This window comes from Chaetodon trifascialis, chromosome 2, assembly GCF_039877785.1.
Source record: "Chaetodon trifascialis isolate fChaTrf1 chromosome 2, fChaTrf1.hap1, whole genome shotgun sequence".
Taxonomy (NCBI): Eukaryota; Metazoa; Chordata; class Actinopteri; order Chaetodontiformes; family Chaetodontidae; genus Chaetodon; species Chaetodon trifascialis.
Window position 1 is genome coordinate 24662353 of NC_092057.1, and position 143486 is coordinate 24805838.

Genomic DNA, 143486 nt, shown 5'->3' on the forward strand with positions numbered 1-143486 from the left:
ACTGCTCACTCCTTAAATACTCCAGCTCATCTGGGAGAGTGAACACAGGTGAGTCAAAGGAGGTGGAGCTGGCAGCAGGTAAGGGGCTGCCCAGCCACGCCAGCAGGGGTGAACAGACAAACACACACACAGGGAAAAGGGGAAAAAGACACAAAAGGAGAGACAGGAAGGCAGGATCCTAACAGTACCCCCCCCCAATGCTTGCCTCTCGGCGGCCTAGCTGGTCTATCCAGGTGTCTTCGGTGAAAATCATCGATGAGGTTGTGATCCAAGATGAAAGACCGGGGCACCCAAGAGCACTTCTCGGGACCGTAACCCTCCCAGTCTACCAGATACTGGAAACCCCTGCCATGTCTTCTGACGTCCACTAGGCGTCGCACAGCGAAGACAGGATCCCCGTCGATGAGTTGGGGGGGGGGGGGGGTAGGAGATTCAGCTGGGGGGCACAGAGGAGACGGGCTTCAGCTGAGAGACATGGAAGGTAGGATGGATCTTCATGGATTCAGGAAGTTTTAGAGTTACAGCCTGCGGATTTATTATCTTGATGATGGGAAACGGACCGATGAACCTGGGGGACATTTTATGGGATTCAGTCTTAAGAGGAATGTTGCAGGTAGAGAGCCAAACGGACTGACCTGGTCTGTACTCTGGGGCAGGTGTCCTATGGCGGTCCGCAGCACGTTGCTTGACCCCCTGGTTGCGTTCTAGGGCCCTTGTGGCTGTCTGCCAAAATCCCTTGATTCTTTGTATGTGGTCTGCCACGGACGGAACAGCAATCTCGGCCTCCTGTGCTGGAACGAGAGGAGGTTGATAGCCTAAAGATGCCTCGAACGGAGAGAGTCCACTGGCTGAGGAGGTGAGGGTGTTGTGGGCGTACTCCACCCAGGGGAGGAACGAACTCCAGTCCGTCGGGTTCTCGGAGCAGATGCACCTGAGCACCGTCTCCAGGTCCTGGTTGGCTCGTTCAGTCTGTCCATTAGACTCTGGGTGGAAACCGGAGGTCAAGCTGACAGTAGCCCCTAGGGCCTTGGCGAAAGCCTTCCAAACTTGGGATGCAAACTGTGGTCCGCGGTCGGAGACAATGTCTGCTGGGATCCCGTGGAGCCGAAAAACCTGGGAGACCAGGAGCTCGGCTGTCTCAGATGCGGAGGGGAGCTTGGGGAGAGCGATGAAATGGGCGGCTTTAGAGATACGGTCAACAATGGTGAGAATAGTTGAATTACCTTGGGAGGGAGGCAGACCGGTGACAAAGTCCACAGCGATGTGAGACCAGGGTCTGCTGGGGATGGGGAGAGGAAGGAGGAGCCCCGCCGGTGCCTTATGAGATGCCTTCCCTCAAGCACAGGTGGAACAAGCGGCCACATACTCCCGTGCGTCGGCCTCCAAGGTGGGCCACCAGAAGTGGCGACGTAGCAGGGAGATGGTGTGGTTGGCTCCGGAATGGCAGGAAAGGCGATGAGAATGTGTCCACTGCAAAACCTGAGAACGAACAGTGGGGGGGACAAAAAGCTTATTGCGAGGACCATTACCTGGGTCCGGGTGTTGCCGTTGAGCCTCCTTGATGACCCCCTCAATCTCCCAAGAAAGGGAAGCGATGATACAGTCCTGGGGAAGGATGGACTCGGGTTCTGTAGTGGCATCGGGAGGAGAGAATTGTCTGGATAAAGCATCCGGCTTAGTGTTGTGTGAACCGGCTCTATATGTAAGGGAAAAATAACGCCCAACGGGCCTGCCGGGAGTTAAGACGCTTGGCTGCCTTGATGTAGGCCAGGTTTTTGTGATCAGTCCAGACCACGAACTGATGTTCAGCTCCCTCCAGCCAATGTCTCCATTCTTCAAGGGCTAGCTTAACTGCTAGTAGTTCACGATTGCCCACGTCGTAATTTTGTTCTGCAGGAGAGAGACGACAGGAGAAAAAAGCGCACGGGTACAACCGGTTGTCTGACTGGGCGTATTGGGAGAGAACAGCCCCCACCCCAATATCCGAAGCATCCACCTCCACCACAAATGGTCTGGGGGATCAGGTTGGATTAACACAGGCGTGGAGGTGAAGAGAGCTTTAAGTTTTTGGAATGCTTTGTCAGCCTCTGCTGACCAGTCGAACTTCACTTTGGAAGAAGTCAACCTGGTCAGGGGAATGGCTATTTTACTGTAATCCCGAACAAACCTGCGGTAGAAGTTGGCGAAGCCAAGAAAGCGATGCAACTCCTTCTGGGTCTCCGGGACTGGCCACTCAGCTACTGCTCTGATCTTCTGGGTCGGCCTTCAGGTTGCCATCCTGAATAATGAATCCTAGAAAAGAGACAGTGCTGGCATGAAACTCACATTTTTCAGCCTTAACAAAAAGACGGTTCTCCAAAAGTCGGGCCAGAACCTGCTGCACATGTCCCTCGTGTTCCTCCAGAGAATGGGAAAAGATGAGTATGTCGTCCAAATAAACGAAGACAAACCTGTTGAGAAAATCTCGGAGGACATCATTGATTAGGGCCTGAAAGACAGCAGGAGCATTAGTGAGTCCGAAGGGCATGACTGGATATTCGAAGTGGCCCAAGGGGGTATTAAAGGCGGTTTTCCACTCATCTCCCTCCCTTATGTGCACCAAGTGGTAGGTGTTGCGCAGGTCCAGTTTAGAGAAGACACGAGCCTGTTGGAGGGAGTCAAAGGCGGAATTAATGAGCGGAAGGGGATACTTGTTACGCACCGTAATTTCGTTGAGGCCCCGATAGTCAATGCAGGGTCGGAGAGACTTGTCTTTTTTCTCCACGAAGAAGAATCCCGCGCCCAGCGGGGACGTGGATGATCTAATAATACCTGCCGCTAATGACTCTTGGATATACTTTTCCATAGCCTCCCTTTCCTGACGAGAGACATTGAACAGCCGACTGGAAGGAAGAGAAGCGCCGGGGAGAAGATCAATGGCACAGTCGTAAGGCCGGTGAGGCGGCAGGGACAGCGCCTGCTCTTTACTGAAGACCTCCTTCAAGTGGTGATAAGCCGCAGGAACTAGGGAGAGATCCAGCGGTTCCGGAGGAGCGCAGGAGATCCCCGTGTCCTTCCCTGTGGAAGGAATGGCTGAACGGAGGCAGTTAGCGTGACATGAAGGACTCCAGCCCACTATTCTCCCTTGGCTCCAGTCAATGTGTGGGTTGTGCTTCTGGAGCCAGGGATGACCAAGAACCAGGGGTGAGTGTGGAGAGTGGACAATAAATAATGAAATCTCCTTCTGGTGATTACCGGAAATAATCAACTTGATAGGTGTGGTGCGGTGTGTTACCTTAGACGTGACTTTGCCATCTAAGGCGTAAGCCTTCAGAGGCTCCTCCAGTTCCTCTAATTGGCAGCCCAGATCTGCCGCCATGCGTTCATCCAAGAGGTTTTCTTCCGCACCAGAGTCTATGAGGGCCAACAAAGACAACAATTTCTCCCCCACACCAAGGGAGGCTTGGGCTTGAAGTTTGCGTGATCTAGGGGACTTAAAGTTATTGGAGATAGGGCTCGTCAGTACCCCCAGAGCTACTGACGAGCCTGGTCTTTTGGCCGCACAGGGCAGGCAGGCAGGGCATGACCAGATTGTCCACAGTACACACACTCACCTGCTTGGACCCTGCGCCGGCGTTCAGCGGAGGAAAGACGAGCTCTACCCAATTGCATGGGTTCCTCCCTTTCCTGGGGCTGAGGTGGCGAGAAGAGGGGACAGACAGTTCCGGGCTCCGGAGGACTGGACGCTGCTTTCCGCCAGCGAGGATGAGCCCGAGCAGGAGATCCGGAAGATCTGCGCCGAAACCGCTCCCTCCGCCTGTTGTCCAACTGGACCGCCAAGTCGACCAGTGCGTGCAGATCTGCGGGTTTCTCTCTGGTGGCAATCTCCTCCTGCAAGCACTCAGACAGTCCATGAATAAACACTCCCTGAAGCGCGGTGTCGTTCCACCCTGAATCCGCAGCGATCGTGAGGAAATCCACTGCGTAATCAGCAGCAGACTGGGTACCCTGTGTTAGCCTCAGGAGGCGACTGGATGCATTACCTGCGTGGTCAGGATGGTCAAAGACGAGTCTCAGTCTCCTCTCGAACTCAGAGAAAGAGAGTGCGCTAATGTCCACGGAAGAGTTGAGTGCCTCTGCCCAAACCAACGCCTTTCCTCGCAACAACCCGAACGCGTAATGAACCTTGGAACGGTCGGACAAAAAGGCTCTGGGTCGTTGACGGAAAACAATATTACACTGAAGCAGGAAACCCCTACATTTGTCGCGGGACCCGTCGAACGGTTCGGGATTTGTAGCAAGTGAATCGGTGAGAGCTGGTTCGGAGGGATTAGCAAGAGGCTGAGCCGGGAAGAGAGAAAACTAGACAGGTTAGTCATGTGGCAAGACAGGTCGGCTACCTGAGACGCTATGTGCTGTGTGGATTCACACAAAGCCTGTAACAGCTGCTCATGCTGGCCCAGCAGTGTGCCTTGCATGGTAACTGCCTTGCGAACGGGATCTGCTGGGTCCATACTGGCCGGATTATTCTGTTAGGCAGAATTGCTGCAAAGTGTTTGGACCCAGAGATACGGACCCAGAGATACAGACCCGGAGACAGGTTTTGTGTAAAACCAAACAATATTTATTAACAAACGGAAAACAGAAAACCACTCAACGAGTGGATAAGAAACAAACAAAAGACGCACTCAAATGGAGTGGATGAATAACAAACTAAAGACGCACTCAAACGGAGTGGATGAACGAAAGGAGCACCGATGAAGCGGGTTGGAACAAACGAGGCACGCGTGGAAGCGGCAGGGAGGCACTGAAACAAAGAAAAGCACAGCACACGGTAAGTGGCTGGAATCAAACAATGGACAACAAACAATTTCTCTGAGAACGAGGGAAAACAGGTGACGTGGTACTTACAGACCAGATAACCAGACACCGACATGGGAGGATGAAGGAATAATCCGGCAAGGAAGAAAAGACTGCTCATTCCTTAAATACTCCAGCTCATCTGGGAGAATGAACACAGGTGAGTCGAAGGAGGTGGAGCTGGCAGCAGGTAAGGGGCTGCCCAGCCACACCAGCAGGGGTGAACAGACAAACACACACACAGGGAAAAGGGAAAAAAGACACAAAAGGAGAGACAGGAAGGCAGGATCCTAACAGCTATTGTTCTTATAACTCTCATAAAAGGACGAAATGCAAATAAAACAGTAAAATAACACTTCGGGCTGCTGAGCAGAGCCCTCTGTGAGCGCTCTGCTCGTTCATGAGACGGAGCGGTGAAACTAACTGCGTGGTTACGCTGGTCAATAGCTCAGTGACCCAGAGATAGGTTATCACATGAAGAGCGCTCCCTCCATTCTAGAAACCCCTTCCTCTTTATGTAAACAACCAGGACCTTCGTGATTGATCTCAAACTAACGCAGAGTCATAGGAGGTGACATTAGCAGCCTTTTTTTGAGCTGGAATATAACTTTTGACCATGAAACAGACTTTGCTGATAACAATTTGACAATTTTTCAAATCTGCCTATGTTGAAATTAATTTTAACATAAGAAAAAATGTGTCTCAACATAAAACAATATGCAACAATATTTTAAAGTTAAATCTTTTTCATCCTCTTCACAGACTAAGACAGAAGGATGGATCCCCCTGCCATAGTCAGAGTCATTCTGGGTGACAACAGCAGCCAAAGATTGACTTTCAAAAATGGACTTCCTGGATCAGTCAGTGAGCTTGTTAGTGAGGTACAAAGACAATGTGACCTTGACTATAACTTCAGACTTCAGTTTATGGATGCATTATTCGGAAATTAATTTATGAATCACACTTCAATGGATGAAATGCAGAATAGAAGTACAATCAGAGTAATTCCCATGACAGAAGCCTCAGCTCACCAGTGTTCCACCTCCGCTGCTGCTCTGGGCCATCATGTTTCTGAAGAATCCTTTTCCCTGTCTAGTGGGTGTTGACACCAACATACTCTCTCCCTCAGAATCATCACCAGAGTCATCCAGCTCCAGGTCATTTTGGCCCAGCATCTTCCATGTTCCTCAGTTTTACTATGATGCAGAGCTGAAACTTGAGCGGGGCAATACAGCATACAGGGAAAAGGGGACATTACTTACTCCAGATCCTAAACTGAAGTCAAACATTCTTGAGGGACTGGTGCAAGAAATAGTCCGGTACAGAGTTTATGTCACTGATAAACAGTTTAACATGGTCGGAGAGGCCCTCATCTCTAAGCATCTGTGCCTGACTGAGAAAGGCTCTCTGACTGGATATGCAGGGTGGAGGGCTAGCTTAAAGAATAAACTGGCAATTTATCACACTCACTTGAGAAGAGAAATACTTTTTACTCAGCTACATTATCTGACAGATAGTAGTTACACAACTACAAAATTTCACACTAAATTTTGATTGTGCCTGATGCTGTGCAAGTACAATCCTGAACCATATTGCCACTACTAAGTATTTGTGTGTGTGAGTCTGTATGAGAGTGTGTATATGGACACGCACCGTTGGACGTGTGTATCTTTGTATATGTATCTACTGTATATAAGTGAGTGTTCTTTGGGTGGAGTAATTCTTTAAAACTCTAAGTAAGTTTAGACAGAAAGTAGTATTTAGATGGAATTAGCCTTTAAAAGTACAAGTGGTGGGCTGCACAGTGGCACAGCAGGGAGTGCGCGTGCCTCACAGCAAGAAGGTCGCAGGTTCGATTTCCGGGTCGGGTCTTTCTGTGTGTTCTTCCCGTGCATGCGTGGGTTCTCTTCCTCCCACAGACCAAAAACATGCTCATTAGGTTGATTGGTGACTCTAAATTGCCCCTAGGTGTGAGTGTGAATGGTTGTGTGTATGTGTATGTGCCCTGGCGACCGGTCTAGGGTGTACCCCGCCTCTCGCCCGTTGACAGCCGAGATAGGCTCCGGTCCCCCCGTGACCCCGAAAGGGATAAGCGGCATAGAAAATGGATGGATGGAAGTACAAGTGGTTTGAAACAGAAAGTAGTATGGTAGATTATAGTTAGTGTTGCCTTTGTGCTTTGCACATCAGGCACACTGAATGAAATTTGAAATTTTCAGATTTTGATTTTATGTAAAAGAAAGAACAAAACAAAACACGATAAGCATATGAAATATATCACATTCTTAAAGATTAAACCAGTGGTTCCAAACCTTTTTGCCTCGTGACTTGTCACATTTCAGATGTCCAGAAGTTGTTGTCATTGATCTAATTTGGTTCCTTTTCTGACTGCACTCTGCAGGCAGGAGATGAAGCCCTCCAAGGATCCATGAGGACACCACGGTAGGAATATATGTCATCAAAGCAAGAGATGCCACCAGCAAACCAGAGGACATTGGGGTTGTCCTGGAAGGCCAGATGGTACTGCGTGATCTGGACAGCGTTGCATTCAGTGCTGCAATGTTGTTTGGCCTAATGTATGCCTTGAACGTCAACTACCCTCCTGAACTGAAGTACACTTTTGAAGCGCTCTAGAAAGTTGTGATGGAGCTAGACAGCAATACACTCTCCAAGAAAGCTCAAGTTCTCAAAAACAGGCTCCATCAGTGAGCTGTTGCCATGTTATGGCAGCAACACAACACAGTTTACCATGTTTGCCTTATGGAATACGGACCATTGTTGCTCTTTCATTGCACTGATACTGGACTTTAATCGCTTATGCAGCTCACTTGCACTGCTTTAATGTGTTCTACTTCATATTCAGTTAAAATATGGGGAGCTTTGAATGGAGCAATGCTTTGTTTCAAGACCTCTGAACCGCAGTCTCCCATGTTTGCCCCTTGGAATATGGACCATTGGTACTGGATTTATGCAACTCACATGCACTCCCTTCATGTATGTTTTTGGCAGTATTTATCTATAGCATGTGTGCCTACAAATTGCAAGTCAGAACTGTTTGCATTACTCACATGACATTTAACCATTGTGTTTGTGCTATTCACTCTTGGTAACATGGTTAACAAGTGTTGTCCTTGTGTGCATTGTGTGCAAGTGATGCATTAGTTTGTAGCAGTTACAGATGTTTACTGTGCAGTCTTGATTACTTTGTCAACAAGTGCTGTCCTTGTGAAAGAAAAGGGTACTTTGTTCAAATGAGTGAGATGTGTATACACACACATACAGTATATGCATATACATACCTGCATACACACATACATATAATTGCGGGACATACTTTATTGATGTCGTTTTGTTGTCATAAGGAAGCTGTGATGCATTTTGTAGCAGTTATGGATGTTAATATGCACTCTTGATAACCTGGTCAACATGTGTTGTCCTTGAGCAAAAAACTGGATTTGTAGTCCAGTGTTAAAGTTGTTATTTTTTGACAAAATACAGCTGCTGCTGTATTTTGTGAAATGTGAAATGTTTTTCTTCATGCCTCATTTTTTTTTAAAATGTTATGGTAGTAAATGCTGTAGTTGAGAGATTAGGCTGGATTAATTTATTTAAATAACAGAACTCAACATACAGAAATAGCAAAGTGTGCAGAAGCTTTATAACTTAATAGTGTGAGACCTACTTGAACAGATTAGGTTGATAACATAATAAAACACTGTGTATATTTTATATAAAAAACTCATGTTGCTTTAACAGATGATGACTAAATACACTAAACAAAGTCATGTTGGTTTAACATAGGGTAGTTTTATATACATAACATGAAAGAAAAGCTTTACATCAACATAAAAAGTCATGTTATTTGAACAAATAAGAATTCAGTATACTGAGCATGAATAAATCATTTTTAGTAAACAACTTTAATATGTGCAACCGAAGTACATATTTTTTTCATGTAATCGAACATACTTTTTTTTTCAGTGTAGTCCTGTAAAGAATGAATAAAGAGAGTCTTTCAAGATGAAAGCATGTTTACTTTGTGAGTTCTGCATGCCTGGCCAATCACTGTGCAAAGTGGGTGTAAATGTTGCAGTCAGAAAAAAAACTTTTTGGAGCATTCTTACTTTTGACTTCACCCTGTGACTTTACACCCAGAAATGCTAGTAGTCACCCCCATCACAGTGTCTGGATAAGGGCTCAATGGCCTACTGGGCCTGTTCAGTCATCCCTTCTTTGTTAACTGTCCATGTCTTTCAAACTCCACACTTCAGTTTGTAATATAAGCATTCTGTTCAAAAGTTGATATTTACCAGCCAATAAACCTGATGACTTCATCTGTAGTTATTCTGTCACACTTGAAAACGTTATATCATATACTCAAGTATTAGTTCTGTACACATGTAATGAGGGAACTAATCTTCATCAGGACTTTTTTTTTTATTTTTTTTTTTATAACTAATCAATATAGAGCAAAATGTAACATCCTGCACTTTCATTGGTCTCTTCCTGTTGATTCATACAGCCATATCTCAGGGAGGTGCTGTCAATGATTGGACTACTGGTTGGATGACCAGTATGACAATATGTTCATGTTCAACACTGCTCTGGAGATTAATCAGACTGATGAATCAGAGAACAAACTTGAAACTGCAAAGTCACTTCCTGAGGCCATTTTGAGAAAATCATGATTTTGAATGCAAATGCTGCAAGCGTCAGATGTGTCAGACACAGAAAGGCCCAATGCCATCAGTCCCCTCAACCTGATAATTGACTTTCTTCAGCAGAACATAGTTCTGAAAATGGCACTATGCTGTCCTGCTCCCTCTATCCAACCATGATGAGAGGCATCAGATTGATGCTGTGGTCCATGTACAAAATTGTCTGAACATTCAAACCCTCAAAGCAGAGGGTTCAGAAAGTTAAGCCATGAACAAAGAATTGTCCTCTCTGATATTCCTCTGGAGACATTTGTCAGGCTGAAGTGGACAATATTCAGGTCTCAGACTAACCAACTTCTCATTAACACTCAGCAGTGCCATGATGCATTTTATCACTGCAACATGGTGTGTGGTGATGTCTCCTGGAGGATTTCAGATGGATTAGGCGAGATCAGCTGATATCACCCTTGTCGTAACGGGAACATTCACAAATTCAATGAAGCACTGGTTGTTGCCAACCTCAGATTGGATGCCAGAGCCTTTTACAATCAATTCTAATTTGTCTGTGAGACATCTGCAGCTGTTTACATCTTCCGTGATAAATCAGAATGATTACTTAATCTCTAAGATGCTATAAAACTGCCCAAACAAAATGTCTGGTGGGCAGAGCTCATGGTTGTGGCATCCTGCTTGATGAGGATAATGTTTAATGCCAGTGTGTGAGGAAGAACGCAGGTAAAGTCATTGGACAAGTTGTTAACACCTCAGAACTCAAAGACAAACAACTGACTTACCAGGGACAAGCAAAGTGAGTGGTGGAGACTGCGAAAAGCTGGCAAAGACCACAAGTCCTTAAAAACCAAAGAAAAGGAGCTCAGAAGGAAATGAAAGTGCCAATGTCAAGCTTCTTTCATGGACAAGTGCAATGCCACTATTTCCTAAAATGGCAGGGAATAGATCTGGACAATCTGCCGGGGAACCAGCTGCCAGCTCTGCAGGACTGATACAAGGAGCTAAGCCAGAAATTTCCACAAGACACAGAAAAAATAGCTGCAACTGACACAAAAATATCTGTTTGTTCTTTACACCTGGACCACTTTTTTTGAGAGTGTGGGCAACCTGGATGAATGTGTGAGTTACCTGCCAGAGTGCAGGCATCAGAGAAAATATATGGAACATCTCCCTGAACTGTGTGCACCTGCTGATGCTGCTGGGTGGTTTCATTCTTGAGCTTGTTAATGGAGATGCTACAAACATCCCAATTAAATGGATCCCTGAGGTGCTTACTGAGCTTCACTACATTATGCAGTCCAACATTAAGAAGTGAAGTGATGCCACAATCTGTAGTGTTTCCAGGGACAACTCCACTGAGGAAGACATGTTAGAGATGGTGTTAACAAGGTTTAAGGATGTTAAAGGGAGCCACTGAAATACCTGTAGAGAGGAGGAATAATAGAGAGTTGGTGGAGGAGCTCAATTAAATGATCAAGAAAGACACCTGGATGAAGAGGACCAGCATCACTAAGATCTCAGATGTGATGGAGTTTGATCCAGACACTTCAGTTTCATCAGCAAAATGGCCAGATTTGAAAAAAAGAGAAAAGTCAATAAAAACTAGTTTATTGTCATTCTTATTCACTTTTTTATTTACAATGCCCCCCCCCCCCTTTTTTTTATAAAGATCTCACCTGCTGAACACTGTAGAAATAAAACATTAAACTATATGAATGCATAAAATAAACACATACTTTTAGACAGTCTGCTAATTAAGTTCCACCTGAATAAGGAAACAAAGGTATGGACATAAACTTGACGTGAACAGTTGTGTAGCAGACACCCAAAATAATCATGTTAGTGTTATCAAACAGATATCTTCATCAAAAAATTACAGTATCTGCAATAATTTCATTTAGCTACATTGGTTGAATTCTATCAAAAGTGCACAGCTGAAGATGATGCTAAAAGTAATTGATATGTATATGAATTTATGTGGTAGTCTGCAGAAAAATGATGCATATAATATAATCTCTTGTACTTGCTCTGTCATTAACAAAGCACTCACTCTTGCTGTCTTCTCCACAGTAGTCACAGTCACACTCAGTCAATAAAACCTCAAGTCCATGTTGATACACTTAAGATCAGGTCAGGTAAAGTAGTAAGAAGAAGACGTCCTTTATTTGTCACAATCAACACAACATGCGGGGGGGACACACACACACACACGACACGACACATATGCACGCCATGCATATGTGAAATTCTTTCTCCGTAGTAAACTGCATATTTAAAGGGTTAGTTCACCCAAATTATGAAAAAACAGAAACAAACAAACAAACAAACAAACAAAACAAAACAACATTCCAGAGACAGGGCAAATGAAACCCTAAGGTTAGGTTTAACCCTAACTCCTAAATAAGAGACTAGATGTTACTGAAGGTATGTGAGGAATTTTTTTTTTTTTTTTAATTTGTGTGAACTCACCCATTAAGTTACCCATGTAATTATCTATAAGCTAAATTACTAAATTGCATTAATGTTTTGTGTGTGTGTGTATGTGTGTAAGTATTATTATATATTGCTGGTATGTGATTCTTAGTTCAGACAAATTCAAATGTACTTCTAAAGAGACCACAAGTTTTGTTAAACTACCTCCCTTTACCCTCTAGACACTCTCATTACATGTTAAATACAGATTACATTCATACGGTAATGGTAACACATTGAAGGGATTCTCTTATATTCAACAGATGATGGAAGTAAGTGCAAAAAAATACAAACACCAAAAAGTCTTTGTACATCCACAAGAATTCCATGAACGTTAACAGTGTGCAGTCTGGTCCATGTCGTGTTTAGTGCAGTTGAGTGATGTTTGGAGTCAGCGAGACATCATTCGCACAAACTCTGTGGAAGGAAAAGATTTTTATTGACTTGTAGTTGATTAATCGAAAGGATTATCTAATGTTCAACTACAAATGCCACTTATTAACTGGTACTGTATTAGCTCAATTATCCCACCAATACTGGATCCATTGTTTTTCAAAGACAATCATTGTCTAATACCACCTGAAAGTGGTGTCTGGTGCCATATAGTATCTTTCCTGTGGTAGCTGAGAGAACTCAACGCACTGCATCTTTAAAAAAAAAACAAAAAAAAACACAAGCAAATGAAGACAACAACAACTGCACAACATGTGTGCTTCAAATACACACAGCAAAGCTAAACAGTTGCAGTGCGTTGAGCTCCCTCAGCCACTGTACTTTCCCTTATTTCCTCTTTGTTTTCCCTCAGCATCTTAACCTGAAGCATTACTAAGTCACCTTCAAAGTCCACCTGTCCATCCCCATTGAGATCTACGTCACGAAGGATCTCGTCAATTTCGCGGTGGTTCAGCTGCTCCCCCATTAGCTTCTTCATGGCTTCCCTAAGCTCCCCAAGGCTGATCTGACCATCGCCATCAGAGTCAAACTGGAAAACAAAATGGATGGGGTACAGAAAAAAAAAAAAAAAAAAAAATCAAATCAATGAAATGTATTAGAGGTAAATGTTGGGGAAATGGGGCAATCTACTCAGGGGACCCTTGAGACTAAAAGGTGGTCTATCTGGCTATAAGTTAATAAATTGTGTTGCAGACCTCTTTGAAGGCGTCCCTCAACTCCTTGACACCAATCATGTCTGCAGTCTCAGCGAGCATCTTGGGACCCATCAGTTCCACAAAGTCCTCAAAGTCCACTCTGCCGCCACCTAGAGGGAGGGAGAATAAGAACACACAGAAGACATTGTTAACTGATTTTTTTGTCTCTTAAAAGCACAAAAATGAAAAGCCAGATTAATCTCTGATATGCCATCTGCTTATGCACAGTGTTAAGGGGAATTATAGCTTGAATGCTTCATGGAGCCCAAGGACCTTTGTGTCATGGATATACAGGGTACACTTGCTACCACGCCACAGCCTGCTGGCATCCACATTCCTGGAGCACATATGCTAACTGTACTGGCTAAATGAATTCTAGTTTTAGCTCAGTTGCATTGTTTTGTTTAGCAACAACTGCAGTTACAGATACATTGATATGGGATAATACATGGGTGCTAAAAGGTGAAGTTTTCAAAGTGTTAGGTTTGATTTAGCGTCCAAGTGAACACATAGATATTTATAAACATATTTAAATTTTGCTCTCTTGTCTAGGTCCTCTATAATGTGGATGTTGATCAGTGAACCAGAATTACCTTCTTCAACTTCAGAGAAGGACTGAACGTACATCCCCCACATGGGCAACAACAACCTCAAATTCTGTGCTTGAAGAGTGAAGAAAATTATAGACGTGTTTCGTGTGTGTCTCTCTCATGTATGTACATGCAGTACTCACATATCTGCTGGCTGAGTTCTATCAATTCCATCTCTGTTGGCATGTATCCCATTGTCCTCATGCACTCGCCCAAGTCCTTACAGCTGATAAAACCATCCTTGTCTTTATCAAACTCCCTGAATGCCTCACGCAGCTCTGCAGGGAAAACATTTAACAAAAACAGTCAATGATTGAGAAAAAGATGACACAGACATTACTGTAACAGGTAGTGTAAGTGTATCGTTTATTTATTATTATTTTTATGTGCTTATCACATCTTTCAAATGAATCTGCTCTGCAAAGAAAAATGAGACAGTCCTGGACAGAACTGTCTAGTCTGTGTTGCTCTGAGCGTCTTCATTTCAGTGGTCCAAAATCACATGGCAGCTTTAACTAAGTCATTTGATATTTGTCTATAATGACATGCTGCATTGGGATACACAAGTTAGTAATTGTAACATTAACGTCATATGGCCATTTGCACCAATTTAGTTGAGAAATTAAAAACTTATACATCACATTTATAAAGGTTTTAGAAGTTGCAAATTATTTCTTATTACATGACGAGTAAATTAGTGACTAATGCTTATCAGTTATAAACTGCTAGCTGTGTTTCCATAAATTATGTACACTTTGAAGTGTTGCATTAGAAAAGATTGAGGGAAACATCCTCGATTTCACCATTTGCATTTGAAAGTCTAATAAAATCTGGGGGTGTGGAGTTCAAAAGAAATTAACTTCTCAGAAATGTGTAGCCCACTCATTGTCTCGGCTGAAAGCTAGCAACATGAGGCTATATAAGCTGCTGCTAGCATGACACACCTGAATCTGTGACTCAAATGTTGGCAGTTGAGTTGTTTTGTGGGTAATGTAGGCGCCAGGTTTTGACAACAAAGGAGTATTCAAAGTATTCTTTTAACCGCGTCATTACAAAATAGATATGTTAAACACCTGCCAAAAGGGTCTGTCACAAATCTGTTTTTATTATTGTTTTTAACACCACCAACTATTTATTACCTTTAAAAAAGCCATTAGAATCGATAAACCCTTTGAAAGAGGTGCATTTGATTATGTGGTAGAAGGTTAGTTTTGGTCACTGTTCAAAATTAAACTCAGTTTCCAAAATATGCCAACAAACATGTCAGAGTCAGTGTGTATTTATAGTGATCCAAGTAATTTCTTTATTTCACCAAATGTAGAGTTTCGACATTAGATAAATAGATAAATAAATACAAGCTTGAGTGAATATTTATTTCAGTCGAATGGTCCGTGTGAATGTGGAGTGTGAAAGTGTGAGCCAGATCTGAGGAGCACAGTTGAACTGTGCTTTAACTGTGAAGAATAATCTTTTCCTTTGAATAATAATCCTTCACTTTGATCTTGTTCAGCTCCAATAAGAAAAAAAAAAAAAAACCCCAGCAGAGGCTTGTTCAAGGAGCTGACATTCAGCGAGAAGGCAAAGTCAGGGAAGTCTTTTCAAATTCTGCTCCATACAGGAAAGCACGATTTCTCACAGTCAAACACGGGGTTTGAGGTTTGAAAGGTGGGCGGGTCAGGGCAACGACTGAGGGAGCAGGAGATCGAGGGAGGATTTGGATTAAGCCTTTGATATTTCTGTACCTTCCATCTCCTCTGGACGAAGATCTCTGTCCTGCGGTGGCACAGATAGAAGACATGACAGACATGCAGAGAAGTGGACAGCCAGGTCAGGTTACGCACACTTTCAATGACATTCTGTCCATCTTGTTCTGTTTCACTCACAGTCAAAATGGTAAAACACGTAGGAAACATTTTTGCGCCTCAGCTGGTCCCTTCACTTCCGTGAAGCCTCAGCAGAGATTCGGTTACAGGATTATTTGGTTTTTGATCTGACTGACCCTAATAACCTTTTTAGTTTATCTGCTACATGATTTGATGTCCAATCTCATTTTGCTCTCCCTGGTGGAGAAGCTTTGCAAGTCTGCTGTGCATATGCTCCACAACAAGCGTTCAAAATGTATTAGGAAAAATATTGCAAATGCACAATGACAAATCAAGCACGCTCCTTTTGGCCTCCTTTTCCAAACACACATAAATAACGCACACACACATGCAACAAAGCTGATGAAATGGTTTGTACGTTGATAAAATTCTGAGAAACCCAAAGAGAACCACCCAAGCTTAACTTGTACTGAGTAAATTGGTGAAAAATGCAATTACATGGCACTTTGAGAGATAATAATTATTATTGTTATCATTACAAAAGGGAGTTTGAGCCAAACATGTCTTAGAAGGGAGTTTAAGTAGTAACACTTTTAGCAATAAAAAAACAAAAATGTACAGTCAGAATTTATGATGAATTGACTTCAAGGAGTGCTGGAATGGACAAAAGGTGATCCCGGGATAGGTTTGTTCACGACGTGTTCTGTGAGGCTGTGACATCAGCAGCAGAAATAATACAGGCCTGGATTAGAGGATGCAGGGCAGAGAACAGTGGCAGGGAGATTACAGCTGTAAATTGTATTACAAATCATGAAGGCTTATCGTTTTTTCATTTCCCTACCTACTGCAGCTTTTTCCATCTGCATCTATGCTGCAGTTCGGCTGGCAATTGATTAACAAACGTTAACGCACCTGCACAAGCTGAACATGCAGCAAACACACTTCTTTTGTGGCTTGTCTTTTTTGCTAAGGACTGGCAAGTTGAGCCAAGTTCAGGCACAGAGGCAGGTAGAAGTACAGTTTCCTTGTTCCATTTTCTGCTTTCATGCCCACAGCACTAGTACCAGTGATTGCTTTAGAGAACCTACAAGCGACCCAACATCAACACAAGTTTTTGAAGGAAAAAATGTGCTGGCACTACAATATGCTTTAGCAAGGATTCTATTTTATTCTATCACGTGTATCACGTGCAAACTAGAACTTCAGTACAGGCCTAATGTGCTACTAAAGGAGTATTTATTCCATTATTTACAATTTGTCACTTTAGAGAACAAAGGGATTATGTGGGATATAACCAGTAAAGACTATCAGTCTCACCCTATCCATCTCACAGACTAATCTCTGTAGTCTGTTCTGTCGAGGAATCCTTTCTCTTTCCCCAATTGATGCCTTTAAGTAAGATTGGGAAGTTGCCCTCCAAGAAGACTCCAGAAAGTATTCTACTGGATTGATTGATGTAAAAAGTTCTAACATTGATGACTGAACAAGAATGAGATACTCAAGCCATACTAGCAGCTCTGTGAGGCTGTACCACACACTATACACAGCTGTGCTTTGACGGAAATACTGTCTGTGCTATGCAGCGTTAACATGTGACTAAATTAAATTGGAACATTATTACATTATTATTACATACATTATTACCTGGCTATACCTGCAATCTAGCAGGTAGCACTACACACAAAGTGGTTAGTGAGATTGATGGGAATTCCATTAGTTTTGTAATAGTTTTGTATTTTATCATTGATTGAAGTGCAGACTGCTGGACAAATTAAAGTTCTGACCTGGTGATGGTGTTGGTTAAAAAAAAATCAATAAATCAATAAAGGATCATTAGGATTGATTCTCTGGCGCCCATGAATATTGTTGTCATTGCAAATTGCCTATTTACATATAAGATACAAAGGAACATTAGCATACATTTGGAGTCATGTTTCTGGTCACCTGATACATGCAAGACCAATGTTTACTTTCCTTTTAGCTTAGTTTTTGGTGTCCACTAATGCCTGTGATAAATGTTTGGCCCGTCAGCCACTAAAAGCTCCTCTAGGTTACTCTTAACAGCAAGTTGATAACGCTCAGCTGGAAACTAGGCTGAGCAGAGGTAAGAGTGAACAAAAGCAGTACAGTTGTGGGTCATAAGACAAAACAATGATTTGAACTAAAACCCTCCATAGAACTGCAGAGTTGGGTGATAATTCTCTGTGGGTTTGTCAGTACAAGCAATAGAAGGTCAAACAAATAGAAATACTCATTCATAGTATTAAAATAATGATTTTTACTGCTTAAAGGGAAAGCAGCTAACATGCATTCAGACATATGAGCACAAAGAGGCAGGAGTGTTGCTACATGCAGCTTTTGGGCACATTTGTGTTTGATATGCTCACTCTGACTGGGCAAATATACAGTTGTATTCTGCTGCATATTGCTTCCAAAAAATCTGGAGTGAGATGTTTGAAATGTGGCAAAAAAAAAGAAAAGAAAAAGTTAATTAGGTGTATTTCCATCATCTGGTTAAGTCAGAAGTTGGCAATATTATATCAGAACTTATTCAGAAAAGGTGTTTCCATCTCTTATTAGGTGTATTAACTCTTTTTTGATAAAGGCAACAACAACTTCAAAGGAGCTTAAAAACATTTTGTGAAACAGCACTTTAAAAAAAAAAAAAATATATTGTTGGCTTTTCTACTTTTTTCTACTTCAAAATGCACATAAATATATGTTGATGGAAAGAGGGAAATCTTTAACTGTTTTTTTTTTTTTTGGGGGCAACTTGGAGGCAGAGTAACAGGGTTGTTAACCTGACATTGATATACTTATTTTATACAGTAAAACTATGGAAACGTTATAAGCAACATTTGCATTCATTTGGACTCGTGTCTCTGGTCGTCTAATGAATGTAAATCCAACATTCACCCTCCTTTCAGCTCTGTTTTTGGCCTCCAGCAACTCCTGAGAAAAATATCTGTCACCTTAGTTGCTAAAGGCTCCACTGTGTTCACCGGCTAGTGGCTAACTTTGTCTGTCTGCCTTTTGGTGCTGTGCAGGTAGTGAACAGTGGGTTTATCAAATAGTTCTCTCTGAAAACAGCTGCCTGTTGCAGCTCTCACTCTGATAAGAGCAGTGAAAGCAAAGCAACTGTGACTGTAGAGTCATCTCCAGGATCAATGCGCTTCACATTACACACACTCATTTAGTCCATTGTTGATGCAAAAATATTAAGATATTAATAAATATTAAGTTGGTAACTCTTCCACTGTTCCATGTGTGCCCCACTGGCTTGCCTTGAAATGATCACACATGCATTGCAGCAGTGTGTGACAGTCAGTTAGACGTTAACTCTCTGTAAACGAGTACAATCTCAGCACAAAACAAAACAAATTCACAAGACTGCTGCAGCATTTTTCTTTGGATTACATATATTCATTCACCACACAGCAAAATACAGTAATATAGAGTCTATGGAGCATGAATGACATTAAATACATTAGAAATGTGTAGTCATTATTGCATTTCTCCTCTAGACTCAGCCCAAGGTCTCCCAGGACCTCAGGAGCCTATAGTTCAGTAAAGCACCTGAGATCAGTGACTGCACTTCCATCCTAATGACTCTTTTCTATTAGTGCTGCTAATTGCACAGCCAGGAAATTACTGTTATTGATCTCTGCCATATGCACCATTTCCACATAAGACATTAATCTGAAATAAGAGGGAAGCATGATATCTCAAGCCCCGTTAGGAAGTAAATTTATGATCTAAATTATAATCTAGACAAACTGGGAGTGCAATTACTCTGTCACTGTAGCACAAATTGTTATATTACCAATTATTCTCTTTTTATAGCTCGCAACTCCTATAGGACACAGAGTCCCGTATGTACTACGAGAGATCCTTTCTTTCTTTCTTTCTTTCTTTCTTTCTTTCTTTCTTTCTTTCTTTCTTTCTTTCTTTCTTTCTTTCTTTCTTTACTTCTAATTTTTCCATTTCACAAATGCTTTGTAAAATCATTTCTGACTGAAAAAAGTTACAACATTTACAAACAGTGGACCCCTCCAAGGTATCATATAGAATTATTTCATATGTTTCAAATAATATTCAGCAACAAAGGTTTTATGAATTATGGTTATGTGAAGCTAATAGTGGTTTACACAGGGTGAAATTCTCACAGGTGGAGATGGGATGGGACATTGTGGCCACTGTCAAAAAGGATGGATGAAGACATTTATGGGTGATGTTTCCTATAATAAATCTGTATTGTGTGTTTATGTGTGTGAAAGAGGGAAAGAGAGAGAGTGTCATACATACAAGCTGGCTCTGAGCGAAGCCCTGTCTGAGGAAGATACAAGCAGGCCCCACTAAGTTGTGCAGCATGTTGCAGTTCTTGACCAGAGCGCACAGGGGCTCATCGAACTCCTGCTCCATCCCTCCTTCCTCCTCATCATCCGTGTCCACCTCACCTGCACCACCCTGGCTGCCCAGCATGGCGGCAGATAATGGGGCGCCGCTTCCTTCTACAGGTGACTCCCCCTTAGAGGAGGGGAACCAACCGAATTAGGATAAAGTCACAACTTAAATTCCCCTGACTGCAATGACACAATCTGAATATAGATTCATATTGTTTTGTTGCTAACAGGAAGTTGTTTACAGATGTTCTGTAGCTTGGAAACTGTCAGATGTATGACTAACTTTCACAAATTATTAGGCTTACATATGGACTCCACAAAGCATTGTATCACATATATAAATGAGGTTACACTCATTTTGACAAATCTATTTCTCTCAGCTGAAAGCAAACAAGTAAATCCTTACCTTCTTCCTTTTACTGTTCTTTTTAGAAGCTTTGTTGATGTTTCCCATCACCCTACCCCCCTCCCTTTCCTCCTTGACTGTACCCACACGTCTCCCCTGTTCCTCTTCCTCTTTTCCTCTTTTTCTCCCTCTCTGCTCAATTGTCACATAAAAGTCCAAAGTCCATACTAAATCTAGTGCAGTCCACGGGGCAACACCTTTCACACCCAGTGTGCCGAAGGCAAATGTTTCTACTTGCACCACTACTACTGAAAGCGAATGAGGATTCCTCTCAGTGCACGTGCATCAATCCAAGATCCTATTGGTCCAGTGACAGGCAAGGTAGGCATATGATGGTGCATTAAATCCTGAACTCCTATAGGTTGTTGGAGGCAGTCATGATGAGCTTTGAGATGTGTAGTGTGATATTATGGGATAGCAGCAGGGTACAGGAGATTGACGGGGTGGGTAGGAGAGCTAGGTCATATCTGGGTTGAAACAACCTGCTGCTGCCAGACTCTGGCTCTGATTGCATGACTCGACCATTTTCTCTCTCCCTCTCTCTCCCTCTCTGCCTCTCTCTCACACAAACACACACTTTTTTTTCTATTTATCTGTCACCCCACCTCACCACGAGTGATCCTTTGAATTTGGACCAACTTAATCTAATCCATGCCACCCACCTTCCTCTCTCTGCCTCTCAAACATCATGCTTATGGTCTCAAAAAGACTAGTCTGGCAGAACTCTGTGTTTATTTGTGCGTGTGTGTGTGTGTGTGTGAGAGAGAGAGAGAGAGAGAGAGAGGGACGGGATGGTAGAATTATGGATGGAGAATTGGCTGCCTGTTTAATCCCTGCCATTTCAGATTAGAGGGAAAGAGTTATGTTGACAGGACATGCGAGTACAGACTTGAAGTTGGAGAAATAGAGGAAGAGTATTTATATTATTCTGCCACTTTTAAATATCAAAGAAAGAGAGAAACAGTGGGACAGACAAAAGTGGAGAGAGAGGGATATGTAAGAATGAAGAAAGTACTTGTTAAATTACAGTGAAAGTCAAAACAAGACTCTGATGATCGGAAAGATCTCTGTTGGAAACTACTGAGAAGCAGAGATGGTTTTATAAACACTGAGGTCAGAAATTTAAATTCAAAGACATTTTTCATCCTAGAATTAGTATTTAGTATTAATATGTACTACAATGAGTCAGTTTAATTCTGATGCCTCTCTGTGACCTACATAGACAAACAAGACCATCTGACTGGCTATTCATGGAGTTCTTCTTAATGCCGGTCTCTGGGTCCGACTCCCTGAGACTCCATCAGGTGAAATGATTTGCGGCAGGCTGTCTGCTGTTTAATGTGTTAAAAAGAAGCAGGAGGAGATTTTTCTTTGGAATTTTACATTTTGTGGTTAGGGTTGATACTACAGCAGGATCAACAAAGTGTGGCATTTTTCTCTTACATTGGTTTTTGGAAGTTGTGTCTTTTCGACTTTGCATCGTTTGTGTATTTGCAGCATGGTTGCTTTCCATGTGTTTGTTTTGGCTTTTTGCAGCACATTTTTTCAGTCGCAGCACGTTTCTGTTGTATTTGTTTTGGATTTTCCTATGTGTTTTGGAATTGGCATTGTTTCTGAAGCTGCAGCACGTTTCTCCTAATGGATATGTTTTTGGGCTTTTGCAGCACGTTTGACCTTATCGGCCACCGTTTCAATGTGCATGTAAACAGGGAACACGGCGGTTACTTTTCATATCTTTTATGAGATGATGATGATGAGATGGAAAGTGAGTGTAACGAGTTGCCACTTCTGTCTGATTAGTCAAACTTAGAATTAGACTAGAACCCAACCAAACTCTATAAAATTATTTTTCAAAGAAGATTTTTAAGATTTCATTGAATCATTCAACTGTTCAGTTATATGTTCTGTAAATATTATCCTCCTATGGCCTGATCAGGTCTGTCATTCTGGTAGAAAATACTGATTTCTTTTGATTTGAAGTTACATTTATTGGTTGAAACAGTTACATTTAGTCTAAACAATATTCAAATTAGCCATTGTTGTTTTTAACTCATTCAATAGGAATGTTAGGGTAGTGGGAATGCAGCGTCAGTATTGATAAGACCACCCAATGGGACCACAGCAGGGACATTTGAAGTCACAGTGCCACAGGAGATAAGTATGTTTTCTTTCTGCAAAAAATCATATCTCAAACATTTCTTCTTTTCAGAGCCTCCTAATAACATCTACATTTTAGGCAAACCTTTACTGTCTTCCTATATTTTATTCCTACTTGTCTTTCTCCTTTCCCTTTTCTTTCTTTGTCATCACTATTCAGCTGTGCTGCAATCACTGCTATGAGAGAGGATTACATGATCATACATACTCTTTCAAATAAATTAAAATTGCAGCAGGGATGAGGCTTTGATACGCACGATCTCCTGAACCCTAACTTCATACCTCCCTCTAATACACATTCTGATGCCAAATTTAGTCCAGCAGCTGTGAGTGTTAAGACTGTGTGGGTGGAATATTGTGAATGGGGAAGAAATAGAGTGTGTGTGTGATTTTATCCATGTAAACCTACACACACATCACACATACATCAATATACTGCAGATGCCTGCTGTATGGTGCCAGTCATGTGGCGCTGTGTGTGCCAGAGATTAGCACAGTATGTCTAAGGTCAATGCTGAGAGCCTGCAGCCATAATCCCCTGCGCTCAGTTAGGACAACTAACGCATTTTTAGCATCTCTCTACGTTTCCCCATATCTTTCCATGAGACCTCTCACTTCCCCCTCTCTGCGGTTTCACCTTCCCTTAATATTTTCTCTACATGTTACCACGTCTCCATGTTTTTAAATTACTGCAGCCTCCTTTTCCCCCTGCAAATCTCTCTACATTGCTGCTCTTCCTCTGATGCCTTTCTTCTGTCGATGTACCACCAGAAGAGTGCAGCAAAGCTCAGCTCGTTGTGAATAAAAAGAAGGCCTGAGGCTTAGATGTAATACTTATGAACCACCACCAGATGTCGGCCTCATCCTGACATCAAGTCCATCATTTTAGTTAAAAAGCATCTCTATGTTTTGGACAGCACACTCAGCAGAGGGAGGGAGGACGGATGCAGTCTTGACTGGGGAGATATTGAACTGTAAGCACAATCGCCGAATCCCAACCAGCTTCACTGACGAGATCCTCCACCTGACCCTGACCTCTTTGAGTCTGACCTTTCTATGGACTTGGTGGAATTAAAAAAAATCCAGTGAGACTCTATTAAATAGAGAGGACAGAGAGTGATGAGATGACTTGCGACACAATGATTTGAATCCACAGTGTCTCCGTTATATAATAGTATGTGCCTTAGCCCACGGATCCAGCTGGACTCAGATTAGCAAATGGAAGCCTCGGTCCTGTAATGGGCTTTTTCCTAGATTTTTCCCGTCATATATTTCAAAAACATGCACAGAATGCTTCAACTTCATTTGATCATGCTTCCTTTAACTGCAACAATGGCTTACGGTGGCATTAAGTGTTGGTACATATACAAAGAGTTACACGTAAAAAAGTAGACACATTCACTTGCCGTAAAGTACATGCACACAGCCAGACAGTTTCTGTATTGCTCACACATTGCTCAAAAAACAAGCGCTGCCACCGGGCCTCAATCAACAGCATGGTGTGAACACAAAGCTTAACAGCCATAAAACCCAAAACAGAGCATTTGGGTGAGAATTCATGTCCTATCCCTCGACAACAGCGAGCACACCAGATGCCTGAAAGACAAGGATAGAAGACAGGCCAACAGAAAATCCAATGCTGGGGCAGTAAACAACATGATGGACACATTCCAAAAGTCAGGATTTTCCAGACCTGCTATGCCAAAAGCTTTGGTGTAGTTCAGGTCAAATATTTTGGCCGAGACAGGGTGTGTCCATGTGTGTTTGGATGCTTACACATGCTTACATGTTGACATACAAACACAAAGTTATCACAAATGCAGCAAATCAGTTCACATGAGGCAAACAGGGTGACCTACAAACTGTACTACGCAGATACTCACTTCAACCAGCTCAAATCTACAGGAATGATGGCAGTTTAACTTATCATCATATTGTGACTATATACCACTTACAGCCTGCATAAACAGTATCGGTGTCATGAAATGGTTTCAACTTGCATCTCCCACTAGTTTAGTACCATAATCCCAGTGCATTAAAGAGGGGTAATAACACTCTTATGTGTAGTATACTAAGTCTGTTTGACGTCAGAGCTTTAAAAGAAATATAAAGTGCTCATCCCTTCATTCAGTCTTTGCCTGTTTAATCTGTACCATCCATCCACATCGAAGAATGCCCTCTGACCTTGAACATGTGCTGATCTCTCTGGCAAATTCATTTATATGGTATATCTGCAAAGACATCTGTAAAACGAGTTGCAGGAAGGAGGATCAAGCAGAAGTGAAAAAGCTGAGTTATGATTGGTCTGAGTTGCCGTACTAATGTGGCCTGTCCCGGGCAGATGATGATATGTGAAAAGGGTCACTGGTAGAAGAAGAATTGCTGCCCCACATCTGCAGTTTGCTTCAGCTCTGTAAAGCATTTTAGCATCTTTCAGCTTGTTGTTTGTTTTTTGGCCCACAACTTCACTATTTTGGCTCACCACAGCTCTCATCAGTCCTGTATCAGCAGGTGGATGAAGAACATTTTTCACAGGATTTAGTGGAGACCAAAGCAGAGCTGAAAGGAGAGAGAACACTGGACTTATATTAATCAGGTCATCAAAAACACAACTCAAAATGAATATCATTGTGTTTTTTAAGCGTGCAGTTTTACTGCAGGTGGGTTCTTTTCAGCAAACCAGCAGGCTGACTAAGTTAATGAATAGCTTTGTGAATAAAGTGGTGCATTAAGAAGCTAAAGAGATATGTTTCTCAGGAGTGCACAAAGTCTTGAAAAAAGAGATCATTTGGGATTTCCATTTGTCATGTGGCCAGAAACACGACTCCAGATGAATACTACTGTTGCTCCGTGTCTGCTGGATGTTTAAAAAGGCAACTGATAATATGTCAATGCTTTACAGCTTGTTCTGTGGTCCACAAGTGGAGTGAAGCTTTAAATCGAACATCTTAACAAGTGGAAAATGCATTCAATGCCAATCCATTGATAGATAGAAGCTCACTCTGATTCAACATCAGAATAGCTTTGTTCAACATAAGAGGAGGATACACTATTTAATATCCAGTGCGTGCGTGTGTGTGTGTGTGTGTGTGTGCGTGTGTGTGTGTGTGTGTGTGTGTGTGTGTGTGTGTGTGTGTGTGCGTGCGTGTGTGTGTGTGTGTGTGTGTGTGTGTAAGACCTGATGCGCTGACAGAAATAAACAAAGAAAGACAAAAGCCATACATAATATTAAACCATATATTAAGTAATACTTTATCCAGATCCTGGGCTAACTGCACTGACAGCTGAAGGTCATACAAGGAAAAAATGCTGGTACAGTCAATGGAGGATTTCAATTTAACCTGACATCATTTTACAGACTGCAACCACATATGGCGGCCTGGATTGTCCCACATTCCCTGCTCTCATTCTCGCCCACTTACCCATTCCCAAAAGGAGGATAATGCCTTTTGCACCTGTCCAGACTTTATTTATGCATTTTTATGTGACCTAAAAGTTCAGTTAGTTGGAGTTTGAGGTCCTGGGGGTCCTATGCATTTGTGATTCTCTGTGAAAAATAGGATGAAAGAACAGAAAGTCACGGAACCACTGGAAGTGCATATCCTTTTTCTCCCTCCATGAGTATTGGACACCACTGTTGCTGCTAAGAGCGCCCCAGTGGTAATGGTCCATCAAACTAAACCGCTTTTAAATCTGTCTACTAAAGCTGCTCTTGTTTTTGTTCACATTACTTTATATGAACTGTCTACAAATACTGACATTCAACAGTAAATAGTCTGTAACTTGATATGATGTTTTCTGACAAAGCTTGCAATGAAAAGAGGAAATGAACCTGTTTACTAACTACTAAGTTTTTTTTTTTTTAACTCTAGGTAGAGGAAAATGTAGATAGTAATGATGTGTAATGAAAATCACTGACTGATTGATTGACAGATGTTAGGCCTGAATTCCACCAACAAAATGTGACTCAAATTGAAATTCATGTATTGCTGAATTTTTTACATGAGAAAAAACAATCTTTTTCAAGTTAGCAAAAATGTATTTTCTTTGTCATGATCACAATTCTGTGGAGGAATTTCACAATGTAAACTTTTACAGTACAAGTGCACTTTAATTTGTAGTGTGAATGGAGTATTCTAAGAAATTATTAAATAATACTGACTTTTAAAGTATTGAGTATAATGAACCAATTTGCAATGCTTTGCCATGTGATAGTGTTACAAATTCATGGATTTGTCAGTCAAACTGGACAGAGCTCAGTCTGAATACCCATTAAAAGAGAGTATCAGCAAGTGCCCCACCATGACATATGTTTACATTCCAGTGACAAAGCCTTCTGTAGGACTTATTACAGGAACAAAAAATGAAAAAATAAAAATAAAAGGATGTCAGGTGACATATTACAGAACGACAAAGTCAGCATAAGGGAGAGGTTGGGGTGGACAGGCTAACAGACTATAACATGGGAAACTGAAGTTCATTTCCCTTTTTAATGGTAGTATTGCCACATCGTAAAACGATGACCTCAACTACGCTCGCTATATCTAAATAATCAGAAAACATTTGATACAACTGTTTTGATAATGTATTATGGAAGTAGGAGTGACTTAACAGGCTGAGAGAAGCAGGGTCACACTTCATTCGCCATCAGGAGGTTCACCTGTGGCTGACAGATTTTGGACAGGCCATGAGGAGGATGCTGAAGGCAAGGCATTTTGGAGACACAAAGAGACTTAAATTGTTGTGGTAAGAATTTGCACAGCTCTTAATAAGTGCCAGACCTTCTGTCTGCTTTGATCACTTCAATCTGCTGTGTAATATTACTGCAAGGAGTTTGGTTTCCTCCAGCTGTTCCACCGACAGTCCCTGTACAGACAAGATTCCTCTGTCCAACGTTTTTTCTGTGCTGGTGTTAAAGATGTGGCAGAACCATATCTATTTAACAGCTGGCCAACAATTTAAGGAGCTTTCCATCTAGGGGTTTTATCCTTCCTGGCTTATCAAATGACTTTTGGTTTCCCTTTAGATGCCTTTGCGTTCCTAATTATAGTTCTTATGTTGTGATCACTAATGGGATGTCTGGTTCTCCAGGAGGTAAAGATGTTGTCCATGCCTTGTACATACTCACTGGTTCATATGAGAATGTCTAGTCAAGATGAGTTTATGTGACAGATAAAATATAGATATCATTTGTAATCAACACATCTATTATTTATGCAAGTTTTTTTTTTCCTGCAGGCATTCAGGTGAGCTAGTTCCAGTCCTTTCCTGGGTAATTTGGTTAATACTGACATGATCTATCAAAATGTAATTTTTTTTCCTGCCATCTCTAGCTTCCTTTACCTATTCCTATATATCCTACACCTAAGAAATTTGACCACAGTGGATCTGGGCATGGTGAAATTCTCATTGCTATGTTTTCAGAATAACTTTGTTGTGATCAAGTTTTTATTTCTCAGGCCTGCCATCCACCACTATATTGCTATGCCTGCACTGACCCTCAGGTAGTTTGCTTTAGTATCCAGGACCACAAGAAAATCTGCCAGTTTGCATATGTCATTTGTATTTCAATTGCATCCAGTTAAGAATTTGTTCTAGTTAGTTTTCAATTCATCCACCTCCTTCTGAGTGAACTTGAGTCTTGCACCTCTTCCATGAGCTCGTTTGTTCTTTGATAAGTAGTGGTCTTGGTCATTTGGGTAAAATTCAAACTGTGTTCTTGTTGCAGCATTGGATCTTTAAAATGTGCTCTTAATAAACGTGCTTTGTGTCCTGCGTCTTCATTGTTGCTGCAGGTGATGGTGTTAGCCATATCACTTCCATTTATTTGTACCACCCAGCTATTAATGATCCTGATGCTGACCAGAACAGTAGGGTTTATGTTTGGTTTTTGTCATTTAAAACTTGCTTTTAAATCTTTTTCATTGATGAAGTGCAGGTGACATATTCATCACTGACTGACAACCACCTGCAGACAAGTAAATACAACATGGGCCTGAGATACATTATTTCTGACCCTAATTAATGTCCAAGAACCTCCCAAATGCTTCATTAATTAAATTCATTATCATATACAGGATAATGTGGCATTGTTCATCTCCCAAATTTGGTCAAAAAAGGTAATCTCAGCCACATTTGGAGGAACTTTAAAACAGGGACAGACGTTTGCTGGCCAGTTTCGACATATTGATGCATCACCAGTGTGTACAACTACTCCAATGAAAGCAGCATGTATCATTGACTGATAACAGAATGAGTCGTGGATGCTGTAAAACATTCTGAAGACATCTAGTGGCCAGGGATGCGTGGCTGAAATGACAAAATAAAGTGAGTACAAAAACACACAGATGAGAATGAGGAGGAATCACAGATGGTAAAAAAATTAAGCAGAGTAATTAAGTTTGTGTAAAACATGGATAAACACTCAGGTCATTGTAGGCCTTAACTTTAAAACTGATTAAATCTCTCACTGATTCTGACTGAAGAATTCATTTACAGTCTCTCGTGTCACATCTGTCAAACAAATTCATCACAGTTTACACTAGACAGTTGTTGGCATTCTGTGCCTCAAGTGTACTCCCGGTAATTTGACTGATGTATAAGTGATCTGCGTCTAACTGAATGTCTTGTCCTCTCACTCGTTTAAACTTTAATCACCCTTCATGCTGCAATCAATCTCTTCTCTCTTTCTTTATCACATGTAGCCATCAATCACTCCCCAGGCCTCATCCCAGCCCTCCCTTTCTTCAGTTTCTCCTCTTTCACTCCATCTGTTGCTGAGTGTATGGATGACTCATCTGAACAATGAGCAACAGAGAAAGCAAAAAACACAATAGGACGTCTCTTTCTCCACAGTGGACCTTTGATGAACGTCTTGTGACTGTCAACAAATCACCAAAAGTGGCATTTTGAGACCCATGTGACCCGGTACCTGTGCCCTTTCACACTTTTTGTCCTTGCACAGCTCATATAGTGTACAAAGATAGCAATGTCAGATTCACCACTCAGGTGAGTGAGTTACAGAATTCTCAGTAACAGTGGATTTCAGACAGAAGTGGTTAAAAGCAGCCTTTTCAGTTCTAGCTGACTGCTGTCAATCTTGCTGGCTGAATTGACAACTCTGCTGGGACAAACTCCAGGCTGACCTTTTCATGTTTTCGAAAAGACACCGTGCTCCTTGAATATAGAGTTCAGTCAGTCAATCTGAAAAAAGAAAAACAGTGTCTTTTGTCTTTGCTCCAATAAAAGCACAAAGGTTCAGGACTGCACAGTTCCAACTGGTGATGTAGACACAAACTTTAGATTAAATCAGGAACTATTGATGTTCTGGGAACTATATGACTAAAATCCAGACCAACCCAGTGAGAACACTGGGCAGTTCCTTCAGGCTGTTGTACATGGGAAGCTGAACTAAGTATAGATCAAAGTCCACCTGAGTGTACTCATTCAGAAATTTTACACATCTGCATGGTTGTACACCAGTGCACATGCACACAAGCAGCTGGTGGTCAGAACACGTTTTAAAGCACACGATGCACAGGCCAGAACGCAGCTTATATAAGATGATGCAAACACAGTACATAAAATCATCAGTGCTCAGTCTGGTGATCTTCCAATTATAATTATTGGCTTTGCATCCAAACATATAGTTTTTGAAAAAAAAGTTTGAAAACCAAAGTACATTGTTATTTCCAAGGCCTATTCATTCCTGTCCTGTCCATGTCGGTTATCTCTTATGCACTCTGTCAGATTTGTATTTTTGACTGCACTAAAATGCTCCCATAGACAAAGACAGTGTACAACCTGCTTATTTGCCCTCAGGGAGGTCAAAGGTCAGGGTATGAAATCAGTCTGAGAGACAGAGGCTCTGATGATCTAATCAGAGAGTGATTCTTCGTTCCTTGTGTCTCACTGCGACAGTCAGTTCTCTGACTCTCATTGGAATGAACTTCTACTTTGTGCTATTTCTCTTTCTGACTGTCTTTCACTCTTTTATTCAGTGTATGTGTTTTCCTCTTGCCTGTGGTCTGTCTCTGCCACGTCTCTGTCTATTAGAAATCTAATTACATTAAATTACATCTCCTCGCTCTATCATATTTCTTTCTCTCTACTTGATCACACTGGGGTCACCTCAATATTTGTCAGGACATTATGGTTCATACTCTTGCACTCCTCATTGCTGCTTACTTATCAGTCTGTCTAATTTTGTGCTGTTGTTGTAAATCTGGATTAACCGGTGAAGTGCATAAATATTGTGTGATGTCATGAACAAACAAAAGGAGAAGGAAAACAAACACATTTCTGTATTCTTGACGCCTAATGTTTAGTGCATTTCCTTCATCATGATATATTTGAAAAGCTTTTTGAAAATATCATGAAAGCTGTATTGCTAACATTAATATATGCTCTCTTACAGTCTTGAAGGACTATGTATTGTGTCACATGTGTACTCGCGCATCTGCATGTGAATCCACAGAGATACAAACAAAACAAAGGCCCACTCTTCAAAACATTGATCCATATCATTTCTAGCGGTCAACAACTCCACAGGGTACCTTTAAATCAAGTAATGCTTTGATAGCTTGCAAAGGTTTGATCACAGGACAAGCAACATTTCTCACTTCCTCTAATGTGGTCTTTGCTATTAAACTCATTGCAGCAGTGAGAACTCTCTTCCCTCTTCAGAGACAGACACTCATTCATTCATCCATTCATTCACTCATTCATTGATGAGCAGTTTGTCTTTCTGAGTTTGTTCGATAAATATTTGTCAGTTTGTCAGTGACAGTATCCAGAAGGATAGTGTCATTTTAAACATAGTGTCAGCTAAAGACATATTAACAATGCCACAGAGATATGCCATTTTTAGAAGTGCGCTTACACAAATACACATACCTGGGGTACAGGTAATGCACAGTTCAGTGTCCTACCTGTCCAAAGACGGAGTCAACAATGGGTCGCAGCTTCCTCCTGTCTCCCTCTTGCAGCCAGAGGTCATCTGGGTCTCCCACGGGGGAAGACAAACTCAAGGTCTTGGCCTTCGGCTTTGGAGGCCTCTTTATACTAGCTGAACTCCATCGCCTCAATGACTCAATCTTCTTCTTGATGGAACCCTGAAGGACAAAGAAAGAAGCTGAAGTGGGAAAGAGCATTGTTCCACACACAGTAAACAGAAAGGTGAATGGAAAGCAAGTGAATGGAAATTGAGTGAGAGATGATTTTTCATACAATCGAGATTATTAATGAATGGATAAATGAATGAAGTGAAATATATTAAACGAATTGCACACTTCAAGATTAAATGCACCTAAATTCCCTGAAAGTAATCAGACAAAGGTTGAGGTAATGAAGCTACAGCAGCACAGGTAGACTGACACACACACACACACACACACACACACTCACACACCCACTTTGGATGACATTCACACAAACAGCATTCATGGTGTAACCCTTTTCAATAAACCAACTCAGAGATGTTCCTGCATTGGGAGAATTTGGATGACAGACTAAAAAAACAATATAATTAATGGAAATTGTCCGCTTCCTTGTTTGCACACATAGCATTGCGGTAAAATTCTATTGCATTTAAATAAACATGAAAGAGTGACTGAGTTTGAAAGTTGTGAACAAATAAAGTAAACAGTACATCCATCCCAGCCAGGGAAGAAGACAGTTTATCATGCTGGGCTTGAGCACCAGTGGCAGGATTTAGGACACTGTAAACTGTAAATGCTTTGGCACATACATCCACTGACCTTTTTCATTAACTTCCCCTCTGGCGCCTCCACGGATGATACGCTTTTCGTGTCGGTCATCTTTGCAGCCCAGCTTTCATGCACAGAGCCGTCTTCTTTCTCTCTGTCTCTCCTCCTGTCTCACTCTTGTCCACTCCTCCTCTTTATCTGTCTCTACAGCATCTGACACTGGTTGGTAATCTGAGGCATATCTGCTACTGTTGTTGCTCCTCCTTCTCTCATCCTCTCTCTCTCCCTCTTTCATCCCTCCGCCTGCATCAACACCCATCACTCACTTTTTCATCTGTCTGCTTCTATCCGCCTCTTCTCTTGGCTTCTCTTTCTGTAAATGTTGCATGCACATACACAGATGCTAATTCATTCAACCACACAAATTTAAGATGAAGGAAAAATGCTTTGTCTTTTAAAACTCTTGCTGTTAGCCAAATGTTAATTAATGCATATTATCCTGCTCTTGGGTAATTTGGCCTCTCTCATGAAACAACTTTTTTTATTGATTGAGAAATAAAAAAACATATACAATATAATATTGTATATCATTTATGTAAACAAATAATATAAAAAACAACTATTTTGCAGAAGTGTGACAGTTGCACACACATCTTGTCTTTGAGCCTGACACTATTTTCTGTCTATGTATGTGACATCTCCAATAATCCCTTATTTATTTCCTCTCTATCTTGGCTGTTCTGATACTGATGTAGGCTTGTCCTCAATCCTGTGCACTTTGAAGTGCTTCCCATTGTTTATTACATTTGCCATATGGGCCTATGCAGTGCATGTACAAGCACACATACGGTACACTTCCTACATGTAAAGTGAGATTGCGTACAGCAGTTCATACCAAGGACGTCACTCTGACAAGTATTTGCTCAATTTGATTTAGTATGAAATAGGTGGCATAGTTACAGCATTTCATGAATTCAAAGCAAGGCATGAAGCTGAATGGCTGTTTGTATAAAATGGATTATGGAGAATTTTGGAAATGAGTGGAAATGATCCACTGTAGATCCCCACAGCAGAACCCAACATGGACAGAGAAAAGGAAAAAAACAAATGCTACAAAAGTCAAGAATGACCATAAAAAGTGTGAAACACATCCAAAAATATATAAAATACACTTCAAATGAAAAGAGCTGCACCATATTTGAAACAAAGAGGAAGAAACGTGCATGTTCACATTTTCACAGGATAAAGAATATGTGCAATGTGCAGAGAAAAAAAAGAAGAAATGCATTAATGTAAAACACTGATTCAATGTAATATGTAGCGTCCATGGAGCAAGATGAGAGTCAGTGTCAGTGGGCGTCCCGGGCCTTGTTGATGAGGTCAGCTGCAGTCAGGTAGAAAACTATCCTTGTGTGTAGTTTTGGTCTGAATGGCTGGCACGATGGCATCAAAGGCGGAACTAATGCACAAACAGAATCCTGGCAAGAAGGAAGCAGAAGACAAAGGGAACGGCTCAGCAGTGCAAGAGCTGACAGGTCCGAATTAAAAATAATGAGAAATAAGAAGGATACACAGTTTTAGGTGTGGTCTGCACTCCAAAGTGAAAGTAAAAACAAGACTGTAGACTCTATAGAACAGAATCCAAGAGATCACACTTTTGACCTCTGTTCCCAATATGATACATAAAATACTACATTATTCAAACAGCAATCAAATATATACATTTTTCAATATCAACAACATAGCACATTCTGCATTCTCTCTCTAGTTTCTACATTGCCGGTATTTGGAAAAACACTGGAAAAATAATTGCCATTTTTCTGTTAGCTTGAGCAATACGCCCATTTCACAGAAGACCTTTTGACTGGGCACACTAGGAAAAGTGTAAATAATGAATTAGCTGCTTTGATTTAAGGGTCCTGGTACCGTGCTTAGTGTTTCACTGTCACTGCATTTCAAACATCTGTGGTTCTGGAAGTAGAAGTCCCACAGACACACAGTTGGAGCATTCCCTTGACACTGTGTGAAAGATGAACCACTATGTGAAAAAATGTATCTTGTTCGTTTATTCATAAAAAAGTTGAAGGTACCAGGCTATGTACATACAAACCACATGGTGCATTTTGACAAGAAACACCCAATAGGAGCTTTAAATGTCATTCCATACTAAATATCGAGGTGTAGATGAACTGTTAACACAATCTGTGCTTAAAACAATTCAGTTTTAGAGGTTTAGTCAATTCACTAATTTAACGTCAAAGTGCTTTGAGTTTGCTATCACTGATTCACACCTCTGACTGCCTTCATCTCCATGGTAACGACAGGTGACACTCATGGATACTGGAGGCACACAACAAAACTGAAATAGTTAAAACTGGTCTCTTTACACTGTGGCTAACCTATGTGCAAACCATCAATGCAAATGGACTCATAGTCTCACTATTAATGAACGCACACAGAAGGATTCACAAATGTTCATTCTCATATCATAGAAGTGGTACCCGAATGCACCACACTGTACCTCAGTAGCTTTATGACTGATGACTGGAGGTGCAGCTGTTTGTGTATAGGGAGAAGAGTAGAGGGGAAAGGATGCAGCCTTGAGATATGTGTTCCCTTTGCCTCATGTGCGGCCTTTTCTCCAACAGGATGTCTGTGATCCACCTGCGGGTGGAATCAGGCCCACTCAGCAGGAGAGCTTGTCCAGCAGCAGAGCTGGGACCATGGTGTTAAAGGCAGACTAAAATCTACAAACAGAATCCTGGGAAAAAGAAAACAGACAAAGGGAGGAGGGAAGGGCTCAGCAGAGCAAGAACTGACAGGTCGATGTGAAAAAAAGATGAATACAACAGATAAACTGTTTTAGGTGTGGTCTGTATTCCAAAGTGAAAGTAAAAAAACTGGCACCTACAGAGAAAGATCCATGTGAACATACTTTAAAGACTGTCACTCTGTTCCCAGTATGATAGATACAATACTACATTATTCTACAATAATTCTAAAAATACTCACTAACAATAATATTCTACATTCACTTATTCACTGCATCACTGTTATTTGGACAGCAATAACAGAGGGAAAAGGCAAATTTTACATGGGGATACAGAGCAGATAGAAACACTCTCAAATTATATATATTATTATATAATTATATATAGAATTTGCCCAGCATTATTCTTGCTTGCAGTAGACACACACACACACACGCACAAATAAATACTGTTTGACTGTTGAACTTTGCCAGGGTACAGTGGCAATAGAAATTGGAAATTTGGGAGTTCACTTCCAAATCTTTGAAAATGTTGTTAACAAGTCACAACAGCAAACAAATTTACATGCTGCTGCATGAGGTAACAAAGCAGTCTTGGCAGCATTGATAACCGCTGCCCACAAACAGCCCTCAGATATGTCATATAAGAAGGAAGTAAGTAAAAAGGAGTGTCCCATGCAAGGAACAGCTACAGACAACCTTTGCATCGGGATTTCCTCACAAACTTGACACCAAAACAAATCCTGGTCCTACCTCTGAGCCCAGGGGTAAGTATAATACTAATATTTACAACAAGAAGTTGATTCATAATGTTTTCTTTCATTTTCCTCAATCATTTCATTTATAATAAAAAGGTTTACTTTCTGCTGCCATGTATGTCTTCAACTCCATTTAATAGAGTCAACAATGCTAAATGAACTCATCATTAATGTAATGCTGAACATTTTTGTCAAAGATTCACATTCTGGGATAAACTAGGTCATATATATATAAACCATGTAAATAATTGCAGTTGTAATAGAGAAGAAACATAGCTGATCTTTATTAGATTCTGCGTATGAGGTTTTTCTGCACAAATGCCACTCATCTTGTCTGTATGTGCATGCATGAGTGTATACTTCAGTGCATGATGCTTAATCACTGACGTGCGATGAGCTTTCATTTTCCAGTCAGCATCTGCCAGCTGTACGTACAGTAGTGTGTAGCACTGTAGCAGTGTATTAAACCCTTTTAAAGTAATACCCATCCGTACACATACTCTCACTTTCATTCCTTTCTTATCTCTTATCCAAACCAACTGTTATCATCATTATCATATAATCTCTCTGGCTCCATCGTTTCAACATACGTTGTCAATGTTCTCACTGTTCTGCTGTTTCATTGTCTTTATCCTCATCTGTGTGTTTCCCTCTTCTCTGTAGCTGAGCACCAGTATCCCTCTTATCTTTCCTACATCACTCATGTCTCTTCAGAGAGATTCTATATTACAGCAAGAAATATTAAGACTACTCAGTTGACTCACATTTGTTGGCCTTGCCTCTTGAATATTTCCCCTTCCATCCACTCGTTATTCCATCATTTAGGGACTGTACAAGAAGTGGGGAGGTAGGTGACATTTTTTAAAAAACAACACATCATGCTGAACTTTAATTATAAACAAGTTTTATATGACATATAGCTTTTTGGCCTTTATTATGAATGTGAGGATAATGTGCCCTTATGTCATAAAGATGCAGCATATTCTGTGTTTCTAAAAAAAAAATGACATGTTGACTCTTTGGACAACCATCTGATCATGATGATCATTTCTGATTATTTTATGCTTTTTTGTGATAAATCTTGCGAGCGAAGGCTGAAATAGAAGAGGCCCTCCAATGCTCTCCCAAAATCAATATATAGAAATCAACAAGTTGTACAGCTTTTACATATATCCCTCAATCAATTTTAGCAAAGTGTTATAATTTGTGTTACAGTGAACCCGTGCACAGATTTTTTGTGAATGTGATATAGAATTTACATTGGCCACATATAAGGTTACTGTTAACTCCCCAGCTAAAAGAACCCACAGAACAGTTCCTTGCAAGATCCCTTCATAGCATCTTTTACATATTCTTGTTCTGCAGTCCACTTGCTGATAGCAAAACAATCTAGTATATGTAAACAGGATGCATGTTAACCTCTAGTGACACTTTTCCTTGCTTTCTTTGTCACTTTGAGTTCACTGTGTGTTTGATTGCTCCACCAAACTAAAGCCAAAAAGACATAAAGAGAAAAATAAATAAATACAGAGAGGGAGAAAATGAGAGATAGTCCCAAAGGGTGGGAGAGAGAGAGAGAAAGATAATCTGCTACAACTGAATGGCTGAGAGGAAAGTGGAGCTTTGTATGTCAGTCTGACCCATTAGGTTTAATCCTGCTCTGTCTTTATATTGTGAATCTTCATTCTCTGATATTCTCTCCAAATTACAACTACGGTACCTCCATGGTAATCCTACACTGCTGTGGCCTACATTGCACCTCAGCCTGTGTATGTGTGGGTGGGTGGTTGCATCCAATTGAGTGTAATGGGACCAGACAATTGCAACGGCGGTGATGAGACAGTCAATCAAAATGGATATCGGATATGATAAAATCCAATCACTCAGGAATGTGGTCAGACGTTCAGCAGTTGAGATTCTAATGTACTGTGGATTACAGGACCTGAAAAGCATAATCCTACTTTATCATTTCACGTCGATCTATGTAACCAGAGCTATGGTGCTCTCAGGTGGCCAAAATCTGCATAGCATGAACGCCTAATCTACAGAGCACAAAGTTTTAGTCTTGTGAGCATTTAAAAAGTTTGAATAAGAATTAAAATAATAAACCTAATTTTGGTGGAGTAGAGATCATTTTTTTCTTTTCTATTTGTTTTATTCATCTCATAATGACTTGCATTTATCTAGCATCCCCATGAGGGGTTACTAGATAAATTCAACCTCCTTGAGCGTGTATTTCTTTTCCTTCTTTTCCTGTTTATATTTACAATTTACTGTTGAAAAAATGGGGACTTTCAGGGCACAAGAATCAAATGACAACATGTTAATGCACTTAACTAAAAGATTAGTGAAATGAGTGATTGAAGTGCCTGAAAAACCAAACAAACCAAAACAGACCAATAATTTATGTAAGTATAAAACACTTGTCCATTTAATACTAAATCGATACAGACAAACAAAAATAATTTCATTTATGGCAACTCAATGCAATGCAAAATATTTTTGACAAATGTAGACAAAATACAAATATCAGGGTAACCTCAGAGACATGTAGCACAACAACAAAGACAGGCTGTTCAGCAGGTACGTATATTGTTTTCCATGTTCATCATCTTAACTCTTAGTTTGCATGCTAACAATTCCCGATTTGCATGAAACATGAAGCACAGCTGAGGATTTGGTGATTAGTTTTTCTACATATTTTGTCATAAAGTGTTGAACAAACTGAAATTTGACCTCACGATGGCACTAGATGAAAAGGGATCACCAAGTTCTTACAATTCATCCTAAGGAGGACATATCTGTGCCAAATTTCATGGCCGACCCTAACGCTTCTGACCCATCCAATGACTGTCAAGACATCGCCCTTAAAACCACAATGTAAACATCATCGTGACACTAGAGGAAAAGTCAAGAGATCACCAAGGTCAGTGAGATTCATTCACTGAGGCCCACTCTCCAGGTGCCATAAATGTCATGGCAAACAATGGTGGATGGACTGACCTGTATATAAACACTGCCATCTCTAGAGCCCATGGCTAAAGATACTGCATCAAATTATATTACTAATTCATGTTCCAAATGGTGGCTACACTTTTGATGAGATCAGGACTGCCCTCTGAATTAGGCCTACATGTACATGAAGACATATGTAACATGATTAAAGATAAATTAAGAATTTGACTAAATCAAATACAAAGCTAAAAATCCAGTGGCATCTAGCAGCTATGTTCCACCTCAGTTTTTGATTCTAGCCTTGGGTTGCACATGAACTTTTTGGTGACCCTGGTACTCAAAGGCTTATATCTCGACTGCTCTTTCTCCTAATATGTGCTCTTAAACTTCTCCCTGGCACCATCAGTAAACCCCCTCTCTCTTCTACCAGACCATCAAACACTGCGACCAGACTCTGTCGAATTCTGACACAGAAGTTTGGGCAGCTGAAGGCATACAGAATGGGGTTCAACACTGGATTCAAGAATGCAAAGGTTGTGGCTATGGGCAGCCCCACCTCCACTAGGTTGACATTTTTGCTCCTGTACTGGGCTGTTACTTCGATTATGCAGAAGATGTGATAGGGAGCCCAGCACAGTGCAAATGCTGCAATCACAAACGTCACCATCTTGGTGAAACTCTGGGACAGCTGGCTGTGATTGGACTGATTGCAGGTAGAAGGGGACAAGGTTGTAGGTGTCAGGGATAAAGGTGGACTGGAAGCCAGAGGCTTGAGAAACATATTAGTCTTTTTTGTGGTTGTTGGGGTATTTGTAGCTCCTGACGCACCATCTTTGTTTGACACACTAAGCACATCAGTGAATCTATTGGCATTCTGCTTTCTCTTTCTGTTCCTCTTCCTCAGACTGAGACCAATTAGAATGTAGCTTCCTGCAATCACCACCAGGGGGACCAGGAATGCTAGCAGCAACTTGGAAATGGCTGTTGCTGCCTGCCTCACGTTGCAGTCTCTCTCCAGAGTGGCTTGAGAGGATGAATACAAGGCAAAATTATGATAACACAGTTTCCTCCCATCTTCTTTCTTAGTCACTGAGCGGAACAGGAAGTAAGGTAATGTGTTAATTGCTGCCCACAGCCAACCCAATAGACACACCTTCCATGCTCCTGCCACTGAGCGGTGGTTCTGGCTCCACACTGGCTTGGCTACCAGCAGGCAGCGGTCCAGTGAAATGGCTGCCAGCAGGAAGGCTGACACAAACATGTTCAAGAAGAAGATGGATGCTTGTGTTTTGCAAAGTGGGCTGCCAAGCACCCAGCTATGTGAGGAGCTAAGGTAGAAGGTGAAGAGGGGCAGTGTCAGGGTTGTCAGGAAGTCAGACATGGCCAGGTTGAGCACCCAGACAGAGGCCACAGTGCGCCGCTGCAGGCGGAAGCCCACCACCCAGAGGATCAAGGCGTTCTCCAAAATCCCCAGACAAGATACCAGACCATGGATGCAGACTACCACCAAATTGGCCTTTGTGTTGTTGTTGAGGCTGTGGTTCCTCATCATCTGTAGCTGGGGGCAGATCAGCTGTCCCTCCAAGGCATCTAGGGTCAAGGTTGTGTTTGACATCAGTGCTCTGAAAGAGAAAAGGCAGTTAGGCAGATTAAAATCAGATTTCGGGTTAGGGTTTGGAGGTGCACACATGCTGGTTCTTGTTCAAAAGCTAAACGCTTTGTATATCACCTTCTGCGGTAGCTGATATTTTTTCACATGTTCTTGTCTACAGTGGGAAAGATTTCCGAGAATCATTTGTTACAGTGATGATGCTGATGATGGTGAAGTTGATGATGATATGACCAGTAGGCTTGCCCTTGCTTGTAGATAGCTGATAAGTCAACATCCCTGTTGCTTTTATACAATGACTAAAGGAGATGAGCACCCTAACTGTCTGGTTTGTTAATCTTTATTGCTCAAGTAGTAAATCTACTTTGGTGCTGAGGAATCAGTAAAGAAAATCTAATCAAATGTAGTCTCAGAGGGTTACAGTGTGGGATTTTGGACTGTACAGTCACGCAGTAATAACAAGAGCAAGAAAGACATAGTTCCAGGACATTTCACCCATCATGTACTTATATGAAGTTGCATAATGCTAAACTAATGCAATAGCTGTCCTTGGGATACACATGCAATTTAAAATGTCTAAGGAAACTGCTTCACATGCCTGCTCGTAGGTATGAATCATAGTCCTGTAATACACTAGAAACACAATAACAGAAAGATATTCAGTTTTTCCTTTAATCATCATTCTCTAGAAAAACAAATTAGAATCCCCCCCCCCCCAAAAAAAACCCACTACACCTTTGATGTTCGATGAGAACAACATGCCAAAGCATGTCCCTGTGGTATAACCACATACCAGCAACTACAGATGCTTAGTTAAGCAATACAGGCATAGAGAAGGAGATAGCAGCATGCCATTGTCAGGATTAGTGTTTATCTATGTGTCTATCCATCTCTCTCTCATGTGCATAACCACTGCATGCAATTCTTCTTGAGTGAAACTACCAGGACACATAAGTTAACTGAAAGTGCAAGTTATAAGGAGGTGAACCTTATTTGCTAAGATGCTGTCTTTCCATAACTTTTTTCAACTTTGTGTATGACGCAAAGCCCATCAACGTCACCCCATGCTTTCATTGGAAATGTAGCTACACCTATTTTCCCATTTGCCGACATACCAAACTCTGCAGTTTGGTATCAGGGAGCTGGCAGCATTGGCGAGCTAGTAAGTTACCAAAACGATGAAGACTGACTTGCTGGGCTGCATGATTGGCAGCAGCTGTATGTAAGCGTTGTTTTTATTACTGCGGAACCTGTTAGCCAAGAAAAATGTGGAGCTCTTGTGCTGAGAAACACAGCTCTAAAGAAAAAAAAAAAAAAAAAAAAAAAAAAGCTCAGTACTTAGCTAAAATAAAAATCCTTTGCTCATCTTAACTTTACCCACTGAGATGAAGCAGAAAACCAGTTGCTGTTTGATGGACTCTGGTACCAGTGCTAGGGAGTATAACACAAGGCAGAGGAGGACTTAAAATAACAGAGCTTGTTTGGTTGATCAAAGTTGCAAATGTATCTGCTTACAGTCGCTTATTAGCAGTGCTAACACACAACAATGCAAAATTAATAATTTAGCCAATGTAACCTCTAAAAAAATTACACATACTGCAAAGGAATTTAACAAAGCCCCACTGTTACGTCCCAGTGTTACACTATATCGCCTGATCTGTCAGACTCTGTGACCTGATAGGGAAATTCTCAGTTTCTTCTCCGATTACAGATGACATTTTTAGTTGACACTCTAGTGTTAAAACAGTAAAATTCAATAGTTCACTTAAGTTATAGTTATAGGAGGTATGGTGTTAGTCTAATTATAAGAAATAGCTGAAATGCGTAACATCTAATTATCACTAAATATTTCAAAATAAAACAGCCATGGAAACATACTTAGTCACATCCCCTCCTATCCTCATGGCCTAGATGAGGTAAACACAGTGCCGTGTCTGCACATGAATACAGACACATGAGCAAATGTGTCCATGACGCAACTCTGATGTAGCTCCTCTCCCCCTCAAGTGCAAATTGCACATGTGGTCTCAAATCAGAGGGTGTTTAGCACCTCAGTGTTAAACCTGCAAGGTTCTCATGAATACTTCCTTTTTATGGTTAGATTTCCATGCCCAGTGCTCTGTGTGCTGCCATTAGTGCCTGACAGGCACTCCTGTAGGAGTTGATTTTAAAATTGCAGCTGGCTCCACATCTCGACTCGTATTTGGCACTGTAATTGTCTCTTATTAGCTGCTCTGCTGTTTGGTTGCTTTTGACTTATAATGTAGAAAATCAGTGAGCATTTTATTTGGTACATTGAGCTAATACTTAGTCTACCCTCATCGATATAAATCAAGTGTACAAAATAGGAGAAACACCCCTCGTTATCAAGTAATACAATTCAGCAGCCCCAGAAAATACAGCCTCCACAGCGACCATAAAGTTGAATCAACACCTACCAACACTATAATGTTCCTGAAAACGAATCTGGTAATAACCTGCCAATTTAGTTTATATGTATACAAATCGAAAATTATATTATATAGCACAAGTTTGTAAATGAAGTCCTAATATCAAATATATCTGCAGATTCCTGCTGTACCAGAGCTTGACATGTGGTGATAAGAGACAGTATCTCTTATGATAATCTATAGTTTCTATATTTAAAAACAAACAAAAAGCAAACTAGGGCTGTTTGTGTTGAAGAGCTGTATAATGAAATGAATCATTCAATAATCCTTCTAACATGCATGTTATGGAACTGACCCATGAATTAAGCATATTAGAAAAACTTACCTACTGTGAGACTATTAGGGCGGCAGGGAAAAAAGCAGGTCCGCAACCACAACAACAACAACAACAACAACAAAAATAACAAAACCTATTAACAATAGGAACTGTATAAGGAATCTTAAGTATAATGGCATAAGGTATAAAGTATAATAAGAGGTACACATTCAACATTAACAACTGCTTAATAAAGGTAAAAAGTAGATGAAAACGTGAAAGTCAGTATCATCTTAAAGTGCTCTAATGCACTAATGTGATTGCAGCTACATACAATCATCACAGTGCTGTGAACTCTGAATTCAATTTGAAGTATTTGTAACACTCACCTAGATGTTAGTTACTCTCACGGCAGGGAGAGAGTCACAGTCTTTCATTCCAAAATTCCTGTTCTGTTGTCCTCTTTGTGTCCTGTTGAAAGACACTCATCCCCCCCGTTCTGTCACTTTCTACAACCCTCCTGTTATGGAGACGCCCACTGAAGCCCTGACACACACACACACACACACACACACACACACACACACACACACACACACACACACACACACACACACACACACACACACACATACCTGCCCTTGCTCCACCCATTATGCTGATAAGATTTCAGATGAGTAAGGAAGGCTTTAACATGGATGGAAATGGGACTGATCTTTCAGTCAGGTTTGGGAAGAGGGAGGTGTAAGAAAACTACATAAGAGAAAAAGAGAAAAACGGACAGAACATGAAGCGAGACATGCTATCTGTGATATGTCACTGTCTGTCCTACGTGACTGAGCACCATTTTAGGGCTGGACTTGTGGGAACTCGTTCCCCTGATGCTTCACACTGTGTTGTAGTTTCCATGACGATACACTGCATCAGTATATATATATCTATATGCTGACAAATTTGCTGTGTAGTTAACATAACAGTGCTAATCTACCTTCAACTAGAACAGCAACATTCAAATATGGCTTATTGGGCAACTCTCAGTCTGTCAGAGCAAAGTGTGAGCAGGAGAAAAGTGTGTTTTGCTTTGAGGTTACAAAAGTCTCTGTCACCATCTGGTGGTGAATGAGACTTACAACATCTTTCACTTTCATCGCAGACGTTGAGAGTTTACAAACCACACTGTTCATTTCTAAAAGCAATGCACAGATCTTTCTATAAAATTTGTTTAATTAACCATGCAACCATGACTAATTGTCATTGCACGAAAAAAACGATACATGCGATCATCTATCCCAGAAAAACTGTACTATGCACATTATCGACAAAAGTTAAGACACCGGCCCTGCAAAGCTGCACACACATTTCAAATGACAGGATTTGAATGAGATTTCATGTATTTCTTTTTTCATTAATTGCAGCTTTAGATATGTGGAAGGTTATTTATCCGTTTTCCAAGACCCCCCCATTCCTAAAAATCACTGATAACGATAATAACATTGTTATTGATGATGTCTTTATCAAAACAAGGTGAAGGTTAAGAGAAACTTGTCATTTCATTATTTCTCATTTCTTTACTTTTCTCTCACTTCTGTTGGAATCCTTATAGTATTGTCAAACTGCTGTTTCTGCGTAGGTGACTGTAGAGCCTCACTGAAGAAGTTGGTGCTTCAACAATGGTGGTTACTAGAGTGGTGGGGAAAGTATCAAGATCTTTTACTCTCGTAAAAGTCACAATGGTACAAGATACTCTATTACAAGCAAAAGTCCTGCAGTGCCAGAAAATGTCACTTCAGTGAAAGTACAGTATTACTATCAAAGGATACCTTAAGTCTCAAAAGCAAACAGATTCATGATGCACAAAACTTGGCCCCTTTGAACATATCGTTGCTGTTGGGCATTATTACTGATGCATTAATGTGTTAGTAGTGTTTTACTGTTGTAGTTGGTCAAGGTGGAGCTAGTTTTGACTTAGTTTTAACCATCTTATATTCTGCTGGGTGCTTGGATATTCTATAGGTTCATCACATGTTTATATGTGAATTCCTCTGCTCATTTCAGCTCCTTCGACCTCAAAGTGCTCACTTTCTCTGCCACTGATCTGTCCTCCCTCTGTGCTCTTTGAACCTGGGGGGGGGGGGGGGGGGAATGGGATAATGGTTTAGCTGGTTGGCTGGTTATGATTCAAGTCTAAGGTTTTTTTTTTTGAGGGGAGGCCACTCGACTTTTCTCCTGGACTGTTGTAAGAAACTACACCTCCTGGAATGCTCAGGACTACAGGACTACTCAGGCTACACTGTTTCTCAGAAGCTATATTAAAACTCAGTGCTTGACGACTGTTACTATTTTTCCAGTAATATAAATACAGAGGATCCAGTACTAATTTGTTTATATATGTGACTTGAGTCATCATACTGCTTTTAATAATCATGCTTTAATTTGATGTAACGTTTTTTTTCTCTCCACATGGTTGATAATATATTTCTGTCGAATAATAATGTTCATGTCTTCAATGGATATTCCACTATCCTGACTGATAAAGTACTGAAATTGTTGAGCTTTGTCAGGAAAATGATTAATTGATGGGGTGTAGCTAAATCATGTTGTTTCCTTCCAGTAACCACGTTAAACATTAATCTGCTACACCATGTTATAACTTTATGCATAATACTGTAAAATATGATGTGATTTCAAAGGAAAGTAATTAGTAATAAGTAACACGGGACAGTTAGAAAAAAAATTTAAATTATTTTTGGAAATCACGGATGTTGCGTCCTCCAGGTGAAAGAGTCTCCATCATGCTTGTTATTAGCACACAGTTCAAAAGCCAGCATCTGGGACGGTATGTGGGTGGGGTGGGGGTGAGGGGCATCAATGCATATGGCATGACTGCACACTTGTGAAGGTGACATTAATGCTGAATCATATAAACAGGTTTTGGAGCTACATATGCTGCCAAGTAGACGATGTCTTCTTCAGGGAAGCAGCAAGACAATGCTTAACCACATTCTGCATGTATTCCAACAGCATGGCTCTGTAGAAAAAGAGTCTAAGTGCTAAAGTGGCCTGCCTGCAGTCCTGGACTGTCACCCACTGAAAATGTTTGGAGCAGACTCTGAACTGTTGAGTAGCTGAAATTGTACATCAAGCAAGAACTGCAAAGCATTCCACTCTCAAAATGACAGCAATCAGTCTCATCAGTTGGTGCTAAACATGACCCTGTCCCAACTTTTTCCAAAGATTTGGCTGCCATCAAATACATCACACATCAAAAACAGATGTTGTCTGTGTTTTGCAAATCATCACAGTCTGCATCTATTTATGTTCCACACAGTGTCCCATCTTTTTGGGGAGTGGGGTTCTAATACAGTATTACTGTATTCAAAGTCTACACCTCTAACTTGACAGGTGAGAAGGATGTATCCAGTTATATCTTAACTTGCCCACCTTTGTTGGAACCTTCACAAGCAGTAAAAACTTTTTTACTCAGTGTGGTCATTTTGGGGATAAAGTAATAGAAAATTATCATAATCATGTGCTATTGCATTCAATTACAGTAACGTGGGTATGTTTCTTAAGATGTGACTTAAATTAAGAGTGTTTTCACCCCTTTACAGATTTTCATGGAGAAAACCCTTGCATTTAATCAGATGTTATCTGTATATGACTGATAATGACATGACACACCCAAACACACAGACATGAATGTTCAAGTCTCCACCCATCATACACAAAGAGCTGTATATATTCATGAGTAGAGGGGTGGTGATGTTGTTACATTTCTTTAAGAGTCATTGGAGTCATCCCAGCCAAGAAATTTCAAGGTATGATTGAATTTCAAATTTCAGTTTTGTTTATTTCAATGACACTGACAATAGTTTTTCCACATTGCTGAGGTGTGTGTAACATCCATCCATCCATCCATCCATCCATCCATCCATCCATCCATCCATCCATCCATCCATCCATCCATTATCTATACCGCCTATCCCTTTCGGGGTTGCGGGGGGCTGGAGCCTATCCCAGCTACAATGGGCGAGAGGCGGGGTACACCCTGAACCAGTCGCCAGCCGATTGCAGGGCCACATGCAAGGACAAACAACCATTCACACTCACACCTACGGACAATTTAGAGTCACCAATCAACCTAATGAGCATGTTTTTGGTCTGTGGGAGGAAGCCGGAGTACCCGGAGAGAATGTGTGTGTAACAAAAAAATTCAAAACATTAACATTTTCAAAAAAAATGTCATAATGCCGAAAAGATCATTAGTAAATAAATTCTATTTTAATGTGTAGAATGTAGAATAATTGTGATCTTTTTACAAATGAATGAGTGTTAAAAGATGTCTTCTTTTTCCAGTTATAGTTTTCCAATAAATTCCAGGAATTTCCAATGTTGGAAACTATTATTTATACATTTACTTTATTGTATATACTTTATTTATATTTAAAATATTTTTAGAGAATTTCTTTTCTTTTCCACCTTATTTAATGTTTTATTTGATAAAATACATCAGATTGTTGTAATCACATTTGACACAATCACAGAGAAATCAGTGTGAGCAGCAAATGAAGGACAAAGCAAAAAGTGCAATAATTCTTTTACTGGGGAGTGGCCCATGAGAACATCAAATGTGTATTAGATGTCTGTCTTACGTACGATGAGCAACTTGAAATTCTTACTCTCTGTGAAAAACACCAGGATAATTGAAAGAACGCCACAGACAATCAGAAAATCAGAACAACACATGGTGTTCGTAACATGTTGGTCTCTCTCACCTTTGCATAGTTATTCTGGATTAGGCTGATAAAAAATCTCATGAATGGCTCAGGATTTACAATCTCTGATTCAAATAAACTAATCTAAACTTCAACAAATTCTAATCTGATAACTATTACTTAAACATGTTTCTCTTCCTGTAGACTGATCATGACTTCAGTGCTGAGCGTAGCACTGCTGGGTTTGGCCCTATCAGGGCCCACCGTGGCCTTTGTTCCCATCGGGGGTGGGGCATCCACCCACATCAGCATTACAGGGACAGCTCTATTGCAAAAAGTGACAGAGACATGTCGGGCGGTGGCTGAGGCCGCTGGTCATGAGTTCAAACCCACGGTAGGATGGAGGATAAAAAATGTTCAAGACGGCACAAACATAGTCACACCCAGCATGCAGAAACACACAATAATACTCACACATTCACCCTGATTTCAACACATCTGCATTTAAATTCAGCCTGGATATAAACATGAAACATAAAACACGAAAATCATCAATCTACTTTTGCATTGAAACAATATGGAAGCTTATGGTGAGGAAAGTAGTAGAGGATTATGGGAGTTTGAACTCTCCTGAGGAAGCAGAGTTTGGGCTTTTGCTTTTCATCAAAACAGATTTAATGGAGCTCAGGACTCACCCTGAGAACGAGTGTGTAACTCCAGATGATTTTACTGTTAAACTTGGAATCTGTGAGCTTCCAGTCTGATGTTTAGAAAAACAGAATATTGATTAATTATCCTGGTCAATCCTGTCACATGCTGGGAGATTCAAGTAATTAATGAAGTTGATTGTGCTGTGCCGATTATGTGTACAATTACATAGAGCTCCTCTCAAATCAGAAAATGTAGATGAAAGACACTAATCATTCCTACGGCTGCGTGATGTTATGTTGTTGATAAGAGGTGGTCTGAGGTTTGCATGTTTCCGTAGTTCCAGTAACATGGAGTGGTAAGAGCCTTTGACCTCTGGCTACAGGGCTCGTCTCCTGAGGAGCTGGTGCAGGCCTGTCTGGGCCCCACAGCAACAGGAGAAGTGTCTGGTGCCAAATTTCACTCTGCTCTTCAACAAGTCTACACCCAGAATGGGCTGGTAGACCGTGACTTTGTTAACAGGTAGGAGAGGGTTCAAAACAATAACAAATCAAATCAAATAAAGAGACGGTGTGTGTTACTGAGCTTGAAGTATTTGCTTTAACATTTCCTACTTGTGAAAATATTTTTCAGTGCTCCACACCACTTCAGCTCAGAAGCCTTTCTGAAAGGACGTGCCCTAATCACGGAGGGCATGGTGGCCATTAAAGCTAACATTCGCAAGGAGAACTTCCAGGCTGCCAGGGAAACACTGGGCAGAGTCCTTCATACACTACAGGTGAGAGACCCAATGAAACAGCTGGGCAGAGATGAGGAGGCATATGCTGAATGAAATTATGAAAAGGTTGGAGGAGGCGGAATGAGCAGGAAATGAGATTGAAAGGAAGAAGGGCTGGAAAGTTCACTTTATCTTGTGTACTGAATGTGAAATCATATCTGTCTGTATGCATAAAAGTTCATTGAATGCGTGTGTTTCCATTCACTGTCAGGACTTCTACAGCCACAGTAACTGGGTGGAGCTGGGATACACAGAGCCATACATTAACCTCATACGCCCAGAACTTCCACTGGACAACCTGGCAGGTGTGTCTGTGTTATTGCTAGTACTTGTTTGTGATTGGTAGATGTGCAATCATTTTCAGATATAACCTCCGACATAGCACCCCTATCACTGTTCTAACATCTACCATACAACAGAAGTCAGCCTAATGGAACAAAGTGATGTTTACTAGCTTTGGTTTGGAGTTCAGCGTCTTTAACTCATTGTGTAGATGCCGACGCTGCCACCTGCAGCGACTGTGCCAGTGGAACATGCCCCAATTCCATCCTCTCCAACATCCTAAATGAGAAGAAACTCACATCAGGCTACATAGGAATCTTCTCAGCAGCCAAGCCTAAAGGTAAGCCATCAGTGACAATCATATCTCCAGAACATATTCAAGTATGTATGGGCCACATTCATTCACAGTCACAAGGTGCAGGACTGGCTGAGAGGCCAGTTGCTACCACTGGAGCCTGTGCATTGTCTTTAAAATGCCCTCACAGTGGAAATGAACTTCCACAGCTAGTCAAGATATGTAAACATTTATATAGTATGAGACCATTATGACTTAGATACATGACTTGACAAACACATGATGATAAAATCAGCTGCATATCTGGCTCAAAGGATATTGATGCAAAATTCAAATTCCTGTGGTTGATAATTCTTCTGCCCTCTGGAATCATCCCAATCACCTTTGCTCATGATTGGCTACATCCAAACAGCCTGATCAACTGTTGGTTATTATCGCACCTCCACTGTCATGAGTAACAATTGACCAGCTCCCACTGTTATTACCCCTCACAACAATTAGGAGATATGTTCTCATATGCTCCACAAAATGAGTTGTGTTGACACACTGCATAGGCAACGAAGTCACGATCTGAAATGTGACGAATGTCAAAACTGCTGATCATTATCACAGGACCTTGCGAAAAGTCCCAGTTTGTGAAAATTGCCTTGATTCCATCAATTCCTGCTTGCCCCAAACCCCAACTGATAAAGTTAGTGCTTTTGAATATCTGATCCCTGTCTAAGAGTTTTTATATTAATGATATTATCTCTCATATCCTTATTTTTCTATTTTTCTCTAATTTTGGCTTTCCTCAACTGCTTCTGCCATACTATCAGAATTATCTCCTCCAAATGATAGTTTCCTGTACTCATACAGACGAGATAAAAAAGGGAGAGGAGTTGCTAGTATCTTTACTTGCTCCAAATGTAGTTTTGGAGACTTTTTAAGCTTCTAACATTTGTCTGTTATTTAATTAAAGCGGGGCTAAGAGGCACTGGAGCAAAAGTAAATTACATGTCCACTGAGACATCTAAAGTTTCACATGACAATTTACAGTAATGCTGTCAGAAAAAAAGACAAGTCTATTTCTCAATGGTCGTTTCTGACACAAACACAAACACTAACACAAAGTCCTCTTCTCCGAAATCAATCCCTCTGAATCCATCTCTGGCTTTCAGTTTAAGCGATCAAGTCTCAGCTTTCAAATGTCAGGAATTTGCTTTATTGCTTAAATAAAAAATAGAAACCATTAGATCCAGTATTAGAAACAGAGATTCATCATATCTTTCTGATCTAGCAGATCTACCATTCTTTAGTATGACAAGAGATGATGAAATTGGTACCACTATCAACAAAATGAAGTCATCCACATGTGCTCTAGATGCCTTTGCTAACAAACTGTTTAAATCCAGCTTCCAGCGCCTTTCTCATGAGACAACAAGAATAATCAACATGTGTCTGCAACAAAGTGCTTTCCTTCTGCTTTTAGAATAGCTTTTAAAAAACCTTGGCTTAAGAAGTCCAATCTGGACATTAGACACCTTGCTAATTACAGGCCTATCTCAAATCGTCCTTTTATCAATCAACTTCTTGAGAAGACTGTATTTGATCAACAACATGATCTTAGAACAGCTGACTCTGAATTTAAAACAAAAATAAAGGCTTAATTTTTTTCATTTGTCTTTCAATGTGGGTTAACTTTGCTTATATCATTGTTAAGGTTTTATTGTATTCTGATCAAACTGTTTTTTATTGTTATTTTTGTTACTTTTTCATCTGATCTTGTTTTGTTAAGCATTTTTGCATGAAAGGTGCTGTATTAAGTTATTCTAATAATGAAAATTTTGATATTAATTTTTTTTAATTATCATTTTTACCTTGTTCTCAAGATTAGAAGATCAGTGCCATTCTCACACGTGTCAGTTCAATATGTAGTAGTCACTTCCTGAAGTCCTGCTGTCATCATGAGGGAATAGTTGGGTCTCTAGATAAAGAGTTTGGTCTGCACCAGCTCTATAAGGAAAGTGTTCTGAGACAACTTCTGTTGCGATTTGGCACTATATAACTAAAATTGAATTGAACTGAATCATGAGATGGCCAAGAAGTGACTGCTCCAGGCCAAGAAGCAGTCCCACACACGAAACATTGTTTTTACACTTTGTTTTTGTATGAATTAAACAATGTGAGCTTTACAGGTGGGGGCAGGTAGAGTTTGATACGAAAGGGCCATATGAGTCATTTCCCCCTGTTTCTAGTCTTTGTGCTAAGCTAAGTGAACCGGCTACTGGCTTTATCTCATATTTAATAGACAGATATGAGAATGGTTTCAATCTTCACATCAAACTCCCAGCAACAAAGCAAATAAGCATATACCCTAGAATCTCAAGCTTTTCCTTTAATGCCCTATAAGAAATACACATATTATACTTAAACACTAACTTGCATGCATCACTTCTATAACTCTCATTCTTTATGCACTCATACTTATTGGGTTTTGAAAAAGTATTCAAATCCAGGTGCAATACTCATATGCCTATTTGAAAACATGATTATTCTACCTGGGGTACAAGACAATCATGATTCAGTTCTGCAAGGTAATTCAGTCGACCCAGAAAAGCACACTTGGGTACATATTAGGCACAAGTCCACTTTCAGTAATTATTTGAACCAAGTCCCAGTTTGACATGTCCCTTCTGTGCTGCACCAGGTAAATGCAGCCATGGGGGTGCAGCTGACTTGAGTAGCACAGTAGTTCCTCGCGGAGGCATAAGCAAAGACGAGCGTCGCCCAGACAACATGGCTCTCCACGATGCTGCTGTGAGGGCAGCCACAACTGCCAGCCTGCAGCTGCTGGATGACATCCGTTTTGCTGTCGGGAACAATGCCTTTCTGAGGTATGTCATTCAGATATGAAAAATGTGAAAACACGATTTGATTTACCTGACCTTGAAATGCTCACTCTTGCTTTCTTTTTCACAGAATGTTGGGGATTGCCCGCTCCTCTGTGGTGTGCTTTGTTATTGACACCACTGGCAGCATGTCAGATGACATTGATGAAGCCAGGGCGGTTGTTTACAAAATCATTGACAGCAAAAAAGGGACGCAGGATGAGCCATCCGAGTACATTCTGGTGCCCTTCAATGACCCCGGTATGAACCTTGTTGTTAATGTTTAGGAAACCTTTAGTGCTGTTAGACCCCTGGTGTGTGATAATGACTGTTTTATACATTATAGTTGTAATACTAGTTACAGTACACGTGAGTGTATGATCTCATGTAAAATAGATTTAGTGTGGTGAAAGCATTAAATCACAGTGGTTCTGTGAGATGAAAAGTGATTTACAGAGAGGTACATTTAGTTCATAATATGTGACACCAAGCCCCTTCTCTGTGCTTTATGTGTAGATTTTGGACCGATGATCAGGACAACAGACCCTGATAAGATGAAAAGAGAAATCTCTAAACTCACAGCGACAGGAGGTGGTGATGCCCCTGAGATGTGCCTGTCAGGACTTCAGGTGCTAAAACTATGATGTGTTGTGGATATTTTTATGGTTCCCTTAAAGACTGTGGTGATCAAGAATTAACTGATTCAGTTCATTATTTCATTCCTCCAGTTGGCTCTCACTGGTGCCCCTGCCTCCTCCCACATTTATGTTTTCACTGATGCTACAGCCAAAGACATTGCCCTCAAGGACACGATTGTTGCTCTCATCAGGAGCACCGGGTCAACGGTAAATACTGACCGACACCAGTGCCCAGCTTATTTAAGTGAAGTCATCTTGAAAGGCTGGGGGTATAATCTCCACATTAAATGATTTCCACAGGTGTCATTCTTCATGACTGGGATCTTTAGTAGGCGTCGCCGGTCCCTCAGAGCTTCTTCCTTTGAAGACTACAAGGACCTGGCTTTGGCCTCTGGAGGCCAGGCCATCCAGGTGTCTAAGAAACAGTTGCCTGAGGCCACAGATGTCATCCTTGACACGTCCACTTCAGCTCTAGTAAGACTATGCAGTTCTAATAGCACATTCTGTACTATCTGAACCATGTACCAAGCCTTTCGTGGTTGGACCAGTTTCATTAACAAAGACGTAAATAATCCATTTTGCTCCTCTTGTCGGCCCAATCAGGTGACAGTTCTTCAGCGTGCAAGGAATGTTGGGAAGCAGGAGATGTTCCCCTTCATATTAGATGAATCTCTGAAAAATATCACTATCTACATCACAGGAAAATCCATTACTTTCACACTGATTAACCCTGCAGGTGAGACATTGTTCCACCGGTTCAAGTCGATGTAAATGTTTGTGACTTGTCAAGTGTCCCCTTTTCTTGCAGAGAATGCCATTTGATACATATTTATGACTAATGACGCATGCTACCAAAATCCAGGCATGAGCCAGAGTCACAGCGAGACCAGTGGTAAACTGGGGACCATACAGACAGTGGGCAACCTGATAAGGATTCATCTCAATGCTGACAAGCAGACAGGAACTTGGAAGATAGACATAAAGTCCAACCAACCGTACACACTTAAAATCACAGGTCAGAAACAATTTTGAAATTGTGTCTTTTTGCGTATACACTTAATTTGCAGCTTAAGTATAAGGCTACATCTAGCAGCTGGTTAGCATTGCATAGCCAGGCTTTCTTCAGTGGTAGTCACTGTGAGGTAGCAAGAAACCCAGCGAAGACCAGTAAACCATGTAAATTAATTCTGTAACTATTGTCCAAGGAATGTGTATATGTATTAATTTCAACTGTGTTTCCAGGCCAGAGTACAATTACCTTTATCTATGACTTTGTGGAAAGCTTTGCGGGACCTCATCCAGGTTATGCAGTTCTCAGTGGGCGTCCAAATGCAGGTACAGTAAATCACTAAAGCAATTTTTACTGTTTCGCAATGTTAGCACCTCACTGTGCATTATACAAACACAAAGCGATTGTGCATAATCGTCAATTAAATTACAGGATCTTTGGGATAGAATTACATTTATGGACATTTACTTCAATCATAGAGCAAGAGTTGACAATATTTTAAGCATCATAAACTGTTTTTCATTAACCTAGCTCAGCTCACAACACCTTGCACTTGATTACATTTAAATTCTCAATCATTCTTGTTCCTATGGTTTCATTACATTTCTTAGTTATAATAACAGCAACTTAAATATCAATCATTGTTAGAACTTATAATAAAAGCTCATGTTTATTACGTTACCATACTGGGACTGGGTCCTTTTACTCACAGTTCTTATGAGTGAATCTCGTCCTCGTCGACATATCCTTCAAGGGTTATGCTCAGTTACTGAACACATATATCACAGTCACCTCTGTGAAGACTGGAACTCCTTCTCTTTGGTGAGGCATTTGATGGTAGCAAAGATGATGATGATGCTACTCGCAGGTGGTTTTCCAGGTTTGGGCCAGTCAATCTTGAGCAGAACTAAGTCACTTTTGAAAAGAACTGCTGGGCTGTTGCTTTGCAGCTCATTGCTTTCATGCTGTAAGTTGTCAGGTACATAAGCTGGTTCCACCATAACAGCATAGCAAATATGTTCAGTTCCTTTTGTTTTCTTTTCATGTCCTGAAACTTCTTACCACATGGCTGAAGGAGTTTTCACACTCAGCAGCATATTCAGATGTCATAACATACAGAGTAGGAAAATGCAGTGTTTCCTCTTTCCAACTGCACTAGCAACAGCTTTAATTCCACTTCAAATGATTTCACATTTGAAAGCAGAGAGCTGAGAAGCTGCTGGAGCTTGAGATTCAGCTCTGAGCAGTACTTAGTTATGTCCAACATCAAGGCCAAATCACACACACACTTGCTATCACTGAGTTTCCCACACCAGGTTTTCGCTTCATCTCTACGAATTATTTTTTTTCTATCTCTGAATTGCTTAACTGTATTTATGACTTGCCATATGGGCTGGCTCAAACGGTCATGCCAGCCATATATGGCCCAAAGACTGGAAGTTTCACACCCCAGATCAAGAGTTGAAATATAATAAAGCCATGGAAGCTACCTTGTAATTGACCTCTCCAACTGTTGGAAATAACCAAGAGAAAATGAAAATTTAACAGACACAAATGGCTAAATTCTTGTTTCATAATTGTCTAGCTCAGGCAGACAGAAAGATAAAATTTTAAGCTGTCATGATTAATATTTTCATATGAACTATGGACCCCATGATTACTTGTATGTAAAGGTATGTAAAACACACTGATAAACCAACTGTACTCTGTCCATTACCAAACAGCAGACAGAGAAGGCTGGTGAACATATCAGAGCATTTAGCAAGCTAAGAACTGGATGGACTTTGGCCATGTGTTCATAGTCATATTTCTGGAATGTTGCTCCATGTCTGCTGGCTGTGTAACGTAGCAAATGCTTGTTAAAAAGTTTGCTTTAACACCTTTTGAATATGATCATATGTCAGTGATGTAATTGCCACCTGTTTCCACTGCAAGTGGCTAAACATATCAGTTAATGCAGGTTTAACTTTACTGTAAGTTTAAGAATCATACTAAAATGTTAGCATCCAGAACTAGTTCACATTTTGTAAATGCAAATACATGCCTGAAAGCCAACTTTCCTCAGGCCTGAAAGACCTCCTGTGAAGTAAACAAAAATAATCAGTATTTAATTGTATGGCCCAGTCAAGCGCTTTTGCTTATGGTAAGGTTGAGCAAATCAAGCACCCCTCCACCACCTATTCCAAAAACTACCCAGTGTTTACTGTTTAATCAATCACTTTTAGCCATGAAAATAAATTTTCTTCTTCCCCTACCTTGCTTCCCCATTTCTCTCTACTGGAAACCCAGGTCAGCCAGCCACCATGATGCTCTCAGTGCTTGGTAGGAAAGGTCAGTCTTCCGTAGCTGTTGGAGATGTTGGCCTGGTATCTGTATCTGGTCCTGAGACTTTTAGCAACAGCACAAAAACTGACATGGGCAATGGAGACATCTTGGTGACTGTTGATGCAGTCCCTGAGGGGGAGTTTGTAGTCATTCTGACAGGAACTGACAAAGTGTCAAACAGCAACTTTCAGAGGCAATCTACCACCCAGATGTCCGTCTCCAAAGTGATAATCCAGGTTTGTCTCTTCTTCTTCTTTTCTTCCTTTTTACATCCTGTGTTCCCATTCAGATATTGTTTGATTCAAGGTAAAATAAAAGAAATATTTACTCTTTTGGGGCCTGTTTTGAATTTTCTATGAAAAGAACTGTTCTTTATCTGCTTTGTTCCCTTCTTTGTCTTTTCCATTTCCCTCTAGGCCGTGGTAGACAGCAGTTTGGAGCCAGGAAAAGCCTTCAAGCTCCCCTTTAGTGTCATGACCCAGGGTACTGGTGGTCAATACTCCATTGATGCCAGAAATGACAAAGACTTTCCCATGTCCTACCCAAACAAGTAAGGAAAAGCAGCTGCAAATATTTCCTTTGTTAAATATCCTTATCCATACTGATACATCTCCAAAAAAACACCTTATTCCCACTGACTGAAGCTTAGGGCAAAGATACATCTGGGTGGAGTAACATGCAATGCCACACACCTGTTAAAAGTTAGGGTCAGGCTTAAGGTGCCAGTATGCAACTATATAACTTCTTGGACAATCAAATAACTTCAGAAACCCCCTTCCCTCACAACTTTCGGATGTCAGATTGGGGGGGTTGCGCTCGACCTTATTATGTAACTTTTGGACATTGAACATCTGGCATTGTAAGCTTCAGGGCATTCAATCGATCGCAACTGGACTTTGTCAGTTTAAATACATACTGTACATACATACACATAGGATGTAATGTCAAACAGGCCAAAACATCCCTGGGCTACTGTTATGATTATTGAGCAGGTCTCAGGCTCTAATTGAGCTACTCACCGTCAGTAAGATCTGCTAATGCCGGTTGTGGTGTGCAGGTGGTTCTTACCAATGGGGCAAGTAAAGAACTAGTACTAGAACTATATGATGTGTTGTCTGTGAATGTTGGAAGGCAAAAGTGTGTATGGCTGTTCAGAATGGCCATTTTCAAAGGCCGTGTAAAAAGCACTAGAGAGGGAGGAGATGTGATATTGTTTGGGGACAATGGCAGACCCAGCTTTCTCACATCCACACAGCTGACCAATCATGGCATGAAGTGGGTGTGAATGCCAGATGTTGCCTGTGAATATTCTCATTCATCCAGGTCATTGTAAGCTTCAGGGCATTCAATCGATCGCAACTGGACTTTGTCAGTTTGTCTTGGAAGACGTTTCGCCTCTCATCCCAGCAGGCTTCATCAGTTCATGCGCACCGGACTAGATAGGACAGCTCTAGTCCAATGAAATGGTGTTAGGTTCAAGTATTTATCCTCTGAGTGAGGCCAACCCCCAAAACCAAGGATAGTATCACTCTATTGTGAGGCAAACAGTCCCCCATTGTTTACAGGCAAAAACATGGGTGTGCGATGGGTTCACCAGTATCCCCCATTGTGGCTAATCTGTACATAGAGAACATGGAAAGAACGGCCCTGAACTCTTTCAAAGGAACAACACCAAGTCATTGGTTCAGATATGTGGATGACACATGGGTAAAAATCCAAAGCCAAGAAGTGCAAGCCTTCACCAAGCACATTAACTCAGTGGACAAGAACATCAAATTCACTCGAGAGGATGTCAAGGACATGAGTTTGCCTTTTTTGGATGTCCACATCGGAGAGAACAGGAGCCTCCATATTGGGGTTTACAGAAAACCTACTCACACAGACCAGTACCTCCTTTTTGACTCACATCACCCACTGGAACACAAACTGGGTGTTATCAGAACTCTCCAGCACAGAGCTGATAATGTTCCAACCAGCCAACAGGCCAGAGACAAGGAACACAAACACCTGAGGGATGCTCTCAAAACTTGTGGTTATCCCAGCTGTTTTTTTGTGATAAGTTCAGCCGCTTCCAGAAAGAACAGGGTGACAGAGGAAGAAAAGAGAGACAGACGGCATAACATTGTCATTCCATATGTGTGTGGTGTATCAGAGAAACTCAGGCGAATCTTTAACAAACACAACATCCCGGTACATTTCAAACCTGGGAACACTCTCAGACAAAGGCTGGTGCACCCCAAAGACCGGACACCTCATACTCAGAAGAACAATCTGGTGTATGCAGTCCAGTGCAGTGAGGAATGCACAGACTTATATATTGGGGAAACAAAACAGCCACTGAGCAGACGCATGGCACAACACAGAGAAGAGCTAACTCTTCAGGTCTAGACTCAGCTGTTTACCTGCATCTCAAGGAGGAAGCACACTCCTTTGAGGATAAAAATGTGCATATTCTGGACAGAGAAGACAGATGGTTTGAAAGAGGAGTGAGAGAAGCCATCCATGTCAAGGTTGAAAAACCATCTCTGAACAGAGGGGGAGTTCTGAGACACCACCTATCTCCCACATACAATGCTGTCCTTTCATCTCTTCCAAAGAGATTCAAAAACTTAGCCTCTGAAAATAAACAACAAAGCCATTCACACATGGCTCAAGGAGCCTCCCAATGACAAGAATGGGACACTAACGAGGCAGACGACTGACGTTGACACCCAAGGGTCGCACCCTACCCCGCCTTAATGGGGGATTGTTTGCCTCACAATAGAGTGATACTATCCTTGGTTTTGGGGGTTGGCCTCACTCAGAGGATAAATACTTGAACCTAACACCATTTCATTGGACTAGAGCTGTCCTATCTAGTCCGGTGCGCATGAACTGATGAAGCCTGCTGGGATGAGCGGCGAAACGTCTTCCAAGACAAACTGACAAAGTCCGGTTGCGATCGATTGAATGCCCTGAAGCTTACAATGACCTGGATGAATGAGAATATTCACAGGCAACATCTGGCATTCACACCCACTTCATGCCATGATTGGTCAGCTGTGTGGATGTGAGAAAGCTGGGTCTGCCATTGTCCCCAAACAATATCACATCTCCTCCCTCTCTAGTGCTTTTTACACGGCCTTTGAAAATGGCCATTCTGAACAGCCATACACACTTTTGCCTTCCAACATTCACAGACAACACATCATATAGTTCTAGTACTAGTTCTTTACTTGCCCCATTGGTAAGAACCACCTGCACACCACAACCGGCATTAGCAGATCTTACTGACGGTGAGTAGCTCAATTAGAGCCTGAGACCTGCTCAATAATCATAACAGTAGCCCAGGGATGTTTTGGCCTGTTTGACATTATATCCTATGTGTATGTATGTACAGTATGTATTTATGCACCATGAAATTTGGTACAGTTGGTAATCGCAATGACTTCAGTGATCCTCCTGAGTCTTCCAGTTGCAGTTGAAGTTGAAGTTTTCATTTATCAATTGAAATATCTCACCATCTACTTGGTGATACAAAAATGTGGTATACACAATCATAGTTCCCAGATACTGATTCCTCCAAAAGTGCCACCATGATGTTGACATTTGTGGCTTTGAGTGAGGCTGGATGAATTTCTATGAATTTCGATACACATATTTCTGTACCCCAAAGAAGAGATTGTAATGACAGGTGATCCCTTCACTTTATATCTAGCACCATCACAAATTTCATTTTGTCCGATACTTTGGTTTATGACTACATACTTGCAAAACTAATGGCACTGATGGTACTCTGTGTTTTCTTATGAGCAAATATCAGCATAGATGATGAACAGTAACAGTTCCTATAATCATAAAATGTATTTTCTTACTTCTCCTGCCAGGCTCATCTTGACAGCTGGACAATATACTAATGCTAATTTGACTATTACACCACCTGCCAGCACACTGTCAGGCACTGATGTCACTCTGACTATGGAAGTCAAGTCGCCCAGTGGTGTTGACTCCAATTACGCCGTTTTGAGATTCGCTGTTGTTACCAAGGTAACCAGACATATTCTGGACTACACTGTTGAAAGGTGTGAAATAAATAATTCAGAAGTTTACAATCATTGCTATTATTGCTGAAGTTCTTCAGTAACCTACAGATCTAAATTGCCATTTGCTGTGATTCATGCCTACATTTCTCACTTTCATTTTCCTGCTCTCTGTCTAGATTACAGATTTTGTGCAGCCCTTGTGTGAAGTGGTTAGTGTGCTAGCTGATGATTGCCCTCGAGATATGTCTCAGTGTGGACTTTTCCAGTGGGAGCTCTCGGCCAACCTTACTGATGGAAACGGCACCGGGATAGAGAGTGTTTCCCTGTATCAGGGCAATGGAACACTCTCATACACCTCTTTGACTGCTCCTGTCATTCAGGCAAAATACACAGGCTCCTGCTGCTCACAGGTCATTGAGTTGGTAGCTGTAGATAAAGTTGGCAATGTGGGCAAGTGCTATCATTCCATTGAGCCTCCTGCTGACCCTTCTGCTAGCCCTCCTGCTTTGACCCTCTCTCTGCCACTGTGGTGGTGCCTGCTGGTATCGACCTTTGTAACAAGGCTTTGAAGGGCTAAGTTTGGGTTGCTCAGTTATTCTGCTTAAATAAAATGCGAGCACTGATTAAGCAATGGATGATGAATTTGAACTGAAGTTGTCAGATAAAACGACAATGATGGGAAAAAAATAATCATTCAGTTGAACTACACTGCTGAGTTTTCTTTCTCGCCTTGTCTGTGGCAGCAGAGAACCATTTTCAACCCATTAAAACGCAGTAACATGCCTGTAACATTTTTTTTGTGAGGTGCTGGAACAGATCAGAGCATAAACTGAGCATGAAACAAGATATTTTCATTTTAAATCACATTCAACATTAAAAAAATACGAGTGTACAGTGATTTCTGTTCTATGGACACATTTTACATTTTTGTGTAACAAAAACATTCTTTGTCCAAAGTGTAACCGATGTCTGTTTTTTTTCTTGTTTGATATTTGAGCAAGAATGAGGTTCTCCATCTTCAGTTGTAGGAAGCAGAGTTGATGGGTTAAGGACAGTACAGCGTTTTAAAATCACATGCGACATTGTTAGTAGAACATTTTGCCAGTGCAGTAGTCTTGCTGGTGTTAGGTGAACAGAACATGCACAACAAGAGGACACATAGCAACAATGTCAGCTGTGGCCATACAGCCCTCAGGCACGCTATCATAGCCCTTTCTGTTGTGGAAAGTCGTTTTGAATAATAACCTATTGGACGCTGTTTGTCACCATGGGACTGTGTCAGGACTGCTGGCATAAAACCATCACGTTCAGACACAAAGAAATTGTAAGGAATGGTAGGATTTGGGAGTCCTAAACAAGGTGAACTAGATAAAGCTTGCTTTAACTCAGTGAAAGCTGTCTCTGCCTCAGGAGCCCAAGTCAAAAAATCAGTCATGGTCAAAAAGTCAGTCATGGTCAAATGTTTTCCCCCACGAAAAATCACGAATCCATGGATGGCAATAGCCTGCTAAACCCAAAAAAGACATCATCTGCTTCTTTGTTTGTGGTTTTGGAACATCCAAGATGGCCTGGATGCGGTCCGGACCTAATTTGCAACCCTCCGGAGTGATAATATGGCCAAGATAACGCACTGATTGCGCAACAAGCTGCAGCTTGTCTTTTGAAACTTTGTGACCGTTTTCTGCCAGAAAACAAAGCAATGCCACTGTGTCAGCCTGACAATTTTCTCATGTAGAAGAACACACTAGAAGATCATGAAAATACTGAATAAGTGCACTGCCACACACTGGTTGCCAATGCGACAGGTTTTCAGCTACAGTCGCCAGAAACAAAGTGGGGCTGGAAGCAAAACCTTGTGTAACACTTACAATTGAAAGTGAAAACAAACCAGAATTATGAGTCAGGGTGCACAGGAATGCTGAAATATGCATTCGCTAAATCAATAACTGTAGGTCAACAGGAGTTTGCCAGAACCTGTGCCATTAGTGTTACAAGATTAGATACAATTGGGGCTGGATGTTGAACAGCTTCATTTACTATCCTGAGGTGTTGGATTGGTCTCCAACCCCCATTTGGTTTCTTTACAGGCAACGTGGGGGTGTTACATGGTGAATTAGGGCTTTCCACAATGGCACTTTCATTTATGAATGACAGGAGTAATGTTTGTCACATTAACAGAATCAATTTAGGTGGTGTCTTCTAATGTTAATTGTACACATTGGTGGTGTATGACAACTAGTTCATCAATGTTGTCATGAGTGTCGGGGTGTGTGTGAATGTGTGTGTCTGCTGCTCAGTGCTCTGACCTGCCTCCGCTGTCTCCTATGGCTGTGTCCCTGGGAGTCCTGGAGAATGAACATAGTCCTTTAGGTGGTGAATGTGTCCAGGAGCTGGTCTGTTGGAAAGTCGGGGTTGCATAATTCTGTGAGATGTGCCCATCGCCTTCACATCTGTAGCATCTCAACTTGCCAGCTGTCTTGGACCTGCTGGCTGTGGGCCCAGTCTTCTTTTCCCTCTGCCTTTCTGGTGAGATCATTTTCTTTGCCCAAGATGTTGTGAGCCCCCCTATAGTCTTTTGCGGATCAGGTAGCTCCTCAGCAATCTCCTTCAGTTCATCTGGATGCCATGGCCTGTACACAAGCACCTCTGGATCCCAATGTGCATGTGCCTCGTCACCCGTTGGTCGTGGCTGGGGGTTGGGAAACACCATCATAGGCATCTGGGTTGCCCCTTTGACTTTGCAACCAGTAGTCAAAAGATGCTCCTGTAGACAGAGACTTCTTGGGAGAAGCAAGGTTAGTCTGCTGGGGGTTTTTTTTGGAGTCAAAGAGAGAGCAGACAGGTCAGGGTACAATGCTTTTTCTTCCTCCTCCCCTTCAGTCTTTCTGGTGGCTTTTAGCTGCAGGGGTGGCTACCTGCTGAGAAGTTGTTCCTTGAGAAGGAGGGACTGCAGGCCTGGAGACAACATATGGAGGCAGAGCCATTTCCCCATTTCTTGCCCTACATTTTTTCTCCCTTCTTTCACACATACTCTCTTCTTTCATTTCTTGTTTAACATCGATCCTGTTTCTGATTTCGCTTAGCTCATTTCTGCTTCTCTTTCCCACTTCTGATAAGCTTGCCAGTTCATCTTTTTCTTCCCTACTTTCTTTTTCCTGCATGTTTTCTGCTACCAGTATTCAATGCCTTCTTAAACAATCAGTACTCAATGCGCCTATCAATGGAACTACCCCCTCAGTGACGTGGTGCCAAAGTGGAACATCCTCAACCACATTTTTTTCCCCATTTTTCTGCCATTAATTTAGCAGGGCCTGTAACAGGGTCAGGTAATGGTTTTAATTTCCCCGTTTTGTTCCCCATTTTTCTACTGGAACAAGTGTGCTTTAGACTTTCAATGGACTTCTCAGTCACACAAAATTCACAGTCACACTGATCTTCCCATACAAGTATGGTTGGATCTTATCAAACACTCATTGCCTTGGAGCAACTCATTAAGCCAGGTGGTTTGTATGACACAGTCCGAGCAACGAACCCCTTTAGTATGCATACATACTAGATGAGTCACAACAAAAGAGTTTCTCTTTTTTTTTTTCCATTTCTTGTTCTTTTCTTTCAGTTTTACTTCTACCAATAATATGTTTGTTTGTTTTTTTTTTTTTTTTTTGAGGGATAACCCTATTGGGAATCCAAACTTAGTTGTCCAGACGTCTAAATATTAAAAAAAAAAAAAAAAAACCCAGATTAAAACCCCAATTTTTATTTTATCAGCAAATGATTTTTGCTGAATATTAGTACAGTATTGTACAATATATATTCCATTACATTAGCATCAACCGCTCCTATTTCAATCTCTAATTATATCTAGTAGAATTTCTGAATTTCTATAAGGATTATCTAGAACTCCCTACTATTTCTTAATAACACATAACATTCATAGACATAACGTTGTAGGCATATATATACACATATACGCATATATATGTGTGTTGTGAGGTTGCTTGTTGTTCCCATACGATTGTTCCTACAAGCCACCGTAGCGGGCGACGGCACAAGGAAATGACGTCACAAGGGTTCGTAAGGTGTACGACTGTTAGCTTGTCGTGATGTTAGCTGTGCTGTTCGGATGTACTGATTGAGTGCCCGTGTAATAAAGCTGGATAAAGGGAAACCCAGGATCCATCATTCTTCGCATGACATGTGTATATATAATGAGCTCTTTCACGTGAATAACGATTTTCAACAGCCTCTTGCTGCACCGATAACCCCCCCCCCCTTTTCTGCTCATACAGTTTCAACACCACAAAGGAATTACTTGAAACCGGATTACACACTGCCCCGCGGGTCTTAAGTAGACCCACACAGGAATTACCTGGGAACTTAAACTCAATACCGTAAAATACTTCCAAATCTACACAAGAATTTCACGGGAACTGACGGTTGCACCCACACGGGAATTACGCAACTCGTCTAAAGATTGATTCATAACACTGTACACACCTATTACAATAGATGGAGCGTCCACTGTCCGCCACCTGTGCCCGACCTTAGGCGGGATCCTGTCCTCCGTTTGTCGGAGCGGAACTTTCCCTGAGTCGTATGAGAATCCTGCCGGCAGTTGACCCTCAGTCCAGGCTCAGGCGTCGATCAGCAGAGCGTCCATCCCATCTTCGTCGCCAAATTGTAAGGGAAATTCTCCGTGTTGCTTGTTGAGAGTTGCTCATTCTCTGAAGAATTACAGACTCGGTGTGATGGATCAGATCACTTTAATACATGTAGCATGGAGGGAAGACTCATGCAGAGTGTTCTCTGCAGATCTGCACAATGTCTTGGCTTTTATACCTTACAACAAATGGTTGTCACAGCCACCTGGTAATGATAAATCTTCCCTTCAAAAACAATGACCATTTGGGGGAGTTCACTCATCCTGTTTCCCCGGGTTCATACTATACCATAAACTCCTCAGGTATAGTGAATCACACCTTAAACTTCCCCCCAATCCTGTTTCCTTCATTGACTGTCCTTTGGTCCTCTTCCTCACCTCACTGAGCAAGGGCCACAAAGACTTTTACAATTCATAAACTGATTCCGAGGATTAGTAAGTCATCTAATTCCTACAATACCATGGTCACTTACGAAAGAAATAAATATGAAATCAATTATTAATACGTTAATGTTATTTTTTTCACCGTTAAAACTGTAAGTTTTTCACAAGAAGCGGCTGAGTGGACTATTTAACATCTCTCGTTGTGACGCGTTGCCAAGGTAACCGGGTCTGGCCACAGAACCTGCAGCTCGGTCGGCCGCAGCTGTTATATTAGGCCTAATCAGTGGAGGGAAGTGAGATGATTGCTTAACGTACATGTTACATGATACAAAGTATCATTTCAGAGGGCAAGTGCACCTCTTACCGCTTGTGTGTGTCCTCTACTGTCTTGCCGTTGTGATAAATAAACTGTGAAACAACGTATGTTAACGTATGTTCTGAGTTTCTGTTGCCACGGTTAACTAGCGTTTGAGCCAGTGCAATAATTTAGAACAATCAGGATATTTGACCGGAACTTTTTTATAGCTGTCCACAACACTTTTTAACGGAATAAATATACATATGTATATATATTATTTATCCGATACCTGATCGGGACATAACGTCTGATCGATCGAGTCTGCAGTCACGCGATCGGCCGGGATTTCCGATCACATGATCGGATCGGGACAACCCATCTACAGTTTCTATATTTAAAAACAAACAAACAAAAAACAACCCAGAGCTGTTAAGGGTTCTAAAGTATAATGGCATAAGGTATAAAGTATAATAGGTACACATTCAACATTAACAACTGCTTAATAAAGGTAAAAAGTAGATGAAAACGTGAAAGTCAGGATCATCTTAAAGTGCTCTAATGCACTAATGTGATTGCAGCTACATACAATCACCACACTGCTGTGAACTTCAATTTGAAGTATTTGTAACATTCACCTAGATGTTAGGTTACTCTCACGGCAGAGAGAGAGTCACACTGGTGGCACTGTCCTCCACCATGCCTTCAGTGCCTGCTGCTCGAGGAAAAAAGGCGGCCTTTCTGTGTGGAGTTTGCATGTTCTCCCCGTGCTCACCTGGGGTATCCTCCATAAAAATACCCCCACTAAAAACATGCAAGAAGATCACCACCTGACCAATAGTGACAACAAGGAACTCTCTCCGCTTCCCGGGGGCCGGTCGGCTGGCAGCCCACCGCTCCTGGTCCGCCGCGGAGGAAGGATGGACCAAGGATGGGTTAAAGAATTAATTTCACATATGCATGCCGTGTGCAGTTTCCCCTCCCTAACTTTGCATGTTGTGTGTCACTAATAAAGGATTTCTTCTTCTTCTTCTAGTTTCCATGACGATACACTGCATCAGTATATATACTCACAAATTCCCACTCGCTGTGTAGTTAACATAACAGTGCTAATCTACCTTCAACTAGAACAGCAACATTCAAATATGGCTTATTGGGCAACTCTCAGTCTGTCATAGCAAAGTGTGAGCAGGGGAAAAGTGTGTTTTGCTTTGAGGTTACAAAAGTCTCTGTCACCATCTGGTGGTGAATGAGACTCAAAACACCTAAGGGCAATTTTTAAAGTCACCAATTAACCTAATTAGCATGTTTTTGGTCTGTGGGAGGAAGCCGGAGTACCTGGAGAGAACCCGTGCGTGCACGGGAAGAACATGCAAACTTCACACAGAAAGGCCCCGTCTGGGGATCGAACTGGCGACCTTCTGGCTGTGAGGCACCCGCACTACCTGCCTCAAACTGTCTGCAAACCATGCAACCATGACTAATTGTCATTGCATGAAAAAATGATACATGCAATCATCTATCCCAGAAAAACTGTACTATGCACATTATCGTCAAAAGTTAAGACACCGGCCCTGCAAAGCTGCAAAGCCCCCCCCCCGCTACCCTCATTGATTTACTCATGCCTGCACACAGGAAGATGATAAATGGCGGAACAAGAGACAAGGGACAAGAGATTCCCAAAATCACTGATAACAATAGTAACATTGTTATTGATGATGTCTTTATCAAAACCAGGTGAAGTTTAAGAGAAACTTGTCATTTAATTATTTCTAATTTCTGTACATTTTTTTATCACTTCTATATAGTATAGTCAAACTGCTGTTTCTGCGTAGGTGACTATAGAGCTTCACCGAAGTAGTTGGTACTTCAACAATGGTGGTTACTGGAGTAGTGGGGAAAGTATCAAGATCCGTTACTAATAAACTCATAAAACTCACAATAGTGCAATATAAAGATACTCTATTACAAGCAAAAGTCCACTTGGGGTCACTCGACTTCTCTCCTGGACTGTTGTAAGAAACTACGCCTCCTGGAATGCTGCAGTAAAGCACTTGCTTCCCTGTCCAGTTAGCTGGCTCAACCTGAGTACACTGTTTCTCAGAAGCTATATTAAAACTCAGTGCTTGACGACTGTTACTATTTTTCCAGTAATATAAATACAGAGGATCCAGTACTAATTTGTTTGTATATGTGACTTGAGTCATCATACTGCTTTTAATAATCATGCTTTAATTTGATGTAACCTTTTTTTCTCTCCACATGGTTGATAATATATTTCTGTGGAATAATAATGTTCATGTCTTCAATGAATATTCCACTATCCTGACTGATAAAGTACTGAAATTGCTGAGCTTTATCAGGAAAATGATTAATTGATGGGGTGGGGCTGAATCACGTTGTTTCCTTCCAGTAAGCGGGTCAAACATTAATCTGTTACATCATATTATAACTTTATGCATGACACAATAAAATATGATGTGATTTCATCCATCCATCCATCCATCTATCCATCCATCCATCCATCCATCCATCCATCCATCCATCCATCCATCCATCCATCCATCCATCCATCCATCCATCCATCCATCTTCTCCCACTTCATCCAGGGCGGGGTCACGGGGGCAGCAGTCTGAGCAGGGACGCCCAAACTTCCCTCTCCCCGGACACTTCCTCTAGCTCTTCCGGGGGGATTCCGAGGTGTTCCCAGGCCAGCCAAGCGACATAGTCACTCCAGCGTGTCCTGGGTCTTCCCTGGGGCCTCCTCCCAGTGGGGCACGCCTGGAACACCTCCCTAGGGAGGTGTCCAGGGTCCCGGTGCTTTGCCACCAAGGAGCTTGCAAACTGCCTCAGTGACTTCAGCCCTTCTACTGAAGACATGACAGTGGAATTGAGGAGATCCTCAGAGTATTCCTTCCAACGCCTGACAGTATCCCCAGTCAAGGTCAACAGCTCCCCACCTCCACTGTAAACATTGTTGACAGGAAGCTGCTTCCCCTTCCTGAGGCGCCAAACGGTTTGCCAGAATTTCTTCGAGGCCGACCGGTAGGATGTGATTTCAAAGGAAAGTAATTTATCTGTATCACAGTTTCACAGCGGTCAGCTGACACCTGACCTCATAGTTCTTCCACAGTCAACAGTGATTTTTAATATCATCAGCGCCAATAGATGCTTCAATTAAACATCTGGTAGTTAAGATAAGGACACAACGACTCTAAGAAAATGTCAACTCAGGACAGTTAAGATCATAAAAATTGAAATCATGGACATCATGTCCTCCAGGCTAAAGAGTCTCCATCAGGCTTGTTATCAGCACACAGTCAGCATCTGGGATGGTATGTAGGTGGGGTGGGGGGGGCATCAGCACACATGGCATGACTGCACATTTGTGAAGGCGCCATTAATGCTGAATCATATAAACAGGTTTTGGAGCTACATATGCTGCCAAGTAGACGATGTCTTCTTTGGGGAAGCCCTTCCTTTTTTCAGCAAGACAATGCCAAACCACATTCTGCATGCATTCCAACAGCATGGCTCTGTAGAAAAAGAGTCTGAAGTGCTAAAGTGGCCTGCCTGCAGTCCTGGACTGTCACCCACTGAAAATGTTTGGAGGAGACTCTGAACTGTTGAGTAGCTGAAATTGTACATCAAGCAAGAACTGCAAAGTGTTCCACTCTCAAAATGACAGCAATCAGTCTCCTCATTTGGTGCTAAGTATGACCCTGTCCCAACTTTTTCCAAAGATTTTTCAAATACATTGCGCATCAACAGTTTCAACATTTGATATGTTGTCTTTGTGCTACTTTCAATTAAATATGGGGTTTCAGTGTTTTGCAAATCATCACAGTCTACATCTATTTATGTTCCACACAGTGTCCCATCTTTTTAGGGAGTGGGGTTCTAATACAGTATTACTGTATTCAAAGTCTACACCTTGTAGCAGAACTAGCCTCTAACTGACCTTCTCTTACCCTCTCTGACTTCTCATGAGAAACGGAGTTGGAAACCAGTCTAACTGATTGAACTACAGACCATCTAGAATGCTCATAATGAAGTGTGATTTTGAGGAGAAACAGGATGTCCCATGTCAATGCTAATGGTCCCCCAACAGCCCTAAGGGACTCAATATAGTAAAGCCGGCTGGGAAGAACAAAGGCCAGGCTTCAACTGAATCCACAAACAGAGTCTGCTGATGGGTTGCAAAGTAGCCAACCTTAAAATGAACTGTTTGTAAGCCAGAAGACTTTGTTTCTTGGTATACCTGACAATTGCATCTCTGTATGAATCAACACTGGACGTATTCACATGGTAAACCCATGATCTATATGATGCCCATGTTCTCTCATGTCCCATGACAAGCTGTGAATCCAACTTTGTTTTAAGATTTGCCTGAGGCTCTGCAATGGAGCCTTCCTATTATCTAAGGGTTTGTAGGGTTTGAAGTTGACTGTGCTTTATAAGACTTTTATTAAGGAATAATCATAAGGATGATAATCATTCTGGCAAAGATAGTCTGCATTTCTTTATTTCTTAATTTCTTTATCTTTATTTCTTTCTTTATCTCTTTCTTTTTCTTTTGTTTTTGTATTAGTTATACATTGAGTCATTATTCATGTTGGGATGAAACTGTACCAGGATTATCATTTAATGTTGTCACCCAACCATAGGAAGTGCCTGATGCATGCTGTAAACAATGTTGAAATGTCATTGAAAATTTGTTATTGAAATTATATGTGATTGACCATAGTGAGAAGCAGATGAGCCCCTCGTGTGAGTCATGGATTAATTCAGCTCCTTGAGGCGATTGCGTGTCACAAAGCGTCTCACATGTTCGACGGCCTGCCCATTAGACACGCCTCTGGAGCGAGATTTAAATGTCTGCAGCCGCAGCATGAATTCAGTGCGTGCGCTCGTTACTCACAGTGCGTGCGCTCGTTACTCACAGTGCGTGCGTTACTCAGAGTGCGCGCGTTACTCAGAGTGCGCGTTACTCCGTCTTGTCTTAGGTTATGTTTAGTTTTGTCTTTTAGTTTTGCACAGTCGTTTTTGCTCTTTAAGTTTTTCCCGTCTTCGAGCTACTCAAAAGCCATACCGAGTAGCGTGATTCATTTTTCAGAAGACATGTTTCTATAATTTGCCGCAAGTTTTCAAGTTAACCTTTTTGTTTAGCCAAACGTTTTGTTTTGACTTCAGTAAATTTAGGCAAGTAATACTAATTTTGTAGCTTTTTTTCGCCCGACATCGAGGAGACTCTTAATTTGTACTATCAGTCTAAAATAATCCGTCACGGACTCAACCGAACCAAACCCTGCAGCCAGCTGTTGATCCTTGGTCCGGCTAACAACCATCCGGAGCGGCCCCTCATCTGTAACCGACACCGAAGAACCAGTTCCAGAGACGTCACCGTCCAATATCAGCTCGTAACCTTGGTGCGCTTGGCCTTCACCAGACCACTGAGCAGATCGAGCCAAGGACGACCATCTGGGCATCTTCGAGTTAGTTCGGAGCAGAGCACAACGGGACGCCATCAGTCAAGTAGGCACGCTAAGCGGGTTTGAATAAGAGTTTGTCCGTGAGGTTAAGATACTGCTAATTTATCCAAATTCTCTGAACTACTCGTTAATTCCCTAACTTTACGTTCGCGTCCTTATTATCCCCTTACAACTACTTCTCACTATCGCCAAACTTGTTTTACCATTGTGTTGCCATAAGTTTCTTTTGTGTTCTGTCATATCACCTCCCATCTTCTGTCTTATTATCATGATACATCACTCATTATCCATAATTCTGCTTAATAAATGATATTTTGATATAAGTCCTGGTTAGACGGTGTCCTTTTGAACTGAATATATACGATCCCTGTATCCAGAGTTTACACTTCAGATTATCAGACTGGTTTACTGTTAGTTCATTCGTTAGTATTTATCAGCGTTATAGCAGATAATTTCTGCAGTCCTTCTTAGCTGAGGAAGGTGGTGCCCCGTTATTTTATCAACGAATGCAACATCAAATTAAGGTAGTCCCCTAGTAACACTACAACCTCTAACTTGACAGGTGAGAAGGATGTATCCAGTTATATCTTAACTTGCCCACCTTTGTTGGAACCTTCACAAGCAGTAAAAACTTTTTTACTCAGTGTGGTCATTTTGGGGATAAAGTAATAGAAAATTATCATAATCATGTGCTATTGCATTCAATTACAGTAACGTGGGTATGTTTCTTAAGATGTGACTTAAATTAAGAGTGTTTTCACCCCTTTACAGATTTTCATGGAGAAAACCCTTGCATTTAATCAGATGTTATCTGTATATGACTGATAATGACATGACACACCTAAACACACAGACATGAATGAATGAATGTTGAAGTCTCCACCCATCATACACAAAGTGCTGTATATATTCATGAGTAGAGGGGTGGTGATGTTGTTACATTTCTTTAAGAGTCATTGGAGTCATCCCAGCCAAGAAATTTCAAGGTATGATTGAATTTCAAATTTCAGTTTTGTTTATTTCAATGACACTGACAATAGTTTTTCCACATTGCTGAGGTGTTTGTAACAAAAAAATTCAAAACATTAACATTTTCAAAAAAAATTTCATAATGCCGAAAAGATCATTAGTAAATATATTCTATTTTAATGTGTAGAATGTAGAATAATTGCGATCTTTTTACAAATGAGTGTTAAAAGATGTCTTCTTTTTCCAGTTATAGTTTTCCAATAAATTCCAGCAATTTCCAATGTTGTAAACTATTATTTATACATTTACTTTATTGTATATAGGTTATATATATTCATATTTAAAATATTTCTAGACAATTTATTTTCTTTTCCACCTTATTTAATGTTTTATTTGATAAAATACATCAGATTGTTGTAATCACATTTGACACAATCACAGAGAAATCAGTGTGAGCAGCAAATGAAGGACAAAGCAAAAAGTGCAATAATTCTTTTACTGGGGAGTGGCCCATGAGAACATCAAATGTGTATTAGATGTGTGTCTTTGCCAGTGAACACCTCAGTACGTTCAGTACAGTGAGCAACTTGAAATTCTTACTCTCTGTGAAAAACACCAGGATAATTGAAAGAACGCCACAGACAATCAGAAAATCAGAACAACACATGGTGTTCGTAACATGTTGGTCTCTCTCACCTTTGCATAGTTATTCTGGATTAGGCTGATAAAAAATCTCATGAATGGCTCAGGATTTACAATCTCTGATTCAAATAAACTAATCTAAACTTCAACAAATTCTAATCTGATAACTATTACTTAAACATGTTTCTCTTCCTGTAGACTGATCATGACTTCAGTGCTGAGCGTAGCACTGCTGGGTTTGGCCCTATCAGGGCCCACCGTGGCCTTTGTTCCCATCGGGGGTGGGGCATCCACCCACATCAGCATTACAGGGACAGCTCTATTGCAAAAAGTGACAGAGACATGTCGGGCGGTGGCTGAGGCCGCTGGTCATGAGTTCAAACCCACGGTAGGATGGAGGATAAAAAATGTTCAAGACGGCACAAACATAGTCACACCCAGCATGCAGAAACACAATAATAATACTCACACATTCACCCTGATTTCAACACATCTGCATTTAAATTCAGCCTGGATATAAACATGAAACATAAAACACGAAAATCATCAATCTACTTTTGCATTGAAACAATATGGAAGCTTATGGTGAGGAAAGTAGTAGAGGATTATGGGAGTTTGAACTCTCCTGAGGAAGCAGAGTTTGGGCTTTTGCTTTTCATCAAAACAGATTTAATGGAGCTCAGGACTCACCCTGAGAACGAGTGTGTAACTCCAGATGATTTTACTGTTAAACTTGGAATCTGTGAGCTTCCAGTCTGATGTTTAGAAAAACAGAATATTGATTAATTATCCTGGTCAATCCTGTCACATGCTGGGAGATTCAAGTAATTAATTAAGTTGATTGTGCTGTGCCGATTATGTGTACAATTACATAGAGCTCCTCTCAAATCAGAAAATGTAGATGAAAGACACTAATCATTCCTACGGCTGCGTGATGTTATGTTGTTGATAAGAGGTGGTCTGAGGTTTGCATGTTTCCGTAGTTCCAGTAACATGGAGTGGTAAGAGCCTTTGACCTCTGGCTACAGGGCTCGTCTCCTGAGGAGCTGGTGCAGGCCTGTCTGGGCCCCACAGCAACAGGAGAAGTGTCTGGTGCCAAATTTCACTCTGCTCTTCAACAAGTCTACAACCAGAATGGGCTGGTAGACCGTGACTTTGTTAACAGGTAGGAGAGGGTTCAAAACAATAACAAATCAAATCAAATAAAGAGACGGTGTGTGTTACTGAGCTTGAAGTATTTGCTTTAACATTTCCTACTTGTGAAAATATTTTTCAGTGCTCCACACCACTTCAGCTCAGAAGCCTTTCTGAAAGGACGTGCCCTAATCACGGAGGGCATGGTGGCCATTAAGGCTAACATTCGCAAGGAGAACTTCCAGGCTGCCAGGGAAACACTGGGCAGAGTCCTTCATACACTACAGGTGAGAGACCCAATGAAACAGCTGGGCAGAGATGAGGAGGCATATGCTGAATGAAAGTATGAAAAGGTTGGAGGAGGCGGAATGAGCAGGAAATGAGATTGAAAGGAAGAAGGGCTGGAAAGTTCACTTTATCTTGTGTACTGAATGTGAAATCATATCTGTCTGTATGCATAAAAGTTCATTGAATGCGTGTGTTTCCATTCACTGTCAGGACTTCTACAGCCACAGTAACTGGGTGGAGCTGGGATACACAGAGCCATACATTAACCTCATACGCCCAGAACTTCCACTGGACAACCTGGCAGGTGTGTCTGTGTTATTGCTAGTACTTGTTTGTGATTGGTAGATGTGCAATCATTTTCAGATATAACCTCCGACATAGCACCCCTATCACTGTTCTAACATCTACCATACAACAGAAGTCAGCCTAATGGAACAAAGTGATGTTTACTAGCTTTGGTTTGGAGTTCAGCGTCTTTAACTCATTGTGTAGATGCCGACGCTGCCACCTGCAGCGACTGTGCCAGTGGAACATGCCCCAATTCCATCCTCTCCAACATCCTAAATGAGAAGAAACTCACATCAGGCTACATAGGAATCTTCTCAGCAGCCAAGCCTAAAGGTAAGCCATCAGTGACAATCATATCTCCAGAACATATTCAAGTATGTATGGGCCACATTCATTCACAGTCACAAGGTGCAGGACTGGCTGAGAGGCCAGTTGCTACCACTGGAGCCTGTGCATTGTCTTTAAAATGCCCTCACAGAGGAAATGAACTTCCACAGCTAGTCAAGATATGTAAACATTTATATAGTATGAGACCATTATGACTTAGATACATGACTTGACAAACACATGATGATAAAATCAGCTGCATATCTGGCTCAAAGGATATTGATGCAAAATTCAAATTCCTGTGGTTGATAATTCTTCTGCCCTCTGGAATCATCCCAATCACCTTTGCTCATGATTGGCTACATCCAAACAGCCTGATCAACTGTTGGTTATTATCGCACCTCCACTGTCATGAGTAACAATTGACCAGCTCCCACTGTTATTACCCCTCACAACAATTAGGAGATATGTTCTCATATGCTCCACAAAATGAGTTGTGTTGACACACTGCATAGGCAACGAAGTCACGATCTGAAATGTGACGAATGTCAAAACTGCTGATCATTATCACAGGACCTTGCGAAAAGTCCCAGTTTGTGAAAATTGCCTTGATTCCATCAATTCCTGCTTGCCCCAAATCCCAACTGATAAAGTTAGTGCTTTTGAATATCTGATCCCTGTCTAAGAGTTTTTATACTAATGATATTATCTCTCATATCCTTATTTTTCTATTTTTCTCTAATTTTGGCTTTCCTCAACTGCTTCTGCCATACTATCAGAATTATCTCCTCCAAATGATAGTTTCCTGTACTCATACAGACGAGATAAAAAAGGGAGAGGAGTTGCTAGTATCTTTACTTGCTCCAAATGTAGTTTTGGAGACTTTTTAAGCTTCTAACATTTGTCTGTTATTTAATTAAAGCGGGGCTAAGAGGCACTGGAGCAAAAGTAAATTACATGTCCACTGAGACATCTAAAGTTTCACATGACAATTTACAGTAATGCTGTCAGAAAAAAAGACAAGTCTATTTCTCAATGGTCGTTTCTGACACAAACACAAAGTCCTCTTCTCCGAAATCAATCCCTCTGAATCCATCTCTGGCTTTCAGTTTAAGCGATCAAGTCTCAGCTTTCAAATGTCAGGAATTTGCTTTATTGCTTAAATAAAAAATAGAAACCATTAGATCCAGTATTAGAAACAGAGATTCATCATATCTTTCTGATCTAGCAGATCTACCATTCTTTAGTATGACAAGAGATGATGAAATTGGTACCACTATCAACAAAATGAAGTCATCCACATGTGCTCTAGATGCCTTTGCTAACAAACTGTTTAAATCCAGCTTCCAGCGCCTTTCTCATGAGACAACAAGAATAATCAACATGTGTCTGCAACAAAGTGCTTTCCTTCTGCTTTTAGAATAGCTTTTAAAAAACCTCGGCTTAAGAAGTCCAATCTGGACATTAGACACCTTGCTAATTACAGGCCTATCTCAAATCGTCCTTTTATCAATCAACTTCTTGAGAAGACTGTATTTGATCAACAACATGATCTTAGAACAGCTGACTCTGAATTTAAAACAAAAATAAAGGCTTAATTTTTTTCATTTGTCTTTTAATGGTGGTTAACTTTGCTTATATCATTGTTAAGGTTTTATTGTATTCTGATCAAACTGTTTTTATTGTTATTTTTGTTACTTTTTCATCTGATCTTGTTTTGTCATCTTTGCATGAAAGGTGCTGTATAAAGTTATTCTAATAATGAAAATTTTGATATTAATTTTTTTTGTTCTCAAGATTAGAAGATCAGTGCCAATGAAAAAGTATTCAAATCTAGGTGCAATGCTCATATGCGTATTTGAAAACATGATTATTCTACCTGGGGTACAAGACAAACATGATCAGTTCTGCAAGGTAATTCAGTCGACCCAGAAAAGCACACTTGGGTACATATTAGGCACAAGTCCACTTTCAGTAATTATTTGAACCAAGTCCCAGTTTGACATGTCCCTTCTGTGCTGCACCAGGTAAATGCAGCCATGGGGGTGCAGCTGACTTGAGTAGCACAGTAGATCCTCGCGGAGGCATAAGCAAAGACGAGCGTCGCCCAGACAACATGGCTCTCCACGATGCTGCTGTGAGGGCAGCCACAACTGCCAGCCTGCAGCTGCTGGATGACATCCGTTTAGCTGCCGGGAACAATGCCTTTCTGAGGTATGTCATTCAGATATGAAAAATGTGAAAACGCGATTTGATTTACCTGACCTTGAAATGCTCACTCTTGCTTTCTTTTTCACAGAATGTTGGGGATTGCCCGCTCCTCTGTGGTGTGCTTTGTTATTGACACCACTGGCAGCATGTCAGATGACATTGATGAAGCCAGGGCGGTTGTTTACAAAATCATTGACAGCAAAAAAGGGACGCAGGATGAGCCATCCGAGTACATTCTGGTGCCCTTCAATGACCCCGGTATGAACCTTGTTGTTAATGTTTAGGAAACCTTTAGTGCTGTTAGACCCCTGGTGTGTAATAATGCCATTGACTGTTATATACAGTATAGTCGAATACTAGTTACAGTACACGTGAGTGTATGATCTCATGTAAAATAGATTTAGTGTGGTGAAAGCATTAAATCACAGTGGTTCTGTGAGATGAAAAGTGATTTACAGAGAGGTACATTTAGTTCATAATATGTGACACCAAGCCCCTTCTCTGTGCTTTATGTGTAGATTTTGGACCGATGATCAGGACAACAGACCCTGATAAGATGAAAAGAGAAATCTCTAAACTCACAGCGACAGGAGGTGGTGATGCCCCTGAGATGTGCCTGTCAGGACTTCAGGTGCTAAAACTATGATGTGTTGTGGATATTTTTATGGTTCCCTTAAAGACTGTGGTGATCAAGAATTAACTGATTCAGTTCATTATTTCATTCCTCCAGTTGGCTCTCACTGGTGCCCCTGCCTCCTCCCACATTTATGTTTTCACTGATGCTACAGCCAAAGACATTGCCCTCAAGGACACGATTGTTGCTCTCATCAGGAGCACCGGGTCAACGGTAAATACTGACCGACACCAGTGCCCAGCTTATTTAAGTGAAGTCATCTTGAAAGGCTGGGGGTATAATCTCCACATTAAATGATTCCCACAGGTGTCATTCTTCATGACTGGGATCTTTAGTAGGCGTCGCCGGTCCCTCAGAGCTTCTTCCTTTGAAGACTACAAGGACCTGGCTTTGGCCTCTGGAGGCCAGGCCATCCAGGTGTCTAAGAAACAGTTGCCTGAGGCCACAGATGTCATCCTTGACACGTCCACTTCAGCTCTAGTAAGACTATGCAGTTCTAATAGCACATTCTGTACTATCTGAACCATGTACCAGGCCTTTCGTGGTTGGACCAGTTTCATTAACAAAGACGTAAATAATCCATTTTGCTCCTCTTGTCGGCCCAATCAGGTGACAGTTCTTCAGCGTGCAAGGAATGTTGGGAAGCAGGAGATATTCCCCTTCATATTAGATGAATCTCTGAAAAATATCACTATCTACATCACAGGAAAATCCATTACTTTCACACTGATTAACCCTGCAGGTGAGACATTGTTCCACCGGTTCAAGTCGATGTAAATGTTTGTGACTTGTTAAGTGTCCCCTTTTCTTGCAGAGAATGCCATTTGATACATATTTATGACTAATGACGCATGCTACCAAAATCCAGGCGTGAGCCAGAGTCACAGCGAGACCAGTGGTAAACTGGGGACCATACAGACAGTGGGCAACCTGATAAGGATTCATCTCAATGCTGACAAGCAGACAGGAACTTGGACGATAGACATAAAGTCCAACCAACCGTACACACTTAAAATCACAGGTCAGAAACAATGTTGAAATTGTGTCTTTTTGCGTATACACTTAATTTGCAGCTTAAGTATAAGGCTACATCTAGCAGCTGGTTAGCATTGCATAGCCAGGCTTTCTTCAGTGGTAGTCACTGTGAGGTAGCAAGAAACCCAGCGAAGACCAGTAAACCATGTAAATTAATTCTGTAACTATTGTCCAAGGAATGTGTATATGTATTAATTTCAACTGTGTTTCCAGGCCAGAGTACAATTACCTTTATCTATGACTTTGTGGAAAGCTTTGCGGGACCTCATCCAGGTTATGCAGTTCTCAGTGGGCGTCCAAAAGCAGGTACAGTAAATCACTAAAGCAAGTTTCGCAATGTTAGCACCTCACTGTGCATTATACAAACACAAAGCGATTGTGCATAATCGTCAATTAAATTACAGGATCTTTGGGATAGAATTACATTTATGGACATTTACTTCAATCATAGAGCAAGAGTTGACAATATTTTAAGCATCATAAACTGTTTTTCATTAACCTAGCTCAGCTCACAACACCTTGCACTTGATTACATTTAAATTCTCAATCATTGTTGTTCCTATGGTTTCATTACATTTCTTGGTTATAACAGCAACTTAAATATCAATCATTGTTAGAACTTATAATAAAAGCTCATGTTTATTACGTTACCATACTGGGACTGGGTCCTTTTACTCACAGTTCTTATGAGTGAATCTCGTCCTCGTCGACATATCCTTCAAGGGTTATGCTCAGTTACTGAACACATATATCACAGTCACCTCTGTGAAGACTGGAACTCCTTCTCTTTGGTGAGGCATTTGATGGTAGCAAAGATGATGATGATGCTACTCGCAGGTGGTTTTCCAGGTTTGGGCCAGTCAGTCTTGAGCAGAACTGAGTCACTTTTGAAAAGAACTGCTGGGCTGTTGCTTTGCAGCTCATTGCTTTCATGCTGTAAGTTGTCAGGTACATAAGCTGGTTCCACCATAACAGCATAGCAAATATGTTCAGTTCCTTTTGTTTTCTTTTCATGTCCTGAAACCTCTTATCACATGGCTGAAGGAGTTTTCACACTCAGCAGCATATTCAGATGTCATAACATGCAGAGTAGGAAAATGCAGTGTTTCCTCTTTCCAACTGCACTAGCAACAGCTTTAATTCCACTTCAAATGATTTCACATTTGAAAGCAGAGAGCTGAGAAGCTGCTGGAGCTTGAGATTCAGCTCTGAGCGGTACTTAGTTATGTCCAACATCAAGGCCAAATCACACACACACTTGCTATCACTGAGTTTCCCACACCAGGTTTTCGCTTCATCTCTACGAATAATTTTTTTTCTATCTCTGAATTGCTTAACTGTATTTATGACTTGCCATATGGGCTGGATCAAACGGTCATGCCAGCCATATATGGCCCAAAGACTGGAAGTTCCACACCCCAAATCAAGAGTTGAAATATAATAAAGCCATGGAAGCTACCTTGTAATTGACCTCTCCAACTGTTGGAAATAACCAAGAGAAAATGAAAATTTAACAGACACAAATGGCTAAATTCTTGTTTCATAATTGTCTAGCTCAGGCAGACAGAGAGATAAAATTTTAAGCTGTCATGATTAATATTTTCATATGAACTATGGACCCCATGATTACTTGTATGTAAAGGTATGTAAAACACACTGATAAACCAACTGTACTCTGTCCATTACCAAACAGCAGACAGAGAAGGCTGGTGAACATATCAGAGCATTTAGCAAGCTAAGAACTGGATGGACTTTGGCCATGTGTTCATAGTCATATTTCTGGAATGTTGCTCCATGTCTGCTGGCTGTGTAACGTAGCAAATGCTTGTTAAAAAGTTTGCTTTAACACCTTTTGAATATGATCATATGTCAGTGATGTAATTGCCACCTGTTTCCACTGCAAGTGGCTAAACATATCAGTTAATGCAGGTTTAACTTTACTGTAAGTTTAAGAATCATACTAAAATGTTAGCATCCAGAACTAGTTCACATTTTGTAAATGCAAATACATGCCTGAAAGCCAACTTTCCTCAGGCCTGAAAGACCTCCTGTGAAGTAAACAAAAATAATCAGTATTTAGTTGTATGGCCCAGTCAAGCACTTTTGCTTATGGTAAGGTTGAGCAAATCAAGCACCCCTCCACCACCTATTCCAAAAACTACCCAGTGTTTACTGTTTAATCAATCACTTTTAGCCATGAAAATAAATCTTCTTCTTCCCCTACCTTGCTTCCCCATTTCTCTCTACTGGAAACCCAGGTCAGCCAGCCACCATGATGTTCTCAGTGCTTGGTAGGAAAGGTCCGTCTTCCGTAGCTGTTGGAGATGTTGGCCTGGTGTCTGTATCTGGTCCTGAGACTTTTAGCAACAGCACAAAAACTGACATGGGCAATGGAGACATCTTGGTGACTGTTGATGCAGTCCCTGAGGGGGAGTTTGTAGTCATTCTGACAGGAACTGACAAAGTGTCAAACAGCAACTTTCAGAGGCAATCTACCACCCAGATGTCCGTCTCCAAAGTGATAATCCAGGTTTGTCTCTTCTTCTTCTTTTCTTCCTTTTTACATCCTGTGTTCCCATTCAGTATAGTTTTATTCAAGGTAAAATAAAAGAAATATTTACTCTTTTGGGGCCTGTTTTGAACTTTCTATGAGAAGAACTGTTCTTTATCTGCTTTGTTCCCTTCTTTGTCTTTTCCATTTCCCTCTAGGCCGTGGTAGACAGCAGTTTGGAGCCAGGAAAAGCCTTCAAGCTCCCCTTCAGTGTCATGACCCAGGGTTCTGGTGGTCAATACTCCATTGATGCCAGAAATGACAAAGACTTTCCCATGTCCTACCCAAACAAGTAAGGAAAAGCAGCTGCAAATATTTCCTTTGTTAAATATCCTTATCCATACTGATACATCTCCAAAAAAACACCTTATTCCCACTGACTGAAGCTTAGGGCAAAGATACATCTGGGTGGAGTAACATGCAATGCCACACACCTGTTAAAAGTTAGGGTCAGGCTTAAGGTGCCAGTATGCAACTATATAACTTCTTGGACAATCAAATAACTTCAGAAACCCCCTTCCCTCACAACTTTCGGACGTCAGATTGGGGGGGTTGCGCTCGAGCTCATTATGTAACTTTTGGACATTGAACATCTGGCATTCACACCCACTTCATGCCATGATTGGTCAGCTGTGTGGATGTGAGAAAGCTGGGTCTGCCATTGTCCCCAAACAATATCACATCTCCTCCCTCTCTAGTGCTTTTTTACACGGCCTTTGAAAATGGCCATTCTGAACAGCCATACACACTTTTGCCTTCCAACATTCATAGACGACACATCATATAGTTCTAGTACTAGTTCTTTACTTGCCCCATTGGTAAGAACCACCTGCACACCACAACCAGCATTAGCAGATCTTACTGATGGTGAGTAGCTCAGTTAGAGCCTGAGACCTGCTCAATAATCATAACAGTAGCCCAGGGATGTTTTGGCCTGTTTGACATTATATCCTATGTGTATGTATGTACAGTATGTATTTATGCACCATGAAATTTGGTACAGTTGGTAATCGCAATGACTTCAGTGATCCTCCTGAGTCTTCCAGTTGCAGTTGAAGTTGAAGTTTTCATTTATCAATTGAAATATCTCACCATCTACTTGGTGATACAAAAATGTGGTATACACAATCATAGTTCCCAGATACTGATTCCTCCAAAAGTGCCACCATGATGTTGACATTTGTGGCTTTGAGTGAGGCTGGATGAATTTCTATGAATTTCGATACACATATTTCTGTACCCCAAAGAAGAGATTGTAATGACAGGTGATCCCTTCACTTTATATCTAGCACCATCACAAATTTCATTTTGTCCGATACTTTGGTTTATGACTACATACTTGCAAAACTAATGGCACTGATGGTACTCTGTGTTTTCTTATGAGCAAATATCAGCATAGATGATGAACAGTAACAGTTCCTATAATCATAAAATGTATTTTCTTACTTCTCCTGCCAGGCTCATCTTGACAGCTGGACAATATACTAATGCTAATTTGACTATTACACCACCTGCCAGCACACTGTCAGGCACTGATGTCACTCTGACTATGGAAGTCAAGTCGCCCAGTGGTGTTGACTCCAATTACGCCGTTTTGAGATTCGCTGTTGTTACCAAGGTAACCAGACATATTCTGGACTACACTGTTGAAAGGTGTGAAATAAATAATTCAGAAGTTTACAATCATTGCTATTATTGCTGAAGTTCTTCAGTAACCTACAGATCTAAATTGCCATTTGCTGTGATTCATGCCTACATTTCTCACTTTCATTTTCCTGCTCTCTGTCTAGATTACAGATTTTGTGCAGCCCTTGTGTGAAGTGGTTAGTGTGCTAGCTGATGATTGCCCTCGAGATATGTCTCAGTGTGGACTTTTCCAGTGGGAGCTCTCGGCCAACCTTACTGATGGAAACGGCACCGGGATAGAGAGTGTTTCCCTGTATCAGGGCAATGGAACACTCTCATACACCTCTTTGACTGCTCCTGTCATTCAGGCAAAATACACAGGCTCCTGCTGCTCACAGGTCATTGAGTTGGTAGCTGTAGATAAAGTTGGCAATGTGGGCAAGTGCTATCATTCCATTGAGCCTCCTGCTGGCCCTTCTGCTAGCCCTTCTGCTGGCTCTTCTACTGGTCCTTCTGCTAGCCCTTCTGCTGGCTCTTCTACTGGTCCTTCTGCTAGCCCTTCTGCTGGCTCTTCTACTGGTACTTCTGCTAGCCCTTCTGCTGACCCTTCTGCTGGCCCTCCTGCTTTGACCCTCTCTCTGCCACTGTGGTTGTGCCTGCTGGTATCGACCTTTGTAACAAGGCTTTGAAGGGCTATGTTTGGGTTGCTCAGATATCCTGCTTAAATAAAATGTGAGCACTGATTAAGCAATGGACGATGAATTTGAACTGAAGTTGTCAGATAAAACGACAATGATGGGAAAAAAATAATCATTCAGTTGAACTACACTGCTGAGTTTTCTTTCTCGCCTTGTCTGTGGCAGCAGAGAACCATTTTCAACCCATTAAAACGCAGTAACATGCCTGTAACATTTTTTTTGTGAGGTGCTGGAACAGATCAGAGCATAAACTGAGCATGAAACAAGATATTTTCATTTTAAATCACATTCAACATTAAAAAAATACGAGTGTACAGTGATTTCTGTTCTATGGACACATTTTACATTTTTGTGTAACAAAAACATTCTTTGTCCAAAGTGTAACCGATGTCTGTTTTTTTTCTTGTTTGATATTTGAGCAAGAATGAGGTTCTCCATCTTCAGTTGTAGGAAGCAGAGTTGATGGGTTAAGGACAGTACAACGTTTTAAAATCACATGCGACATTGTTAGTAGAACATTTTGCCAGTGCAGTAGTCTTGCTGGTGTTAGGTGAACAGAACATGCACAACAAGAGGACACATAGCAACAATGTCAGCTGTGGCCATACAGCCCTCAGGCACGCTATCATAGCCCTTTCTGTTGTGGAAAGTCGTTTTGAATAATAACCTATTGGACGCTGTTTGTCACCATGGGACTGTGTCAGGATTGCTGGCATAAAACCATCACGTTCAGACACAAAGAAATTGTAAGGAATGGTAGGATTTGGGAGTCCTAAACAAGGTGAACTAGATAAAGCTTGCTTTAACTCAGTGAAAGCTGTCTCTGCCTCAGGAGCCCAAGTCAAAAAATCAGTCATGGTCAAAAAGTCAGTCATGGTCAAATGTTTTCCCCCATGTGTGATGTCATACGGGGGTTGGGAGATCTCCGCAAAATCACGAATCCATGGATGGCAATAGCCTGCTAAACCCAAAAAAGACATCATCTGCTTCTTTGTTTGTGGTTTTGGAACATCCAAGATGGCCTGGATGTGGTCCGGACCTAATTTGCAACCCTCCGGAGTGATAATATGGCCAAGATAACGCACTGATTGCGCAACAAGCTGCAGCTTGTCTTTTGAAACTTTGTGACCGTTTTCTGCCAGAAAACAAAGCAATGCCACTGTGTCAGCCTGACAATTTTCTCGTGTAGAAGAACACACTAGAAGATCATGAAAATACTGAATAAGTGCACTGCCACACACTGGTTGCCAATGCGACAGGTTTTCAGCTACAGTCGCCAGAAACAAAGTGGGGCTGGAAGCAAAACCTTGTGTAACACTTACAATTGAAAGTGAAAACAAACCAGAATTATGAGTCAGGGTGCACAGGAATGCTGAAATATGCATTCGCTAAATCAATAACTGTAGGTCAACAGGAGTTTGCCAGAACCTGTGCCATTAGTGTTACAAGATTAGATACAATTGGGGCTGGATGTTGAACAGCTTCATTTACTATCCTGAGGTGTTGGATTGGTCTCCAACCCCCATTTGGTTTCTTTACAGGCAACGTGGGGGTGTTACATGGTGAATTAGGGCTTTCCACAATGGCACTTTCATTTATGAATGACAGGAGTAATGTTTGTCACATTAACAGAATCAATTTAGGTGGTGTCTTCTAATGTTAATTGTACACATTGGTGGTGTATGACAACTAGTTCATCAATGTTGTCATGAGTGTCGGGGTGTGTGTGAATGTGTGTGTCTGCTGCTCAGTGCTCTGACCTGCCTCCGCTGTCTCCTATGGCTGTGTCCCTGGGAGTCCTGGAGAATGAACATAGTCCTTTAGGTGGTGAATGTGTCCAGGAGCTGGTCTGTTGGAAAGTCGGGGTTGCATAATTCTGTGAGATGTGCCCATCGCCTTCACATCTGTAGCATCTCAACTTGCCAGCTGTCTTGGACCTGCTGGCTGTGGGCCCAGTCTTCTTTTCCCTCTGCCTTTCTGGTGAGATCATTTTCTTTGCCCAAGATGTTGTGAGCCCCCCTATAGTCTTTTGCGGATCAGGTAGCTCCTCAGCAATCTCCTTCAGTTCATCTGGATGCCATGGCCTGTACACAGGCACCTCTGGATCCCAATGTGCATGTGCCTCGTCACCCGTTGGTCGTGGCTGGGGGTTGGGAAACACCATCATAGGCATCTGGGTTGCCCCTTTGACTTTGCAACCAGTAGTCAAAAGATGCTCCTGTAGACAGAGACTTCTTGGGAGAAGCAAGGTTAGTCTGCTGGGGTTTTTTTTGGAGTCAAAGAGAGAGCAGACAGGTCAGGGTACAATGCTTTTTCTTCCTCCTCCCCTTCAGTCTTTCTGGTGGCTTTTAGCTGCAGGGGTGGCTACCTGCTGAGAAGTTGTTCCTTGAGAAGGAGGGACTGCAGGCCTGGAGACAACATATGGAGGCAGAGCCATTTCCCCATTTCTTGCCCTACATTTTTTCTCCCTTCTTTCACACATACTCTCTTCTTTCATTTCTTGTTTAACATCGATCCTGTTTCTGATTTCGCTTAGCTCATTTCTGCTTCTCTTTCCCACTTCTGATAAGCTTGCCAGTTCATCTTTTTCTTCCCTACTTTCTTTTTCCTGCATGTTTTCTGCTACCAGTATTCAATGCCTTCTTAAACAATCAGTACTCAATGCGCCTATCAATGGAACTACCCCCTCAGTGACGTGGTGCCAAAGTGGAACATCCTCAACCACATTTTTTTCCCCATTTTTCTGCCATTAATTTAGCAGGGCGTGTAACAGGGTCAGGTAATGGTTTTAATTTCCCCGTTTTGTTCCCCATTTTTCTACTGGAACAAATGTGCTTTAGACTTTCAATGGACTTCTCAGTCACACAAAATTCACAGTCACACTGATCTTCCCATACAAGTATGGTTGGATCTTATCAAACACTCATTGCCTTGGAGCAACTCATTAAGCCAGGTGGTTTGTATGACACAGTCCGAGCAACGAACCCCTTTAGTATGCATACATACTAGATAAGTCAAAACAAAAGAGTTTCTCTTTTTTTTTTTCCATTTCTTGTTCTTTTCTTTCAGTTTTACTTCTACCAATAATATGTTTGTTTGTTTTTTTGTTTGTTTTTTTGAGGGATAACCCTATTGGGAATCCAAACTTAGTTGTCCAGACGTCTAAATATTAAAAAAACAAAACAAAACCCAGATTAAAACCCCAATTTTTATTTCAATGCTCAGCAAATGATTTTTGCTGAATATTAGTACAGTATTGTACAATATATATTCCATTACATTAGCATCAACCGCTCCTATTTCAATCTCTAATTATATCTAGTAGAATTTCTGAATTTCTATAAGGATTATCTAGAACTCCCTACTATTTCTTAATAACACATAACATTCATAGACATAATGTTGTAGGCATATATATACACATATACGCATATATATGTGTGTTGTGAGGTTGCTTGTTGTTCCCATACGAGGAAGGAAGGAAGGAATGAAGGAAGGAAATGACGTCACAAGGGTTCGTAAGGTGTACGACTGTTAGCTTGTCGTGATGTTAGCTGTGCTGTTCGGATGTACTGATTGAGTGCCCGTGTAATAAAGCTGGATAAAGGGAAACCCAGGATCCATCATTCTTCGCATGACATGTGTATATATAATGAGCTCTTTCACGTGAATAACGATTTTCAACAGCCTCTTGCTGCACCGATAACCCACCACCCCCTATTTTCTGCTCATACAGTTTCAACACCACAAAGGAATTACTTGAAACCGGATTACACACTGCCCCGCGGGTCTTAAATAGACCCACACAGGAATTACCTGGGAACTTAAACTCAATACCGTAAAATACTTCCAAATCTACACAAGAATTTCATGGGAACTGACGGTTGCACCCACACGGGAATTACGCAACTCGTCTAAAGATTGATTCATAACACTGTACACACCTATTACAATAGATGGAGCGTCCACTGTCCGCCACCTGTGCCCGACCTTAGGCGGGATCCTGTCCTCCGTTTGTCGGAGCGGAACTTTCCCTGAGTCGTATGAGAATCCTGCCGGCAGTTGACCCTCAGTCCAGGCTCAGGCGTCGATCAGCAGAGCGTCCATCCCATCCTCGTCGCCAAATTGTAAGGGAAATTCTCCGTGTTGCTTGTTGAGAGTTGCTCATTCTCTGAAGAATTACAGACTCGGTGTGATGGATCAGATCACTTTAATACATGTAGCATGGAGGGAAGACTCATGCAGAGTGTTCTCTGCAGATCTGCACAATGTCTTGGCTTTTATACCTTACAACAAATGGTTGTCACAGCCACCTGGTAATGATAAATCTTTCCTTCAAAAACAATGACCATTTGGGGGAGTTCACTCATCCTGTTTCCCCGGGTTCATACTATACCATAAACTCCTCAGGTATAGTGAATCGCACCTTAAACTTCCCCCCAATCCTGTTTCCTTCATTGACTGTCCTTTGGTCCTCTTCCTCACCTCACTAAGCAAGGGCCACAAAGACTTTTACAATTCATAAACTGATTCCGAGGATTAGTAAGTCATCTAATTCCTACAATACCATGGTCACTTACGAAAGAAATAAATATGAAATCAATTATTAATACGTTAATGTTATTTTTTTCACCGTTAAAACTGTAAGTTTTTCACAAGAAGCGGCTGAGTGGACTATTTAACATCTCTCGTTGTGACGCGTTGCCAAGGTAACCGGGTCTGGCCACAGAACCTGCAGCTCGGTCGGCCGCAGCTGTTATATTAGGCCTAATCAGTGGAGGGAAGTGAGATGATTGCTTAACGTTATGTTACGTGATACAAAGTATCATTTCAGAGGGCAAGTGCACCTCTTACCGCTTGTGTGTGTCCTCTACTGTCTTGCCGTTGTGATAAATAAACTGTGAAACAACGTATGTTAATGTATGTTCTGAGTTTCTGTTGCCACGGTTAACTAGCGTTTGAGCCAGTGCAATAATTTAGAACAATCAGGATATTTGACCGGAACTTTTTTATAGCTGTCCACAACACTTTTTAACGGAATAAATATACATATGTATATATATTATTTATCCGATACCTGATCGGGACATAACGTCTGATCGATCGAATCTGCAGTCACGCGATCGGCCCGGATTTCCGATCACATGATCGGATCGGGACAACCCATCTATAGTTTCTATATTTAAAAACAAACAAACAAACAAAAAACAACCCAGAGCTGTTAAGGGTTCTTAAGTATTGTAATAAATTCTGTTGTACCGCTGTTTCTTTTTTTTTTTTTTTGTACAAAAGAGGCTGATAAATGACACTCACACCACAGATTGTAGAAACAAAATATTAGTTCCCCCCCCCCCCCCCCCCCGGGGTCTGAGCTGGAGGCGCCGTCCGATGCCCCAGGGAAGCAGCTGAGGGACGGAGCCTTCTGGCAGCTAGCGGCGGCGGACCGGCCCCGCAGAGAGAGTGGCACAAACTTCGTCTCTCTCTTTTATCAGTTCCGTCTTTCGCAGGTTCCTCACAACGCTCTCAATCACCCACAGGTGAGCCCACTCAACCCATCACGCTGCACTTCCCTTCACTGCCTAGCACGACACTGCCCCCTGTAAACAACCTCCACACTACACTACACTACACTATAATGGCATAAGGTATAAAGTATAATAGGTACACGTTCGAATTAACAACTGCTTAATAAAAGTAAAAAGTAGATGAAAACGTGAAAGTCAGGATCATCTTAAAGTGCTCTAATGCACTAATGTGATTGCAGCTACATACAATCACCACACTGCTGTGAACTTCAATTTGAAGTATTTGTAACATTCACCTAGATGTTAGGTTACTCTCACGGCAGAGAGAGAGTCACACTGGTGGCACTGTCCTCCACCATGCCTTCAGTGCCTGCTGCTCGAGGAAAAAAGGCGGCCTTTCTGTGTGGAGTTTGCATGTTCTCCCCGTGCTCACCTGGGGTATCCTCCATAAAAATACCCCCACTAAAAACATGCAAGAAGATCACCACCTGACCAATAGTGACAACAAGGAACTCTCTCCGCTTCCCGGGGGCCGGTCGGCTGGCAGCCCACCGCTCCTGGTCCGCCGCGGAGGAAGGATGGACCAAGGATGGGTTAAAGAATTAATTTCACATATGCATGCCGTGTGCAGTTTCCCCTCCCTAACTTTGCATGTTGTGTGTCACTAATAAAGGATTTCTTCTTCTTCTTCTAGTTTCCATGACGATACACTGCATCAGTATATATACTCACAAATTCCCACTCGCTGTGTAGTTAACATAACAGTGCTAATCTACCTTCAACTAGAACAGCAACATTCAAATATGGCTTATTGGGCAACTCTCAGTCTGTCATAGCAAAGTGTGAGCAGGAGAAAAGTGTGTTTTGCTTTGAGGTTACAAAAGTCTCTGTCACCATCTGGTGGTGAATGAGACTCAAAACACCTAAGGGCAATTTTTAAAGTCACCAATTAACCTAATTAGCATGTTTTTGGTCTGTGGGAGGAAGCCGGAGTACCTGGAGAGAACCCGTGCGTGCACGGGAAGAACATGCAAACTTCACACAGAAAGGCCCCGTCTGGGGATCGAACTGGCGACCTTCTGGCTGTGAGGCACCCGCACTACCTGCCTCAAACTGTCTGCAAACCATGCAACCATGACTAATTGTCATTGCATGAAAAAATGATACATGCAATCATCTATCCCAGAAAAACTGTACTATGCACATTATCGTCAAAAGTTAAGACACCGGCCCTGCAAAGCTGCAAAGCCCCCCCCCGCTACCCTCATTGATTTACTCATGCCTGCACACAGGAAGATGATAAATGGCGGAACAAGAGACAAGGGACAAGAGATTCCCAAAATCACTGATAACAATAGTAACATTGTTATTGATGATGTCTTTATCAAAACCAGGTGAAGTTTAAGAGAAACTTGTCATTTAATTATTTCTAATTTCTGTACATTTTTTTATCACTTCTATATAGTATAGTCAAACTGCTGTTTCTGCGTAGGTGACTGTAGAGCTTCACCGAAGTAGTTGGTACTTCAACAATGGTGGTTACTGGAGTAGTGGGGAAAGTATCAAGATCCGTTACTCATAAACTCATAAAACTCACAATAGTGCAATATAAAGATACTCTATTACAAGCAAAAGTCCACTTGGGGTCACTCGACTTTTCTCCTGGACTGTTGTAAGAAACTACGCCTCCTGGAATGCTGCAGTAAAGCACTTGCTTCCCTGTCCAGTTAGCTGGCTCAACCTGAGTACACTGTTTCTCAGAAGCTATATTAAAACTCAGTGCTTGACGACTGTTACTATTTTTCCAGTAATATAAATACAGAGGATCCAGTACTAATTTGTTTATATATGTGACTTGAGTCATCATACTGCTTTTAATAATCATGCTTTAATTTGATGTAACCTTTTTTTCTCTCCACGTGGTTGATAATATATTTCTGTGGAATAATAATGTTCATGTCTTCAATGAATATTCCACTATCCTGACTGATAAAGTACTGAAATTGCTGAGCTTTATCAGGAAAATGATTAATTGATGGGGTGGGGCTGAATCACGTTGTTTCCTTCCAGTAACCGGGTCAAACATTAATCTGTTACATCATATTATAACTTTATGCACGACACAATAAAATATGATGTGATTTCATCCATCCATCCCTCCACCCATCCATCCATCCATCCATCCATCCATCCATCCATCCATCCATCCATCCATCCATCCATCCATCCATCTTCTCCCACTTCATCCGGGGCGGGGTCGCGGGGGCAGCAGTCTGAGCAGGGACGCCCAAACTTCCCTCTCCCCGGACACTTCCTCTAGCTCTTCCGGGGGGATTCTGAGGCGTTCCCAGGCCAGTCGAGCGACATAGTCACTCCAGCATGTCCCGGGTCTTCTCTGGGGCCTCCTCCCAGTGGGGCACGCCTGGAACACCTCCCTAGGGAGGCGCCCACGTGTCCAGCTCCTCCCGGGTGACAGAGCTCCTCACCCTATCTCTAAGGCAGCGCCCTGGCACCATGCGGAGGAAACTCATTTCAGCCGCTTGTATCCGGGACCTCGTTCTTTCGGTCATGACCCGAAATTCATGACTATAGATTGACCGATAAATCAAGAACTTCGCCTTTCGGCTCAGCTCCTTCTTCACCACGACAGACCGATACAGTGACTGCATTACTGTTGCCGCTGAACCGATCCGCCTGTCAATCTCACGCTCCATCCTTCCCTCACTCCTGAACAGGATCCCAAGATACTTAAACTCCTCCACTTGAGGCAGGAACTCTCCCCCAACCTGGAGGGAGCAAACCACCTTTTTCCGGTCGAGAATCATGGCCTCGGACATGGAGGTGCTCACTCTCATCCCAGCTGCTTCACACTTGGCTGCGAACCGCCCCAGTGCAAAGCCAAAGACAAAATCTGCCAGCTCCCGAACCGAACCCCCCCCCCGGCCCCTGGCTGCGCCTAGAAATTCTGTCCATAAAGATAATGAACAGAACTGGTCACAAAGGGCAAAGCAGAGACAAAATCTGCCAGCTCCCGAACCGAACCCTCTCCGGCCCCTGGCTGAGCCTAGAAGTTCTGTCCATAAAAATAATGAACAGAACCTGTGACAAAGGGCAGCCCTGCTGGGGTCCAACATGCACCAGGAACAGGTCCGACTTACTACCGGCAATGCGCACCAAGCTCCTGCTCCGGTTGTACAGGGACTGTACAGCCCTCAACGGTGGGCCTCCAACCCCATACTCCCGGAGCACCTCCCACAGAATGACGTAGGGGACACGGTCGAATGCCTTCTCCAACTCCACAAAACACATGTGGACTGGTTGGGCAAACTCCCATGAACCCTCAAGCACCCTGTGGAGGGTATAGAGCTGGTCCAGTGTACCAATTAAACACCTGGTAGTTAAGATAAGGACACAACAACTCTAAGAAAATGTCAACTCAGGACAGTTAAGATCATAAAAATTGAAATCATGGACATCATGTCCTCCAGGCTAAAGAGTCTCCATCAGGCTTGTTATCAGCACACAGCCAGCATCTGGGATGGTATGTAGGTGGGGTGGGGGGGACATCAGCACACATGGCATGACTGCACATTTGTGAAGGCGCCATTAATGCTGAATCATATAAACAGGTTTTGGAGCTACATATGCTGCCAAGTAGACGATGTCTTCTTTGGGGAAGCCCTTCCTTTTTTTCAGCAAGACAATGCCAAACCACATTCTGCATGCATTCCAACAGCATGGCTCTGTAGAAAAAGAGTCTGAAGTGCTAAAGTGGCCTGCCTGCAGTCCTGGACTGTCACCCACTGAAAATGTTTGGAGTAGCTGAAATTGTACATCAAGCAAAAACTGCAAAGTGTTCCACTCTCAAAATGAAGGCAATCAGTCTCCTCAGTTGGTGCTAAACATGACCCTGTCCCAACTTTTTCCAAAGATTTTTCAAATACATTGCGCATCAACAACAGTTTCAACATTTGATATGTTGTCTTTGTGCTACTTTCAATTAAATATGGGGTTTCAGTGTTTTGCAAATCATCACAGTCTGCATCTATTTATGTTCCACACAGTGTCCCATCTTTTTGGGGAGTGGGGTTCTAATACAGTATTACTGTATTCAAAGTCTACACCTCTAACTTGACAGGTGAGAAGGATGTATCCAGTTATATCTTAACTTGCCCACCTTTGTTGGAACCTTCACAAGCAGTAAAAACTTTTTTACTCAGTGTGGTCATTTTGGGGATAAAGTAATAGAAAATTATCATAATCATGTGCCATTGCATTCAATTACAGTAACGTGGGTATGTTTCTTAAGATGTGACTTAAATTAAGAGTGTTTTCACTCCTTTACAGATTTTCATGGAGAAAACCCTTGCATTTAATCAGATGTTATCTGTATATGACTGATAATGACATGACACACCCAAACACACAGACATGAATGAATGAATGTTGAAGTCTCCACCCATCATACACAAAGTGCTGTATATATTCATGAGTAGAGGGGTGGTGATGTTGTTACATTTCTTTAAGAGTCATTGGAGTCATCCCAGCCAAGAAATTTCAAGGTATGATTGAATTTCAAATTTCAGTTTTGTTTATTTCAATGACACTGACAATAGTTTTTCCACATTGCTGAGGTGTTTGTAACAAAAAAATTCAAAATTAACATTTTCAAAACTTTTTCATAATGTTGAAAAGATCATTAGTAAATATATTCTATTTTAATGTGTAGAATGTAGAATAATTGTGATCTTTTTACAAATGAATGAGTGTTAAAAGATGTCTTCTTTTTCCAGTTATAGTTTTCCAATAAATTTCAGCAATTTCCAATGTTGTAAACTATTATTTATACATTTACTTTATTGTATATAGGTTATATATTCATATTTAAAATATTTTTAGAGAACTTCTTTTCTTTTCCACCTTATTTAATGTTTTATTTGACAAAATACATCAGATTGTTGTAATCACATTTGACACAATCACAGAGAAATCAGTGTGAGCAGCAAATGAAGGACAAAGCAAAAAGTGCAATAATTCTTTTACTGGGGAGTGGCCCATGAGAACATCAAATGTGTATTAGATGTGTGTCTTTGCCAGTGAACACCTCAGTACGTTCAGTACAGTGAGCAACTTGAAATTCTTACTCTCTGTGAAAAACACCAGGATAATTGAAAGAACGCCACAGACAATCAGAAAATCAGAACAACACATGGTGTTCGTAACATGTTGGTCTCTCTCACCTTTGCATAGTTATTCTGGATTTGGCTGATAAAAAATCTCATGAATGGCTCAGGATTTACAATCTCTGATTCAAATAAACTAATCTAAACTTCAACAAATTCTAATCTGATAACTATTACTTAAACATGTTTCTCTTCCTGTAGACTGATCATGACTTCAGTGCTGAGCGTAGCACTGCTGGGTTTGGCCCTATCAGGGCCCACCGTGGCCTTTGTTCCCATCGGGGGTGGGGCATCCACCCACATCAGCATTACAGGGACAGCTCTATTGCAAAAAGTGACAGAGACATGTCGGGCGGTGGCTGAGGCCGCTGGTCATGAGTTCAAACCCACGGTAGGATGGAGGATAAAAAATGTTCAAGACGGCACAAACATAGTCACACCCAGCATGCAGAAACACAATAATAATACTCACACATTCACCCTGATTTCAACACATCTGCATTTAAATTCAGCCTGGATATAAACATGAAACATAAAACACGAAAATCATCAATCTACTTTTGCATTGAAACAATATGGAAGCTTATGGTGAGGAAAGTAGTAGAGGATTATGGGAGTTTGAACTCTCCTGAGGAAGCAGAGTTTGGGCTTTTGCTTTTCATCAAAACAGATTTAATGGAGCTCAGGACTCACCCTGAGAACGAGTGTGTAACTCCAGATGATTTTACTGTTAAACTTGGAATCTGTGAGCTTCCAATCTGATGTTTAGAAAAACAGAATATTGATTAATTATCCTGGTCAATCCTGTCACATGCTGGGAGATTCAAGTAATTAATGAAGTTGATTGTGCTGTGCCGATTATGTGTACAATTACATAGAGCTCCTCTCAAATCAGAAAATGTAGATGAAAGACACTAATCATTCCTACGGCTGCGTGATGTTATGTTGTTGATAAGAGGTGGTCTGAGGTTTGCATGTTTCCGTAGTTCCAGTAACATGGAGTGGTAAGAGCCTTTGACCTCTGGCTACAGGGCTCGTCTCCTGAGGAGCTGGTGCAGGCCTGTCTGGGCCCCACAGCAACAGGAGAAGTGTCTGGTGCCAAATTTCACTCTGCTCTTCAACAAGTCTACAACCAGAATGGGCTGGTAGACCGTGACTTTGTTAACAGGTAGGAGAGGGTTCAAAACAATAACAAATCAAATCAAATAAAGAGACGGTGTGTGTTACTGAGCTTGAAGTATTTGCTTTAACATTTCCTACTTGTGAAAATATTTTTCAGTGCTCCACACCACTTCAGCTCAGAAGCCTTTCTGAAAGGACGTGCCCTAATCACGGAGGGCATGGTGGCCATTAAGGCTAACATTCGCAAGGAGAACTTCCAGGCTGCCAGGGAAACACTGGGCAGAGTCCTTCATACACTACAGGTGAGAGACCCAATGAAACAGCTGGGCAGAGATGAGGAGGCATATGCTGAATGAAAGAATGAAAAGGTTGGAGGAGGCCGAATGAGCAGGAAATGAGATTGAAAGGAAGAAGGGCTGGAAAGTTCACTTTATCTTGTGTACTGAATGTGAAATCATATCTGTCTGTATGCATAAAAGTTCATTGAATGCGTGTGTTTCCATTCACTGTCAGGACTTCTACAGCCACAGTAACTGGGTGGAGCTGGGATACACAGAGCCATACATTAACCTCATACGCCCAGAACTTCCACTGGACAACCTGGCAGGTGTGTCTGTGTTATTGCTAGTACTTGTTTGTGATTGGTAGATGTGCAATCATTTTCAGATATAACCTCCGACATAGCACCCCTATCACTGTTCTAACATCTACCATACAACAGAAGTCAGCCTAATGGAACAAAGTGATGTTTACTAGCTTTGGTTTGGAGTTCAGCGTCTTTAACTCATTGTGTAGATGCCGACGCTGCCACCTGCAGCGACTGTGCCAGTGGAACATGCCCCAATTCCATCCTCTCCAACATCCTAAATGAGAAGAAACTCACATCAGGCTACATAGGAATCTTCTCAGCAGCCAAGCCTAAAGGTAAGCCATCAGTGACAATCATATCTCCAGAACATATTCAAGTATGTATGGGCCACATTCATTCACAGTCACAAGGTGCAGGACTGGCTGAGAGGCCAGTTGCTACCACTGGAGCCTGTGCATTGTCTTTAAAATGCCCTCACAGAGGAAATGAACTTCCACAGCTAGTCAAGATATGTAAACATTTATATAGTATGAGACCATTATGACTTAGATACATGACTTGACAAACACATGATGATAAAATCAGCTGCATATCTGGCTCAAAGGATATTGATGCAAAATTCAAATTCCTGTGGTTGATAATTCTTCTGCCCTCTGGAATCATCCCAATCACCTTTGCTCATGATTGGCTACATCCAAACAGCCTGATCAACTGTTGGTTATTATCGCACCTCCACTGTCATGAGTAACAATTGACCAGCTCCCACTGTTATTACCCCTCACAACAATTAGGAGATATGTTCTCATATGCTCCACAAAATGAGTTGTGTTGACACACTGCATAGGCAACGAAGTCACGATCTGAAATGTGACGAATGTCAAAACTGCTGATCATTATCACAGGACCTTGCGAAAAGTCCCAGTTTGTGAAAATTGCCTTGATTCCATCAATTCCTGCTTGCCCCAAATCCCAACTGATAAAGTTAGTGCTTTTGAATATCTGATCCCTGTCTAAGAGTTTTTATACTAATGATATTATCTCTCATATCCTTATTTTTCTATTTTTCTCTAATTTTGGCTTTCCTCAACTGCTTCTGCCATACTATCAGAATTATCTCCTCCAAATGATAGTTTCCTGTACTCATACAGACGAGATAAAAAAGGGAGAGGAGTTGCCAGTATCTTTACTTGCTCCAAATGTAGTTTTGGAGACTTTTTAAGCTTCTAACATTTGTCTGTTATTTAATTAAAGCGGGGCTAAGAGGCACTGGAGCAAAAGTAAATTACATGTCCACTGAGACATCTAAAGTTTCACATGACAATTTACAGTAATGCTGTCAGAAAAAAAGACAAGTCTATTTCTCAATGGTCGTTTCTGACACAAACACAAAGTCCTCTTCTCCGAAATCAATCCCTCTGAATCCATCTCTGGCTTTCAGTTTAAGCGATCAAGTCTCAGCTTTCAAATGTCAGGAATTTGCTTTATTGCTTAAATAAAAAATAGAAACCATTAGATCCAGTAGAAGTCCAATCTGGACATTAGACACCTTGCTAATTACAGGCCTATCTCAAATCGTCCTTTTATCAATCAACTTCTTGAGAAGACTGTATTTGATCAACAACATGATCTTAGAACAGCTGACTCTGAATTTAAAACAAAAATAAAGGCTTAATTTTTTTCATTTGTCTTTTAATGGTGGTTAACTTTGCTTATATCATTGTTAAGGTTTTATTGTATTCTGATCAAACTGTTTTTATTGTTATTTTTGTTACTTTTTCATCTGATCTTGTTTTGTCATCTTTGCATGAAAGGTGCTGTATAAAGTTATTCTAATAATGAAAATTTTGATATTAATTTTTTTTGTTCTCAAGATTAGAAGATCAGTGCCAATGAAAAAGTATTCAAATCCAGGTGCAATGCTCATATGCGTATTTGAAAACATGATTATTCTACCTGGGGTACAAGACAAACATGATCAGTTCTGCAAGGTAATTCAGTCGACCCAGAAAAGCACACTTGGGTACATATTAGGCACAAGTCCACTTTCAGTAATTATTTGAACCAAGTCCCAGTTTGACATGTCCCTTCTGTGCTGCACCAGGTAAATGCAGCCATGGGGGTGCAGCTGACTTGAGTAGCACAGTAGATCCTCGCGGAGGCATAAGCAAAGACGAGCGTCGCCCAGACAACATGGCTCTCCACGATGCTGCTGTGAGGGCAGCCACAACTGCCAGCCTGCAGCTGCTGGATGACATCCGTTTAGCTGCCGGGAACAATGCCTTTCTGAGGTATGTCATTCAGATATGAAAAATGTGAAAACGCGATTTGATTTACCTGACCTTGCAATGCTCACTCTTGCTTTCTTTTTCACAGAATGTTGGGGATTGCCCGCTCCTCTGTGGTGTGCTTTGTTATTGACACCACTGGCAGCATGTCAGATGACATTGATGAAGCCAGGGCGGTTGTTTACAAAATCATTGACAGCAAAAAAGGGACGCAGGATGAGCCATCCGAGTACATTCTGGTGCCCTTCAATGACCCCGGTATGAACCTTGTTGTTAATGTTTAGGAAACCTTTAGTGCTGTTAGACCCCTGGTGTGTAATAATGCCATTGACTGTTATATACAGTATAGTCGAATACTAGTTACAGTACACGTGAGTGTATGATCTCATGTAAAATAGATTTAGTGTGGTGAAAGCATTAAATCACAGTGGTTCTGTGAGATGAAAAGTGATTTACAGAGAGGTACATTTAGTTCATAATATGTGACACCAAGCCCCTTCTCTGTGCTTTATGTGTAGATTTTGGACCGATGATCAGGACAACAGACCCTGATAAGATGAAAAGAGAAATCTCTAAACTCACAGCGACAGGAGGTGGTGATGCCCCTGAGATGTGCCTGTCAGGACTTCAGGTGCTAAAACTATGATGTGTTGTGGATATTTTTATGGTTCCCTTAAAGATTGTAGCGATCCAGAATTAACTGATTCAGTTCATTATTTCATTCCTCCAGTTGGCTCTCACTGGTGCCCCTGCCTCCTCCCACATTTATGTTTTCACTGATGCTACAGCCAAAGACATTGCCCTCAAGGACACGATTGTTGCTCTCATCAGGAGCACCGGGTCAACGGTAAATACTGACCGACACCAGTGCCCAGCTTATTTAAGTGAAGTCATCTTGAAAGGCTGGGGGTATAATCTCCACATTAAATGATTTCCACAGGTGTCATTCTTCATGACTGGGATCTTTAGTAGGCGTCGCCGGTCCCTCAGAGCTTCTTCCTTTGAAGACTACAAGGACCTGGCTTTGGCCTCTGGAGGCCAGGCCATCCAGGTGTCTAAGAAACAGTTGCCTGAGGCCACAGATGTCATCCTTGACACGTCCACTTCAGCTCTAGTAAGACTATGCAGTTCTAATAGCACATTCTGTACTATCTGAACCATGTACCAGGCCTTTCGTGGTTGGACCAGTTTCATTAACAAAGACGTAAATAATCCATTTTGCTCCTCTTGTCGGCCCAATCAGGTGACAGTTCTTCAGCGTGCAAGGAATGTTGGGAAGCAGGAGATATTCCCCTTCATATTAGATGAATCTCTGAAAAATATCACTATCTACATCACAGGAAAATCCATTACTTTCACACTGATTAACCCTGCAGGTGAGACATTGTTCCACCGGTTCAAGTCGATGTAAATGTTTGTGACTTGTTAAGTGTCCCCTTTTCTTGCAGAGAATGCCATTTGATACATATTTATGACTAATGACGCATGCTACCAAAATCCAGGCGTGAGCCAGAGTCACAGCGAGACCAGTGGTAAACTGGGGACCATACAGACAGTGGGCAACCTGATAAGGATTCATCTCAATGCTGACAAGCAGACAGGAACTTGGAAGATAGACATAAAGTCCAACCAACCGTACACACTTAAAATCACAGGTTAGAAATTTTTGAAATTGTGTCTTTTTGCATATACACTTAATTTGCAGCTTAAAGAAGTAGTTCAACTTGCATATTCACTTTCTTGCTTACAGTTAGATGAGAGGCTCAATATCACTCTCATGTCCATCTGGTAAATATAAGGCTACATCTAGCAGCTGGTTAGCATTGCATAGCCAGGCTTTCTTCAGTGGTAGTCACTGTGAGGTAGCAAGAAACCCAGCGAAGACCAGTAAACCATGTAAATTAATTCTGTAACTATTGTCCAAGGAATGTGTATATGTATTAATTTCAACTGTGTTTCCAGGCCAGAGTACAATTACCTTTATCTATGACTTTGTGGAAAGCTTCGCGGGACCTCATCCAGGTTATGCAATTCTCAGTGGGCGTCCAAATGCAGGTACAGTAAATCACTAAAGCAATTTTTACTGTGTGTGTGTGGGGGGTGTGTGTGTGTGGGGGGGTGGGGGTGGGGGGTGTGTGTGGGGAGGGGGGGTGGCATGGTTTGGCACAGGCCACAGGTGACAGTCTACGTGACTTACTTATTTAGCTGTTGCTTATCTCCAGTGGTAAAATTAAATGACTCATGATTCCACATCCAACATCATAAACTGTTTTTCATTAACCTAGCTCAGCTCACAACACCTTGCACTTGATTACATTTAAATTCTCAATCATTCTTGTTCCTATGATTTCATTACATTTCTTGGTTATAATAACAGCAATTTAAATATCAATCATTGTTAGAACTTATAATAAAAGCTCATGTTTATTACGTTACCATACTGGGACTGGGTCCTTTTACTCACAGTTCTTATGAGTGAATCTCATCCTCGTCGACATATCCTTCAAGGGTTATGCTCAGTTACTGAACACATATATCACAGTCACCTCTGTGAAGACTGGAACTCCTTCTCTTTGGTGAGGCATTTGATGGTAGCAAAGATGATGATGATGCTACTCGCAGGTGGTTTTCCAGGTTTGGGCCAGTCAGTCTTGAGCAGAACTGAGTCACTTTTGAAAAGAACTGCTGGGCTGTTGCTTTGCAGCTCATTGCTTTCATGCTGTAAGTTGTCAGGTACATAAGCTGGTTCCACCATAACAGCATAGCAAATATGTTCAGTTCCTTTTGTTTTCTTTTCATGTCCTGAAACTTCTTACCACATGGCTGAAGGAGTTTTCACACTCAGCAGCATATTCAGATGTCATAACATGCAGAGTAGGAAAATGCAGTGTTTCCTCTTTCCAACTGCACTAGCAACAGCTTTAATTCCACTTCAAATGATTTCACATTTGAAAGCAGAGAGCTGAGAAGCTGCTGGAGCTTGAGATTCAGCTCTGAGTGGTACTTAGTTATGTCCAACATAATTGACCTCTCCAACTCTTGGAAGTAACCAAGAGAAAATTAAAATTTAACAGACACAAATGATTAAGTTCTTGTTTCATAATTGTCTAGCTCAGGCAGACAGAGAGATAAAATTTTAAGCTGTCATGATTAATATTTTCATATGAACTATGGACCCCATGATTACTTGTATGTAAAGGTATGTAAAATACACTGATAAACCAACTGTACTTTGTCCATTACCAAACAGCAGACAGAGAAGGCTGGTGAACATATCAGAGCATTTAGCAAGCTAAGAACTGGATGGACTTTGGCCATGTGTTCATAGTCATATTTCTGGAATGTTGCTCCATGTCTGCTGGCTGTGTAACGTAGCAAATGCTTGTTAAAAAGTTTGCTATAACACCTTTTGAATATGATCATATGTCAGTGATGTAATTGCCACCTGTTTCCACTGCAATTGGCTAAAAATATTAGTTAATTAACTTTACTGTAAGTTTAAGAATCATACTAAAATGTTAGCATCCAGAACTAGTTCACATTTTGTAAATGCAAATATATGCCTCAAAGCCATTTTTTCTCTGGCCCAAAAGACCTCCTGGGAAGTAAACAAAAATAATCAATATTTAATAGCGCTGTCAATCGATTAATATATTTAATCACGATTAATCTCATGAATGTCATAGTTAACTCGCAATTAATTGCAAATTAATCGCACCTTTAAAACTATTCTAAATGTTCCATTATCATTTTAATACTCTTATCAACATGGAAAAGTGGATAGGCTTGCTTTGTCCAAATGTTTTTAATTGAAAACAACAACATGTAGTGTTATATTTCACACTAACATTCTCACTTTGAGCAGTCATTCACATTTGAATCAAATCTCACAATTTAACACTGTCAATAAACAGATGACAAAAAAATAAATACTTTGTTACAAAAAAAGCCCTTCAACAACCCTTTCTAAGGGATCAACACAGGGTGATACAAGATAAAGTTACAAAGTGCACATCATTGTAAACTAGGACTCAGGCTATAGTGCAGTTAAACCATGGCTTAAACTTTCCTTTCTTAAGTTTCCTTGGAACATACTAGCAGTCAGACTATGGTGCTCTTCTATTTATTCACCAGAGGCTTATCAACCCATCCTCTTATTTCTCTCCAGAAAGAATGAACATTACTTGGCTATGGCTGCAGTAAGCTTGTTCTTAGTTGCAGTATCCATACGCCTCTGTTGAAAGCCATCCATTGTCGCCTGGTTTTGACAAGGAGGCGGCGGAGAATTCGCATTCACCGTGTGTTTGGCCATCAAGTGGTATTTCAGACTGGATGTGCTACGGTGATAACTCAGTTCACACCAACAATACACACAGATAACTTTGGTCTTGTCAGTCCACCCATCTGGCAGCTTTTTGAAACTAAGCTTTCCATTCAGAATCTTGTTCGCATCCATTTCGGCATTTCGCGCTTGACATCCACACAAACCGGTAGCCTACTCTTTTACAGCTAGCAAGCAGGCGAGACCAAACACATGCGTGGGGCTTGCCTATTGTTTTGTTTGCGGTTTACAATCGTATCCTGTAGTTTTTCTTACGTTACTAGCAGTGGCCACAGCTTATAAAAAACTACAAGTTCACTCGGTCACAAAGAGCGTTAATCTTACGATAAAATAAATGACACCGTTAAAATTGATTTTCGTTAATAAAGCGATATTTTTGACAGCCCTAGTATTTAATTGTATGGCCCAATTAAGCACTTTTGCTCATGGTAAGGTTGAGCAAATCAAGCACCCCTCCACCACGTATTCCAAAAACTACCCAGTGTTTACTGTTTAATCAATAACTTTTTGCCATGAAAATAAATTTTCTTCTTCCCCTACCTTGCTTCCCCATTTCTCTCTACTGGAAACCCAGGTCAGCCAGCCACCATGATGCTCTCAGTGCTTGGTAGGAGAGGTCCGTCTTCCGTAGCTGTTGGAGATGTTGGCCTGGTATCTGTATCTGGTCCTGAGACTTTTAGCAACAGCACAAAAACTGACATGGGCAATGGAGACATCTTGGTGACTGTTGATGCAGTCCCTGAGGGGGAGTTTGTAGTCATTCTGACAGGAACTGACAAAGTGTCAAACAGCAACTTTCAGAGGCAATCTACCACCCAGATGTCTGTCTCCAAAGTGATAATCCAGGTTTGTCTCTTCTTCTTCTTTTCTTCACATCCTGTGTACCCATTCAGATATTGTTTTTCTACACCTGCTTTGTTCCCTTCTTTGTCTTTTCCATTTCCCTCTAGGCCGTGGTAGACAGCAGTTTGGAGCCAGGAAAAGCCTTCAAGCTCCCCTTCAGTGTCATGACCCAGGGTTCTGGTGGTCAATATTCCATTGATGCCAGAAATGACAAAGACTTTCCCATGTCCTACCCAAGCGAGTAAGGAAAAGCAGCTGCAAATATTTCCTTTGTTAAATATCCTTATCCATACTGATACATCTCCAAAAAAACACCTTATTCCCACTGACTGAAGCTTTGGGCAAAGATACATCTGGGTGGAGTAACATGCAATGCCACACACCTGTTAAAAGTTAGGGTCAGGCTTAAGGTGCCAGTATGCAACTATATAACTTCTTGGACAATCAAATAACTTCAGAAACCCCCTTCCCTCACAACTTTCAGATGTCAGATTGACGGGGTCGGCTCAACCTTATTGTGTAACTTTTGGACATTGAACATCTGGCATTCACACCCACTTCATGCCATGATTAGTCAGCTGTGTGGATGTGAGAAAGCTAGGTTTTAACTGTGCTATGTTTTCTGACTGTCTGCCATTTTCCCCAAACATTATCATCTCCTCCCTCTCTAATGCTCTTTACACGACCTTTGAAAATGGCCATTCTGAAGAGCTGAACACACTTTTGCCTTCCAGCATTCACAGACCTGTTTGACATTACATCCTGTGTGTGTGTGTGTGTGTGTGTGTGTGTGTGTGTGTGTGTGTGTGTATATATATATGCACCAATGTACATATATACATACTGTACATTGGTACAGATGGTAATCGCAATGATGGTAATCGCAATGACTTCAGTGATCCTCCTGAGTCTTCCTGTTGCTTCACCTATCAAGTAAATATCTCACCATCTACTTGATGATACAAAAATGTGGTATACACATTCATCGTTCCCAGATGCTGATTCCACCATGATGTTGACATTTGTGGCTTTGAGTGAGGCTGGATGAATTTCTATGAATTTCGATACACATATTTCTGTACCCCAAAGAAGAGATTGTAATGACAGGCGATCCCTTTGTTTTATATCTAGCACCATCACAAATTTCATTTTGTCCAATACTTTGGTTCATGACTACAAAACTAATGCCGTTGGCATTGATGGTACTTTGTGTTTTCTTATGAGCAAATATCAGCATAGGTGATGAACAGTAACAGTTCCTATAATCATAAAATGTATTTTCTTACTTCTCCTGCCAGGCTCATCTTGACAGCTGGACAATATACTAATGCTAATTTGACTATTACACCACCTGCCAGCACACTGTCAGGCACTGATGTCACTCTGACTATGGATGTCAAGTCGCCCAGTGGTGTTGACTCCAATTACGCCGTTTTGAGATTCGCTGTTGTTACCAAGGTAACCAGACAAATTCTGGACTACACTGTTGAAAGGTGTGAAATAAATAATTCAGAAGTTTACAATCATTGCTATTATTGCTGAAGTTCTTCAGTAACCTACAGATCAAAATTGCCATTTGCTGTGATTCATGCCTACATTTCTCACTTTCATTTTCCTGCTCTCTGTCTAGATTACAGATTTTGTGCAGCCCTTGTGTGAAGTGGTTAGTGTGCTAGCTGATGATTGCCCTCGAGATATGTCTCAGTGTGGACTTTTCCAGTGGGAGCTCTCGGCCAACCTTACTGATGGAAACGGCACCGGGATAGAGAGTGTTTCCCTGTATCAGGGCAATGGAACACTCTCATACACCTCTTTGACTGCTCCTGTCATTCAGGCAAAATACACAGGCTCCTGCTGCTCACAGGTCATTGAGTTGGTAGCTGTAGATAAAGTTGGCAATGTGGGCAAGTGCTATCATTCCATTGAGCCTCCTGCTGGCCCTTCTGCTAGCCCTTCTGCTGGCTCTTCTGCTGGTCCTTCTGCTAGCCCTTCTGCTGGCTCTTCTACTGGTCCTTCTGCTAGCCCTTCTGCTGGCTCTTCTACTGGTCCTTCTGCTAGCCCTTCTGCTGGCTCTTCTACTGGTCCTTCTGCTAGCCCTTCAACTGACCCTTCTGCTGGCCCTCCTGCTTTGACCCTCTCTCTGCCACTGTGGTTGTGCCTGCTGGTATCGACCTTTGTAACAAGGCTTTGAAGGGCTAAGTTTGGGTTGCTCAGATATCCTGCTTAAATAAAATGTGAGCACTGATTAAGCAATGGATGATGAATTTGAACTGAAGTTGTCAGATAAAACGACAATGATGGAAAAAAAAAATCATTCAGTTGAACTACACTGCTGAGAAGTTTTCTCAGTTTTCAACCCATTAAAATGCACAGTAACATGCCTGTAACATTTTTTTGTGAGGTGCTGGAACAGATCAGAGCATAAACTGAGCATGAAACAAGATATTTTCATTTTAAATCACAGTCAACATTAAAAAAAATACGAGTGTACAGTGATTTCTGTTCTATGGACACATTTTACATTTTTGTGTAATAAAAACATTCTTTGTCCAAAGTGTAACCAATGTGTTTTTTTTCCTTTGAAAAAGCAAAATAAAGAATGTAAATTGTATAAACAATTCAAACCAAAACCATTTACAGTTACAAAACAATTCTTTCAATCATTTTTCAGACATCAATGTATCTTCCAAAGTTACACTGTAGAAACTGGAAACATATATTTGCTTTTCAGTTCTGCTGTGAAAACACTTAAAAATAATTAAAATTTTTCAAGTGCCATCACAACAGCAAGAAATTGTTACATCTACTGACAATATTTTAAAATTGTGGGCTAACTGTGATAAACCAATGGAAAAAAATGGATGACAGTAAAAAATGTGAGAGCTCTAATATGCAGATGTTTACAATAAAGCCGCTTTCCAACATCGATGTTTGATGTACATCACAAAGGCTACTTGAGGTTAACCACAGCATTTTTCGACATCATTACTACAAATCTACATCTCGTGGCAGTTGGTTCTGGTGTGTTCTCACAAATGTTTTGAAGGAATTAAGTTAATACTCTTTGGATTTAACATCCAAAGAAGACGATATGCCAATTTTCCACATGTACATCCTTAGCAACCAACCTGAGTTTGTCAGAAATCGTCATCATTTAAATCTCCACTTTTTTCTACCAAGTGAAAAGCATGCCGTGCCCTTAAAAAATGGTTTTAAGAGATTACTTAGACATTTGGTGAATTAGTTTGTGTGTTACTTGCTGAGTAACCATTCTCATAGTTGTGCATTCAATAAGGAGCCTGGAGACGATTAGAATAACTCAGCATATAGCCTGAGAGCGGGTGAAACAGCTAGCTGGCTCTGTTCAAAGCTCCAAAATGCAACTATGAGCACCTCTAATTATTACAAACTTAATTATTATGAATTTCATTTCTTTAATCTATAAACTTAGAAATCAAAATTTACATTTTTATAACTTAGATATTGCTTTAGAAGTGCATCTTCTGGTCTTTAAAGTGTGCAAATTGCCTCCTTGCTTCAGCTCCATACATAACACAGACATGACATTGGTGATCTTCTTGTTTCTGACTTAATCATGTCTTTTTACAAGATCTACATACCTATACATTACAAAATAAATAATGTACTATACTGTAAAATTGAATTATTTGCAGGTTTCAGCTCGAGATACATTTCATTATCAATCAAAGTGACACTGTGTGCAGAGTTTCCAATGATGCCAGTTCACGTGTCCTGGAAGTTTTAAATGTCCCAGACAAACGGGAGAAATACGTATCACATATTATATGTTTATGGCCAAAGCCATCAGACTGCGTTTACAGAGCGTCAAACTCTATCATCATGAAACACACTTCAAACTCAGCAGAAACAAAATAAAACTCACCAAAACCTTCTCGTTTTTTCTTTCACCGTTCCAACAATCATCGCCAACTCTGGTTTGGTTGCAAATGGAAATGGCTGGAAATAATAACCAAATCAAAAGAGGGCAGATATTGGCAAGTAATTACAGAAAGTCCAGTTTTGTGACTTTCTGTCCTTCACACTGTGAATATTAATTTACACAAATGAACTGCCTAGATTTTTTAAATTTCCAATATTTGAATTTAGAAAATTCATTGACATTGCTTGTAAGAAAAGTATTATCTACAATGTTGAACTGAATTTCCTTTACAAATACTTTACCGTAAAGAAATACCAGACAGACCCCTTGCACACCAAAAATTCTCACATTGCAAGGCTTTGGATCTGTCATTGTAGAAAACATTACTTTTCTCAGTGGAACAGGGTGGTATCTTGGCTGTCCATCTCTTATTGGATTTTATGTACATTTTTAACATGCTTTTTCAGGTGGCCTGACTGTGTGAAGTTCTTGGGGCAGTATGGACAGGAATGTGGTTTCTCCCCTGTGTGGGTATACTTGTGCCTTTTCAGGTTATTAAAGTCTAAAAATCCTTTCCCACAGTATGGACACCAGTGTCTCTTTTCCCCATTATGCCACCTTAAATGCACATTTAGTTCTACCCTCCTTGCAAATTTTTTTTCACAGAGGTTGCAATGGAATGGTTTCTCTCCCGTGTGGACTCGTATGTGTGCCTCCACGTCTCGTTTTGTGAAGAATCCCTTGTCGCACATCTGACAGACAAAAGGTTTAATTCTGCTGTGCACCATCTGGAGGTGTTTGGTGAGGCAAAATCGGTAGACAAAGCCCTTACCACACTTCTGGCACATATGGATGCGACCATTGCGGTGCACCCGCCCATGCCGTTTAAGTCCCTTGGCGTCTGCAAAGCGCTTCCCACAAAGTGTGCATGAGAAAGGTCGCCGACCTTTGTGAAGACTAACATGGCTTTCCAAGGCAACACTGCTGCTGAGGACACGACCACACTCCCCACACTGGTTCTTGAGCAGACGCCTACCAATGACTGATAAAGGCTGTAATGGTGATACAACAGGTGGTGCTTTGACGGGTATAGGGTGAAGAGGAACACTCGGAGGGTAAACTACTGTACGATCCTGGGACACTGTCTCTTTCTTTACAGGAAAGTGCACTGACATCTTTCCCCCTGCTGGAAGTGTTTTACCGGTGGGCATTCTTGGAGGAGTCCACACAGCTTTAGCTGTACATTTTTTTACAGCCTTACAGCTAGCACTATTCTCTGCTAACTGGCTTGTTTTAGCTCCATCCATCAATTTTGATTGCTTGGCATTTTTCATTTTTGCTACTGTTGTGGCATCTGCTGCTTTAGATAACTTCTTAGCATTCACCACTCTAAGATTGCTTTCAGGACAAGTACCATCTTGAATTAATCTGGGTGAAGCAGATTTCTCAGCCTTTCTTGGACTGGCACCATCTTTGGTAACACTTTGGGAATATGTCTCACTCTTGGTGTTCTTAGTTCTAGCACCATCTGTAGTTGTACTACATTTCCTAGGACTGACTGCATTGGATTCTCTTTTATTTTGTTTAGTGCTGGAGCCGTCTTTAGTGAAGGTACACTTCCTGTGGTTGACAGAAGTTGATTCATTGGTGGATATTTTTGAGCTAGTACTGATTTTACTTAAACCAGATGTCCCAGGACTAACAGAGGTATATTTAGTCTTTTTAGGACTAGTATCATCTCTACTTGAACTAGTCCTCTTAGATGTCACAGAGATAGTTTTACTATTGTTAGGGCTATCACCATTTTTTGTATTTTTGGGGCTAGCACTATTTCTGGTTGAAATAGTTCTCCTAAGACGCACACAAGTTTTTTTCATCTTTTTAGAGGTTGCACTTTCTGTAGTTGAGCTAGACCTCCTAGGACTCACAGAAGCTGATACATTTTTAGCCACAGCAGTCCTCGAACTGACAGATGATTCATTAACAGTCATCTGGGGTTTAACACCATTTGTACATAGTCCAGATCTCCTAGGAATAATAGGAGTAGGGTCATTTTCTGATCTAGACTTCGTAGGGCTTACAGAGTGGGTCTCAGGTTCTGTGTGTGGTTCTGGATTTGCTTCACTTCTAGCTTGCAAGTGCATTTTGATGTGACTTTGAAGTTGGGCCATAAGGGATTTTTTCTGTAATCCTTTCTTGTCACTTGTGCTGGGCTCTGCACAAGAAGCTCTGGCATCTATAGAGTCACTCCAGGAGGCCTATAACAAAAAGGAAAGCAGATAAATAAATTTAGCAAAAAAATACATGCACAGCAATCACAATACCCTTTGTAGGAGTTAAATATGAAAAAATAAACATTCATGTGCGCATGATGGGCATTCAGTGCTATTTACAAAATGTAATTGTACCTATATAATCTACAAATTTGATTTTGAAATTCAAGAATTTCTCACTCAGGTTCAAAAAAACACTAGATAACTTAAAATAGTGGTTAACCCCCTAGCTGCTGGGGTGTGCATTCCTATCACAAGGGTGACTTAAAAATAATACTGTCCCAACACTGGTTGATTATCCTTCCTTTAGGTGCCCACTACAGGCTCCCTGAATACATAGTAACCAGTGCAAATATGTTATCCCCACAACAATCATATTGCTTAACAGACTGAGGAGTATTGTATTACCTTTTTTGCATCTTGCTCAACAGGTGACACTGCCAGCTGGGCCAGGAACTGGGTTTTCAACATCTGTAAATGAGGATCTGAGGTGTCCTTGGAGGCGGAGGAGGTGAGATGTATGAGGGCAGGCGATTGTTTCTCTTCTATGGATGGGCCACTAGGTAATACACCATCTTGTGCTGCAATGCTGATTTCCTCATCCAAATTAGAAGTATGTTCAACAGCTGTACCAGATACAGCTGAAAGCTCAGTCATGTTGATGGCCACTGCAGATTTCTCAAAGACTGGCTGTGACAACTTGGATGGTGTAGATGGCTGAAAATACCCATTGTTAGGTGACTCTTCCATAGGGATGCAGTTTTCAGTGGTCAATGATGCCTCCTCTTGGATATCATCTGGCTCTTCTGACATTTGAGAGGTATTTACAGACACAGCAAAAGAGCCTTCTTTTAAACTGGAACAAATGTCAGTGGATAGCACAAGCGTCTCTGGTGGCTGTGTTGGTATGACAACACATGATTTTTTCAAAATGGACTGAGAGTCAGAAGATCCATTTGGAGGTTGTCTTGAGACAAAGACTGATTCTTTGGTTGATATTGGAAATGGGAGTCTGGTCAATCTGACCACGGCACACAGTTGCTGCTCAAACGTCGGTGGTACTGCTGGAGACCTGGAGGGTGGCACTAGCCCAACTGACATATTTAAACTGGAACAGGTTTCTGTATGAGCATTTTTTGTTTCAAAAACTGAGGCAGTTTGTTTGGGAGATTCAAAGTTGTCAGGTGTATTATCCACATTTTGAGGTGACTTTATTAGCACTTTACCTGAAGCTGTTTGTGTACCCACAGAAACACTTAACTCCTGTGATGAAGACATGAACTGCGGCGGTGACACCATAACAGGAGATGATTTGTTGGACTCTTGTTGGGCTGTCAGAACAATGGTCTGTAACTGATGTTTCCTGGATGCTACAGCTGACACCTGCCTTGGAATTGTATTTGTTTTTTGGGGGGGTAGAGGACTCTCTGACTGCAGGTCTACAGAGGTGGTGGTTGATGGTCTGACAACAGGAAGTGATTTGCTCGATGTAACATACAATGTTTTCTGAGAAACCGGGGAAGAGGAAGGTGCTCTGAGAGGTAAGCCTGCAGCTGTAGAGCCTGGAAGCACACTTTTATTTTGTGCAGCGTCTACTACTGATAAAACAGCAGGAAGCTGGTTTGTAGACTGTGCTGTAAGTTTATGAGGCATTAATGAGGATATTGATCTTGGCACAACAATTATTTTATGAGGTACTGTGTTACCCCGTCTACTGGGTGTTACCAATGTTATCAGAGGATAGGGACGGTGCCGATGAAATGACTGCACACTTCTTTGAACTGCAGCAGCTGGTGGGGGCACTGAAGATGTAGTTGTTTTGGATAAAAAGACCGTTTGCTGCTGTTTTTGTATGACAGCTTTCATGTCAGTCTCAGCTTCATTGGTTGGTGTGGTACCTGTAGTCTGAAGAGGGGCACTAAGTTCCTCTATTGTCGACTGTAATGTTGTGGATAGCTCTGTTATGGGTAGAGTACCTATAGCTTCATGAGTTTCAACAGGAAGCGGTGGCTCAGCTGGGACCTCGTCCACAGTTTGTAGGGCACCCATGTGGGGAACACACTGGGCCTGAGGAGGTGTTGCCATTATTTGTAGAGAGGATGTATTTTCTACCATTGACTGATTCATGGCTTCAACTAACAGCATTGCATCCTGAAGAGTTACAGAGGTGTTGCTGTCTTTGGACTGAACTGATGGCGCTTGTGGTGACTCAGCAGGTGTTTCAATTGCAGAGGAAATCTCAGTGGATGGAGTTTGAATAGTCCCTCCTTCCATAACCATGGAAAATTGTTGAGATTTGCGTGTTTTTTCCATTTCAGATGAACATCCTCTACTTAAAGATGCTATTGAAACTACCAGAGAACCAACCTCAGTGTTCTCCACACCTTCTAAAGCAATGTTTGGATCTTTAGGCTGAACTGGACACATTTGTGGAGACTCAGATGAAGTGATATGAACTATGTCAACTGCAGATGAGACCTCAATCTCTTCCACTCTTATTGTAGGGGATTTTTTCACTTCCTGCTCTGCTGGAATATCAGAAGATGATGACTTAAGTATTTCTTTCACTAGTTTCGGACGTTTTGCTTTCTTTGATTGCTGTCCTCTTCTACATTGTACTGACAAGTCAGGCTGGTAGCTACCAGCTTCTGCAACTTCATTTTTTAATTCATCACATGCTTGTCCGTTGTTGAGTGATTTGGTTTGTGCAAACTGTTCATGTGTAGATTGCGCATCTGCATTTTGTTGCTGCATAGTGTCAGTTTGTTCATTGACTAACAGTTCACTCTCTCTTTGACATTGTCGGGGGACCACTAATGGCTGCTCTTTTTCAGGGGGTTCATGAGGCTGAGCAACCACCAATTGGTGTTTTTCAGATGTCCTGAATTCTCCCTGTGAACCACTTTCTGATATCTCCTGACTGACTTCAGACTCTTCTTCAAGGTCATCTTTTATTGCAGAAAGTGGGATGACCACTGAATGCTCTAGTTCCGATGAGTGGCTCTGGGCTCCTTGTAAACCACTACATATTCCCAAAGAGGGCAGTTCCAGGGCCACTTGAGTCTCTTCATGTCTTTGAGACAAGGGTATTTCTCTAGTTGAACATACCCTGTTAATGAAAGGCCCTTGATTTTCAGTTCCACAGGCAGAGGCCCAAGGTGAATCTAGGCACAGAAGGGATAGAGATGCCAAGAGGAAACATAAGTAATAAAAAGGTGAACATTTTGAGATTTACACCTTACCAAACTGTGTATACTAAATGGCTATACTGAATGCTTAAAATAATTGCTCATTAGTTGAAATTTTCAGAAAAACTAAGTTTTAATTCCTCACCTGCTTTATCACTCAAGACTTGCCTGCAGACCATAGTGGACTCAACCTCTTCTTGCTTCAAAACAGATTGTAGAGAAGAATCATAGTCATACAGGGGGAAAATAAATGTGTTTGTGACAAAGACCAGGAGCCATATGTATAAAGGACACACACCCACCTCCTGTTTGACAAGTATAAATGCCATTTCAGCATTTCCCCCTCCATAGGTATAGTTGTGCTCCTGCAAAGCGTACTCCATCTCCTCATGACTGCATTGTTGCTTTTGGCTTTGCAATGATGAGTGTCTCAATGGTTGATCCTGCTCGACCAGCATTGTGCAGAAAGAAACAAGGTCTGTAAACACAAACACAAAATAACAGGACAACTGGTGATTTCTAAAGACTAAGGTGTTGAATCTGATAATATGAAAAAAGTTTTCATTCTAACTAATTAACTAACTAACTAACTAATTCCAACATGTGAATTTCCCCCACCGTGGGATAAATAAAGTCTATCTTATCTTATGAATGCCCAAATAATGTTTGGTCTGACTCCTGATTAAAACATTGAAAAAAAAAAAAAAAAAAGAGAGAGAGAGTGAATCATAGGGCTCAGGTGGCAAAGACCAGGAGCCATATGCATGAAGGATGCATACGTGCAACAAGAATCTTCAGCTGTTTTTGCTCACTTTTCCCTGCATTATTTGGCATGTTCGTGGTATTATACATGTTTTACAACTGTTTAGGTTTTGTGCTTCTAAGTTAAAAAGGTTTCCAACACACATCCTGTTTTTTAACTGTCTCAGTTCACCCCCCAGAAAGCAGTCTGTAAAATGTTTCATGCTTTCATGCTCCTATCATAAAGAGATTTTTAAATTTAAATAATTAAAATTATTATTTCCATTATCACATATTTCAATCCTATTTATAAGACTTTGTGATTTCACTCCCTGTGAACCCCAAAATCGACCTGACAGTGAATATAAGACGTACAATTAATTCAAGAAGTCAACATAATACTATATTTTCTTCGTGATCTTGTTAATAAATACTACTTATCATCGGTTTAGTACACTTTGTTGTTGTATTGAGCTCATGGTATGGTGTCCCTGCTAGTTAGGTCCATGCGCTTGAGAGGAGACTAAGCTAGGCTAAGCTAGTGCTAGCACAATATGGTTTCCCTCCTGTTTTGGATCCCACGCTTTAGAACAGACAAAGCTCGTCATAGCTAACGTGACTACTACATAAGCAGACAGGATCTTCTGTACGTATCACATACAACACGACTCCACGCATAATTTCGGTTCAAACTACACATAAACAGACGTTTATATATGTAAAGACTACAGAGCTGCTGCTGGGTAACTAGGCATCAGAACTCACCACACTGAACAGCTGTGTCACGTTTCTCAGAGCGGTCGCTTCGCCCAGGAAGAGGCTCACTCTCTCTGGTGTAAAAAGTCGGTTGGCTGCTCGCATTCTCAAATCGACTGCATCTTGTTTTGAGGTCTTCGTTCTCCTTCTTGATTCTGGATATTTCTGCCTTCAGCTCATCAACCATAGTTTCGAAAAGTTTCGTGGTCTCCGCGATAGCACTCTTGAGCATGCTATCCATGACAGAGGCGTACTTCGTCTGAAAATCATCCGCTGACATGTTGGTATGGTTAACCGTTCATCCAAGTTTCAATACGAATCTACTTTTGACACTATATTTACTGTAGCTTTACTAAAAACGAAGTATTTCGTGCTGAGCTACTTGTCCAACATGGCTTCTTGTCAGACAGACGCGATATCCGGTTTATGTGACGCACGTCACCTGAGAAGGGAGTTGAGCACACTATCTAGTGAGCCACTTAAATCCCAAAGTGTGTTTTCTGTATATGTACAATAAGTAAAGAAACAATAACATTGTGTTTGTGTGCGTAATTTATCGCCATACACTATTTTCTGTCCAAAAATCGTCATTCATTCGCAGACGTTAAGGCAGCTGAATCGACTAAGATTGTCCCAACTCACGACCTGTACTTTAAACCTCGGAAATGCGGTTGTTTACGGAATCAAGAGGAAATGCGACGCTCCACGGAAAACAATTTGTATCGTTACACTAAAGCTAAGCAGTCGAATTAGTTACTGATACTACCAAACCCATCTCGCACCAAACGTAAACTAAATGCATGTTTGATACGGCAATTTTATGTTTGCTGTAATAGCTTAGGACACAGTGGTCGGAATCTGTAACGTTAACTCTGAATCAAAACTAGTGCTGCAAGCTAGTAAGCTAACGCTGACATTACCTGGGACCTATTGTTTGTTTAACATCGGGTTTGGTGTGATGGAGGAAACCAAACGGTTAACGTGAACCAACTACGACCTGTTCAGCGCTGCCTACACTGAAAACCGTTGTTGAAGAAACTGGCATATCCAGTTTAGAGAAACCGACATTAGCTGTGGCCGATAAATGCCATTCTACCGAAAGTGCCAGTCGAAAGCTGCTTTCTCTTCGGTTTACTGAAAATAAAAAGAAACTCGCCAGAGTTACCACACGTTGTTGGCATAATGGCCGAAGCTATAGTAACGTTTCAGTCCCAACTTTCTGGTGTCATGGAAACGGTCTTCAAAGCTGCCATGTATGAGATCACTCGGCTGGTGGAGGACAGTTTTTTGGAGGAGGTAACACGGTGCAGGGAGCAGGTCGAATCGCTGAAGAGGCGACTGAAGTGGTCAGAGAGTCGACGTAAAGACAGGGAGGCAGACCGGAGGGGGAGATGTATTGACTGTGGAAGAGCTGGAGTGTCCAGTGAGGAGGAACCCAGAACCACAGGTCAGCCTGGAGACACTCATCTACCACCTCGAGTTCAGAAAAGTTGGGACGACGTGTAAAACTTAAAACTTGCCAATCCTTTCTCACATATACTCACTCGAGAACGGTACAGAGACAATACATTTAGTGTTTGATCTCATCAGCTTCATTGATTTTTGGAAATATATTCTGAATTTGATGCAGCAACATGTTGCAAGTTGGGACAGGAGCAACTCAAGTCTGGGAAAGTTGTGGAATGCTCCAAAAACACCTGTTTGGAACATTCCACAGGTAAACAGGTCAATTGGTAACAGGTGATAGTATCATGATTGGGTATGAAAGGGGCATCCTGGAAAGGCTCAGTCACTCACAAGCGAGGATGGAGAGAGGTTCACCACTTTGTGAACACATGATTGGATAAGGGAGACTACTACATGGACTCAGGAACACATTGGAAAACCGTTGTCAGTAAACACAGCTTATCTGCAAATGATTACATTCTGTTTTTATATTTACACAGTGCCCCAATCTTTGATTTCAGGGTTGCAAATTTGACCATTATAAATTCCCAATATTAATTGTGTTTCACAGGTGACTAATTGCGTGCCTGCTCACACTCGCTGATGTTTCATCTGTTGTTTCCCATATTTCCCCGGAAGTTATAGCGACAGGTGACCAAATGAAATGCACCTTTGCCTTGAATAAAATTACATATTTCTCTGCGTCTGAACATTGTTGGAAACATTTGGGCTTATGTAAGTACACAGCTTAACAATATATATCATATAAGTCTTTCATTTCAATGCAGAAATGTTATATATTGTATCTTTAAATCTGTTCCAATCAATATTTTAATATTAACAAAGAGTCAAATTTTGATTTGATTTTATATTGATATTCTGTATACTATGAAGGGATGGCTCATAGTGACAAACCCACAGATAATTACCACTGCTCTGCAGAGCATTTCACATCTTTCACTGTCACAGCAGGCAGGCAGGCAGCTGTTCAGAGAAAACACTCTCAAACTGACTGTATACTACCTGCCCAGCACCAAACTGACAGACAGATTAAGTTGATAATGAGCTGGTGAACATAGAGGAGTAGCTAGCAACTAAATAGATACTTTAGAGATATTAACCTCAGGAGTTTGTTGCAACCATAGCAGAACTAAAACAAGAGTGAATATTGAACTTACATTTATCATGTGACTCCAAATGAATGCTAATGCTGCTCCATGTCTGCTGGATGTGGAAATAGGCAAACGTTGTGTAAGCAAGTGTTTTCTTTACAGTTTGTTTCTGCTGCTCCCCAAGTGGCCAAATTCAGAAATGCTGCTTTAAACATGAATTTTTTGGCCACTTGAGAGCAGAGGCAGCTGTAAACCCAACACCGACATGTTTCTGGCAGCATTGTGAGTTAAATCGTTGCTCTCCTTTGATCCTTTTAGCTGTTTTTGGTCTCTGCCAGCTAATGTGTACAGGGAGTTTTTGGAACTTCATGCTGATTACAGCTGCCCTGCTGCAGCCAAAAATTACGCTCTGAGTGGTGGTGAACCAAAACAGTAAAGCTGCTGACCAGAAAACCAAAACAGTGAGCTGAAAGTCAGCATAAAGGTTTGAAGAGTAGTGGGGAGCTGCAGATAATTCTCTGTGGGCTGATTACCAAGAACGACACCTTCCACACTACACATTTGATCCATAAGAATGTTCATTCTAGCTGTTTTAAGTATCTCAAAGTGATGAAGTGACCCATCAGAGTCTGACCCATCTGAGCAACTCTAAAATTTTCAAATGCAAATGGAAGTAACCATGCTCTCAAAACCCCAGAAACATTTTCCCTGTCTTTTGTTACAGACAAAAGTCCTAAACAGGAGAGTGTGCTGCAAGAAGAGATAAATAGCTCCCAGGGTACTGATGGAGAGACACTTCGTCATGAAGCGGAAGACACCCACAGTGCCATGAAGGCACCACAGGTAAAGGACAGTCTATTATGCTGTTTGAGTTTCAGTAAATTAGGCTTAAATGTCAGTCAATGGCAATTTCATTGCTGTGCACAAATACAAGGAGTCAAGTAATCTCTGTTATATTTTTCAGTATTTTCTTTTTTGTGTAACTTTCACATGCTTTAGCATCAAGTCAGACCAGTCTGTTGATGTAATGCCATGCTTATGGTCTGTTTTGGGGTGAGTAGAGTTAAACATCCTGTATTTATGGTGTCTTGTGGCTTGTCTGCCAGTCTCCAGGTGTACAGAGTGAAAAGCTGGATGGACTGCTCAAGGAGGAAGCCCTTCAGGTCACTCCAGAAACTAATGAGTCCCAGGAGAGATGGGTAGTCAACATGGAGGGTAAGTGTCTTCATACATGCAGATAGATCCAGGAAAATTGTGTCATTGTAGTCCCTTTCACAATATATCCATACCTGTTTGAAAGCCTTTTCCTCCTCTCATTGGTCAGAAACAGGTGCATCAGGTCTGCCGGGGCCCAGTAAACGTGACCAGAAGATCCCAAAGTGCCACATGAACTGGGAAGTTGGCTTTGACCAGACACCCGAATCAGGCCAAGATGGGCACTCTGGTGATCCATCTGCACCACTTTTCCAAAGCAGGTATGGTATGGAAGACTTGGGTGGCTTTGACAAGACTGGCTACGGCAATATGATGGACATGGGCAATTTGGATGGGTTACAAGGATCACCATCCCACCTGGGTGAGGATCTGAGTTACATGGGGCACTATGAGGAGGATGTGGAAGCACCAGAAGGAGCTGAGCATCAAGCTTACCAAGCAGGTGCTCCACGAACTAGAAGGGGTGGGGCCAATTCACCTGCAGGCTCACCCTCAAAGACTAACATTGATGTAAGTGGGGAGTTCAGCTGTTTATTGATCAATGAAGAAGGGTATCTACAGGATCCGAGTATGTTGTACCCTGTGTCTGGTGAATCAGGCAGCAGGTTGAGCCTGCGCGGTCAGGGCATTCGCATTGACCCATCTTTAGACAGCACAGCAGATATGTATGGGCCATCAGATGCATACAGTGACACCTTAAACCTGGGGGAGAGGTTGCAGCAACAGGCCGGAGGGAGAGGAGGGAGGAGACACACCTGTAATCAGTGCTCCATGTCCTTCTCTGATTCAGCCTCACTAAAGGCCCATAAGCAGACACATAAAGGCAATGTACAGGTGCCACCATACTCCTGCACCCAGTGCGGAAAGACTTTTGCTCAAGCCTGTAATCTCAAAGTCCACCAGAGGATTCACTCAGGGCAGGGGCTCCACCTCTGCAGCCATTGCGGTAAAGGTTTCCCTTCTTTCTCTGACCTAAAGGCACACAAGTGTGGTCAAACGGGTGACAAACCTTACTGCTGCACTGTATGTGGGAACAAGTTCAGCCGTCTCTGGAATCTGAAGTTACACCGGAGAATTCACACACAGGAAAAACCTCACCAGTGCACCATGTGTGATAAGAGCTTCACACGGGCGGACATATTGAAGGTTCACCAGCGCACCCACACAGGGGAACGACCATACTGCTGCACTGTCTGTGGCCTCAGCTTCAAACGCCTGGATCATCTGAAATCACATCAACGCAAACACATGACAGATCTATAAAACCAGGGTTTCGGGACAGAGCGTCAGAGAATTTAAGGTTGTTTGTTATGTTAGATTTAAAAAAAGAATGATTATATTTATGAGCCATTTATCAGCCAAAGTTATGTTTCTTATAACTTTTCAATTCCAAGTCCATCAGTGTTCATTCAAAAACTTTTTGTTGGTGTGAAAAACATACATATGAAAGACATATGTCTTATCTGTACCCATCTACTGCTGCATATTTTATTCCTGAAACAATGATTCACTTTAGGTCAAATTGAAAAAGGCTGAGTAATGCTATTGATTCAAAACGAAACTTAAAAATGGGATCTGTAAATGTTTTCTGTAAATGAAAGAGTTGACACCAAAGCCCTGAGTTTTAATTTCTTTTCATCACAAGTTATTCTAACATTTACATTTTCTTCAATTACTGAACTCACTTGAAAATACTTTATTTTTGACCTTGGAACACCTTTATTAGAAAATTACGTTTGGTCATTAGACCTCATGACGTAATTATCATTTCTATTTTTTATTCAAGGTATAAGAACCCAACCCTTATTTTCCAATAAACTGTTACAGTACTCGCAATACACAGTGCTCTTGTGTATTTTCACAAGATTCATTTCATGATGAGTGTCCATTCTTGAATTAAAGTCTGTAATTAAATTCTTCTGTTTAGTGAATTCCATGTGACAAAAGGAAAAATAAAAGGCATTTTAAAGTGCATTTTTTAAGGAAACCCCCAGAATAAATCCAGCAGCCACTGGCACAATTATATTTGAACTCAGCTTAAATTCTTACGTTGAGTCTGCTAAAAGGAAAATCATAGGGGGCAAGATTTATTTTGCATTTGAGAAGAGGCAGAGAGGCCAACCCAGTGCTGATCCATGTTGTTTCAGATGAGGAGTGTCGTACCACATCAGGGTGGTATGATTAAGAGTTTGGTGAGCGTCGAGAGGAATCTTTCTGCATTTCTTTGAAAAATGACTAGTCGGGTTGATCAGAAACCCTTCTTGTGCTAGGAGAAGGATAGACGGTAGAGACGAGAGTGTAGTTTAGATTGAAGTCAGAGGCATCTTATCCAATTGGCCCTCATCTCAGAACAAAGAAAGGACACACGGCAAACCCATTTCGCTGAAAGAGGAAGATGGTAAAAAAAGGAACAGGAGCATTTCTGTGGTTAGAAACATGGGAATTCACTGTGGTAAAACTCATGAACCAATAAACATAAAAGTAATTAAGGATGTTTCAAAACATCCTTCAAAGTAACTTAATGTGATGTGTGTTGCCTCACAGCAAAGCTTTCCTTGGTTTGAACCTCTGTAGGACCAGCTGGGGTCTACTGTATATCTGTGGTATAAAACTTCCTTTCCCAGACACAAGTCTGACTCATCTGCACTTCTCTTTTGACTAGTGGCCATTGTGGCCTTACAAACTACTAAATGTAATAATTGGTAAGCTTAAAGATTTTTGATAAATTTCCCCCAGGAAAAGTACAAAGTTAACATATCCATTATATTGGGAACCTAATCTCAAACTCTAGGGGTCCATCAAAGTGGATGTATCACATAATTTTAGTATCAAAAACATTGTCGAAATATAACCTTTGATCTCCACATAAATCAGACGTGCTCTACTTTTTTGAGGGGTGTAAATTAATTGAGAATAAATAAATTAAGTGCTTTCCGCGGCCTCTGGCTTTCACTTTACGAAAACGCGTTTTGTTATTCAGTTTTCAGGTTGGGCCACCGTACTCCGCTGTGAATGACGTCACGAGCAAAAACAAGGACCACAAGCAATTGTTTGAAGGCTAGCACGGTGAAAGGGTTAGTGTATATGACTGTTTAGCCGAAAAGTCGCTGTTCGTGATATCTATAACGCAAATATTCCAGATCAACACGTTAGGGTTGACTGTGGTTTACGTAGTTCCTCACTGTGAATGAGTCGTTAACGCCGCTTACGTTAGTTAGCATACGGCTGCAACCATTAAGCTAAGGAGGCACGTTAGCTGGCTAACTGTCATGACAGCAATTCCTGTCAGTAAACAGCTCGTTGGGTATCGTAATTCCAACCTTTTAACATCTATATTTTAGTGAATATGTTAATTTGTCATTGCTCCAAAAACTCTCATCAACAAGTGGATGCATAGCTTCATTGAGTAGAGACTACCTTACGATAATGGTGTACAACCTAAACAACTTGTGGTAGCTTTCTTAAGGAAAACAGCGGAGTCCTTCTTCCTCACTTCTGTTTTTCTTACCAACACACGAAATTCCGTTGTGTAGCAGCTGTCAGACGCGGGACCCTGACAGTGCAACATGTCGGACCTGGACACCCTCATTGTCACTTTCCAGACTCAGCTATCGGATGTGATGGAGGCGGTGGTGAAGACAGCCATGTACGAGGTCACCAGGTTGGTGGAGGACGGTTTCCTGGAGGAGGTAAAGCGCAGGAACCAGGAGGTGGAATCCCTTAGGATTCAGCTGCAGTGGGCTGAGAGGAAATTGAGTGACCAGGAGGCAAAAGACGGAGGGAAAACTGGGAAGGATGATGTGGAAATGTCCAGTGACGCCGCAGAACAAAGGGCCAAAGAACAGCAAGATGGTGAGACCAAGCAGATTTAGTATGTATTTAGCTATAAAACACTGCATTCTCTTATACGACCCCAATACTCCTCTTTTTCAGACTTTTTGAGAGACTGTGGTGTGAAGAAAGAGGGTGACTCTGTGGAAAGGTGGACAAGAATCCAACAGGAAGTCATATCAGAGGCAGCAGATCATCCTACAGCCGCCCCCGGCCCTGAATCACTGGTGGGTCACAAGACTGTCTCAGAGCAGAAATACTCGATCAATGTTGTTCTGAGGGACCTTATGCATATCTGTTCAGAATGGAGACTTCAGCACAGAGCATCCAACTAACCGATCACAATGAAACCATATTCTCGAAATTCTCTGATGTGTTGTCTGTGCCATTTAGGCCACAGAAGAAGAAGAAGAAGAAGAAGGAGAAGAAGAAGTGTTGCCAGCAGCAGATGTAAAAGAAGAAGAAGCGAGTAAGCTCTCTTGTTCTGTGCACTTGGCAGGGTGGCGCGGCGCCCTTGATGGTGAGTGTTGGCTTGCATCACCGATGTCCACTGCTTTTGTTGCTTATTAAGTTTGAGTATCTAATACGGCTGTAACAGGTACAAAAGTTCACAGTTCCTTGGTTTTGGGATCACGGTGTTTTCAGTACAGCAGGGAAAACGATTAATGTAGAAAATACCATTTTGTCACTTAATTTGAAAAATGTAAACATTCAATAGTGGCTCATTGGCTGTAAGTCTGACTGTAACAGTACAAATGTGTGCAGCGACAGGACACGGGCTTGAGTAACCTGGCTAAGCCGACCAGCATTCCACAGCTGATTGGCAACCAGTGGTGCACTGCCAAACTTTGCTGGTAAAACTTGCACTCTGCAATCTGTGTAAATATAAATAATAATAAATAATAATAATAAATATGTAGACTATTTTCATAGTAATTGTTTGGGTCACAGGACATACTGAACAAGGAAGCCGCATACTGAACTGTCCTGTGAGCCTCCTGCGCTGAGTGGTTGGGGATGAAGACACGTACTGTTACACCCCTGTAATCTGCTAATATACATTTTTTTAATACTGTTTTCACTTATTTTACTCCTACGGTAAAGTGTTGTTATTCCTTGCACTTAATAAGTAAACATAAGTATCACACTTCAAAAATTCAAAAATAGCTCAATTTGCCACATTTGGCTGTTTTCTCAATAAGGTAATGTGTGCAAAAGAAAAGTGATGTTCAGTTCTTTAAGTTATATCACTAAATATAACTTTCCTTGTCTCATCATAGTGCAGAGACCTTGGAATTCATTTGCCACTGTGGCTTGTAGACACAGAGGTTGACATCCTCTCATGCAGGCAGTTTCTCAAATTTATTTTTCATCAGTGAAATCTTATCCTTTCAAGGAGCATTTTTTTGTAAATGCATGACCTCTGTCCCTCTTAACTTCTAGAATAAATAGAATTAGTTTAGCAACTCTCTTACCTCAGCAGGTTTTTGTTCTTGTGGAGAGAATATTATGTTTTCAGACCAACATGCTGAGTTTACAGCATTAGCTGTGACAGTAACCAACTTGCTTTTTCTGTGAAGTATCTACCTTTCTATCTACCGAAAAAGGTATGAATATAACTCCTGTTTCCATTCATTTTCCAGGTGAAGCCGGACCTGATTCCCACAGCACAAGTGAAGTGACTGAGGCACAACCAAAACAGACTCCAGAGAACAATGAGGACTTATTGAGGAACGCCATAAAGCAAGACCCACAGATCACTACTGCATATGTCTTTCACAAAGAGCAGGAGGAGGCACACATGGCTACAGATCCATCTCTCCAGGTGGACAGTGGATGGGCAGGCCTGACTGTCACAACAGCTGGATTGCTGCAGAATCACAGACTTGCAGCTGAAAAGGATTGTGATCCAGCGAAAACTCGAGGTTCTCTACAGCAAACGGAACACGAGCTGGCCAACTCCGTCACAGCAGAGGTCAATGTTCTGGCTGTCCCAGGCAGAGATCAGATTGCATCCTCAGCGTCCCCTTTGGCAAGACTTCAAGACGGTGATGCACTGGGTGTGACTATCAAGCAGGAGGTTATTGTCGATTCTGATGGGTGTGTGGAAAGCAAGCATAAAGAAAAGAGGCTGACAAAGTCTGGGATGGCGTCTTTCTCATGTTCAGTAAAGCAGCACAGGGTCAGTTCAGAACTGCTCAAGCAGAACCACATTTCCCATAAAGCTGCTGTGCAGGAGGTTATGAGGCTGCATTCCAAAGTGGGTACAGGTCTCAGGTTGCAAGCTGCTATACAGCACCTCCACCGGCCGATGAAAAAGCCCCCCCACATGCTCTTGAACAGCACCGGCACAGCTCTGTCCGCAGCTCACTCTCAGGCTGTGAACTTAAATCCCCTCAACAGAATTCCCTCCACGTCTAAAGCCGCTCCTCCTCCTCCACTCTCAGTGCAGCGGCTTCACCTGGGTGACAAACAGGCTGCAGCAAATAACCGAACCGGCGCCCCATGGGTCAGCATCAAAACCCAACTTCAGTCCACAAACTCCCATCACACCAACCCCTTACCCCATCCAGACTCTCACCTTCAATCTGGCCCCAGGCACCTGCGCTGTGGCCAGTGTGGGAAGTGTTTTCCCCACCCCAGCAACCTGAAGGCCCACCTGCAGACTCACACCGGTGAGCGACCTTTCTGCTGCTCCCTCTGTGGCCGCAGCTTCACCAAGCTGAGCAACCTGAAGGCCCACAGACGGGTCCACACCGGAGAGAGGCCGTACTGCTGCTTGGCTTGTGGCAAACGCTTCACCCAGAAATGCAACCTGAAACGCCACCAGAGGATTCATCTGGATGTATGATGATGGACAGCCAGTGAGGAAAAAGACACATTTGGTGTGTTTGTTTCGTTTAGATGAAGATGCTCCAGTGTTTCCTTGGCAGTGTAACACAGCTGCTCTGATGCAGTGCAAAAATGCTTCTTGTTTAGGCGTCTCTTGAAGTGATTGTCCCAAGTTCTTCTGTGCATTTGAGAAAGGTTAATCTAGTAACATTCAAAGGTGTTGTCATGTTGTTAAAGGACAGGAGGCAGTGTGTTGTGAAATGTAGCATGCACAGAGAAAGGTCAGTTGTCACTTTTGATCAATAAATAACTATTTATTCTGTGAATACTCAAATTCCTCCGTCATATGAATTGCACCGTGCCTGTGAGCATCGAAGCACTTACTATATATTTGACCATGGATCAGGGCAGGCACTTATCAGCCTGCAGAAAGTCAAATTTTGGACATACATGAAATATAAAAGTGATTCTGTCTGTTCAGAGTAGATCTTAGATGACGACAGCACAGAAACAGATGAGCACACAGCTTCAGTGAAAGCACTGGAGTTCAGGATGGTGCAGCCGTAGCCTCTTATTTTCATTGACTTCATCTGGTGCAACTTTTTATGTTTTATTTATTTATTTATTGAATTTGAGTTTGGTTGTCTTTCTGTTTCCATTTCCATCGATTTCATATTATTTTATCCCATTATATGTATTTATATATTAGATTGTTGTTCATTTGACATGTTAATTGCTGCTATTTTTTCTGAAGGATAAAAAATTAATCATTTGCAGATGTTGAGAAAATCCAGCTCACTGATTGGTTATTTCTGTCTTTATTTTTGTTTTTGTTTGTTTGACAAGCTATGCAGATAAAACAAGGAAAAAAAACATGCCTATGACTGCCACTGATTGGCTCGTCCTGCTCTGAGCATACATGTGATGAATCTCATGTTTAAGACTGTTCAGGATGACTCTCACACTTCATTGTGTATGTTGATAAATGTCTTATTCTCCACATTCAGTGAAGAACTTCTGTACAAATTCCTCCTCAACTGACTCTTCAGAGCACTACTCAAGAGTAATTGTCTTTGATAAATACCACCCCGGGTCTCGTGACTCTACACGGTCATATTACATAATTTCAAGGGGTTTTAAAATGTTTCTCCTCCAGCTGAAGTTTGCTTTCTTTCTGCTCAGATTGCTCTGCTAAAATCCTGAAAACTGCACCCTCTGAAGAACTGACAGTACTTAGATGATGACTGATGACTAAATTTACACACTTGACTGTTAAAAGTAAACCATTAAAAAGCTCCTCTAAAAATACCTCAGTCAAGTTTTACAGCAGTTTTATTGTAGTGTCGCCGCTTGGTGGCAGTGTTTCGCCTCACTGTTCAAATATCAGGACCACAGCAGAGATGTTAGTCGTCTTGTCTGGCTGCTGTGTAATAGAGGAGTACTCTTTAAGAAAATCACTCCATTAGAGCTACACGTCATAATTACAAGTGTCTATGGACACTGTTTTAGCCCATGCCTGTGTGTGTGTGTGTGTGTGTGTGTGTGTGTGTGTGTGTGTGTGTGTGTGTGTGTGTTACATATGTTTCAGGATTACTCTTGATGTGTTCTATCTGAAGTTAGAGTCAGAGCAGCACTGTGCAGGTGGTACAACTGATAACATTTTAATCTTATTTACAAGGTGAGGTAAAAGCTAGCTGAGGCTAAACTCTGTCTCGCTCTGTGTGTGTGTGTGTGTGTGTGTGTGTGTGTGTGAGAGAGAGAGAGAGAGAGAGAGGGAGAGAGTGGAAATGTGGATTAAAGCGGTGCTTCTGTTCTAGATGATATCTTCTTTTTGATGTCTGAACCCAATAACAAGAGAAGTTATCTATGAAGGGCAATTGAAATACCTACTTAGCTGAATCTGCAGTGAGCATAATAGATAGCGTGGCTGTGTGAGGGGACTGTGAAACCAGTCTGTTGGTTCTCAGTTGAATGTGTGGGAGTGCACAGCGTATATAAACATATCCCTGTCTGTTAGCCAACATACACCATGTTTGCTTCAAACCGATGAGCTAAAACATGACTTACAGTACCTATGACGCTGGTGTAAATCCTTAGTGTTTCCTCTGATTGGGCCAATAATATAAGAATTTCTTCTGAGATGTTTAATTTCTCTTTAAAAAAAAAAAAAGCATATTCCCATTTTCATCTCTTTGCATCAACCAAGGGACTGTAGGAAAAGTTTCAGGGTGGGAACAGGTGCAAAATTTTATTCTTTTATTAAAAAAAGAAGGGAAAAAAATATTTTTAACCGTCACCATCAGCTTTGTCACATTATATAACAGACATAATTTTTAACAGTGTTTTGAAAAAGTTTTGAAAGGCATCAATGATACCGCGTTGCCCACCTCTCTGTTGCTCTAAAGGGCGCGGACAAACAACAGAGTTTGTCATTTAATTTGAAGGACGTTGGAAAATACAGTCAATCTCAGTCAATACGACCATCAAATGCATAAACGAGGACCAGGCGACAACTCGTGCCGAAGGGCCCCTCCATGTCCACTCCATAGTCGACATGTGGGGTGCAGAACGCACCTCCACAGTGAACATGAAAACCATCTTTTTGAAGTAAATATTTGATTCCTTTTTATTTTTTATAAAAATCCTAAATATGAACTACAATATTAAATGAAATTATGGGGTAAGAAAATAAAATATCTAAATGACCTAAATGTAGTACTAGTTATTCTTTTACAGACATGACCCTCCAGTGTCTTCCTCCACAGTCAGTACTTGTTTTGGCTTTTCCTTCAGATCTCCTGCTGTTTCTTAATATGTTTAAAACTGTACCTTGTGCAGCTCAGCATCGTTGACCGGTTTTAGCCGCTGCCTTTCATTACAGAGACGTTAACGTCTCCCTGAGGTGGGAGAGACAAAGGAAGATGAGAAAAAGCAGACAAGATAGAAAGCAGCCAGTGTCAAAGAATAACGTCACTTTGAAAAAGAAGACAAAGAATAACAGTTTCGTGAAAATCTCCATCTCACATTCCTGATATCACATGGACGTGTCACCTCTTGTTTTTCAAATCTGAGTTAATCATTAGCATTAGCAGTTCCCGACTGGACTTGGAAAATAATGTCTCTTCCTTCTTGAACTGATGCTTCAAAAGAAACTTCTTTTCTCTGTCAAATCACTCTGATATTAAATTCAGTGCTTAACAGGCCACGGAGTGCACTGTGGAAGATTTATGGCAAGTGTTGCAAGGCTAGTGTGCCTTATTCATAACACCTTCATATTTCATAAAAGCAGCTCAGGCAGAAGAAATTGAACTTTGATGTGTTCTTCATTCTAACTTTTATTCCCATTTGTTGTAAGTCCACTAAATCCATTAAGAGGGGGTTTAAGTCCGTCAGCTTCACCTTCTCTTTATTGTGTATGAAGGAATAAGTGTAGCTATGAAGCCGACGCTGCTTTCCATGTTTCTCCTCAGATAGCCTACTATGAACCAGGACTGTGTTCACACACACTCAGAGAATAGCAGAGAGCTCCTCATTTAGCTTCTCTGCTGAACTTTTCATAGCGACACATAGTCTGTTCAGAGGTGGAGCTGATGCTGCTGCTGTCTCTGAGGCGCTGCGACCGGTCAATCAAGATGGTGTTCAGCGCCCGCTTTCAGAATGGTGGTGGCAATTTATGAGTTTGATGTGAAGATGCACGCAGGTCAGATTTTATGTGTATTTAGGATCTCTTAAAATAGTACTCCACCAATTGAACTCTTACATCCCTGTCAGACTGACCATGGACACTAAAAAAATGATCAAATTTGGTGCAGTGCAAACAGAGCAGTGCAGCCAAAGACAATTTTCTATATTATGTACAATAAAGTTTCTATTCTTAACCAGAGATTTCCTCATTGTTGCATGCATTCTTCTTGGCGCCTACATCACCCACAATGCAGCTCTTTCAGGTTCTATCTTGTAGTCTTCAGCTCCAACTGACGTCATTCGAGGCAGTTTATTCGGCTTTGTGCAGCTCACTGTGGAGCCACAGAATGATCTACACTTTTTTCACATATGCAGTGGTACTACCCAAGACCTGGAAACTGACTTGGTGGAGTTCCTCTTTAATGTGATTAATTTTAAGTCACTACATGTAGACGTTTGTAGAACATCTCAAGTTCTTGCCTGTAGAAAAATGAAGTGATCCCTGTGAACACTGCTGCAGGGCTTTCAGCTCATTCATCTCGGTGTCCACGATCCATGGAGCAACGTGCTCTGCTGCCTGCCACAGTGCACATTTTGATGCTACCACAGGCCCTATTATGAAGCTCCCTTTTCAGTATTTTGAGGATAGATGCTATCAGGAGCCCTAAACTGGAACAACAAAACATCATTTTATCACCAGCAACACATTTTTACAGACCTGATTTTTTCAAAATAGTTGCTGGTCTGTGATCTGTTTTAATTATTACAAATAGTTTTACTATTTACTGACAATTTCTTATTGTCGGCTTATTTTATGGTCCAGTTGTTTTGAATGATTTTATGTAAAACTTTGTTTTGATATACAAATAAAGTCCTAGCTGGTGAATATGCTTCCTTCTTGATTTGCTCTGTAGCACTTTTTCAACACTGGACCACCACACTGTATCTCTTTAAAGGGCAAATGTGTTTCCAACTCAGCTTTTATCTTTTCTTTTCTTTTCTTTTCTTTTCTTTTCTTTTCTTTTCTTTTCTTTTCTTTTCTTTTCTTTTCTTTTCCTTTCTTTTCTTTTCTTTTCTTTTCTTTTCTTTTCTTTTCTTTTCTTTTCTAATTGATTGTCTTTGGATTGGATTATTTGTAAAAAAAAAAATATTTTGATTTATATTTGGTTTTAAAGGGGATGTTCATTATTATCATGTAAATATTGAAAGCAATACAAGGCACTTTTGAAGAAGGTGTTTTGTGCATGATCCTAGGTTCCTTGAAAGAGAGTTAACCTGACTCAAGGAGCAACATGCTCAACTGCACAATTTCTTTAGTTTTATTCTTCTATTCATTCGTAGTAAAAATTGCTCTCAGCAGCTTCCTGAGTAGGTTTTAAGAGGGAGCTCTTAGCGAGGGACATTTAGTGCCATTCAGGAGGACTCCTTGATGGTAAGATAGAATCCACAGTGAATGAAGCAATTCTCTTCCGTGCTCATTGAACAGGATTGAGAGCAGCCAGTTGACATTGGCCGTGAAAAAGGAATTTCTTTCTTTCTGCCTGTCTGCACACACGTGTGTGTGTGTGTGTGTGTGTGTGTGTGTGTGTGTGTGTGTGTGTGTGGAGTGAGAGAGAGAACAAGAGTCAAGCAGACCAGTGGGGTTCATACTGTCATTGTCAGTCGACATCCATGCACATCGTTCATCACTGTGTGTGTGTGTGCGTGTGTGTGTGTGTGTGTGTGTGTGTGTGTGTGTGTGTGAGAGAGAGAGAGAGAGAGAGTGTGTGTGTGTAATAATAGCTGTGCTGGACTCTTTCCCCTGCCAGTCTCACAGTTTGACGCTTGTTTGTCCTTCAGGTCTGGCAGAAGCTTCTGAAACCACATAACCGGTCTTGCTGTGTGTGTAAGTGCACCTACAGTGAATGGAGAAAGAGACAAAAAAATCTATTTTTCATGCAAGAGGAAACCTTGAAGCCTAAATATTCCTACTCTACTCACAATGACTAAGAATGCATTGTACCAGTTATTTTAAGTGCCTTACATGTCTGATTTATTATACACGTCTCTATAGAGAACCTTTTACCATGGACCAGAGCAGCACAGGGTCAGGCAAGATCCTTGTTAACAAGGCCTTTGAAATTAATCTCAGGGCCTGCAGTGTTTTCTCTCAGTAGTAACGTGATTTCATTTGTCCTTGAATATGTTAGGCAATATAATGAAGTACAAAGTAAAATTTATATTATATAAGACAATTGCATGGTTGCTCAGATATTATTGGGTACATGAGCAGTTTGGTATGTTATAGGGGCCCCAGAGCAATAAACAGGGTGGACGCCTGTTATAGCTTATTACTTTGTGCCATAGAGCCCCATTGTTTTTACCAAAAACTATTAAAAACAGACTAATGTGTCTCAATGCTGGACTGAGTGACACGCTCTTTCATTATGATGAACACTGTAGACACTGTAGTTCCTTTTTTATCCAGATCAGCTCTGTGGAGTGTTTTGGCATATTTCAGCTCATTGTTTTGGTTTTCTGGCCAGCAGATGTATTATTTGGTTCAGCCAAGTCTGCAGAGTTCTCAAAGCTCTGACAGGCCCACTGCTCAGCACCAGACACACAAAGTTAGCGACTCGCCAGTGAACATAGTGGAGCAGAAAGATTCAGATATTTTTCTCAGGAGTTGACAGAGACCAAAACAGAGCAAAAAGTCAGACTTACATTCACCAGGTGAGCAGAAACATGACTTCAAATGAATGATAATGCTGCTTGATGCGTACAGACTGGAAGCAATTTTACTAACACATTAGTCATGACAGCTGAATAAGTGTCAGTGTTGCAGTTTCAGCTTGTTCTGTTGCTCAAAAGACACCAAAGAAATAAAAGAAGCAGCACCTTGATCATAGCATTAAACACAAGTGCAATACCAACACCTTTCATTTATTTATTTTTACAAGTCATCATGCATATTTTTGTCTTCCTTGATTCAAATTAGGCATCTTTGTGTATCCACTCACAGCTCTGCCAGAACTTCCACTTTTCAAACGTTCTTTGTGCGCAGTAGAGTTGGACACTGCTACAGAGGTTGTGGATCAGTTCTGCGTCATGTGCTGTTATTTGGAGACTGTCTATTTTGCATGTTTGCTGATGTAATGTCTTTATGTTGTCATGGACACAGTATTTACACATTTGAAAAGTCAAGTGAGTTCCCCCTCCGCAGTGAATCATTATATTATCATTTCCTGGCACTCTGAGCACTGACTGCTCGTTCTCTTTGGAGCTTACTTGTCTCACGTTGCTTTGAAAGCCCCCTCTGTCCAAGCGGCGATTGTCGCTGTTTGACAACTCTCATCACCGTTCAACTTAATATAGCTTGGCTGCGTCCGTACCTTTGTAACAGAGTGTGTTTCTTCAAAGTCCCTTTTCATGTTGTGCTTTCATCGTGTTGTCCACCCGTCATATTTCATCTCTTGATCTCTCTCCCGTTTTTCTCTCTGTCTTCATTTGTGCAGCCCCTCCTCCCCGTTTCATGCCACCCGTTTTCTCACTCTCACCTATTTGACCCTGCCACTCCCCCCTCATTACGCCCTCCATGTGTCTCCCCTCCACCCGCATGATACAACACATGCATTGATCAACATGATAAGCCCTTGCATAATTCATAATTGGATTGCACAAATGAGGACAAAGAGAGAAAAACAAGAAAGGTGAGAGATGAAATATAAAGGGGTGGACGACATGAAGAAAACACAAGCTGAAAAGGACTTTGAAGAAACAGACCGGTCGATGCATTATGCAGCGTATTCATTGTCAGTGAGTTGTACGAGCGCACGCTCTTCCTGTGGTGCAACATTTTCAGCCAAGCATAGGATTACTCATGTTGAGCTGATAGCAGCAGCATGAAGATCCAGAACATTGAAAAGTGCCATTCTGACTTGTCATTTCCCCTCGTTTAGCTGTAGGCACATACCCACCCACACTCCCAAAAGACAGTGGCTCCTGTCGCCACTGTCATCAGGCAGCGGTTTTATTATTCTGTTTAACTACTTTCTCTGTCTCCTTGTCAAACAGCTGAAAATGCCTCTCGTGTGTCTGCATTTACAGAGCACCTAGTGATTTTTAAATATATTTACACTTGTAGAGAATTTTTTCTTATTTGCTTATGCAAGACACTGAGTGTGTATGTGTGCATCATGTGTGCATACTGTATATTTATGCATGCACGTGCATCTGCATGGGTATCACACTGCTAAGCTTTATATTTACACGCTGGGCTTTTTTTTTCTCTTCACGCGGCTACTTGGCCCTCTAACAGGCAAAAACTATTTACTAGAACTGTTTGAAAAACAGTGCAATCTGAAATACTTTGTTGCACCAGAGGCAATGCAACGCAGCAGACCAACCTTGTGGATGTGTTTGAATTTTACATTCAAACACATCAATCAAATCATCATTCATGCATTCATGGTCCCATTGTTAAAACCATCCATCCATCCATCCATTTTCTATACCGCCTGTCCCTTTCAGGGTTGCAGGGGGGCTGGAGCCTATCCCAGCTGTCATTGGGCGAGAGGCGGGGTACACCCTGAACCGGTCGCCAGTCGATCGCAGGGCAACATATATACACAAACAACCATTCACACTCACACTCACACCTAGGGGCAATTTAGAGTCACCAATCAACCTAATGAGCATGTTTTTGGTCTGTGGGAGGAAGCCGGAGTACTCGGAGAGAACCCACGCATGCACGGGAAGAACATGCAAACTTCACACAGAAAGGCCCGACCCGAGGATCAAACCGGCGACCTTCTTGCTGTGAGGCACACGCACTACCTGCTGCGCCACCGTGCAGCCCATAGTTAAAACCATCTAGTTAATTATTTTGAAGTTATTTTTATTAAGTCATAACGATACTTGCCCTTGTCGGCCACCGTAGTTAGCATCCCTTCTCCAAAACCTCGTCCTGGAGAACTAAGCAGTTTAACTCCAGATGAGCTTGGGGTGGATAAACCCAAACAGGTACTTCTGGATCACTTTCCCGTTTGTCTCTTTTTTGGGAAGAAACACACTTTTTCCAGTGCATGGTACCAAAGACAGTTTAGGGCTCATGCATCATTGGATTTAATGTTCCAGTGAAGTGCCATCATTGAAATATACATTAAATAAGATATCGTTCCTTGGCAGTCTTAATATCTTAATATTAATACCTAGCTATTCAATATGAATCTCTTTCTGCATTAGAATATCTGAAAAAATTACATGATTGTCAGGGCTGACCTATAAAAACTAAATGCCCGGCCAGTAACTTTCCTCTGGTTTCCTCCGTAACCAAAATCTGTCTAAACACTGTCTTCTTATTGCCCAGCTGCCAAAATCCAGATTAGAGAGGTGCTGATGAAAATGTTTATACATTTGTCCGGCTCACTGTCAGTCAATACTGAACTCTCAGAGCAATTAACTTGACCACCAGCAGCCTGACCAGACTTTTTCCCTGGATTTTGCCTCTCAGGCTACATACATTTTTGTCTTATCTTCTTACTGGAGGTCAGGAAGCCTTGGAGGAGGAATTCGGGCACTGCTCAGGGCTGAAAAAGGCACCCACACCTCTGCATTATTTTGTGCAAAAAAAATCATTTGGGCATATTTTTACTGACTCTTGATGGTCTCCTAAAAAATTGCATGAACTAAGCGTCACTGAAATCAGTAAAGCACTCTTTGTAGTTCTTGATGAAACATCAAGTTTTTATGACTGAAACTGAAAGATTTTAAGTAGTGTTGACCCCATCCACCGCTCATTTTTATAGGTATCCTAGCAAACCTGTCTTCCTGTCCGACTCTGGCTCACACACATACACACGGCGCCACAAATCAAAAACAGACTGACATTAGAGGTTCAGTCAGCCAATAGATTGCAGCTGAATCCCCAAACTGCCATTTTAAAATGTCATCAGTGCTCCATGAGCGCCATGCGAGAAATATACCAGCTCACGCTCCTGAACAATCATTACTTTTGAAGAGAGCAGGGACGGAGGTCATTAAAAGTTTATACCACTGAAACCAAACATGATAAACGTGGCCTTTAACAGTTTGGTGAGAGAAAAGCAGAGGAGAACTGAAGAGGAAAGAAAAGACAGGAGAGCGCAGGAGCCATCTTCAAAGAGAAGCTCTCCCATTCTGAGCAGTTATTCATTAAAACTCACTCTAATTGTTTTTGTAGAGTCTCACTGATGCACTTACAAGAACGCAGCATCACCTGTCAACCTGATGACCCTCCATTGTTTCTAACGTGAGAAACTGAAGTGAATGACTTCTCTATGAAAAGCTGTTATGCAAGGCTTTCACAGGCTTGGTAAGAAATGCTGTGATGAGGAGCGTCATTTGAAATATGGCTGCGTTCAGCAGGGGTCAGTGTTGCTCCACTGAAATGTGTGAGACCACCAGCCCTCGCTACTGTGTGTTGATTGAGTTGTGTGTGTGTGTGTGTGCGTGCAACTGTGTGTGTGTGCAGGCGCGTGTGCACGTGTGTCATTTGGAACAAACCTTGTCAACATGAATTGACATGGCACCATGCGTGCACACACACACACACACAGACAGAAACACACTAATCTTGTCTCCAGCTCTGATTTCTCCAACTATCAAGCAGATGACACATTTTTCTTTCGTCTGTCTGCCTCCTCTTGCCTCCACTTTTCCAACTTATTGGTCTCCTTCTGCTGCTAGTGTTCTCGCCTCTGGCCACACACACACACATACACACAGACACACACGTGTGGTAGCAAAGCAAAGTGAGGGAGAAGAGGCAAGACAGACTGTGAGTGTGGGTTAGAGTGAAGAGGGATGATAGCTATGGTTTGTGTTTTCTCCTTTTCTCTCTTGGTAAAGTGAGCCACTCAAGGCAAAAGGACACACACACACAGACACACCTCAGGTTTTTGAGTCATGAGGGAACAGAGCAGATGGAATGAATCCCAACAACGACCAATAAGCAAGAAGAGTGGCTGAAGAAATGTCTAAACACCCAATTCCCCTTCTTTTCATTGCATGTGTATGTGTGTGTTTGCATGTTGCACAACTGACTACTTATGGGAGACACAAGTAGGATGAACTATGCATATGCACATGTCCGTATGTGTGTGTTATCAGTGTCAACCAGGATGATTTAGAATGCTTTCGCTGTGTAATGTTCACCTACTGTCTGGCTAAAGGTACTCTCTCTCTCTCTCTCTCTCTCTCTCTCTCTCTCTCTCTCTCTTTTTCCTTCTTACCAAAACCTATTAGTTGGCTTGTTGTGGGAGCCAAGAAGGACAAAATCCAAGGCTACATTTCCTCTCCCTAGCTAAGCCTGCTGCCACTATCTGGACAAACTATTGACGGTCTCTGAGCCAGCAGACAGAGGTCTGTCTCTCAATGTACTGAGAGAGTGCGATAGAGAGAGGAAGACAGGACCTGGAGATGGAGAAAGAGAGACAGATCGGATTAGCTGAGTCGCAGTTATTCCATTACCTCTCAGCCACGCATACACAAGTGTCTGTGCGCGCAGACACACACACACACACACACACACACACACACACACACACACACACACACACACACACACACACACACACACACACACACACACACACACACTGTTCCCTGCACTGTGTTTGGCCAGAGACTGCAAATGCTGAACACAAATGAAAAAGACAAGCAAAAAGAAAGGAAGGACGGAGGAAGCAAGGAAAAAAGTGAAATGGTGAGAAAATTGATTGAGACTCCGCTGCTTTAATTGCATTCTGAATGCTGGCTCTGGAAGCACTGTGAGATCTGTGAGCGCTGGAATTATAAGTATCCCGGGATGTCCTCTGACAATTCTGTCTTTTAAGTTGCTTAGCAGCATAATATTTAATAACCCAAGAGTAAACACTGGGAGGAATTGCTCAATAAATAATTGAAGGGAAATTTATAAATAATTTTTCCTCTTAATCTACTCCAGTGCACTGCCGCCAGGTCCCTGAAGTGATGCTCATCCCTCTGGACAGTCAGCAGTTCCAGTTTGCTGCCTCATGGGGGCGCTCTGGTTATACTGGAAAAACCGCCTCCTCAGGACAGCGGCATAAAAATAAATAAATAAACGGGTTGTTCACAAAAAAAGTACATGCTTCTAAGAAACAGGCCTTAACCCTCTATTAAAATCCTGTTTTTTTGAGAAGACTACTTTTGTTATCGCCGCTGTCTCAGATTTCTGGGCGTTTTCAGGAAATGAGAGAGGTTTTGTGCTCCCCGAGCAGCTGCGGAGTTCTACAACCTGCTCCTGGACGAAATGTCAGGAAGTACACTGAGGCAGGCGTGTTTGACTTTGCACTTGGATTGAGGTGTGCATCATGTGTTATAATCAAAAAATTAGTGGTAATATAGCACCTTGAGCTTTCTCCTGCATTTCTTTTCCTCTTTCTTGCGTGCTCTCTCTTTCTTGTTTTCCAGTTTCCCTGCTGTCCCACATTCCCTCCCTGCTTCAGCTACTAGTGGCCTTGTATACAATTAACAACTGTTTGCTAATGAGAATGAGAGGGGGCTCATTATTCATTACATCATTAACATTTAATTGCTCTGTGCTAATCCTAATAACCATCTCACACAGTTTAATCGGTTCTCACTCTCTGGTGCGACCACAATGTCAGTGTTTGACATGAAGTCTCCCATGAGGCCAAGGTTACGTTTGTGCTCATGATGATGACTTTTAAGTTAAAATGGTGGCTTTAGAGATAATCTGGAGAAGAATAACTGGGAGAATCCTGCATATAAGTCGTATGGATGTCATACAAATTCCCCTGTTGTCACTGATCACTGATATGGTCTAAGTGGAGCTTTAGAGTGTCTATGGTTTCATCATTTCAGCTGTCTCTGCCTTCCTCTTATTTGCCTTCTCCTTTTCTCTCACTGGCTCCCTCTCTATCTGTCCCACCATCTCTCTCTAGTTTCCCATCACTTTCCCTCTTTATCCATCTCCCTGCATGCCTGTTTGTGTCTCCATCTCCTCCTCCCTCATCCTCATTTGTGCCACAGTGGTTCTATAAATTGTACTGGGTCCAAGCAGTGGAGGACGTAGGAGATGCTGACACCCTGAATGGCAGAGAGTAAGAGTGGAGGCAGGACAGATCCTCCCTCCATCACTCATCACCTGAGAAAAGGGGGGAGACTTGGACATAGATGTGAAGGGAGGAAGAGAAAGAGAGAGATACTGTGTGGGGAGGGGTGTGAGGAAAAATGAAAGGGAGTGAGCAGCCACCCAACACAGTCATCAACTACCTTCCATCCATCATCTGCCTCAGCCCAAAGGCTGCCACTGCTTCATCAGCATCAGCTCCTTCTACATTACGTGTGTGTGTGTGTGTGTGTGTGTGTGTGTGTGTGCGTGTGTGTGTGTGTGTGCGTGTGTGTGTGTGTGTGTGTGTGTGTGTGTGTGTGTGTCACAGGCAGGTTTATGAATATTTGTTTGGAAAAGTGTGCACAAGATTGAGTGTGTAGATGTGTATTGTGTGTGGTGTATGCGTGCTTGATTGGTCTGCTTTTTGTTTATATACGGTACAAATTAGAGTGTAAGACTGCAGCCCATAGTTGATATTCCTCTCAGCAGACATATAGTCTTCTTCTTCTGCTGCAATCATACAGTAAATATGAATAATAAAAGAATATAAGCCAAGGACTGCAGTCCAATAATGAAAGATAATAAAAATGTTCAAACTTAAAACTCTCAAATTAAAAAAGTATGGAAAAATGTCCTTATATCAGGGGTCTTCCGTAATCTTTATCAAATAAATTTCACATGAAGAAAGCAGCTTTTTTCACTCATCTGATCTTTGTTCGAGAAACTTCTGAACATAAAGACATTCAAAAAGTAAATGACAAACGAATCCTGGAGACTGAAGCTGATTCTAGAATGCATTGAACAACTTGCAGTTAAACACCATTTGACTGCACAGACTGCAAAGATGGACAGAAAAACACATTCAGTGATTCAGTCCTACGTTTACCTGATCTGCATGTGTTGGAGGAGGCAGAAAGGACCAATTCAAATGATTATGCGTTCACCAAATAACACAATGCGTTAGACAGTCATTTTCCACTTAATGTCCGCCTTCCAGCTCAATAGCTCATCATTAAAACTGTCCCTTTCACAACACCACAATTTAATGTTATTTGAGGGGAACATGCATAGATTTAATGTGGAACTTGTTCAAAATGATTTTAGCCTAATAAAGAAAACAGTAGGGCTTGAAAAATGATTGTCATCTCACTGAAATGATCCACCATATTTTCTGCTGGCACCGCCCGTATCTGTACTGTGCTGTGTTTGGAGGTGACTTATAACAGCTATGGCTCGGTTATATGTATGAGTTGATCTATAAAGGCCAAGTATAAGAACACAGGGGGCAAAACTGTCTGTAGCCTACTGCAACAACTCACACGGTGGGTTTTGTATGATGTACATTTCTGCAGTACTACAACCACAGAGTCATACATACTCACGACTCTGCTGCTCGGTTTCTCTGTGTTAATCCGACTGAAATCAAACAGCCTTTTCTTTGTCTCCTACAGCATGATAATCTGCTCTGTAAATCACTTGTCCTACACAAAATCTGAAACTAAAATGGAGAAATTAATATTTGATATTGTTTTTGTTCCATGATTTCATGGTTTATCATGAATTAGACGTTAAGATATCCCTCTATGCGGATGGAGATCTTATTTCGATTAAATCTTGCATGAAGCAGTGACGTCTCTCACAGGCAGAGCAGATGGTCACACTGAGCCGGACAGCAGCCTGCGACACGACACACAGAGCCACATTAGCTTTCCTACCAAAGTCTCCTTCTTGTCTTGTCCTGCACCTTAGCTCATTGAACGAACAACTGTATAAACAAAGATTCACCAGGAAAATGTGCGCCGCTAACTTCAGTTTGCAGGCTAGAGAGATAATTAGCTGCTCAGCTGCAGCACATTAAACAGTTTATAAACGTATCTGCAAATGTCTCTTGGGTCTGGTTAGATGCTGGTGTAATCCTTGCTCATCGATACCACCACCAACACGCTGTCCGTCCATGACACGTAGCTACAGCGCAAGTTTGTTTACTTTGTCTCTGGTCCCCTGCGGTGTAACACTGGCACTCTGGCCGCCTGCAAGCTGGCTGAGACGAAGGAGCAAAGGAGCTGCTGTGATGGCTGTGCATCAAGTATGAAGCTCAAGCCAGCAGGTGATTAGCTTAGCTTAGCATAAAGGTAGCCTGACTCTTTCCCGTTTGTGAACGGATAAAACAAACAAAATATAATGTGCTAATTCGTAAAATTTTGAGGTGCTGGTGGGCATATTATTCCGTGGGCAGAGCCAGACCAGCTGTTTACCCCTGCTTTCAGTTTATATGCTAATTGCCTGCTGGCCCTGGCTTCATACTTAATGGACGAACATGAGAGTGGTTTCGATCTTCTCATCTAACTCTCGGCGAGTAGCCAACAACAATGCCAGATTAGCCCATAAAATACCCAGCATGCAATGTGACATGGGGCTTTATAGCGCTACTCCCTTTAATAAAGTGAAGGACAATAGTTCGTCACTTTTGGTTTTGGCAGTCTTGTAGTTCAAGTCATTCCTTTGTGAAATCCATACTAGTCTTGTGAGGTGTAGTTTTAAATAAAAGTGTGCTGTAATTTAGATTTAGCTTCTTTTTTTTTGACCATCATACTAAACTATTGTAAACTATTGCTAATTTTAAAGATTATATTAGAACAATGTTCAGAATGTTCAGATAAAGTCTTTGTAATTTGCAAAGCAACACCCAGCCAAGCACAATAACTGCTTTAAAATCCTGGCATTTCCATACAAACTGTGCTCCACTCAGCTTAACCTTTCTGTGTCTTTTTATTGCTTCCCCCAGCTCTGCCACCTCGTTCCTTCCTCTCTCTGGTTGCCTTTGGCACCACATTGCTAATTGTGCTTTAAGAGCAAGATCTAATTGTGCAGAAACAAACCTAGGATGGAGGAATTATCCAGAGCTTTTAGTACTTGTTTATTATTCAGCCAAATGCCAAAACTAGTTGCTAATGCTTTCATTCACACCCCAGTGTAGGTGGCAGCCATTTAAAGGGTTGATGACAGGCATGTTGGCATGCTTTTATTTGTCTGTTTTCTGTTTGGCTGGATGTGACCTTGGACGATTTGCGTGTGGCTTAATAAGGCCTCATGGTTTCAACAGCAAGACGTCTTTATTTCCTCAGCGAGCCTCATGGTTGATATTTAGTGTGGATGCCCTTTTGCAAGTCTTCTCAACTTCAGTGTATTTGCTGCCAGCTCCAGCCTCTCCTCCACCCTTTTCAGACAGTCAACAAAAAGCCACACAGCCAAACTTTCCATAACACTCTCTCTGCTCCATCTCCTCCTCCTCCTCTTCTGAGGAAAGGGCAAATGAATGATGCTCACTGTATCGACACAAAACTTTTCCCTCGCCCTCCCTCTTTGCTAATGAGCAATGCTAGCTCTATTGACCTACTTGTGGACTTAAAGGAAATCCAATCACAAATGCCTCAGGTCGCTTTCTTCCCACTTTGGGAGATTAAAAGATTCAATTCTCCCTGCCTATCCACACTCATCATCATCATTTCTCCTTCCTCTCCTTTCGTCTCTCTGCTTTGCCGCCTGCCCCTCCCTGGAACCCCCACCCCACCTCACTGACTGTCGCTCTCTCTTTCCCCCTCCTTACTCCCTAACTAAGTTTTCAGGCTCTTTTACAAACTTGCTCTTTGTCTTTCCCATTCAGACGCGAGGAGAGCAAAGTAGAGGAGAGCAGCCGTGCAGATAATTATCAGCAGGAGACAAGGGTGTTATTGGGACACAATGGAGCTGGCGGACAGAGTCTGATCTAGTCGGCTGCAGAAGGACAATGATTCACTGGCTGCAGCACATCTGTAAAGTGTGCACATTTGCACAGAAACACGTTCTCTTACACACTTTACATCCAAGATGCCCTTTAAGTCGTGAGTGCAATTTTCCTTCATATTTGTACACTCACTCACACTCACCTGCAATGCACAAAAACATACACTTTAGTCAACTTCATCAAGTTACTGGAAATATTGTGTCCTAACCTCCATTATCCAAATCCCTCTGAACAGCACGGACCCCATTCTGTGCCTTAAATGACAGCAGGGTGCTGAGCTACTGCTTGCTTTGCCTATTGCCAGGGTGTTTGTTTTGCTTCATGCATGCTGCACAGTTATAGAACACAGTGACCCAGGCTCCAAAGGGGGTCCACTAACAAACAGGCTGCGGATGCGGAAACCCAGGCTCTCTGTGGTGTAGCTGAAATATTCAGATCATATACATGCAGCTTATATGCTTGTGTAGGTGCAGACAAGATGAAAGTATGCCTGATATCACAAAGTTGCCCACTGGATATTATGGCAGTTTTGAAAACAGTGGCCTTAAAGAAATAGCCAGTTTGGAAGTTTAGAAACTTTAAAATGACATTACAATGAATTCAAACAGTCCTAGCCATAGGTTAAAGTTAAACTTTACAAGTGAGACCATGGCACAGCTGTGATAATGCCCTTAAAGTTGTCCTGTTCTAGAATGTGCTTCATAAATAAAAGTGACTAGACTTGAGAATTCAACAGACATTTGCCGATTATTTTCAAACATCAGGGCACCACAGTGTGACCTGACATTTAAAATCTGGCAGTTTAGCTCATTTAGGAAATACACTTATTCGCTTTCTAGTTGATTGTCAGATGAGGAGATAAATATCAGTCTTTTATCTGTCCATTCAGTGTGAAGGTGAAGCCAGGAGCCGATTAGCACCATCTTTTGTTGCACTTGGATTTTTGAACAGATCATGCAAATTGCATAAATATATTTTTACCTTTGAGCAGAGCCAGGGTAGCTGTCTTAATGCGTTAGACTAACCTCTGGCTACATTTTGACTACCAGCATGAGTGGTGTGAGTAGTGTCAATATTCTCATATTGGCACTGTTGGCAAGAAAATCAATAGATAAGATCCAAGATAATTCCAAATATGCAGCTCAGAAATATTTGCATCTTGTAAGCTAAACTGTAAACAAGCCACAGCCTCACACTAATGTAAAGTTTGTGTGCTTGAATACAGCAGCTGGTAAGTTGCCATTAGTCATAGTTGGCAAAAGCACCTGAGTGCAATCCAGGTTGACAAATACTGAGCTTTTCCCTTTTCACTATCTAATTTCTCTACTGCATCATGTTGGTATGTTTATAACGCAGTAAACATGATTAAAAAATAATGAGAGGGAAAAGTTTTGCATATAAGCTCACGCTATGAATGCTGTGATATGTAGAATATGTCTATTTAATGAAGATACCCCACTCATGTCTGAGTTTAAGACCATTCAAAGGCTTTAAAACTCTAAGAATCATGTTCCTCATGCAATATCATGCAAGGAGGAGGCTGCTCTCTTACAAACACTGTGAAAAGCAGCCTGTTACTTCTGAGTTTTCAGTGAGTCAGAGTTGGACGCAAAAGAAAGCGAGAAAAAGATACAGGCATGAGAAAAGTGACAAGAAGGGCAAAGCTTTTCTGACTTCTTTATTTGATGCTGATGTTTTGTTTTCCCCCTCCACATTTGCCTGTCTGGTCATGCACGACAGCTGCAGTGGTGAAGCACAAGAAAAATCCAACTAACCCTTTAGCAAGATGAGTAAGACAACAGTAATGGGAGGGTGAGATGGATAAAATAAAAGTAAGGGAATTTGGTCCTTATCGGCACACTGCAAGTCTGGGCCTGGAAGAAAGGAAAG

At 41.5% G+C, this 143486-nt stretch overlaps 8 protein-coding genes across 12 annotated transcripts; 5 read left to right on the top strand and 3 right to left on the bottom strand.

The window, feature by feature from the left end:
- Window positions 1-11121: 11121 nt before the first annotated feature.
- cabp2a (calcium binding protein 2a) lies at window positions 11122-32433 on the bottom strand. 2 transcript variants are annotated; one of them, XM_070987119.1, is made up of 8 exons: window positions 32267-32433; window positions 31439-31621; window positions 19848-20069; window positions 15462-15492; window positions 13863-13997; window positions 13130-13239; window positions 12816-12963; window positions 11122-12398 (listed from the first exon to the last, which is right to left on the bottom strand). In XM_070987119.1, the coding sequence occupies exons 1-8, from the start codon at window positions 32324-32326 to the stop codon at window positions 12373-12375; spliced, it is 915 nt and encodes a 304-aa protein (XP_070843220.1). In that variant the 5' UTR covers window positions 32327-32433; the 3' UTR covers window positions 11122-12372. The 2 variants fall into 2 exon arrangements, with proteins under 2 accessions (XP_070843220.1, XP_070843229.1); XM_070987128.1 differs by lacking the exons at window positions 31439-31621; window positions 32267-32433 and adding an exon at window positions 20352-20630.
- A 6298-nt stretch (window positions 32434-38731) lies between these two features.
- On the bottom strand, window positions 38732-40316 carry LOC139346436 (prostaglandin D2 receptor 2). Its single transcript, XM_070985491.1, has one exon. The coding sequence runs from the start codon at window positions 40311-40313 to the stop codon at window positions 39036-39038; it is 1278 nt and encodes a 425-aa protein (XP_070841592.1). The 5' UTR covers window positions 40314-40316; the 3' UTR covers window positions 38732-39035.
- A 7623-nt stretch (window positions 40317-47939) lies between these two features.
- On the top strand, window positions 47940-61164 carry LOC139337409 (von Willebrand factor A domain-containing protein 7-like). Its single transcript, XM_070971963.1, has 17 exons — window positions 47940-48122; window positions 48762-48898; window positions 49010-49154; window positions 49366-49459; window positions 49648-49776; window positions 52421-52607; window positions 52693-52862; window positions 53118-53230; window positions 53330-53446; window positions 53540-53713; window positions 53843-53975; window positions 54102-54254; window positions 54482-54574; window positions 56538-56809; window positions 56990-57123; window positions 60440-60599; window positions 60772-61164. Exons 1-17 carry the CDS (start codon window positions 47940-47942, stop codon window positions 61162-61164), a joined length of 2787 nt encoding a protein of 928 aa, XP_070828064.1.
- A 12078-nt stretch (window positions 61165-73242) lies between these two features.
- On the top strand, window positions 73243-83820 carry LOC139337431 (von Willebrand factor A domain-containing protein 7-like). Its single transcript, XM_070971988.1, has 18 exons — window positions 73243-73425; window positions 74066-74202; window positions 74314-74458; window positions 74670-74763; window positions 74952-75080; window positions 77102-77288; window positions 77374-77543; window positions 77804-77916; window positions 78016-78132; window positions 78226-78399; window positions 78529-78661; window positions 78788-78940; window positions 79168-79260; window positions 81213-81484; window positions 81664-81797; window positions 82964-83123; window positions 83296-83592; window positions 83737-83820. Exons 1-18 carry the CDS (start codon window positions 73243-73245, stop codon window positions 83818-83820), a joined length of 2775 nt encoding a protein of 924 aa, XP_070828089.1.
- A 10925-nt stretch (window positions 83821-94745) lies between these two features.
- On the top strand, window positions 94746-105909 carry LOC139337470 (von Willebrand factor A domain-containing protein 7-like). Its single transcript, XM_070972063.1, has 18 exons — window positions 94746-94928; window positions 95569-95705; window positions 95817-95961; window positions 96173-96266; window positions 96455-96583; window positions 98350-98536; window positions 98622-98791; window positions 99052-99164; window positions 99264-99380; window positions 99474-99647; window positions 99777-99909; window positions 100036-100188; window positions 100496-100588; window positions 103450-103721; window positions 103826-103959; window positions 105017-105176; window positions 105349-105645; window positions 105826-105909. The coding sequence occupies exons 1-18, from the start codon at window positions 94746-94748 to the stop codon at window positions 105907-105909; spliced, it is 2775 nt and encodes a 924-aa protein (XP_070828164.1).
- Window positions 105910-106146: 237 nt separating this feature from the next.
- On the bottom strand, window positions 106147-115003 carry LOC139339067 (uncharacterized). The gene is made up of 5 exons (XM_070974509.1): window positions 114587-115003; window positions 113383-113558; window positions 113226-113280; window positions 110301-113056; window positions 106147-109877 (listed from the first exon to the last, which is right to left on the bottom strand). Exons 1-5 carry the CDS (start codon window positions 114855-114857, stop codon window positions 108048-108050), a joined length of 5088 nt encoding a protein of 1695 aa, XP_070830610.1. The 5' UTR covers window positions 114858-115003; the 3' UTR covers window positions 106147-108047.
- Window positions 115004-115226: 223 nt separating this feature from the next.
- LOC139339093 (zinc finger and SCAN domain-containing protein 2) lies at window positions 115227-119964 on the top strand. Of its 2 annotated transcripts, none has more exons than XM_070974560.1 (4): window positions 115227-116024; window positions 117860-117978; window positions 118242-118350; window positions 118466-119964. In XM_070974560.1, the coding sequence occupies exons 1-4, from the start codon at window positions 115760-115762 to the stop codon at window positions 119611-119613; spliced, it is 1641 nt and encodes a 546-aa protein (XP_070830661.1). In that variant the 5' UTR covers window positions 115227-115759; the 3' UTR covers window positions 119614-119964. The 2 variants fall into 2 exon arrangements, with proteins under 2 accessions (XP_070830661.1, XP_070830653.1); XM_070974552.1 differs by having other exon boundaries at window positions 115239-116024; window positions 118460-119964.
- Window positions 119965-121358: 1394 nt separating this feature from the next.
- Window positions 121359-127170, top strand: LOC139339073 (uncharacterized). Of its 3 annotated transcripts, none has more exons than XM_070974524.1 (4): window positions 121359-122202; window positions 122284-122408; window positions 122575-122701; window positions 123825-127170. In XM_070974524.1, the coding sequence occupies exons 1-4, from the start codon at window positions 121917-121919 to the stop codon at window positions 125030-125032; spliced, it is 1746 nt and encodes a 581-aa protein (XP_070830625.1). In that variant the 5' UTR covers window positions 121359-121916; the 3' UTR covers window positions 125033-127170. The 3 variants fall into 3 exon arrangements, with proteins under 3 accessions (XP_070830625.1, XP_070830633.1, XP_070830641.1); XM_070974532.1 differs by having other exon boundaries at window positions 122284-122412; window positions 122585-122701; window positions 123825-126006; XM_070974540.1 differs by having other exon boundaries at window positions 122284-122412; window positions 122594-122701; window positions 123825-126006.
- Window positions 127171-143486: the final 16316 nt, after the last annotated feature.

What these genes read in the sequence shown, in the direction of transcription:
- cabp2a (XM_070987119.1), bottom strand. Translation starts at nt 32,326, where the DNA reads ATGACCGACACGAAAAGCGTATCATCCGTGGAGGCGCCAGAGGGGAAG. An exon ending in AGGGGAAGTTAATGAAAAAG is followed by an intron (nt 31,622 to 32,266) that starts GTCAGTGGATGT and finishes TTTGTCCTTCAG; the next exon opens with GGTTCCATCAAGAAGAAGAT. An exon ending in GCTTCGCTCAGAGCCAGCTT is followed by an intron (nt 15,493 to 19,847) that starts GTATGTATGACA and finishes GTGCCACCGCAG; the next exon opens with GACAGAGATCTTCGTCCAGA.
- LOC139346436 (XM_070985491.1), bottom strand. Translation starts at nt 40,313, where the DNA reads ATGTCAAACACAACCTTGACCCTAGATGCCTTGGAGGGACAGCTGATC.
- LOC139337409 (XM_070971963.1), top strand. Translation starts at nt 47,940, where the DNA reads ATGACTTCAGTGCTGAGCGTAGCACTGCTGGGTTTGGCCCTATCAGGG. An exon ending in GAGTCCTTCATACACTACAG is followed by an intron (nt 49,155 to 49,365) that starts GTGAGAGACCCA and finishes ATTCACTGTCAG; the next exon opens with GACTTCTACAGCCACAGTAA. An exon ending in GATTCGCTGTTGTTACCAAG is followed by an intron (nt 60,600 to 60,771) that starts GTAACCAGACAT and finishes CTCTCTGTCTAG; the next exon opens with ATTACAGATTTTGTGCAGCC.
- LOC139337431 (XM_070971988.1), top strand. Translation starts at nt 73,243, where the DNA reads ATGACTTCAGTGCTGAGCGTAGCACTGCTGGGTTTGGCCCTATCAGGG. An exon ending in GTCATGAGTTCAAACCCACG is followed by an intron (nt 73,426 to 74,065) that starts GTAGGATGGAGG and finishes CTCTGGCTACAG; the next exon opens with GGCTCGTCTCCTGAGGAGCT. An exon ending in ACACGTCCACTTCAGCTCTA is followed by an intron (nt 78,400 to 78,528) that starts GTAAGACTATGC and finishes CGGCCCAATCAG; the next exon opens with GTGACAGTTCTTCAGCGTGC.
- LOC139337470 (XM_070972063.1), top strand. Translation starts at nt 94,746, where the DNA reads ATGACTTCAGTGCTGAGCGTAGCACTGCTGGGTTTGGCCCTATCAGGG. An exon ending in CCCATGTCCTACCCAAGCGA is followed by an intron (nt 103,960 to 105,016) that starts GTAAGGAAAAGC and finishes TTCTCCTGCCAG; the next exon opens with GCTCATCTTGACAGCTGGAC. An exon ending in AGTGCTATCATTCCATTGAG is followed by an intron (nt 105,646 to 105,825) that starts CCTCCTGCTGGC and finishes CCTTCAACTGAC; the next exon opens with CCTTCTGCTGGCCCTCCTGC.
- LOC139339067 (XM_070974509.1), bottom strand. Translation starts at nt 114,857, where the DNA reads ATGTCAGCGGATGATTTTCAGACGAAGTACGCCTCTGTCATGGATAGC. An exon ending in TGACACAGCTGTTCAGTGTG is followed by an intron (nt 113,559 to 114,586) that starts GTGAGTTCTGAT and finishes TTGTGTTTACAG; the next exon opens with ACCTTGTTTCTTTCTGCACA. An exon ending in AGTCTTGAGTGATAAAGCAG is followed by an intron (nt 113,057 to 113,225) that starts GTGAGGAATTAA and finishes TTCTGTGCCTAG; the next exon opens with ATTCACCTTGGGCCTCTGCC.
- LOC139339093 (XM_070974552.1), top strand. Translation starts at nt 115,760, where the DNA reads ATGGCCGAAGCTATAGTAACGTTTCAGTCCCAACTTTCTGGTGTCATG. An exon ending in GGAGGAACCCAGAACCACAG is followed by an intron (nt 116,025 to 117,859) that starts GTCAGCCTGGAG and finishes CTTTTGTTACAG; the next exon opens with ACAAAAGTCCTAAACAGGAG. An exon ending in GTGCCATGAAGGCACCACAG is followed by an intron (nt 117,979 to 118,241) that starts GTAAAGGACAGT and finishes CTTGTCTGCCAG; the next exon opens with TCTCCAGGTGTACAGAGTGA.
- LOC139339073 (XM_070974524.1), top strand. Translation starts at nt 121,917, where the DNA reads ATGTCGGACCTGGACACCCTCATTGTCACTTTCCAGACTCAGCTATCG. An exon ending in GGCCAAAGAACAGCAAGATG is followed by an intron (nt 122,203 to 122,283) that starts GTGAGACCAAGC and finishes CCTCTTTTTCAG; the next exon opens with ACTTTTTGAGAGACTGTGGT. An exon ending in GTGGCGCGGCGCCCTTGATG is followed by an intron (nt 122,702 to 123,824) that starts GTGAGTGTTGGC and finishes TTCATTTTCCAG; the next exon opens with GTGAAGCCGGACCTGATTCC.